The sequence below is a fragment of the Rhinopithecus roxellana genome, chromosome 13, assembly GCF_007565055.1.
Source record: "Rhinopithecus roxellana isolate Shanxi Qingling chromosome 13, ASM756505v1, whole genome shotgun sequence".
NCBI lineage: Eukaryota > Metazoa > Chordata > Mammalia > Primates > Cercopithecidae > Rhinopithecus > Rhinopithecus roxellana.
Genome location: NC_044561.1, coordinates 132,612,250 through 132,752,021, shown reverse-complemented (window position 1 = coordinate 132,752,021; position 139,772 = coordinate 132,612,250). Strand labels below are relative to the sequence as shown.

At 50.3% G+C, this 139,772-nt stretch overlaps 7 protein-coding genes across 23 annotated transcripts; 1 reads left to right on the top strand and 6 right to left on the bottom strand.

Moving 5' to 3' along the window:
- Positions 1-43,185: 43,185 nt before the first annotated feature.
- TSPEAR (thrombospondin type laminin G domain and EAR repeats) lies at positions 43,186-128,742 on the bottom strand. Of its 2 annotated transcripts, none has more exons than XM_030914678.1 (11): positions 122,627-122,841; positions 79,156-79,394; positions 76,646-76,736; positions 75,345-75,501; positions 73,998-74,129; positions 72,812-73,038; positions 71,177-71,363; positions 67,505-67,734; positions 53,723-53,910; positions 49,424-49,525; positions 43,186-46,208 (listed from the first exon to the last, which is right to left on the bottom strand). In XM_030914678.1, the coding sequence occupies exons 1-11, from the start codon at positions 122,723-122,725 to the stop codon at positions 46,055-46,057; spliced, it is 1,806 nt and encodes a 601-aa protein (XP_030770538.1). In that variant the 5' UTR covers positions 122,726-122,841; the 3' UTR covers positions 43,186-46,054. The 2 variants fall into 2 exon arrangements, with proteins under 2 accessions (XP_030770538.1, XP_010358452.1); XM_010360150.2 differs by lacking the exons at positions 43,186-46,208; positions 49,424-49,525 and adding exons at positions 53,111-53,510; positions 128,713-128,742 and having other exon boundaries at positions 122,627-122,847.
- On the bottom strand, positions 82,375-83,583 carry LOC104659961 (keratin-associated protein 10-12-like). Of its 4 annotated transcripts, XM_030914683.1 has the most exons (3): positions 83,230-83,583; positions 82,789-82,914; positions 82,375-82,665 (listed from the first exon to the last, which is right to left on the bottom strand). In XM_030914683.1, exons 1-3 carry the CDS (start codon positions 83,581-83,583, stop codon positions 82,375-82,377), a joined length of 771 nt encoding a protein of 256 aa, XP_030770543.1. The 4 variants fall into 4 exon arrangements, with proteins under 4 accessions (XP_030770543.1, XP_030770541.1, XP_030770540.1 ...); XM_030914681.1 differs by having other exon boundaries at positions 82,375-82,615; positions 82,769-83,583; XM_030914680.1 differs by having other exon boundaries at positions 82,789-83,583.
- On the bottom strand, positions 90,980-91,860 carry LOC104659955 (keratin-associated protein 10-3). Of its 2 annotated transcripts, XM_010360147.2 has the most exons (3): positions 91,609-91,860; positions 91,385-91,470; positions 90,980-91,288 (listed from the first exon to the last, which is right to left on the bottom strand). In XM_010360147.2, the coding sequence occupies exons 1-3, from the start codon at positions 91,841-91,843 to the stop codon at positions 90,980-90,982; spliced, it is 630 nt and encodes a 209-aa protein (XP_010358449.1). In that variant the 5' UTR covers positions 91,844-91,860. The 2 variants fall into 2 exon arrangements, with proteins under 2 accessions (XP_010358449.1, XP_010358447.2); XM_010360145.2 differs by having other exon boundaries at positions 90,980-91,414; positions 91,523-91,843.
- On the bottom strand, positions 102,276-103,309 carry LOC104659953 (keratin-associated protein 10-3-like). 3 transcript variants are annotated; one of them, XM_030914686.1, is made up of 3 exons: positions 102,989-103,309; positions 102,837-102,877; positions 102,276-102,713 (listed from the first exon to the last, which is right to left on the bottom strand). In XM_030914686.1, the coding sequence occupies exons 1-3, from the start codon at positions 103,307-103,309 to the stop codon at positions 102,416-102,418; spliced, it is 660 nt and encodes a 219-aa protein (XP_030770546.1). In that variant the 3' UTR covers positions 102,276-102,415. The 3 variants fall into 3 exon arrangements, with proteins under 3 accessions (XP_030770546.1, XP_010358444.2, XP_030770545.1); XM_010360142.2 differs by having other exon boundaries at positions 102,276-102,562; positions 102,701-103,309; XM_030914685.1 differs by having other exon boundaries at positions 102,416-102,515; positions 102,603-103,309.
- LOC104659952 (keratin-associated protein 10-3) lies at positions 110,810-112,107 on the bottom strand. 5 transcript variants are annotated; one of them, XM_010360137.2, is made up of 3 exons: positions 111,787-112,107; positions 111,535-111,675; positions 111,064-111,381 (listed from the first exon to the last, which is right to left on the bottom strand). In XM_010360137.2, exons 1-3 carry the CDS (start codon positions 112,105-112,107, stop codon positions 111,064-111,066), a joined length of 780 nt encoding a protein of 259 aa, XP_010358439.1. The 5 variants fall into 5 exon arrangements, with proteins under 5 accessions (XP_010358437.1, XP_010358441.1, XP_010358438.1 ...); XM_010360135.2 differs by having other exon boundaries at positions 110,810-111,618; positions 111,763-112,107; XM_010360139.2 differs by lacking the exon at positions 111,535-111,675 and having other exon boundaries at positions 110,810-111,408; positions 111,772-112,107.
- Positions 128,692-129,932, top strand: LOC104659951 (keratin-associated protein 10-12-like). The gene is made up of 2 exons (XM_030914701.1): positions 128,692-129,012; positions 129,139-129,932. The coding sequence occupies exons 1-2, from the start codon at positions 128,692-128,694 to the stop codon at positions 129,589-129,591; spliced, it is 774 nt and encodes a 257-aa protein (XP_030770561.1). The 3' UTR covers positions 129,592-129,932.
- A 4,486-nt stretch (positions 129,933-134,418) lies between these two features.
- On the bottom strand, positions 134,419-135,475 carry LOC104659950 (keratin-associated protein 10-3-like). 6 transcript variants are annotated; one of them, XM_030914689.1, is made up of 2 exons: positions 134,968-135,475; positions 134,419-134,838 (listed from the first exon to the last, which is right to left on the bottom strand). In XM_030914689.1, exons 1-2 carry the CDS (start codon positions 135,406-135,408, stop codon positions 134,419-134,421), a joined length of 861 nt encoding a protein of 286 aa, XP_030770549.1. In that variant the 5' UTR covers positions 135,409-135,475. The 6 variants fall into 6 exon arrangements, with proteins under 6 accessions (XP_030770549.1, XP_030770551.1, XP_030770554.1 ...); XM_030914691.1 differs by having other exon boundaries at positions 134,419-134,904; positions 135,064-135,475; XM_030914694.1 differs by having other exon boundaries at positions 134,419-134,712; positions 135,064-135,475.
- Between the last annotated feature and the right edge of the window lie 4,297 nt (positions 135,476-139,772).

Below are 139,772 nucleotides of genomic sequence, written 5' to 3'. Positions count from 1 at the left end.
CGTAGTTTTTGGGTTGGATGGAATCAGAGTCTCCCCAGCGCTCCTCCAAGGCCACTGGCCAAGGCCTCTTAAGTCTCTTTGCTTATGGGCCCCCGTTTGTCTGCTGTCGGCTCCCCTCAAGGTGGTTCTAGATCCACCTCTAAAGCAGCCTGGCCGCCGGCTCGGGGACACCCCGCCTGGATTCTCCGGCGCCCCCACGCACCGTGCACACACCTCTGTGAATGCTTGAGCGTGCTGGATTTCCCGCAGGGCTTGCTGGCCGCACTCTCCTGTGGGCTGTGTCTTCAGTTGTCTCCCGGGGACGTTTACAGCCACTGTTCATTCACCAGGTGGTTGAGCAGGATCTGCTGGTCCATAAGCCCTCTTCACTTGTTAGCTAGAATCTTCCAGGAAGTGCATCCGTGCCTCCCTCCCTGTGCCTGGTTCCTGCGGGACGGCGGGAGGGTCATCGGCTACGCTCCTTGATTCACCAAGGGCGGGGTGAAGAGCTGCCTCCTCTGACAGTGACAGTCATCATCTTGTGTGGCTCTAAACATATTTGGTGGCCTTACTTTCCCTAATGCAGCCACTGTGTCCCGTCTGTGACCAGTGGTGCCTCCGCGTCTGCTCTGTCTTTATGACCAGCCCTGGTTGTCCTCACAGCTTCGTGGCTCTTGGGTGAAACAAGGGGTTCTTGTCTTGTCCCCTCCTGCCCTGGCCCTGGGGAGCCCTGATTCCTTTCGGGAGGAGAGTCATCCACAGCCTGGACCTGACAGGTGCCCACCGTGACCCAGCCCTGCCCCTCAGGACTGCCTGGTCTGTCTCCTTGAAAGATCAAACAGCCTGTGGGCTCCCATGGATGCTTCCTGTGGCCCCGGGCTCAAGTGCTGCCCTCCCACTCTTGCCTGGGTGTAGCCACTGGAGTGAACCAAGCCCTTGGTGTGCCGTAGCTTCAGCATTTGTGCTGTTGTTTCAGATCGACTTATTTATTTTTGAGATGGAGTCTCATTCTGTTGCCCAGGCTGGAGTGCAATGGCGCGATCTCGGCTCACTGGAACCTCCGCCTCCTAAGTTCAAGTGATTCTCCTGCCTCAGCCTCCCAAGTAGCTGGGATTATAGGCACTCGCTACCACGCCCAGCTAATATTTGTATTTTTACTAGAGATGGGGTTTCACCATGTTGGCCAGGCTGGTCTCGAACTCCTGACCTCTGGTGATCTGCCTGCCTCAGCCTCCCAAAGTGCTAGGTTTACGGGCGTGAGCCACTGTGCTCAGCCCAGATCTACTTACGTATATTTTAAAATATATAAAACTATATATTTCACAAATATGTCACACTGGATAGGTATCTTCCGTTTTCATTTACTTCTATTGTTTTACCTTTAGAATGTTTTTCCCTAAAATGAAAAAAAAAAAACAGTTCTAGAATCTTTATTTCCAACATTTGTAATGTAAACCTTTCCAAAAATTATGCCAATTGTAGGTTGATTTGTTTACTGAGCATTTTCATGTAATTTAATACCTGGAGGCCAAGTATCCCTTCCTAAGTATTTTTACCCAGTAATTATTTAAGATTCTCTTGTGACTCTTGTCGTTTATTTAAAAGGGCTGCATTGGCAGCACATGGTGGCTCACGCCTGTAATCCCAGCACTTTGGGAGGCCGAGGCGGGCGGATCACTTGAGGTCAGGAGGTTTGAGACCAGCTTGGTCAACATGGTGAAACCCCATCTCTGCTAAAAATACAAAAATTAGCAGAGCATGGTGGCGCATGCCTGTAATCCCAGCTACTCAGGAGGCTGAGGCAGGAGAATCCCTTGAACCTGGGAGGCAGAGGTTGCAGTGAGCCAACATCATTGCACTTCAGCCTGGGTGGCAGAGCGAGACTCTCTCTCAGAAAAGAAAAGAGGGAGAGGAGAAGAAAGGAGAGGAGAAGAAAGGAGAGGAGAAGAAAGGAGAGGAGAAGGGAGGGGAGGGGAGGGGAGCAGGGGAGGGGAGCAGGGGAGGGGCAGGGAGCAGGAGAGGGGCAGGGAGCAGGGGAGGGGAGAGAAGAGAAGGGGTTGCATTGGGATTTTGATTGGAATTGCATAGACACTCCATATTAATAGACATTTTACAATGCTAGGACATCAGTTTGAAGATTTGTCTAAGTCTTTGTGTCCTGCAGTCTATTTTGTTTATTTCTAGGGCATATGGACGGTTTTAACCAGGTCCTCTTTCCTGTATGATGCGGGGAAGGGGAAAGTGCTGGTGAACTTTGCAGATGGTGAAAGACCCAAGTTTTATGGGCCCGGAGTAAGGAGGAGGATTCTTCCCAAATGGTGGCTAACTTCTAGAAGCTTGGTAGTTAAGTTTATTTGGAGGTGATAAGCATGTTGTTGGGAAATGATCTGGCTTACATGTGCTCTGTATGATCTATAGTTACATGTCCTATGTAATGTTAAGGATTGTTTGTACTGGGTGACACTCACTCTTGAGAACTGGGTCTGTGGATTTTGGCCTGGCTGATGTATGACAGGTTGTCATGACAGTTCATATTCTTAATATTCATGCAGGGCACAATTTAACGTACAATAATACATAAACGTACAATGTGTGATCAAACACACAGTACATAATTAATGGGGAAAAGTGGCAATGCAAAAATGTTCATAGTTGTAATAATTTATAGGAGTTTTTACAATACTGACATGGCAGTTAAAATTAATTAATTGTACCTCAAGTATGAATGTCAGGGGGTAAAGAAGAATCACAGCTTTAGGTACCAGTGGTGGAGCAGATGGCTTCTTCCTTGAATTGGCCTAGGGAGGAGTGCTCTCCATTTTTGGTTTACAAGACCAGAGTCACATAAATATACCACAAGGACTTCTTCCTTTCAGTAGCTTGTCTTCGATTCAGCTAGTGAGTGGTATTAAAAGGAGAATGAGAGGGAAATACATAATGGATGCTGCTTGGCCAAACGTAATGAAAGGCTGTTCAATGGGCTGACCCCCAATCCACATATGTGTGAGAAGATCTGCTCCTAGAACTCAGATGGACATTAGCTGAATGGTGGAATATTATGGGTACTCCATTGTTTAGACAGGTGAATTATCGGGAAAATGGCCAGGATGAGAACAGAGAAGACAGGGGCTAGAATTCCTCCTGAGGTGTTGGGAATAGAGTATAGGGTTGATGTGTCATTCTGGTTGGATGTGAGGTGGTGCGTTAGGGGATTTGCTGGGGTATAATTATCTAGGTCTCCTAGTAGGTCAGGTTAAAACAGGACTCCAACAGGTAATCATCATGGGAGAAGAACCAAGCCTAAAATGTTTTTAATTGTGTAGTATGGGTGAAATGGGATTGTGCAACATCTAATGAAATTCCTGGCCAGGGGCGGTGGCTCAAGCCTGTAATCCCAGCACTTTGGGAGGCCGAGATGGGCGGATCACGAGGTCAGGAGATCGAGACCATCCTGAAACCCCGTCTCTACTAAAAAAAAAAAATACAAAAAACTAGCCGGGCGAGGTGGCGGGTGCCTGTAGTCCCAGCTACTCCGGAGGCTGAGGCAGGAGAATGGCGTAAACCCAGGAGGCAGAGCTTGCAGTGAGCTGAGATCCGGCCACTGCACTCCAGCCCAGGCGTGAGCGAGACTCCGTCTCAAAAAAAAAAAAAAAAAAAAAAAAAAAAAAAGAAATTCCTGATGGGTTGTTGGATCCTGTTACCTGAAGGGAGAGTAGGTGAACAGCTACCAAGGCAGCGACGCTGAAGGGTAAAGTAAAGTGAAAAGTGAAGAATCGTGCCAGGGTGGCTTTGTCAACTGCAGATCCGTCTCCGATTCACTCCACTGGGTTGGCGCCAGTGCATGGAATAGCTGACCGCAGGGTTGTGATTACTGTGTGTGAGTGCTCCTTGTATTAGTCTGTTCTCACACTGCTATAAGGAACTACCTGAGACTGGGTAATGGATGAAGAAAAGAGGTTTCATTGACTCACAGTTCTGTAGGCTGTATAGGAAGCATGGCTGTGAGGCCTCAGGAAACTTACAGTCATGATGGAAGGCTGAGGGGAAGCAGGTATCTTATTCACTTGACAGAGCAGGAAAAAAGAGAGACAAGGGAGGAAGTGCCACACCGTTTTAAACCATCAAATCTCAGGAGAACTTGCTCACTACTGAGGACTAAGCTCTCATTTTTTATTTTTTATCTTGCCTAAATTCCTATGTAGATGGTTCTAAATCCTATCTGGATGGTCATGCCCTACACACTATAAATTCTCATGAGATGGTTTTATTTAACCCTACATGTTGTGACTTACTTTCCAGTCTGACTCTGGCATAACATTATGTGACAAAGAAGAAAGTCAAAATAATTTACCCCAAAACATGTTTCTTTGACATATCATTGCCCTGCAAAGCCATCCTTTGTGGGGGAAATTTTGCATCTCTAAAGAATCTGTATTAACATAGCTAGATCTTTTTCCTTCAAGTCCTCCCAGTCCTGAAGAGATTAAGAGTCTAGCACCTTTTAAAGATCTAAATAGGGACATAGAGGAGCCAAGATGGCCGAATAGAAATAGCTCCAGCCTCCAGCTCCCAGCATGAGCGACACAGAAGACGGGTAATTTCTGCATTTTCAACTGAGGTACCGGGTTCATCTCACTGGGGTGTGTCAGACAGTTGGTGCTGGTCCACGGGTGCAGCCTGACCAGTAAGAGCTGAAGCAGGGCGAGGCATCACCTCACCTGGGAAGTGCAAGGGGGAAGGGAATTCCTTTTCCTAGCCAAAGGAAATTGAAACACACAACATCTGGAAATTCGGATAACTCCCACCCTAATACTGTGCTTTACCAAGGGTCTTAGCAAACGAGACACCAGGAGATTATATCCCACACCTGGCCCAGAGGGTCCCACACCCACGGAGCCTCCCTCATTGCTAGCACAGCAGTCTGAGATCTAACTACAAGGCAGCAGCGAGGCTGGGGGAGGGGCGCCTGCCATTGCTGAGGCTTAAGTAGGTAAACAAAGCCACTGGGAAGTTGGAATTGGGTGGAGCCCACCACAGCTCAAGGAGGCTGGCCTGCCTCTGTAGACTCCTTCCTCTGGGGAGCAGAAACCTCGGCAGAGGTAAATGCCCGTCTGACAGCTTTAAAGAGAGCACTGGATCTCCCAGCACGGAGGTTGAGATCTGAGAACGCACAGACTGCCTGCTCAAGTGGGTCCCTGACCCCTGAGTAACCTAACTGGGAGACATCCCCCACTAGGTGCAGACCAACACCTCACACGGTGGGGTACACCCCTGAGACAAAGCTTCCAGAGCAAGAATCAGACAGCAACACTTGCTGTTCAGCAATATTCTATCTTCTGCAGCCTCCGCTGCTGATACACAGGCAAACAGGGTCTGGAGTGGACCCCAAGCAAACTCCAACAGACCTACCACTGAGGGTTCTGACTGTTGGAAGGAAAACTATCAAACAGGAAGGACACCTATACCAAAACCCCATCAGTACGTCACCATCATCAAAGACCAAAGGCAGATAAAAACCACAAAGATGGGGAAAAAGCAGTGCAGAAAAGCTGGAAATTCAAAAAATCAGAGCACATCTACCCCTCCAAAGGAACACAGTTCATCGCCAGCAACAGAACAAAGCTGGAGGGAGAATGACTTTGACAAGTTAAGAGAAGAAGGCTTCAGTGGATCAAACTTCTCAGAGCTAAAGGAGGAACTACGTAACCAGCGCAAAGAAACTAAAAACCTTGAAAAAAGAATGGATGAATGGATAACTAGAATAATCAATGCAGAGAAGACCTTAAAAGAACTGATAGAGATGAAAACCACAACACGAGAACTACGTGACAAATGCACAAGCTTCAGTAACTTAATCAACTGGAAGAAAGAGTATCAGCGACTGAAGATCAAATGAATGAAATGAAGCGAGAAGAGAAGTGTAGAGAAAAAAGAGTAAAAAGAAATGAACAAAGCCTCCAAGAAATATGGGATTATGTGAAAAGACCAAATCTATGTCTGATTGGTGTGCCTGAAAGTGATGGGGAAAATGGAACCAAGTTGGAAAACACTCTGCAGGATATCATCCAGGAGAACTTCCCCAACCTAGTAGGGCAGGCCAACATCTGAATTCAGGAAATACAGACAATGCCACAAAGATACTCCTCAAGAAGAGCAACTCCAAGACACATAATTGTCAGATTCACCAAAGTTGAAACGAAGGAAAAAATGTTAAGGGCAGACAGAGATAAAGGTCGTGTTACCCACAAAGGGAAGCCCATCAGACTAACAGCAGATCTCTCGGCAGAAACTCTACAAGCCAGAAGAGAGTGGGGGCCAATATTCAACATTCTTAAAGAAAAGAATTTTAAACCCAGAATTTCATATCCAGCCAAACTAAGTTTCATAAGTGAAGGAGAAATAAAATCCTTTACAGACAAGCAAAAGCTTCGAGATTTTGTCACCACCAGGCCTGCCCTACAAGAGATCCTGAAGGAAGCACTAAACATGGAAAGGAACAACAGGTACCAGCCATTGCAAAAACATGTCAAAATGTAAAGTCCATCGATGCTAGGAAGAAACTGCATCAACTAGCGAGCCAAATAACCAGCTAATATCATGACAGGATCAAGTTCACATATAACAATATTAACCTTAAAAGTAAATGGACTAAATGGTCCAATTAAGCCACAGACTGGCAAATTGGATAGAGTCAAGACCCATCAGTTTGCTGTATTCAGGAGACCCATCTCACATGCAGAGACACACATAGGCTCAAAATAAAGGGATGGAGGAAGATCTACCAAGCAAATGGAGAACAAAAAAAAGCAGGGGTTGCAATCCTAGTCTCTGATACAACAGACTTTAAACCATCAAAGATCAAAAGAGACAAAGAAGGCCATTACATAATGGTAAAGGGATCAATTCAACAGGAAGAGCTAACTATCCTAAATATATATGCACCCAATACAGGAGCACCCAGATTCATAAAGCAAGTCCTTAGAGACTTACAAAGAGACTTAGACTCCCATACAATAATAATGGGAGACTTTAACACCCCACTGTCAACATTAGACAGATCAATGAGACAGAAAGTTAACAAGGATATCCAGGAATTGAACTCATCTCTGCACCAAGCGGACCTAATAGACATCTACAGAACTCTCCACCCCAAATCAACAGAATATACATTCTTCTCAGCACCACATTGCACTTATTCCAAAATTGACCACATAGTTGGAAGTAAAGCACTCCTCAGCAAATGTAAAAGAACAGAAATTTTAACAAACTGTCTCTCAGACCACAGTGCAATCAAACTAGAACTCAGGACTAAGAAACTCAATCAAAACCGCTCAACTACATGGAAACTGAACAACCTGCTCCTGAATGACCGCTGGGTACATAATTAAATGAAGGTAGAAATAAAGATGTTCTTGGAAACCAATGAGAACAAAGATACAACACACCAGAATCTCTGGGACACATTTAAAGCAGTGTGTAGAGGAAAATTTATAGCACTAAATGCCCATAAGAGAAAGCAGGAAAGATCCAAAATTGACACCCTAACATCACAATTAAAAGAACTAGAGAGGCAAGAGCAAACACATTCAAAAGCTAGCAGAAGGCAAGAAATAACTAAGATCAGAGCAGAACTGAAGGAGATAGAGACACAAAAAACCCTTCAAAAAATCAATGAATCCAGGAGCTGGTTTTTTGAAAAGATCAACAAAATTGATAGACCGCTAGCAAGACTAATAAAGAAGAGAGAAGAATCAAATAGATGCAATAAAAAATGATAAAGGGGATATCACCACCGACCCCACAGAAATACAAGCTACCATCAGAGAATACTATAAACACCTCTATGTGAATAAACTAGAAAACCTAGAAGAAATAGGTAATTTCCTGGACACTTACACTCTCCCAAGACTAAACCAGGAAGAAATTGAATCACTGAATAGACCAATAGCAGGCTCTGAAATTGAGGCAATAATTAATAGCCTACCAACCAAAAAAAGTCCAGGACCAGATGGATTCACAGCCGAATTCTACCAGAGGTACAAGGAGGAGTTGGTACCATTTCTTCTGAAACTATTCCAATCAATAGAAAAAGAGGGAATCCTCCCTAACTTATTTTACGAGGCCAACATCATCCTGATACCAAAGCCTGACAGAGATACAACAACAAAAAAAAGAATTTTAGACCAATATCCCTGATGAACGTCAATGCAAAAATTCTCAATAAAATACTGGCAAACCGAATCCAGCAGCACATCAAAAAGCTTATCCACCATGATCAAGTGGGCTTCATCCTTGGGATGCAAGGCAGGTTCAACATACACAAACCAATAAACGTAATCTAGCATATAAACAGAACCAAAGACAAAAACCACATGATTATCTCAATAGATGCAGAAAGGCCTTTGACAAAATTCAACAGCCCTTCATGCTAAAAACTCTCAATAAATTCAGTACTGATGGAACGTATCTCAAAATAATAAGAGCTATTTATGACAAACCCACAGCCAATATCATACTGAATGGGCAAAAACTGGAAGCATTCCCTTTGAAAACTGGCACAAGACAGGGATGCCCTTTCTCACCACTCCTATTCAACATAGTGTTGGAAGTTCTGGCTAGGGCAATCAGGCAAGAGAAAGAAATAAAGGGTATTCAGTTAGGAAAAGAAGTCAAATTGTCCCTGTTTGCAGATGACATGATTGTATATTTAGAAAACCCCATTGTCTCAGCCCAAAATCTCCTTAAGCTGATAAGCAACTTCAGCAAAGTCTCAGGATACAAAATCAATGTGCAAAAATCACAAGCATTCTTATACACCAGTAACAGACAGAAAGCCAAATCATGAATGAACTCCCATTCACAATAGCTTCAAAGAGAATAAAATACCTAGGAATCCAACTTACAAGGGATATAAAGGACCTCTTCAAGGAGAACTACAAACCACTGCTCAGTGAAATAAAAGAGGACACAAACAAATGGAAGAACATACCATGCTCATGGATAGGAAGAATCAATATTGTGAAAATGGCCATACTGCCCAAGGTAATTTATAGATTCAATGCCATCCCCATTAAGCTACCAATGACTTTCTTCACAGAATTGGAAAAAACCGCTTTAAAGTTCATATGGAACCAAAAAAGAGCCCGCATTGCCAAGACAATCCTAAGCCAAAAGAACAAAGCTGGAGGCATCATGCTACCTGACTTCGAACTATACTACAAGGCTACAGTAACCAAAACAGCATGGTACTGGTACCAAAACAGAGATATAGACCAATGGAACAGAACAGAGTCCTCAGAAATAATACCGCACATCTACAGCCATCTGATCTTTGACAAACCTGACAAAAAGAAATGGGAAAAGGATTCCCTATTTAATAAATGGTGCTGGGAAAATTGGCTAGCCATAATTAGAAAGCTGAAACTGGATCCTTTCCTTACTCTCTATACAAAAATTAATTCAAGATGGATTAGAGACTTAAATGTTAGACCTAATACCATAAAAACCCTAGAAGAAAATCTAGGTAGTACCATTCAGGACATAGGCATGGGCAAGGACTTCATGTCTAAAACACCAAAAGCAATGGCAACAAAAGCCAAAATTGACAAATGGGATCTAATTAAACTAAAGAGCTTCTGCACAGCAAAAGAAACTACCATCAGAGTGAACAGGCAACCTACAGAATGGGAAAAAATTTTTGCAATCTACTCATCTGACAAAGGGCTAATATCCAGAACCTATAAAGACTCAGTCAAATTTACAAGAAAAAAACAAACAACCCCATCAAAAAGTGGGCAAAAGATATGAACAGACACTTCTCAAAAGACATTCATACAGCCAACAGACATATGAAAAAATGCTCATCATCACTCACCATCAGAGAAATGCAAATCAAAACCACACTGAGATACCATCTCACACCAGTTAGAATGACAATCATTAAAAAAATCAGGAAACAACAGGTGCTGGAGAGGATGTGGAGAAATAGGAACACTTTTACACTGTTGGTGGGACTGTAAACTAGTTCACCCATTGTGGAAAACAGTGTGGCGATTCCTCAAGGATCTAGAACTAGATGTACCATATGACCCAGCCATCCCATTACTGGGGATATACCCAAAGGATTATAAGTCATGCTGCTATAAAGACACATGCACACGTATGTTCATTGAGGCACTATTCACAATAACAAAGACTTGGAATCAACCCAAATGTCCATCAGTGACAGACTGGATTAAGAAAATGTGGCACATATACACCATGGAATACTATGCAGCCATAAAAAAGGATGAGTTCGTGTCCTTTGTAGGGACATGGATGCAGCTGGAAACCATCATTCTCAACAAACTATTGCAAGAACAAAAAACCAAATACTGCATATTCTCACTCACAGGTGGGAATTGAACAATGAGATCACTTGGACACAGGAAGGGGAACATCACACACCGGGTCCTATTATGGTGGGCGGGGGGGATAGCATTAGGAGATATACTTAAAGTAAATGATGACGAGTTAATGGGTGCAGCACACCAACATGGCACATGTATACATATGTAACAAACCTGCACATTGTGCACATGTACCCTAGAACTTAAAGTATAATAAAAAAAGATACATATTTGTGGGTACATGTGATATTCTGTTATATGCACAGAATGTGTAACAATCAAGTCATGCATTTAGGGGATCCACCACCTCGAGTAATTATCAATTTTATGTGTTGTGAACATTTCAACTCCTCTCTTCTAGCTATTTTGAAATATACATCGTTGTTTATTGTAGTAACCTGACTCTGCTAATGAACATTAAAACTTATTCCTTATATCCAAAAAAAAAAAAGATCTAATTAGGAAACACTTGTCATCTATTGTCTCTAAGGGCAGCCACTATGAGACTTCAAAAGAACCTCAGGCTCTACAGTCTTTTATCTCAACGAACATTTCCTTTCTATGGATCCCAGGTCTTTAGACAAACTCAACCAATTGTCAACCAGAAAACGTTTAAATTCACCCATAGCCTGGAAGTCCCCACTTTGAGTTGTCCCACCTTTCTGGACAAAACCAATGTATTTCTTAAATGTATTTGGCTGATGTCTCATGCCTCCCTAAAATCTATAAAACCAAGCTGTACCCGACCACCTTGGGCACATGTTCTCGGCACCTCCTGAGGGCTGCATCACAGGCCATGGTCACTCATATCTGGTTCAGAACAAATCTCTTCAAATATTTCAGAGTTTGACTCTTTTTGTCAACACTATCATGAGAACAGCAAGGAGGAAATTCGCCCCCATGATTCAATCACCTCCCACCAGGCCCCTCCTCCAATTTGACATGAGACTTGGGTGGGGACACAAATCCAAAATGTCAGGCCTCTGAGTCAAAGCTAAGCCATCATATCCCCTGTGACCTGCACGTACACATCCAGATGGCCAGTTCCTGCCTTAAGTGATGACATTCCACCACAAAAGAAGTGAAAATGGCCTGTTCCTGCCTTAACTGATGACATTACCTTGTGAAATTCCTTTTCCTGCCTCATCCTGGCTCAAAAGCTCCCCCACTGAGCACCTTGTGACCCCCACCCCTGTCCACCAGAGAACACCTTTTGACTGTAATTTTCCTTTACCTACCCAAATCTTATCAAACGGCCCCACCCCATCCCCTTTGCTGACTCTCTTCACCTGCACCCAGGTGAAATAAACAGCCTTGTTACTCTCACAAAGCCTGTTTGGTGGTTTCTTCACATGGACGCACACGAAATTTGGTGCAGTGACCAGATCAGGGGAACTCCTTTAGGAGATCAATCCCCTGTCCTCCTGCTCTTTGCTCCGTGAGAAAGATCCACCTACTCCCTCGGGTCCTCAGATCGACCAGCCCAAAGAACATCTCACCAATTTTAAATCCGGTAAGCGGCCTCTTTTTACTCTCTTCTCCAACCTCTCTCATTATCCCTCAATCTCTTTCTCCTTTCAATTTTGGCGCCACACGTCAATCTCTCCCTTCTCTTAATTTCAATTCCTTTCATTTTCTGGTAGAGACAAAGGAGAGACATTTTATCCGTGGACCCAAAACTACGGCGCCGGTCACAGACTTGGGAAGGCAGCCCTTAGTGTTTAATCATTGCGGGGACAACTCTCTGATTATTCACCCACGTTCCATTGGTGTCTGATCTCCATGGGGACACCTGCTTTGGTCATTCACCCACGCTCCCTTGGTGGCAAGTCAATTGCAGGGATGCCTGCTTTGGCTTCTCACCCACGTTGCAGCCCAGGGCTGCTCCCCACTCCCTTCTCCATGCCTCTACCCTTCTCTTTAAACTTACCTCCTTCACTATGGGCAACCTTCCACCCTCCATTCCTCCCTCTTCTCCCTTAGCCTGTGTTCTCAAGAACTTAAAACCTCTTCAACTCTCGCCTGACCTAAAATCTAAGTGTCTTATTTTCTTCTGCAACACCGCTTGGCCCCAGTACAAACTCGACAGGGGTTCCAAATAGCCAGAAAACGGCACTTTCGATTTTTCCATCCTACAAGATCTAGATAATTCTTGTCGTAAAATAGGCAAACGGTCTGAGGTGCCTGAGGTCCAGGCATTCTTTTACACATCGGTCCCTCCCTAGTCTCTGTTCCCAAATCCTCCTTCTTTCCCGCCCGCCTGTCCCCTCTGTCCCAACCCCAAGCGTCGCTGAGTCTTTCTAGTCTTCCTTTTCTACAGACCCGTCTGACCTCTCCCCTTCTCCTCAGGCTGCTCCTCGCCAGGCTGAGCCAGACCCCAATTCTTCCTTAGCCTCTGCTCCCCCACCCTATAATCTGTCACCTCCTCTCCTCACACCGGGTCTGGTTTACAGTTTCATTCCGTGACTAGCGCTCCCCCACCTGACCAACAATTTCCTCTTAAAGAGGTGGCTGGAGCTAAAAGCATCGTCGAAGTTAATGCTTCTTTTTTCTTTATCCGACCTCTCCCAGATCAGCATTTAGGCTCTTTTTCATCAAATAGAAAAACCCAGCCCAGTTCGTGGCCCGCTTAGCAGCACCCCTTAGGTGTTTTACAGCCCTAGACCCTAAAAGGTCAAAGGCAGTCTTATTCTAAATATGCACTTTATTACCCAATCCGCACCCGCCATTAAATAAAACTCCAAAAATTAAATTCTGGCCCTCAAACCCCACAACAGGACTTAATTAACCTCGCCTTCAAGGTGTGCAATAATAGAATAGAGGCAGCCAAGTAGCAACGTATTTCTGAGTTGCAATTCCTTGCCTTCGCTGTGAGACAAACCCCAGCCACATCTCCAGCACACAAGAACTTCCAAATGCCTGAACCGCAGCTGCCAGGGCTTCCTCCAGAACCTCCTCCCCCAGGAGCTTGCTTCAAGTGCCAGAAATCTGGCTGCACTGGGTCAAGGAATGCCCACAGCCCGGGATTCCTCCTAAGCCATGTCCCATCTGTGCTGGACCGCACTAGATATCAGACTGTCCAACTCACCTGGCAGCCACTCCCGGAGCCCCTGGAGCTCTGGCCCAAGGCTCTCTGACTCCTTCCCAGATCTTCTTGACTTCGCGGCTGAAGATGGACGCTGCCCCATCGCCTCGGAAGCCTCCTGGACCATCACAGACGCCGAGCTTCAGGTAACTCTCACAGTGCAGCGTAAGTCCGTCCCCTTCTTAATCAATATGGAGGCTACCCACTCCACATGAACTTCTTTTCAAGGGCCTGTTTCCCTTGCCTCCATAACTGTTGTGGGTATGGACGGCCAGGCTTCTAAACCTCTTAAAACTCCCCAACTCTGGTGGCAACTTGGACAACACTCTTTTATGCACTCTTTTTACGTTATCCCCACCTGCCCAGCTCCCTTATTAGGCCGAGATATTTTAACTAAATTATCTGCTTCCCTGACTATTCCTAGTCTACAGCCACACCTCATTGCCAACTTTTTTCCCCAGTTCAAAGCCTCCTTCGCATCCTCCCCTTGTATCGCCCCACCTTAACCCACAAGTATAGGACACTTCTACTCCCTCCTTGGCGACTGATCATGCACCCCTTACCATCCCATAAAAACCTAATCACCCTTATCCCGCCCAACGCCAATATCCCATCCCACAGCACGCTTTAAAAGGATTAAAGCCTGTTATCACTCACCTGCTACAGCACGGGCTTCTAAAACCTATAAACTCTCCTTACAATTCCCCCATTTTACCTGTCCAAAAACGGGATAAATCTTACAGGTTAGTTCAGGATCTGCGTCTTATCAACCAAATTGTCTTGCCTATCCACCTCGTGGTGCCAAACTCATACACTCTCCTATCCTCAATTCCTCCCTCCACACCCCAGTGTTCTGTTCTGGGTCTCAAACAAGCTTCTTTACTATTCCCTTGCACCCTTCATCCCAGCCTCTCTTCGCTTTCACTTGGACTGACCCCGACACCCGTCAGGTTCAGCAAATTACCTGAGCTGTACTGCCACAAGGCTTCACAGACAGCCCCCATTCCTTCAGTCAAGCCCAAATTTCTTCCTCATCTGTTACCTATCTCGGCATAATTCTTATAAAAACGCACGTGCTCTCCCTGCTGATCGTGACTGGCTAATCTCCCAAACCCTGATCCCTTCTACAAAACAACAACTCCTTTCCTTCCTAGGCATGGTTAGGGCAGTCGGAATCCTTAACAAGGACCAGGATCATGTCCTATAGCCTTTTTGTCCAAACAACTTGACCTTACTGTTTTAGGCTGGCCATCATGTCTCCGTGCAGTGGCTGCCACCGCCCTACTAGTTCTAGAGGCCCTCAAAATTACAAACTATGCTCAACTCACTCTCTACAGCTCCCATAACTTCCAAAATCTGTTTTCTTCCTCCCACCTGACGCATATACTTTCTGCTCCTCGGCTCCTTCAGCTGTACGCACTCTTTGTTGAGTCTCCTACAATTACCATTGTTCCTGGCCCAGACTTCAATCCAGCCTCCCACATTATTCCTGATACCACACCTGACCCCCATGACTGTCTCTCTGGTCACCTGACATTCACTCCATTTCCTCAAATTCTTTCGTGTTCCTCACCCTGAACACACTTAGTTTATTGATGGCAGTTCCACTAGGCCTAATCGCCACTCACCAGCAAAGGCAGGCTATGCTATAGTATCTTCCACACCTACCATTGAGGCTACCGCTGCCACCCTCCACTACCTCCCAGCAAGTCAAACTAGTTGCCTTAACTCAGGCCCTCACGCTTGCTAAAGGACTACGCATCAATATTTATACTGACTCTAAGTATGCCTTCCATATTCTGCACCACCATGCTATTACATAGGCTGAAAGAGGCTTCCTCACTACCCCAGGGTCCTCCATCATTAATGCCTCTTTAATAAAAACGCTTCTCAAAGCCACTTTACTTCCAAAGGAAGCTGGAGTCATTCACTGCAAGGGCCATCAAAAGGCAGAAAACCAAACACCGCATGTTCTCACTCATAGGTGGGAACTGAACAATGAGATCACTTGGACTCGGGAAGGGGAACATCACACACCAGGGCCTATCATGGGGGGGGAGGGGGGAGGGATTGCATTGGGAGTTATACCTGATGTAAATGACGAGTTGATGGGTGCTGACGAGTTGATGGGTGCGGCACACCAACATGGCACAGGTATACATATGTAACAAACCTGCACGTTATGCACATGTACCCTAGAACTTAAAGTATAATAATAATAATAATAATAATAATAAAAAGAAGGTACAAAGAAAAAAAAAGGCATCAGATCCCATTGCTCTGGGCAATGCTTATGCTGATAAGGTGGCTAGACAAGCAGCTAGCCTTCCAACTTCTGTTCCTCGCAGCCAGTTTTTCTCCTTTACCTCGTCACTCCCGCCTACTTCCCCGCTGAAACTTCCACCTATCAATCTCTTCCCACACAGGGCAAATAGTTCTTAGACCAAGGAAAATATCTCCTTCCAGCCTCACAGGCCCATTCTATTCTGTCATCATTTCATAACCTCTTCCATCTAAGTTACAAGCCGCTAGCCCGCCTTTTAGAACCTCTCATTTCCTTTCCATCATGGAAATCCATCCTCAAGGAAATCACTTCTCAGTGTTCCATCTGCTATTCTACTACCCCTCAGGGACTGTTCAGATCCCATCCCTTCCCTACACATCAAGCTCAAAGATTTGCCCCTGCCCAGGACTGACTAATTAACTTTACTCACATGCCCCGGGTCAGAAAACTCAAAAACCTCTTAGTCTAAGTAGACACTTTCACTGAATAGGTAGAGGCCTTTCTCACAAGGTCTGAGCAGGCCACTGTGGTAATTTCTTCCCTTCTGTCAGACATAATTCCTCAGTTTGGCCTTCCAACCTCTATACAGTCTGATAGTGGACCGGCCTTTACTAGTCAAATCACTCAAGCAGTTTCTCAGGCTCTTGGTATTAAGTGAAACCTTCATACCTCTTACGGTCCTCAATCTTCAAGAAAGGTAGAACAGACTAATAGTCTTTTAAAAACACAACTCGCCAAGCTCAGCCACCAGCTTAAAAAGGACTGGACAATACTTTTACCACTTGCCCTTCTCAGAATTCAGACCTGTCCTCAGAGTGCTACAAGGTATAGCAGATTTAAGCTCCTGTATAGACGCTCCTTTTTATTAAGCCCCAGTCTCATTCCAGACACCAGACCAACTTGGACTGCACCCAAAAAACTTGTCATCCCTACTATTTTCTGTCTAGTCATACTCATATTCACCATTCTCAACTACTCATAAATGTCCTGCTCTTGTTATACTGCCAGTTTACACTGTTTCTCCAAGCCATCACAGCTGATATCTCCTGGTGCTATCCCCAAACCACCACTCCTAAATCCCTCTTAAAGTAAATAAATAATCTTGATGGCAGGGCTATGCTGAATCTCCTTGGGCACTCTCTAATTAGTTGTCCTGGGTCCTCCCAATTCTTAGTCCTTTAATACTTATTTTTCTCCTTCTCTTATTCAGACCTTGTGTCTTCCCTTTAGTTTTTCAATTCATACAAAACCGTGTCCAGGCCATCACCAATCATTCTATACGACAAATGCTCCTTCAACCCCACAATATGAGTTGATTAGAAGGGGGTTGCTTTTCTTGATAACACAATCCCATTGTGAAGCCAGGTTGCTCTAAGAGCATGAAGACAGAATTCGAGTGCCCAGGCAGCTGTGAAGGAGGAGGCGAGGGGCAGAATCAGGAGGGGCAGGCGTGGGTATACATGTGTCAGCTGTGTTGATGATCAGGCCTTTGGAGTAGGTGTCCCTGAGGAAAGGCGCGCACATGAGTGCAAGGCTGCCGGTGACATGCGAGGACGAGGTCAAAGGTAAGGCTTTAAATAGGCCCTCATTTTTTCACATGTCTTCCATGACTGATGGTAGTCATGGGCCCGATTCATGGGAGAATATCAGCGTTAGGGTTGAGAATGAATGTGTTGAAATTCTCCCGGGTTGGAGTACAGTGGAAATCATGTTATTGCTACAATAAAACCAATGTCTCCCATGAGGCCACAGAAGCTGCTTGCAGGGCTGCTGCGTTAGCCTCTGCTGGGCCATACCATCAGCCAGTTGGTGGAAATGATATAATACCTACTCCTTCCCATCTGATAAAAGTTGAACTGGATGGTTGGTGGTGACTAGGATCAGTAGCATGGTGAGAAGTGTGGGTAGATATTTAAAGAATTGATTGGAATTAGGATCCGAGTGCATATGTTATGTTGAAAACTATAAATCACCATGTGACAAAAAGTGCTATTGGCAATAATTAAGTTTAAAACTAAGTGAGAGCTTTTGGGTTTGGATAGTTATTCAGGGTCAGTTTGAGATAATAGTTGCTTGGCCCGAGTGAATAAACATGAGAGCTGGGGTAATTCTGGTAATGAAGTTTGCACGCCATGGACGTCTTTACTGAATTGGGTAGGCGTTATCTCGACAGGTGCTGGCTGAGTTATAACAGTTGATAAAGTCAGTAAGATTCATGAAATTAGAATGAAAGAGGAGAATACATTTATTACTTTTATTTGGAGTTGCACCAATTTTTTGATTCCTAAGGCCAATGGATTACTTCTATCCTTTAAAGGTTGAGAGAGCAAAACAAACAAGCAAACAAACAAAAACTAGTTCAGAGTTGGTCACAGCCGGCACCAGGAAAAGGCAGTCTTCCAATAGACAGAAAGCACCCGAAGCTGGTGATTGGCAGCCTCCCAGTAAGACCTCAGGAGTTGGGCGAGTGGGCTCGAGCACGTTAAGAAGCAAAGCAAAGTGGTGAAGTTTAACTGGTAAATGACCTTCCACTGGAATGCCAACTGGCAAGGGAAGAGCACCTCAAGTGAGCATGTGTACAATTTTAGGGCACACACTGTGCACACAGCCCCTCCCACGTGCTGGCAGGCCATGGCGCGCGTGACAGCCCACCCCGCGCGTGACAGCCCACCCCGCGCGTGACAGCCCACCCCAAGGGAAGAATCACAAAAGAGACGCAGACCCCGGAACCATGCAGTGTATAAAAACCCAAGTCAAAAGTCAAACTGTGCACTTGAATCTCTCAAGTCGCCCCCTTGACCCTCTTCCAAGTGTACTTTACTTCTTTTTGTTCCTGCTCTCAAACTGTGTAATCAGCTTCCACTCCTGCTCTAAAACTTGCCTCAGCCCCTCACGCTGCCTTATGCCCCTCAGACGAGTTCCTTCCTTTGAGGAGGGAGGAATTGAGTTACTGCAGGCCCGGATGGATCCACCGCTGCTGACGTACTTTGGTGCCATGATTCGGATACATTCCCTAGAGGTAAGAGATCTCTACGCTTTGCCTTCATGAATATTCCTCTTGCTTCCTCCCACTTCCTCCCATAGCCAAGGGATTGTCCCATCTGCTTAAGAATTTGTTCTTCATGTTACCCCAGGAGGATGAGGAACCCCAGATACAAATCTTCCTCCATTTCTCTAATCACTTTCATGCTCTTCTCAATGTGCACCAAGACCTTCAAGGTCATATTTGAAGGAAGGGGAGTCCAACCTCCTGTGGCAGTTAGCTAAAAAAAAAAAAAAAAAAAAAAAAAAAAATCCTTCTGATATGATTTAATCTCATCTTAAATTGTAATGCCTACATGTTAAGAAAGAGACCTGGTGGGAGGTGATTGGATCACGAAGCGGTTTCCCCAGGCTGTTCTTGTGATAGTGAGTGAGTTCTCATGAGATCTAATGATTTAAAAGTGATTGGCAGTTCCTCCCTTGCTCTCTCTCTCCTGCCACCATGCAAGATGTACCTTGCTTCCTCTTCACCTTCTGCCGTGATGGTAAGTTTCCTGAGGCCTCCCCAGTCATGAAGAACTGTGAGTCAATTAAACCTCCTTTTTAAAGAAATGATCCAGTCTCAGGCATTCTTTACAGCAGTGTGAAAATAGACTAATACAGCTCCTCATCTACTTCAGGAACAAGGGAAATGGGAATCTGAGAAGAGATACCACCTTGTTGCTAGAATGCTCAAGTGAGAGTCACTATAAGGTCACGGAGATGAGGATATAGGTTGGCCCAAGGCCGCAGGGGCAAGAGACCCATAGGACAGAGATGAGGGTTTTCCCCAGGCTATCAGAGTACCACTAGAACAGAGATGAAGGCAAGGTGAGGGCTACACAGACCAGTTCATTCCACAGCCCCAAGGATGAACACGGGGCCCTCTGTTCATTCTGGCATCTTCCCTGTTCTCATGTGGGTAATTGTGACAAGATGGAACCCAGTTTAAGGGTACATGGTAAAATGGGTTCATTCTGGAACCCTAAGGATGAATGGGGGGGTGCCCTGTTCAGGAAAGGATAGTAAGGAAATAAGAGGGGACTCCTTCTTTTTCCTTTTTTCCCTGCTCTGTTCTCTCTGGATAATCACATCTCTATACCACAGGACACACCCCTTAAATGCATCCGCAAGAACTGGGAAAAGTTTGATCCTCCAAACCTTAAAACAAAAAACTCATTTTCCTTTGTAATAAAAAGGAACTGGGAGAAAATTACAAGAGTTAACCTTAGAACCCAGTGCCCCTGTGCAGAAAAATCCTCAAATTAGCCTCCTCAGTTGTTTATAACTGAGAGTAGAATAAGGAGGACAGGGCTAAGGAGAAGGAGAAACACAGGCACAAGAGGCAGGCTCAGCTACTGGCTGTTTTACAAGCCCTCCTGCCCCTCCAGGTTGCCCTCAGAACAGCCTTCCAGGTAACTGCCATCGCTGCGGGAAGCCAGGCCACTGGAAGGCAAACTGCATCAGTCGGACAAATGGGAGGAAGCTCCACGCAGCTGGCCACCTCTGCCACACTCAGCCAGTGGAACGGGACTGCTCTGAGGGCTGAAGGCCCTGGGACAGATTCTCAACTCTTGATGACTTTGAGCTGAAGGAACTGTCTGCTCAGCTGGCCTCCAAGTCAGACATTGTATAAATTAACAAATTTCCTTGTCAATTGTCCTGGTCTAACTGCGGCTGCCCTAAGACTTGTCGTACACAGACAATTGTTGCTTCATTTAATCTCCTTTAAAAGATGGTTTTATAATCAGTATAAGACTCTAATAACAAGTGCTCTTAAGTCACCTGCACCAGAGGGGAGGCTTGAGTGACACCTGAGCACCTGTATCTCGCAGGAGGTTTGGGTGTGACCTGAGTCCCTGCAGCACAGGGGAGGCTTCAGAAACACCTGCAGCACCTGTATCTCATAGGAGGCTTGGGTGTGAGCTGAGCCCCTGTACCCGGGGAGAGGCTTGGGTAGCATGTGGACACCTATACCACAGGGAGGCCTGGGAACCACCTGAGCCTCTGCACCACCGGAGAGGCTTGGGGACACTTGGGCACCTGCACCCAACACAGGTAGCAGTGATCACAGTGAAAACATTTTGTTAGCAGTCGTCCGCTTCCTGTCCTGGCATGACCAGCAACAGGTAAAGGGCAGTCTTGTCAGCTGAGGGGACAGGTGGGGCTCTGCCCAGCTGGTTGGAGACTCCATCAGGTTTGCAGGAGGAGACTGAAGAGAAAGGAGTGGAGGCAAAAACTGCTGCCAAGATCCTATGGGAAAACAGGAACCCAAAGAAGGAACTACAAGTGGGAAACTAATTTAGACAACAATGATGTTAAAGTGTTGTTCATTACAGACTGTTGAATAGAATTCCCACGAATGAACAGAAGACGCCTGGCCGAGGACACTCCAGAGTGCTGTCACGAGGGTTTCTTGCAGTTTTCAGAAACTTGGAGCATGTGGCCACAGCGGCTCACACGCGATTCCCAGGGCACAGCTTGCCACTGTGTAAATGTTTATCAGCAGAGACAAAGACCAGAAGAGCAACCTTGGAAAGAGCTAAATATTCCGATGTTCCAGCATTTTCCCCTCTGGTTTGCATTCCGAATTTTTAAAATCTTGATTGGCAAGTTCTGGTGCCCTTTGATCGTAAACAGAGCAGAGTGCACCGGGCGGGAGTGCACGTGGCTCCCTGCGTGTGCCCAGGTGCTGGCAGCACCTTGTCTGCCTCCTTCCTCCCCAGTGCCAGCTTCTGATGCAATCAGAGGCCCAGTGACACTCACAGCACGGGGAGGAAGCGTGTGGATGTCCAGGTCCCTCCACAAAGCACAGCTGTGTAGCTTCAGGTGCTCAGGGAGGACACCCTGTTGACCCCTCCCTCATGGGTAAACTGAGGCTCAGGGATGGGGAAGTGGCCGGTGGGACTAAACACAGGATGTCCTGACTCCTGAGTGGGGCCGTTGTCTCTTTGGGCCTTGCATTCATCAGGGCTCACCAAAGAAACAGAGCCACTAGGATGTGTGGAGAGGAGCAGAGAGTTTGCACGAGGCGTCGGCTCCTGTGCGGTGCGGGTGGGCAGGCTTGGGACCCAGGAGAGCCTGTGGTGCAGGCCAAGCCCAAAGGCAGGCTGCAGGAGAAGGCCTTCTGGCCCAGGGGTCCCAGTCTTCTTACTCTATTTTGGCCTTCAACTGATTGGATGAGGCCCACCCACCTGCTTTACCCAAAGTTCACAGATTTAAACATTAATCTTATCTAAAAACACACTCCAAATTGACCCATGAAATTAACCATCACAGCTGTGGGATGGGGCTCTCAGAGGCCCCCACAGTGTGCCTGGCCTGGGTGGTCTCTCCCCTTCTCCCCATGTGGCCACCCTGCCTCTGAGAGCACTTCTGGGGGCTCTGCCAGCAGGTGAGCACCAGGATGACCAGCCTGCCCTGCCTGAAGCTGCCTCCCACAGGCCCAGCCAGGCCCCTGATGCTCTCTGCACTTCCTCCAGTCGCCCCTATCCTTCCTGGCCCCACAGGCCCCACCTGCAGCCCCAGTGAGATCGGAGCACCCCAGCCCTGAGAGCTGACGCTGGTCCTCCACGGGTAGAGTGGGCGGATGTAGCTGATAAAAATGCAGGCTGGCCAGTTACATCTGGATTTCAGATCAATAGCCGTCTTTCAGTGTAAGTACGTCCCTTGTAACATTTGGGATACACTTACACTAAAAAATGTATTCATTGTTTATCTGAAATTCAAATTTCACCAGGCATCCTGCATGTTTATCTGGCATCCTTGGCCCCACCTCTCCTAGGCCAGCAACTCCAGGCCAGACACACTGGAGTCCCTGGCTGCCCAGGGCCGGCCAAGGAGAAGCAAAGGCAGGGCCAGGCCGCAGGGATGGCGACAGCAGGTATGTGTGGGGTTGGGGGCCTCTGCTGCAGGCTGGGTTGGGCACATCCCTGTGCTCCACATGTGTGCAAGGGCGATGGGGGCGGCCCTCTGAGGTCATGGAATTCCCTGGGCTCTCCTAGCCTCTGGGGCTCCTCATGCCCACAGGTCCTCTGGCCTGGCCCCTTGGCCCTGCTCTTCTGGCTCCCTGAGGAGGCTGTGACAGGTCCGCCCCCCCCAGCCCTCTCAGGGCTCCTGGTTACCTACTGGCCTGAAGGAGGCTCTAGAAAAATCAAAGCTTTTGGAAACTAGGAGGGTGTGGTTAGTCTTAAAATCTCAGATATGGACCTGGACCGAGAAGGAACAGGCTGGGCGTGGTGGCTGCATTAGTTGTTTGCACACTGCTGTGAAGAACTGCCTGAGACTGGGTAATTTAGAAAGGAAAGAGATTTAATTGACTCACAGCTCAGCATGGTTGGAAGGGCCCCAGGACACTCACAATCCCGGTGGAAGGGGAAGCAAGGCACCCTCTTCAGAAGGTGTCAGGAAAGAGAAGCAATGCAATGTGTAAATGTTTATCAGCAGAGACAAAGACCAGAAGAGCAACCTTGGAAAGAGCTAAATATTCCGATGTTCCAGCATTTTCCCCTCTGGTTTGCATTCCGAATTTTTAAAATCTTGATTGGCAAGTTCTGGTGCCCTTTGATCGTAAACAGAGCAGAGTGCACCGGGCGGGAGTGCACGTGGCTCCCTGCGTGTGCCCAGGTGCTGGCAGCACCTTGTCTGCCTCCTTCCTCCCCAGTGCCAGCTTCTGATGCAATCAGAGGCCCAGTGACACTCACAGCACGGGGAGGAAGCGTGTGGATGTCCAGGTCCCTCCACAAAGCACAGCTGTGTAGCTTCAGGTGCTCAGGGAGGACACCCTGTTGACCCCTCCCTCATGGGTAAACTGAGGCTCAGGGATGGGGAAGTGGCCGGTGGGACTAAACACAGGATGTCCTGACTCCTGAGTGGGGCCGTTGTCTCTTTGGGCCTTGCATTCATCAGGGCTCACCAAAGAAACAGAGCCACTAGGATGTGTGGTAGGCAGAGCTACCGAGCATGTAGGAAACCACCAGGTCTCCTGAGAGCTCATTGTCACGAGAGCTCATCATCCATGTCCATCTGGTCTCTTCCATGCACTAGAACAGCATGGGGGGACCACCCCATCATCCAGTCACCTCCACCTGGTTTCTCCCATGCACGAGAACAGCATGGGGGTCCACCCATCATCCAGTCACCTCCACCTGGTCTCTCCCGTGCACGAGAACAGCATGGGGGGACCACCCATCATCCAGTCACCTCCACCTGGTTTCTCCCACGCACGAGAACAGCATGGGGGTCCACCCATCATCCAGTCACCTCCACCTGGTCTCTCCCGTGCACGAGAACAGCATGGGGGTCCACCCATCATCCAGTCACCTCCACCTGGTCTCTCCCGTGCACGAGAACAGCATGGGGGGACCACCCATCATCCAGTCACCTCCACCTGGTTTCTCCCACGCACGAGAACAGCATGGGGGTCCATCCATCATCCAGTCACCTCCACCTGGTCTCTCCCGTGCACGAGAACAGCATGGGGGTCCATCCATCATCCAGTCACCTCCACCTGGTCTCTCCCGTGCACGAGAACAGCATGGGGGGACCACCCATTATCCAGTCACCTCCACCTGGTCTCTCCCGTGCATGAGAACAGCATGGAGGGACCACCCCATTATCCAGTCACCTCCACCTGGTTTCTCCCGTGCACGAGAACAGCATGGGGGTCCACCCATCATCCAGTCACCTCCACCTGGTTTCTCCCATGCACGAGAACAGCATGGAGGGACCACCCCATTATCCAGTCACCTCCACCTGGTTTCTCCCACGCACGAGAACAGCATGGGGGTCCACCCATCATCCAGTCACCTCCACCTGGTCTCTTCCATGCACGAGAACAGCATGGGGGTCCACCCATCATCCAGTCACCTCCACCTGGTCTCTTCCATGCACGAGAACAGCATGGGGGGACCACCCATTATCCAGTCACCTCCACCTGGTTTCTCCCATGCACGAGAACAGCATGGGGGTCCACCCATTATCCAGTCACCTCCACCTGGTCTCTCCCGTGCACGAGAACAGCATGGGGGTCCACCCATCATCCAGTCACCTCCACCTGGTCTCTCCCGTGCACGAGAACAGCATGGGGGTCCACCCATCATCCAGTCACCTCCACCTGGTCTCTCCCGTGCATGAGAAGAGCATGGAGGGACCACCCCATCATCCAGTCACGTCCGTCTGGTCTCTCCTATGCACGAGAACAGCATGGGGGTCCACCCATCATCCAGTCACCTCCACCTGGTCTCTCCCGTGCACGAGAACAGCATGGGGGTCCACCCATCATCCAGTCACCTCCACCTGGTCTCTCCTATGCATGAGAACAGCATGGAGGGACCACCCATCATCCAGTCATGTCCGTCTGGTCTCTCCTGTGACACTTGAGGATTATGGGGATTACGGGGCTTACAACTCAAGATGAGACACAACTTCTTCTTCCTTTGTTCTTCCTTTCCACACTTCTGGGGTTAATAAGCGCTGTGCTTTGTTGTATAGCTTGATAAAACAGTCAAAGGCCTAAGCTACTGTCAAAAACACTGTAATGTCACTAGCTTTTGAGTGTGTATGTCAGTATGTTTTTCTGCATCTAACTTTCTTTACTTCCTTTTGTAAAAGGAACCTGCTTAGCCTGATAGTGATACTTGTGGGAAGTACATGATACTTAATGTCATACTTACGGGAAGCCAGCTCCCTCAGCTTTTTCATTTCTATCCCTCTATGTTTCTCAGGTTGGAGGGCATTGACACATTTGTTTATTTATTTCTCGGAAAAGGAAACAGAGGTTCAGGGAGGCTAATGACTTGCCCAAGTTCACACCGCTAACCTAAAACAGGGCTGAAGGAGATCATGTCTACAGTGGTCCATTTCCAAGACAAAGTGCCTTGAATCGGCTTAGGACTGCAAACTACACAAGAAACAGGATATCCCAGGCCCCGATAGCCGATGCCTGCTTGTTGGGACCCCCCATAGTTGCCCTCACCTGAACCAAAGAAGTTTGGTCTAAGATAAAAGTTTGCCAGCGAAATAGCTCCCTTTGTCTGTTCTCATCAGTCTGCCAGTGACTTAGATCATAAGTCAAATACTTTAAGAGCCCCAAGTCTAACTAGGATTGCAATGAACTGTGGGCTGCAACAAAATGCAGCAAGACAACCCTAAAAAGACACCTAAAGCCCCTGCCCCACAACCAACAGGTGATGTCCGGGAGGACTGTGACCCCCACAGTGCTCAGCCTATGAGGAACCGGGAGAGGGACCTGCACACTAGGGGATAAATGGCTTGTTAAAACCACGCTGGAGGCCGGGAGCGGTGGTTCACGCCTGTAATCCCAGCACTTTAGGAGGCCGAGGTGAGGCGGGCAGATCACTTGGGGTAAGGAGTTTGACACCAGCCTGGCCAACATAGTAAAACCCCGTCTCTATTGAAAACACAAAAATTAACTGGGCGTGGTGGTGAGTGCCTGTGATCCCAGCTACTCAGGAGGCTGAGGCAGGAGGATCACTTGAACCTGGGAGGCAGAGTCACAGTGAGCTGAGATCCTGCCACCTCACTCCAGCCTGGGCGACAGAGCGAGACCCCATCTCAGAACAACAGCAACGACAACAAAACTGGGCTGGGCATGCCTTCTCATCAGACACCCGATCTCGCAAGACTGTCATTAGAAGTCTCACTCTCGCTTTTCTCTGGGTCTGTGAGTCCGTTCTCTGGGTTTGGACGGGTGAGTCTGTTTCTCACAAGGGCCAGGACTTGAACTCAGGCCATGAGACTGGGCCAGGGTTGTGAGCAAAAGTGCGGCTCACTGAGGTGCCTCCCTCTGCACCAGTGGGAGGGGATCCCAGAGTTCCTCAGCCTGGCCACACCCGTGCTCCCAGCCGTCTCAGTCCCATGAGTCCACAGAGTGCCCCCACTCAAAGGGACTTTGGAGAGCATCCAGCCTTCCCAGTTTACAGACCCAGAGACTCAGGCCCAGAGAAGACAAGTGACTTGTTCAAAGTCACACGGCAAATTAGAAGCAATGCCCAGACTTGAACCGAGATTGGCAGAGCTTGGTGCTCTGCCACAAACCACCCTCCCCCATAGCAGGTGCGGGTGGGGAGCTCCATCCTTCCGGTCACTACAGCATGTTACAGATTTCTGCGTCAGTACGCTTCCTCTTAGGAAGAAACATCTCTGGCCTGGGATGGCTAGCTCCCCGCTTTCAGCCACGTAGAATTTCTCTTGGCATTGCAGTTAGAAGTGTTGTCTAGATTTCTTAAGTGTCTGAGGCTGCCCTGCCCTGGATGATTTAGGGAAAATTACCGTTTCCCATGTGCATGTGTGAAGCTCTCCGTGCTCACTAAAGTCACAGTGAGAAGCAGCAAACACGTCATCAGGAGGGTGGCCAACACAGCTGTGTCCCTTCACACGTCCTCAGATCGTCCTTGAATCCACCCACATTCTAAGTTCATTCTCAAAAATGAGATTCCAAATTTCAGGATCTATTTATAGCCAGATGATTTCGGTGCCCCCCTGCTCAAAAGCTTCAATTACTGCTGTGCCTTCAAAATAAAGTCACAAATCCCTGGCCCATCATCCAAGACCACTTGTGGTGTGGTTAAATCTAACTCTGCGAAGGCTAGTAAATCCACCTCTACTAGCGCTAGTAAATCCACCTCTACTAGCGCTAGTAAATCCACCTCTACTAGCGCTAGTAAATCCACCTCTACTAGGACTAGTAAATCTACCTCTGCAAAGGCTAGTAAATCTACCTCTACTAGCGCTAGTAAATCCACCTCTACTAGGACTAGTAAATCTACCTCTACTAGGACTAGTAAATCCACCTCTACTAGTGCTAGTAAATCTACCTCTGCGAAGGCTAGTAAATCTACCTCTACTAGCGCTAGTAAATCCACCTCTACTAGCGCTAGTAAATCCACCTCTACTAGGACTAGTAAATCTACCTCTGCGAAGGCTAGTAAATCTACCTCTACTAGCGCTAGTAAATCCACCTCTACTAGGACTAGTAAATCCACCTCTACTAGGGCTAGTAAATCCACCTCTACTAGCGCTAGTAAATCCACCTCTACTAGCGCTAGTAAATCCACCTCTACTAGGACTAGTAAATCTACCTCTGCAAAGGCTAGTAAATCTACCTCTACTAGCGCTAGTAAATCCACCTCTACTAGGACTAGTAAATCTACCTCTACTAGGACTAGTAAATCCACCTCTACTAGTGCTAGTAAATCTACCTCTGCGAAGGCTAGTAAATCCACCTCTACTAGCGCTAGTAAATCCACCTCTACTAGCGCTAGTAAATCCACCTCTACTAGCGCTAGTAAATCCACCTCTACTAGCGCTAGTAAATCCACCTCTACTAGCGCTAGTAAATCCACCTCTACTAGCGCTAGTAAATCCACCTCTACTAGGACTAGTAAATCTACCTCTGCAAAGGCTAGTAAATCTACCTCTACTAGCGCTAGTAAATCCACCTCTACTAGGACTAGTAAATCTACCTCTACTAGGACTAGTAAATCCACCTCTACTAGTGCTAGTAAATCTACCTCTGCGAAGGCTAGTAAATCCACCTCTACTAGCGCTAGTAAATCCACCTCTACTAGCGCTAGTAAATCCACCTCTACTAGCGCTAGTAAATCCACCTCTACTAGCGCTAGTAAATCCACCTCTACTAGCGCTAGTAAATCCACCTCTACTAGCGCTAGTAAATCCACCTCTACTAGGACTAGTAAATCTACCTCTGCAAAGGCTAGTAAATCTACCTCTACTAGCGCTAGTAAATCCACCTCTACTAGGACTAGTAAATCTACCTCTACTAGGACTAGTAAATCCACCTCTACTAGTGCTAGTAAATCTACCTCTGCGAAGGCTAGTAAATCCACCTCTACTAGCGCTAGTAAATCCACCTCTACTAGCGCTAGTAAATCCACCTCTACTAGCGCTAGTAAATCCACCTCTACTAGCGCTAGTAAATCCACCTCTACTAGCGCTAGTAAATCCACCTCTACTAGGACTAGTAAATCTACCTCTGCAAAGGCTAGTAAATCTACCTCTACTAGCGCTAGTAAATCCACCTCTACTAGGACTAGTAAATCTACCTCTACTAGGACTAGTAAATCCACCTCTACTAGTGCTAGTAAATCTACCTCTGCGAAGGCTAGTAAATCTACCTCTACTAGCGCTAGTAAATCCACCTCTACTAGCGCTAGTAAATCCACCTCTACTAGGACTAGTAAATCTACCTCTGCGAAGGCTAGTAAATCCACCTCTACTAGCGCTAGTAAATCCACCTCTACTAGCGCTAGTAAATCCACCTCTACTAGCGCTAGTAAATCCACCTCTACTAGGACTAGTAAATCTACCTCTGCAAAGGCTAGTAAATCTACCTCTACTAGCGCTAGTAAATCCACCTCTACTAGGACTAGTAAATCTACCTCTACTAGGACTAGTAAATCCACCTCTACTAGTGCTAGTAAATCTAACTCTGCGAAGGCTAGTAAATCCACCTCTACTAGCGCTAGTAAATCCACCTCTACTAGCGCTAGTAAATCCACCTCTACTAGGACTAGTAAATCTACCTCTGCAAAGGCTAGTAAATCTACCTCTACTAGCGCTAGTAAATCCACCTCTACTAGGACTAGTAAATCTACCTCTACTAGGACTAGTAAATCCACCTCTACTAGTGCTAGTAAATCTACCTCTGCGAAGGCTAGTAAATCCACCTCTACTAGCGCTAGTAAATCCACCTCTACTAGCGCTAGTAAATCCACCTCTACTAGCGCTAGTAAATCCACCTCTACTAGCGCTAGTAAATCCACCTCTACTAGCGCTAGTAAATCCACCTCTACTAGGACTAGTAAATCTACCTCTGCAAAGGCTAGTAAATCTACCTCTACTAGCGCTAGTAAATCCACCTCTACTAGGACTAGTAAATCTACCTCTACTAGGACTAGTAAATCCACCTCTACTAGTGCTAGTAAATCTACCTCTGCGAAGGCTAGTAAATCTACCTCTACTAGCGCTAGTAAATCCACCTCTACTAGCGCTAGTAAATCCACCTCTACTAGGACTAGTAAATCTACCTCTGCGAAGGCTAGTAAATCCACCTCTACTAGCGCTAGTAAATCCACCTCTACTAGCGCTAGTAAATCCACCTCTACTAGCGCTAGTAAATCCACCTCTACTAGCGCTAGTAAATCCACCTCTACTAGCGCTAGTAAATCCACCTCTACTAGCGCTAGTAAATCCACCTCTACTAGGACTAGTAAATCTACCTCTGCGAAGGCTAGTAAATCTACCTCTACTAGCGCTAGTAAATCCACCTCTACTAGGACTAGTAAATCTACCTCTACTAGGACTAGTAAATCCACCTCTACTAGTGCTAGTAAATCTACCTCTGCGAAGGCTAGTAAATCCACCTCTACTAGCGCTAGTAAATCCACCTCTACTAGCGCTAGTAAATCCACCTCTCCTAGGACTAGTAAATCTACCTCTGCGAAGACTAGTAAATCTACCTCTACTAGGACTAGTAAATCCACCTCTACTAGCGCTAGTAAATCCACCTCTACTAGGGCTAGTAAATCCACCTCTACTAGGGCTAGTAAATCCACCTCTACTAGTGCTAGTAAATCCACCTCTACTAGTGCTAGTAAATCCACCTCTACTAGGGCTAGTAAATCCACCTCTACTAGCGCTAGTAAATCCACCTCTACTAGCGCTAGTAAATCCACCTCTACTAGCGCTAGTAAATCCACCTCTACTAGGGCTAGTAAATCTACCTCTACTAGGACTAGTAAATCTACCTCTACTAGTGCTAGTAAATCCACCTCTACTAGTGCTAGTAAATCCACCTCTACTAGGGCTAGTAAATCCACCTCTTCTAGCGCTAGTAAATCCACCTCTACTAGGGCTAGTAAATCCACCTCTACTAGCGCTAGTAAATCCACCTCTACTAGCGCTAGTAAATCCACCTCTACTAGCGCTAGTAAATCCACCTCTACTAGCGCTAGTAAATCCACCTCTACTAGCGCTAGTAAATCTACCTCTGCAAAGGCTAGTAAATCTACCTCTGCTAGCGCTAGTAAATCCACCTCTACTAGGACTAGTAAATCTACCTCTGCGAAGGCTAGTAAATCTACCTCTACTAGCGCTAGTAAATCCACCTCTACTAGTACTGCCCCCATTGTTTCCTTTTCAGGCACTCAGCTCAGTCTACCGCCCGCAGACAGGTTTCCTAGAAATAACTGCTCCTACTTCTGAACTCTCAACCAAAAGGTCTCTGAAAAGGAATTTGGAGGAAAGGGACTATTCCAGTGAACAGTGTACAAGCCTGGGAGATGCGGCCTTTGGTGTAAAATGAAGGTGTGTTCAAAGAGCCAAGAAGGAGTTCAGGTTTTAGAGCAAAAAGTTCCTGCTCTGGGGCCTCCATTAGGTCCATGCAGGCAAATGAAGGATTGAAACGTGCTTAGTTCTGATTGGTTCACACAGCTGCGCCCTGATGGGTTGGTTTCCAAGCCGCAAACCGGAAGTCTTTGTTAGCTGTTTCTTTCAAACAGTGGTGGGGGGCATGGGGGGCGTGCCGGGCGGGGAGCAGGGTGGGGACGAATGTGGCTACGGTTTATCTTGGCACTGACAACGGGGACTGATTGGGCTTTGTTGTGAAAAGGGGGCCCCTGTGGTGTGTTTACAATGTCTGAGAACACAGAGTTCGTGGCTACTCCCTCACCCAGCCCTGGACACCAGGTTATGTTTTAAATTTGAGCACCTCAGTTAGCCATGGGGAGCCCCTTTTGTTTGTCAGCCAGGGCAGAGTTTACCAATCCCAAACCTATAATCTCTCTCTTAACAAATCACTTTCTACCCAAATACAGATCCTGGGGTGTGTGTCTTCCTCCCTTAAGGGCAGGGCCTCTGGTTCATTTTTGTCATCTCCACCAACCCAAGAGGGCGGCACAAGGCAATGATACGGGAGTGTGGGGAAGGGAAAGAGTGTGGTCCCTTTAAATGATACAGAAGGGAGGTGCTGGGTAGAGGGGCGCGTGGTCCCTGGCTAGGGCTCCACCCCCACGGACCTAGGTGAGGACAGGCACTTCTGCCTTCTCGCCCAAATGTTGCATTTTCCAAGACCACGCTGGCCTGCCATGCCCCCATCCTGGGCCTATAAAAACCCTAGACCCTAGCAAGGCAGAGACAGAAGCTGCTGGATGGTGGGAGAAACACATCAGTGGAAGAAGACAAGTGGCTGGACATGGAGAGGATGTCAAGGGAGCATGCTGGCGGAAGAGCACACCCACAGACACTGGCATGCCCGTAGACCACCGAGGGGCAGACCACCGAGGGGCAGGCCACCAGACCACCGAGGGGCAGGCCACCGAGGGGCAGGCCGAGGCGGAATTTGGCCAGGGCAGTCGGAGGAGAGCTGGGACCACCAAGCGACCCAACTCAGGGGAAAACCATCTATCTCCCTTCTGGCTTCCCCATCGGCTGAGAGCTGCTTCCACTCAATAACACTTCGCACTCATTCTCCAAGCCCCCGTGTGATCTGATTCTTCCGGTACACCCAGGCGAGAACCCAGGATACAGAAAGGCCTCTGTCCTTTTGACAAGTACCTCTACTTGAGGTACTTGTTGACCCGGTTAACACAAGCCGCCTACAGAGGCCAAACTAAAAGAGGACCCTGGAACACACGCCCACTGGGGCTTCTTCGGCTGTAAACATTCGCCGCTAGGCGCTGCCCTGGGGCCGGAGCCTCCCTGTCTGTACGCTCCCCTCAGGTTTGAGCTGCGGGGCACTGAGAAGTGAGCCACACTCCCATCGCACATTCTGCCAGGGGGACAAAGAAACTTTTCCTCTTTTAACTGGGGCCTCGTCTGGGATCTCGGAAGGTGAAACGCCTTTCTTCCAAAACCCTACCACCTGTCTCTCTATCCTGTGGGTAAGAGGCTCTGTTTTCCTTTCATCTCTTTTTTGTCTCTCACGTGGTTTAAAAATGGCCCTTATCTCCTTCTTGATAATGTGAAGGGTTTTGCCACAGGCTGCAGCAATGTCACTAAGTAGAATGAGCATTTGACTCAGCCGCCGAAGGTGCAGATCAGACCAGTTTTTCCTGGAGGTGTCATGTATGCCTCCACCTCGACAGCCACAGGCACACATGGCTCTGGGCACCTCCCCTTATTCTTTCCCTTCCCAGCTCGGGCACCCGGGCGCGCCCACAGCAGGCAAAGGCCAAGCCCAACAGCCACGAAGGGGGCGGGAGGAAGCCGAGGTGGTAGCCGGGACCCTACAGGGAGCTCCTTGGTCAAGTGTGCCAAGGGAACCTTTCCTCCCCTGGCCAAGGAATTCAACCTGGTCTCAACTGGGGAAAGGATGGGAAAGTTCGAAAAATGTGAGAGACCCGGTTGCACTAAGCAAGGGGTTGTTCCCCACAATCTCCCCCTTTGTGCCCCTTAAACTAGTTTTCTCTTTTTTCCTTTTCTAAGTGAGAGGGCTCCCCTCCCAACTCTGTTTCTGATGGGGACATTAGCAGAGGAGCGACCCCTGCTGGCTGAGAGCTGGAAGTTCGGCAGGGCACATTTGAGACTCACTCAACAGATACAAACAGCCCCTAAAACATCTTTTCAGTCCCAAACTCGATTCCAAGCTTCAGGCTGAGGCCTTACAAAGAAAAAACAGATCTGAGGGATCCAAAGCCAGGCAACAGGCACAATGTAAATGGGTAGCACCAATTCCTGCTGACTAGATTCCCCACCCCACGGAACGAGGCCATGCTTCCTGGCATAAACAGACCCAGGGAACTCAAGATTTGCTGACAGCAGGGAGAAAGGGAGGCATAGGCAAGGTCGGTTCATTCCTAGTCTCCAGGTTTTCCCTGTTTAGTGGGTACATACCGCATTAGTACCCATGGCTGGCACCTGCCAAGGTCTCCAGGGCTCAGGGATAAGGAATGGAGAGTGAACGGATCACACTGGCTTTGTCTCTCCATCACACCCTGAGTTTTCGCTGAAAGAAGGAAGGGAATGAGGGGTGCCTCTATTCAGTGTTTCCGGTTCTCTTCACCACCCCCAGTTTATACTCCTCTGTAGCGTACCCTGAACCATTGGGACTGCTTTGACCCTCAGAATCTGGAGGAAAAACACCTCGGAGCCCTCTGCACAAAGGTTTGGCCAAATTATGAAGGAATGGGTTGGCCCTAGGAAGGAACCATTCATTTCGATACCATTCGGGGCAGTCGAGACTTTTCTGTGGATGTGAGGACAGATGGCCTGAGGCCCCACATGTGCAGGGGCCTTTCTATACCTTGTAAGACAATCCAGACCTTGCCTGTAGGATTCATCCAGCCCTCTTGTTTGCCATCTCAGAGAAGGCTGCAAGGGGTAAGCCCAGGGAATTAAATATACGAGTCCTAGAGACACCCCTGGAAAAGAGGCCAGCTCCTCTGGGTCCACCCTGACCTCTGAACCTCCAAATTCAGCCTCTCACTTGGCCCTTCCTAGAACTTCTCACTCTAAACAAGCCGCAGTCTCACTCTTGCAACTCCAACAGATGCCTGGTGAATTTGGACCCAGTAAGGTCCAGGTCCCCTTCTTCTTACAGGACTTAAAGCAAATTAAGGGGGATCTGGGCAAGTTTTCAGATGACCCTGACAGGTACATAGAGACTTTCCAGAATTTCACCCAAATATTTCAACTCTCCTGGAGAGACGTTATGTTACTTTTGAATCAGACTGTGATGGACACTGAAAAACAGGCCGCTGTACAAGCAGCAGAGAGATCTGGGGATGAGCTTTGCATCACATGTAGCATCAGGAAAGGGGGTGAATATTATCTAACTGGAAGAGAAGCAGTACCAGCGAATGACCATAAATAGGACCCCAATCCTATTTATGGTCATGGAATAGGATGGAAGCCTGGAGGAGAAGACACTTTCAGGTGTGCGTAACGGAAGGCTTACGTAAGACTAAGACCAAGTTGTCCATCATGGACCAGGAATTTGATGAAAATCCAGGTGCCTTCTAGGAAAGGCTAAGAGAGGCCTTGGTAAAGCTCACCTCTCTCTCTGCTGGTTCAGTTGAGGGACAGCGAATCCCAAAGCATCACTTTATTACTCAGGCAGCTCCTGACATCAGGAGGAAGTTGCAAAAACTGGGCCTGGGACCAGATAGTACATTAGAGGACCTCCTAAAAATGGCCACCTCAGTCTTTTATAATAGAGATGGAGGCCCAGGAAAGTGAGAGGAGACACAGGAAAGAGACAAAAGCTTCATTGACCACCGTGTAAGCCCACAAACCCCAGAATTCCCAGGATGCACCTGTTAACTGATAAAGATATGGCAAGAATAGTTACCTCATTCTAAAGTTTATCTGCTCTTGAACAAGGTTTAATTTCTTGCATCACGGTGAAACAGCTCGGGCTACAACTTTGCTGTTAGTATATGTCACTTCTTATCTTTGTGATCTTTGGCAGTGAATTCTTTCTTTGTATAACGCACGTTTAACCCATGCATACTTAACCTTATAAAACCTGGGTTTTTTTCTCTCTCATGCCTAGAAGCCATCAAACTCATGTGGTCAGGCAACCAGAGCCTCAGATAATGACTCCCCTTTGCTAGGAACCCTCAGACAAACCTCTGGGAGGAATTTGACTGCCGTTTTCCCCAAAACAACGTCGCCTGTCAGCAGGAAGCAGCTACGACTGGTCATTGTCCATATTCTAACAGCAGTTAGACGTACATCTTCAGAGAGGCGAAATGATATGGGAGTGTGGGGAAGGGAAGAGTGTGGTCTCTTTAAGTGATACAGAAGGGAGGTGCTGGGTAGAGGAGGGCGTGGTCCCTGGCGAGGGCTCCACCCCTACCGACCTAGGTGAGGACAGGCGCTTCTGCCTTCTCACCCAAATTTGCATTTTCCAAGATCATCACCCTGGCCTGCCATGCCGCCATCCTGGGCCTATAAAAACCCAAGGCCCTAGCAAGACAGAGAGAGAAGCTGCTGGATGCTGAGAGGAACACATCAGCGGAAGGGAAGAAGAAAAGCAGCTGGACATGGAGAGGACGTCAAGGGAGCATGCCAGCAGAAGAGCACACCCACAGATGCTGGCGCACTGTCAGGCCGTGGACCGACAGGACGAGGCAGTTTGGTTAGGGCAGTCGGAGGAGAGCCGGGGCCACCAAGCGGCCCAACTCCAGGGGAAAACCATTTCCCTTCTGGCTCCCCCGTCGGCTGAGAGCTACTTCCACTCAATAACACTTTGCACTCATTCTCCAAGCCCAGGTGTGATCCGATTCTTCTGGTATACCAAGGCAAGAACCCCGGGATACAGACAGCCCTCTGTCCTTTCCACAAGTAGAGGGCCTCAGTGACCTGGTTAACACAAGCTGCCTACAGATGGCAAAACTAAAAGAGCACGCTGGAATACACACCCACGGGCGCTTCAGCTGTAAACATTCAGCCCTAGACACGGCTGTGGGGTTGGAGCCTGCCTGTCTGTGTGCTCCCGCACTGGTCTGGCAGCAGGGCACCTGTCTATGCTCGCCTAGAGGTTTGGGCAGCCAGGCACTGAAGAAGCAAGCCACACCCCCACTGCACACCCTATGAGGGGGACAAGGGAACCCTTCCCGTTTCAGTAGGTCTTAATAAACACTGAGTGAATGAATGATTACGCACTCAGAAAAATTAGTTACCCTGTCCTACTCCATGCCTGGGAAGTACCAACGGGTACTGAAAGGTAATGGGAAATGTCTAGAGATTTTCTCCACAGGATAGAAACAGAAAGCTCAGATGAGACAGAAGAAAGTGTGACACTGCTTTATTTTTAGGATTTTTTTTTTTTTCTGTTTTTAAAGAAAGATGTGTGGAGAGACAGGGTCTCACTTTGTTGCCCAGGCTGACCTCAAACTCCTGAGCTCAAGCCGTCCTCCCACCTCAGCCTCCCAAGGGCTGGGATCACTGGCATGAGCCTCTGCGCCTGACCCCTAGGATTTTTTTTTCTTTTTGAAAATTTTAATTATTACATATATATAAGTTCCAGGGTACATGTGCAGGATGTGCAGGTTGGTTACACAGGTAAACATGTGCCATGGTGGTTTGCTGCACCTATCAACCTGTCACCTAGGTATGAGGACCAGCATGCATTAGCTCTTTGCGCTAATGTTCTCCACGCCCCCTGACCCAGCCCTCTCCAAACAGGCCCCAGTGAGTGTTGTTCGCCTCCCAGGATTTTTTTCTTAAGGAAACACATCCCATCAGGCATTGAAGTGAGGGTGTTGAATGTCTTTGAGGTTTGTGTGTACTTTTTAACCAGAAGTCATGGCTGAGGACACACAAGCACCTCCTTGCCTATGTAATTTTGTTCCTTTACTGCTTTAAACAAGAAGATGCAGTTTGCATTCCTTTCGCTGCTGGTGTTGTTGGCTTTGTGTTTCTGAACAGAAATAACTTGCCTTACTTTTGCTCTCAAGGCTGTGAAAGCCCCACCCCTATATGTTCCACTCATTTGTCACCGAGACCCTCAGTGTTGCTATCTGTGCATCATGTGTGTGGGTCTGGTTGTGTCAAGCATCGGACGATGTCGGTACCTCTCCTCCCTGTGAAGGATGACCCTGTGGACACCACTGCTCTAGGCGAGGATGCGCACCCACCGTCCCAGGGTTTAACCACATCATTGTCACCATCACAAGGGGGTGACAGCCCTTTACAGATCACACATCCCTTTCCTGGTGATTCTCCCTCTTAATCCCTAAACGAGTCCTGCAAGATGGGTGTTGATTCTTCTTATAGCACAACTGAAAGGGTTGAATGGCTTGTCCTAGAGCACACAGTCTGGCAGGGCTGAGTAAAGCGAGACCCAGTGCTTGTCCCTCCAGGCTGTGGTGAACCGGCACTAGAGTTTTATGAAAGTCCAACTTCCTGGCAATAGGCAGAAAAAGCAACAATTACCTTCCCTGATATTTTCACCTAGCAGATGGTCTTCAGCCCAGAGAACATCTTCCCAAAGTCCAAGACAGAAGGTACATGTAGGAAATGAAATAGAGGTTCCTCTTCAAAGGGATTTTCCTCCCAGTCTAATTCAGAATAGAGAGTAACCTCTCTTAGAAGCCAAATTTACTCAAAGACCTGTGCTAATTGTAAATTCTACTAGCTGTAATAAAGAAATCAATATACTCTGTTCTTAGCTCCCACATTTTAGCCTAGGTATTTGCCCTGGCATCCCTGAACCGGTCCAAGCAAGCATTAGGTCATAGCCTCTTCCTTATTTGGAAGCGTTTTTCCCTCTCTCAGCATTCCACAAGTTACTTCCTCTCTTCCTTTGTTCTCCTCTGCCTTTGCCTCTTTTGGGAAGTTCTAAGTTGCTAGCCAATAGGGTCTAGTACAGATGTGAGGTCCCATTCCAGCCGATGGAAACCGGACATAGCAGGAGGGTGGACGCGTCAGATTATAAATGACCCTGTCTCTTTTGTTTGTGTGTGCTCTCGTGGCAAGACTGCTAGTGAGTGGCACCCTTTCTGCAGAAAGTAAACTAGCCTTGCTGAGAGATCCTTTGTCTCAGTGTTGATTTTTGCAACACCAAGCACCCGTTCCCAACAGTACGTGTGTCTGCCTGTGTGTACACATCCACCCATCAACCACAACCCTACACCTGAAGCCAGGAACTAGAAAGAAATTCTCAGGGTCACGTCATTGTTTCAGTCTTCAAGTGTCACTTTTCGAACCCGTTACCATTTGGGTCTATGTCTCCATCCCCCCAGATCATCCTCTGATTCTACCAGAGCCAAACCTGGAACCCTCTGCTCATTTCACTCTTTCTGCACACATTTTCCAGGCACTTCTGCCGCTCAGCATCTCCCAAGGGTGAGCCCTGAGCTCGTGCAGGGATGAATGCTTTCCATGGCTTTTCCTTCTGCCTGCAGTTACGGCCCCCAATCTCTGGGGACGGGACCCTCCAGGTCTGTCTGGGGAATACACATGGGGGACTGGAACTGGTTCCTCCCACTCTCAGCCCCAGTGACCTGCTCTGTAAGGCTGGTTGTAGGTGGGGGCTGCTGCCCCTGCTTAAGTGCTTTAGGTTCCCCTCCTGGGATTTTCCTGCCTCTCCAAGCAGCTCTCCAGGGGACCCCATCCTGACACTCAAAGAAAGCAGAAAATGGGGTTCCTGATGAGAAAAGAACTGTTCTATGAGGAACACAAGTCCTTTTACATGATCGGGCCCAGAGAGACGTGGAGAGGGGACAGGAGTCCTGTCCTACCCCCTCTGAGCTGTGTGTTCATCTTTAGGAGCTGTGTGTGATGACCACCAGGAGCCGCTAACCAACAAATCATGCCCACCGGATGCTGCAACCTGCACCACACAGCTCAGCAGTGTTATTTCTGTAAGCCAGCGAGATTCCCAAAAAGCAGCTTTGTGTCGGCCTGCTCCATGTCCCCCTCTTTTGCCTTTAAAAACCTGCCTGTAATGAAGGCCAAAGAAAGAAAGCTCACGGCCAGGCGTACGTGGGTGTGAGTCTTCTCGGCTGCTGTCCTCACCCTGGCTCAAGTCAACTTTTTAAGTTAGACTTCATGCCTCAGCCTCTTCCTTTTAGGTGGATACTGATGAGAATACAGGCAGGGCCCCTGTCCTTCCCTGTCTGAAGCTCAGACTCCGTATGAGAGGACTTCCCACTCCAAGACAGGAGCACGGCTGTCTCAGGATGGAGGAGCTCGTGTCTGCTGAGGATGCGGTTCTGTCCAATGAGGTCAGGAGGGCTAGTGGCAGTGTTTGTTAATTCCTTTGGGGCAGCCAGTGGCAACTGGCAGTTATTCCAGCTGAGGATGCTGGGATGGAGTTTTTTTTTTTTTTTTTTTTTTTTTTTTTTTTTTTGAGACACGGACTCACTCTGTCACCCGGGCTGGAGTGCAATGGCGTGATCTCGACTCACTGCAGCCTCAACCTCCCAGGTTCAAGCAACTCTCCTGACTCAGCCTCCCAAGTAGCTGGGATTACAGACATGCACCACCACGCCTGGCTGATTTTTGTATTTTTAGTAGAGAGAGGGTTTCACCATGTTGGTCAGACTGGTCTCGAACTCTGACCTCAGGTGATCCTCTGCTTCGGCCTCCCAAATTGTGGGGATTACAGGCATGAGCCACTGCACCAGGCCTGGGATGGAATTTTAAGTGAACCGTGGCCCTTAGATCATGAGGCCAGCTTCAGTGTCTAACGAAATGGCACTGCAGGGATGGGAGAGAGGGAAAGATTCGCAGATCATGCCGAAACCTCTGGTTAGCCCCCGGCTTCCACATCCTTCCCACAACCAAGTGCCACACAGCCCCTTTTCCATGTCCTCCCTGCTCCCTGGTGGCAGAGGCCCCATTGGTAAAGCAACAATGGAGAAGTGGGGAAGATAAAAGAGCTGTGAAAACTGCCCCAGAGAAGCTGCAAGAGGCTTTGCTGGAATCAGGTTTTGCATTTCCCAATCAGAGCTCCATTTGTTGGGTCAGGGACCATGCTTATTGGTTCAAGAACTGACAGAAGAGGTGTCTACAGAATGCCTGTTGGGAGGATAAATAAACAGCTAAAGGAAATTTTATCTGAGCCTGAAAACTGCCTGCACCAGCACAAAATTAAAGCACCAGCACCCTCAGGCTAGGCCTGCTGGAAAAATTCCTGTGTGTCAGCTCCAGGAAGACGTGGGCAAGATGAGGCACATCCTGACCAATGCAGGAAATGGCCCTGCTCTTCTGCTGGCCCCTCTTCCACTGTGATGCTAAAAATCCCATCGAAGCCTGTCATCCAAGCAGCGGGAAGTAAGAGGGTCAACGTTTGCATAGCCATTTAGAGGTTTCCTGGAAACCCGGCTCTCTCCCCACCATTGTCCCGCGAGCACAGTCGTGACGAGCTTGAGCTCGGAAATCAGAAAGCCTCAAGTGTGAAACCTCAGTCTTCTTCCTTATTAGCTGTGAGACTTTGGGCAAGTTACTTAACCTCTCTGAACCTAATTTCCTCAAACTGTAAAATGGGGCTAATGTTGGGGGACACTCAGCATAATGGCAGGAATAGAGTTAGTGCTCAATAAATGTTGATCTCATCGGCCCCACAGCCCATTCCACCATTCCCTTCTTTCTCTTCCTCCCCACAACCCAACTTCATCATTGCCTATGAACAGCCACAGGATAGAACTCGGGACCGTTCATGACAGCTCTGGACAGCCCAGAGGTTATTTACAAGCCTAAGAGCAACGAATGTGGCCTGCCCAACTGCCCAGCTGTTTGAAAAGCACAGAGAAGCTGGTGGTGCCCATAAGCCACATAGCTTTCTAGGAATGACAGGGGCGTGGATTTACAAAGTCACTCTTGACCCTTTAAAATAACACAACTATTTTTTGCTCCCACCATATCTCAAGTGGCACCCAGATTGTGAGGCCTTCCATCCGGTGAGCAGTGTCACCTGGAGAGGTGGTGACTGATTTAGGGCCCCGGTTTAGGGCTGAACCAGGGTCAGCCACTTCTTCGTGTGTTGGCCGCCAAAGGGATTGGACCAGATGATGGTGAAAGAACCTTCTGATGTTAAGATGTAGAGTTTCGATGGTTCCATGATAGGGATCACAGAAAACTAAGATCCACAAAGCTTAACCTCCCGGGGGACAATAGCAATGCTGTAATGTCAAGTTAATGCTAACACAGCATAGTTTGACATGAGTGTGACAGCATAGGGAGGTCGGGGGCCTGGGGGCTTCTCAAACTCATTCTCAGCACCAGATGTGGCATCAGGAACGGCCTGAAGGGAGGCTAAGGGATCCTGCCCTCTCCCCAGCCCTGACGATGCCTCCACAGTGAAGAAGAGACAGGGAGCCCCTGACTCTGCACTTTCACTGGCTACTCCCACACTGGGCGGCAGGGGAGGAGGAAGACCCCAACACCTCCCACCACCACTGCAGACTCCTACCAAGCTTCAGTTCTCACCTGCGCCGCTGCCCCAAACCACCCTGAGAGCCATTAGTGGCCGCTGCGCTTCACCCACGAAAGGGCTTCCTTTGCCAATGTTTGTCACAAGTTTTTGCATATTGTTTGCATAAATTTGCAGGTAGGATTCAAAAGATTCTGATTCCAACGACACAAGAGAAAACACACTGACTGCACTTGCAGTCGAAGACGGTTTTCAGGAGAGCACGCTGGAGTCGCTTCCTGGTGCTGGGAGAGGGGGTCGAACTATGTGCGGCTGGGGTGCCCGGAGAGGGTCTTCCCCACGATCCAGGGAATCAGAGCTCTTCCAGCGCTGGCGGAAATCATGGCTAATAGACAGAAAAGCACTCTTCCAACCCCAGGGGAAGACTGTGGAGGTGGCCAGACGCACAAGGCCCACTGATTCCATCCGAGAGGGGGCATGGAAGGACAGCGGCCAGCCCACGTCTGGAGCTGCTCCCTCCTGGGAAAGGAAAACAGAATTCTGAGATGCCAAACTTACTATTCCAAAGGGAAAGGGAAAACTTGGAAACGGCGCCACGCAAAAACCTGCCTTTCAGGAGAACCAGTCCGTTTCTGAACAGACAGCTTGCAAGACGGCCGGCCGTGTATCTCCCCAGGGGCCTCCTGCACCCTGGCAGTGTCGATGAACAGCTGATCCTCGCGAGTGTGGGACAAAAGCAAGACTCAGACTTGCTTTTATTTTTGTGCAGGAACACAAAGCCAACACCACCAGCCGCTAAAGGAATATAAACCACCTCTTGCTTGTTCAAAGCAGCGAAGGAACAAAGTTACATAGGCAAGGAGGGGCTTTTGTGCCTCCAGCCACGGCTTCTGGTTAAACGCTCGAGACAAACTCAGGCTTGGCTTTTCCTTCTGCTCCGTGTCCCCTCTGCCTGATGGAAGATGCAGGTCTGCTGAGCGCCAGGTGAGTGCATAAAGGGCTGTTCCCCCACCCCACCCTTTCACTTGTAATGTGCACTCAGCGAGTGCTAACGAAAGCCTCGCAGGAACCTGACCACTCGCCTCATTGCCTACCCACGCTTTTCTCTCTCCCCTTCCCCTCCTGCCCTCTCCTCTCTTCCTCTTTCAAATACTCAGCACCTCAAAACGCTCTCTGGAAAAGGCCGGGCACAGGTCCCGCTGTGACTGGTGTCACTTTCTCCCGGGCAGATCCTCAGCCTTGGCATCATAACCGTCGAAGTTGACTGAGACCCGGTTCACCCACTTTCAGTTTTGCGCTCCAAATACTGAGTGTTTAGTAACTTATCCAGAAGTTCTTAGATTTCCAGCTACTCAAACCAGGCTCTGATTTCCAAAATAAAGCCAAATCTAGAACAGTTTGGGGAATGAAGGGATCTGGCTGAGGGATGGGAGTTGGAACAGCTGCGGCACCATCAGCCTCACATAAACAGAAACAAATTACTCAGCCAAACAAGAGAAGAGCAAGGCCCAGCTGGAAAAGCACATGGATGAGTCTGCAAACCAAAAACGTACCTGAGACAGGCCTCAGTCAACGGAGAAGTTTATTTGCCAAGGCTAAGGACGCACCCAGGAGACAGGTCTGTGCCTCTCTCCCAAGATGATGTTGAGGCCTTCAGTCAAGGGCAAAAGCTGGCTGGAGGGGGCAGAGGGAGGAGGGTGTGGTCACATGACTGATTGCCCCACGCTGCAGGAGAAAAGGAGCAGGTGGGAACGGTCAGTTACCTGTTTATCTCGTGCTCAGTAAATCGGTACTTTCCATGAGGTAAGGTGCACACAGAGCAGTCACTGGTGGAGATGCTGACCCTCTCGTCTGTCGCTGTCTGCTTAGGGGCAAAGGGAAAGGCAGCTTCTTGCAGGACTCAGCTTGCAGCTTGACTTTTTCTTCTTGGTTGAGTGAATTGTGGTCTCAAGTTTTTATCTTCCTTTCACAAGTGCTGACCCAGTGAGGCCAATCGTGTGTGATCAGGAGCCCCTGAATGACTTGGTGGAAAGCAGGGTCCGACCCCCTGCCCAGGATGCTTGGGAAAGCCTTGCTGGCTGGACAGAGGGGAAGGAGGCTCTCAGGACGCTTGGGAAAGTCTTGCTGGTCGGACAGAGAGGAAAGAGGCTCTCAGGACGCTTGGGAAAGCCTTGCTGGCTGGACAGAGGGGAAGGAGGCTCTCAGGATGCTTGGGAAAGTCTTGCTGGCTGGACAGAGGGGAAAGAGGCTCTCAGGACGCTTGGGAAAGTCTTGCTGGCTGGACAGAGGGGAAGGAGGCTCTCAGGACGCTTGGGAAAGTCTTGCTGGCTGGACAGAGGGGAAGGAGGCTCTCAGGACGCTTGGGAAAGTCTTGCTGGCTGGACAGAGGGGAAAGAGGCTCTCAGGATGCTTGGGAAAGTCTTGCTGGTCGGACAGAGAGGAAAGAGGCTCTCAGGATGCTTGGGAAAGTCTTGCTGGCTGGACAGAGGGGAAGGAGGCTCTCAGGACGCTTGGGAAAGTCTTGCTGGCCAGACAGAGGGGAAGGAGGCTCTCAGGACGCTTGGGAAAGTCTTGCTGGCTGGACAGAGGGGAAGGAGGCTCTCAGGATGCTTGGGAAAGTCTTGCTGGCTGGACAGAGAGGAAAGAGGCTCTCAGGACGCTTGGGAAAGTCTTGCTGGCCAGACAGAGGGGAAGGAGGCTCTCAGGACGCTTGGGAAAGTCTTGCTGGTCGGACAGAGGGGAAAGAGGCTCTCACGATGCTTGGGAAAGCCTTGCTGGCTGGACAGAGGGGAAAGAGGCTCTCAGGACGCTTGGGAAAGTCTTGCTGGCTGGACAGAGGGGAAAGAGGCTCTCACGATGCTTGGGAAAGCCTTGCTGGCCAGACGGAGGGGAAGGAGGCTCTCAGGATGCTTGGGAAAGTCTTGCTGGCTGGACAGAGGGGAAAGAGGCTCTCAGGATGCTTGGGAAAGTCTTGCTGGTCGGACAGAGAGGAAAGAGGCTCTCACGATGCTTGGGAAAGCCTTGCTGGCCAGACGGAGGGGAAGGAGGCTCTCAGGATGCTTGGGAAAGTCTTGCTGGCCGGACAGAGGGGAAGGAGGCTCTCGGAGACTGCCCCAGAGGGGAGTGGCTCTCCACTGGCCACAGTGATGGCTGGAAAACAGCGAGCCCAGGGAAAACACGAAGATCCCAAAGCCGGGTAAAGTAGACACTGAGTTTATTATTTGCCACACAAGGGGAGGCTTCCATTTCATTATGAAAGGTCAGGAGTTCTCTCTGAGCTGAAGGTGAACAGACAGCTGCGGTGTAGAAAACAGGAAGTTTTGTCCACAGTTCTGATTGGCGGAAAAAGCAAATTGTAAACCCTCTCAGGATCGCTGCTGTTCTGATTGGTGTCGCAGAAGCAGGAGTACAGTTCCTGAAAGACCCTGGCAGGTCTGGTCTGGGCTGCATGGCCCTGGAGGCTGCTATCTGAGCCTCTTCTCATGGGGGAGGGGTTTCTCTGGCATCCACATAGGTTAAGAGGGAGGAGCCCCGGGGCCTTGCGCCCATCAACCCCTCTCATCCTTGCTGCCTGTGACAGATGGACAAGCAGCTCTCCTGGCTGCAGAGACGAGATGACCACAGGAGGGCCAGCAGAGGATGTCCCAGGGCGCTAGGACAGCCAGCACACAGGCAGATGGAGGCACGCAGCCTGAGTCCCAGTCAGCTGGACGACATGTGGTTAAAATGCTGCTGAATAGGGAAAAAATCCCAGGTCCAGAAGCTGAGGTCCCTGTGGGTGGGGCCGTGGGGAGGGGGTGTGACCCAGGCCATGCCCAGGCTTGTGATTTCTGACCTCGCCCCAGTGCATTTATGGGTAAACTGAGGCTGGGAGGGACGCCTCTCCCTGTATGGGGAAGTGTCCCCTGTACGGGGAGGTGTCCGTGGTGAGGGGCTGTGCCCACCCACTGCCGAGAGAGGAGCACCCGTGCTTTTGTAAAGAGCAATATAAATACAGTTCTGTTCAGATAAAACACAATAAATAGGTGGCGGCGATGGTGGGACGGCACCACGCCTGCTCAGGCGGCTGGGTGCACACTGCAGGAGCGGGGACACAAGCCGAGGTCCTGTTGTTTGAGGTAAAAATTTATAGAAATGGTTCCTTGACAGCGAAATCCCTGCTTGACACTCAGATGAGCGAGTGCTGGCAGGGGCTCTGGGCCTCCACCTGTAAGACCCAGACCGTCCCTGGGGCTGTGGCTTAGAAGGACCCAGAGGTGGATGGATGTCCCTGCCCCAACTAGGGCTGCAGATGGCTCCACCTGCACCCTGCCTGATGCCCAGGCCTGGGCTGCCCTAGGCTCGGCCCACCTGGACGTCCAGGGCCACTTGGGGGGAGGTGCTGGGGTCCCGCCCCGCCTGGCCACCCCAGTTGCTCCTGAACAGCCGCGGCCTCAGCGCGTCCTCAGCCGCAGGACCCTGGAGAGGGGCTCCTTGGCGCTGGAGTAGATGAGGTAGGCGCCGGCCGTGGTGCTGAAGGCCTCCCAGTCCCTGCAGCCGACGGTGGGGAGGCTGTGCACTGCCACGAAGCCCTCGTAGCCCTGCCACCTGCGGGACAGACAGCAGCAGCCAGGTCAGCCTGGGCTCTGTGGGGTGGCTCTTCTTCCCGGGCTCCCACCTGTGCTGTCAGGGACCCAGCAGCTCTGGGTCACATCCAAGCCTCTTCCATCCCCCACTGGCACGGCATGGAGAGATTGATTCTGGGCCATGAGAGCCTTCTCATCTTGCAAAGCAGGAGGCTGAGGCCCAGAAGAGGAAAGATTCCAGATCTCGCCAAGATCCCAGCACTACCTCCTATCCACCCAAGATCCTGCCCCCAGGGACCCCCAAACGTGTAGTTCTGAGGGTCGGCCTCAATCGTGAGGTATGTGACTTTCCCCAGGGCCCCCTCAAACAGATGCAGGCCACCACGCAGGTGGGAGCCCCTCTGTCCTCAGACACAGGAGCCCAGCTCTCTGCCCGCTGTTCTGCAGTCCCTCGTCAGGGGCTGGCCCAGGTCCTCATTCTCACTCTGGGTAGCCACTGGTCACCAGGGTTTGCCTTCAAAAGGACTCGTTTATCCCAGGGGCTTCCATTTCCGAGGCATGGAGTCCCCAAGGCAGGGCGCCGACATCAAAGAGCACGAGTTGTTTAAATTTAATTAAATATTAAATATCAAAGTATGAAAATAAATTCTTCCAGATCGCTTTCTGGAGAAGCCGTGGTGGCTCCTGTTCTCATGGGAAAGAGCAGGGTGGGATCCCCCAGGATCCCCCACCCACTCCACTGCCCATCTTTAAAATGCCTCCAAACAAATGGGGGAGAACCTGTCAGGGTTTTGCTTTGAGGACAAATCACTTACAATGTTTATTCACACTGTTCATCTTTCCTTCTAAAAATTCCTATTCATATCTTTTTTTTTGAGACAGAATCTCGCTCTGTCTCCCAGGCTGGAGTGCAGCGGAGCTATCTTGGCTCACTGTAAGCTCCACCTCCCGGGTTCCCGCGATTCTCCTGCTTCAGCCTCCCCGAGTAGCTGGGACTACAGGCGCCCGCCACCACACCCGGCTAATTTTTTGTATTTTTAGTAGAGACAGGGTTTCACTGTGTTAGCCAGGATGGTCTCGATCTCCTGACCTCATGATCCACCTGCCTTCACCTCCCAAAGTGCTAGGATTACAGGTGTGAGCCCCGCGCCCGGCCAATTCCTATTCATATCGTTTGTCCATTTTTCCAAATTTAAAAACACATCTCTTATTAGTTTGTAAGGGTTCGTTTTCTGTCGTATGTGTGGCAAAGAGTTTGTCTTTTGCTTTTGAATAGGATGTCGGTTTCCACAGAAAGCTTTTAATGCAGGTGGTCAGACCCAGTGCCTTTCCTTCCAGGCTTGTCTTCTCCATAGAACCCTGAGGTTATGCAACTGCCCTTAGCTTTTCTGCTTTTTCACATTTGGACTTTTAATCCATTTAACATTTATTTTTGTGTACAATGTGAAGTGGAGTAAGCTTTTTTTCTTCCAGATTACATGAAGCTAATCTCCCGAATCATATGGAATTATCAAGTAAAGCCCATTCTTTTCTCATTGCCTTCAAACATAGTATTTATGGCCAGGCGCGGTGGCTCACACCTGTAATCTCAGTACTTTGGGAGGCTGAGATGGGCAGATCACAAGGTCAGGAGATTGAGACCATCCTGGCTAACACGGTGAAACCCCGTCTCTACTAAAAAATACAAAAATGTAGCTGGGCGAGGTGGCGGCGCCTGTAGTCCCAGCTACTCGGGAGGCTGAGGCAGGAGAATGGTGTGAACCTAGGAGGCAGAGTTGCAGTGAGCCAAGACTGCACCACTGCACTCCAGCCTGGGTGACAACGCAAGACTCCATCTCAAAAAAAGAAAAAAAATTAGCCAGGCATGGTGGCCCATGCCTGTGGTCCCAGCTAGTAGAGAGGCTGAGGTGCGAGGATTGCTTGAGCCTGGGAATTTCAGCCTGCAATGAGCCGAGATTACGCCACTGAACTTCAGCCTGGGCTACAGAGTGAGACCCTGTTACCCACCAAAAAATAAATAAATAAAAAGGAGCTATTATTAAAAAGTTACCAGGCCCAGATGGTTTTATAACTGAATTTAACCCAGCTGTCAGAAATGAGAGAAAAATCCTATTCTTCGGACTATTCCAGTCCACAGGTGCAGTCAGAAAGCCCTGCAGAGTCCACAGGTGCAATTAGAAAGCCCTGCAGTGTGTGTTTACTGTTAGGCTTCATTTTAAACTGGATAAAGTTAAGTCCCCGAAAGAAAACCACTGAGCAATCTCATTTCCTATTATAGATGCTAAAAGCTTAGATAGCCAATTGGAAGCCAGTGGCTTATTAAATAATTCTGCATCATCACCAAGCGGCATCGAGTCTAAGAATGCGAGGAGATCTCTCACTATAAATCATGACATCAGCAGTAAACATAGCGGACCACATCACGCACTCACAGATGCCAGAGACCCCAGCCCTGACCCGGACGGCCCACAGCCCATCGAACAGCCATGCTCCGATGTGCTTGTTAAATTAGAGTAAGGCAGGACAGCTGCCGCTTCTGCCACCATCCAAAATTGTTCTGGAAGCTTTATCTAGGGAAGCAAGCTAAATAATCAATTAGAACACTAGAAATCAAGGGGAAATGTTCTTTATTCTCAGAGGTAATTATATTCCTAAGTCCCCTGAGAATCTTTTTAAGAAAAGCTATTAGAACTGACAGTTTGGTTTGGTGGCTAGACACAAAAAATGATTGTTATGAGCAGCTGCAAATGAAAATTAAAACAAAAAAGACAACCCCATTCGTTAAACGTACAATACTTGGAAAACTCCTAGAAATAAATGTGTTGAGAACACCATGGTGTCTATGAGCTAAAAATTAAATATCAACGACTCCCACGTTAGGATGTCCACACACCACATCCCTGCCAGGATCCAAAAGCAGAAGCGCCAGCACTCGTGGGTCGTGGCTACACCTGGGGCAGGGGCCGCTCAGACCCCACACAGGTGCAGCCAGCAACGGGCTGTCCACTGGGCCCAGCCAGTCTCGGGAAATGACACCTCACTTGGGACTCGCTGTGAGCCAGTGGCACCTGTGAGAGAAGGTGAGCCCCCCCCCGCCAAGGGGAAGCAAGGCACTGGGAGAAAGCCGGCCGCGGTGAGCCCCCAGGGGGAAGGAAGGCGCTGGGAGGAAGCCGGCCTCGGTGAGCCCCCAGGGGGAAGGAAGGCGCTGAGAGGAAGCCGGCCTCGGCAGCTCATTACCTGTAAATAATACTGTTCACCGAGAAGGTGCGCCCATCAAAGGAGTTAGCAACGACCAGGAAGTAATCTTCTCCCACTGAGAAAAACTCCCAGTCCAGAGCGCTGCGGGAACAAGTGGGCGGATGTTAGAACACAACAGACATCGCCGGAACTGGGGGGTTGGCCTGAAGCCACCTCCAAAATTCACAGAGGAGGAGCCGGGGCCAAAGTGGGGAATGACTTTCTCACAGTCACATATGTGTTGGTCTATTCCAGGAAAATGTAAATTAGTTGTTTGCTTAAAAAACATGTCAAATTTTATTTTATTTTATTTATTTTTGAGATGGAGTCTCACTCTGTCACCCAGGCTGGAGTGCAGTGGTGAGATCTCAGCTCACAACAACCTCCAGCTCCCAGATTCAAGCGATTCTCCTGCCTCAGCCTCCCCAGTAGCTGGGATTACAAGTGTGCGGCACCACACCTGGCTAAGTTTTGTATTTTTAGTAGAGATGGGGTTTCACCATGTTGGCCAGGCTGGTCTTGAACTCCTGACCTCAAATCAGGCCCACTTGGGCCTCCCAAAGTGCTGGGATTAGAGGTATGAGCCACCATGTCTAGCCTCAAATTTTAAATTGTCGTAAAATATATATAACATAACATTTCCCACCTCAACCATCTTTAAGTGCACAGATCAGGGGCATTAAGCACATTCACACTGCTGTGTGGCCGCCACCACCATCCACCTCCAGAACGCTTTCATCCTGCAAAACTGAGGCTCTGCACCCAGCAAACATCGCCCCCCACCCCCTCCCCAGCCCCGGCACCCACCACGCCACTTTCTGTCTTTATGAATTTGACCACTCTAGGGACCTCATATAAATGGAATCGCACGGTATTTGTCCTTTTGTGCCTTAGCTGAGACTCCAGTGACTCAAGGTTCCTCCGTGTTGTGGTGCGTGTCAGAATCTCTTTCCTTTTTAAGGCCGAGTAATGCTCCTCTGTGTGAATGGACACGTTGTGTTTATCCATCCGCTGACGGACACTTGGGGAATTTCCTCCATGTGGCTACTGTGAATAATGCTGCTATGACCACTGGGGTACAAAAGTACACTTTTAAGAGGTTGAATCAATCAGAGAAGAAGTCTTAGGCTCCTGGCACCTGCTGGAGGCAGGAGCTTGGTTTCCCACTCTGGACACTGCGCAGAAATGGAATCACAGTGCTGTGCCTCTGTGTCTGGCCTCTTCTCTCAGCACTGTGTCCTCAGCTGTGAGGTCAGCAGCCGTGAGGTCACTCTAGGAGGGGCCTGCAGGACCTGCTGGTTCACAGATATTCTCCTGCAAGCGGAAGCTGTTTCTTGTTGCAAACAAATTTGCTGTGTCCTGTCTTAGACAGGAGTCTCGCCTGAATTTGCAAACGGTGCATCTGTGCTTGGGGATAGCTCAGTTTGTGGGGTCTGACAAGCGGCTCCCCTGGAACATTTCCCCGCCAGGAGCCCACCTGCCGAAGTGTCAGTGTCAGCCCGTCTCGAGATGAGGAAATGGAGGTCGAAGCCATGCACATGCAAGCATCTTACTGACATGCAGGCCAGGCCAGTGCCTCTGCATGCAGCAGCCTCAGGGTTGTGGCCAGTTCAGACAGCAGAGGGGCCTCATCCCAGTGCTTCCCTGCAGGCAGTTAGGGGCCAGCCTGAAGCAGGAGCTCAGACAGGACCCTGGGAGAGGGAGGGATCATGCAGGTGTCCAGCGACAAGAAGGGCGGGCAGAGTCCATGGAGTGTTGGGCTCCTCACTCCTTCGGTCAGTCAGGGTGACATCTGGAGCCACCTCCATTAATGGCGGGTTATGATTTGGTTCCCATGGAGCCCGTGCCAGCTCTCTGGGAGGAGGATGAGGACGCCTGTGATCACATGCTCTGGTCTGGAGGCACGGCCGCAGGCTCCGAGTCAGCGTGAATCCGCGGGGTTACTCCTCAATCAGATCTGAGCTCTAAAACCCAGACCTGAGGAAGACAAGCAGCCATGCTGGATGTACCAGTGGTGGAAGATCCTGTCTGGCTGCTCCAAGGCTCACATCAGAAGCCGGCTTCGGTTTCACCACAAAATAAGGCATCTAGTGCCCGATTCTGCCTCCAAAGCAGCCCTGGGTCACACTCGCTGTAGGACAGATGTTATTCTTCAGAATCATGCCCTCTGGCAAATGCCCATCATCGGACAAATGGGTGGATGGATTGTGACTCACCCACGAGAAGGGGGAACGCTCGGACCCACGTGGCCACACCACCAACCTGGAGGACACGGTGCTGCGAGAAAAGGCCAGGCACAGAGGCCACAGCTCTGCAATTCCGTTTCTGTGCCATGTCCAGAACAGGAAATCGCAGAGACAGGAAATGGGCCCGGGGGTGCCCGGTGGGGAGGGAGGGGTGGGCAAAGGGTGTGGGGGCTCCTTCCGAGGGGAGGAGAATGTTCCAGAATTGACTGCAGCCATGGCTGCACGTATTTGTGGATTTAACAGAACCACTGAATTGTAGAGAGCAAACACAGCAGACCGTTTGAAGGCAGTCAGAGCCAAGGTTACACACAGAAGCCGTGAAACCCCTCAGCACCCTGGAAAGGGTTTTGGACTTGGTGAGGCCACATCACGTCTCCCAGAGGTGCAGGGAATTCCGCATTCTGGGTAGAAGGGCTAGGAGTTTGACTTTTGTGTGCTGTTTTGATGGTAATTATTAAACATTACCTTAATTAGTAAGTACTTTCTGTGTTTCATAATTTAGTTCATAAACTGTCCACACCACTGTCCAGTGGTGACACGGCCATAAGTCACAAGTGTGTAGCTGCGTCCCGTCCGCTCTCGCAGCTTTCAAATACTGAGGTGTCTGCCTCATCCGTTTCTAGATTGGCATCGTCTCCACGACTAATTTTTAATCACAGTTCATTCTCCAACTTGTCTTTTCTAAACGTTGTTCTAAAAAGCCTCATCTATGTTTTGTTCTCAGCGTTGACATTGGATGGGGTGGATTCATGCTGGGGATACACAACTGCCACCGCCGCCCAGTGCCTGTTTCTCCTGCCATGGCTGCCAGGCCACGCAGGGGCCACAGAACCCACTCACCCCAGAATCCCCAGTGCCCCTGGCAGGCACCGCTGCCGGCTCTTTTTCTTTATTCTGAGAGTTCTATTTTTTAATTTTTAAAAATAAAATAAGTAAGATACGAGTAAGTTAACATTGTCGTCCTTTGTAAAATCAGCAGTTCAGAAGTAACAGTGCAAATAGGGAAAGTCCTTCCTGGCCTGCCTGCACACCCCTGCAGCCCGCCTGGTCCTGGGGTGACTGCTGACAGTGAGGCACTCCCTTCCAGAGTCTTCTCTGCACTTCCATGGGTGCGCACAGCTAAGCAGCACACAGCAGCTGGGCTCGCTCCTCCATACTTGGGTCATGAGATTTCGCTGCACCTCACCCAGCCCTTTCCACAGAGCAGTTCATCTTGGAGACTTTTCTCCTTGAAGGGTCTAAAGGTATGTGTCGTTGTGTCTCTCAAGCTGAGATTAGAGCCCAGTGCCCAGGAGGGGTAGGTGAATCGTTACCAAATGAAATAGGCGTGCATGAAACCCGAGGAAACCTGGGAAAGCCGCCGGCTCCATCCCAGGGCGGGCACAGGCTGGATTCCAGCTGCAAGCTTGACCCATGGCCCTTGGCTCTGGGATCTGAGTAATACAGATTCGATTGCAGGTTTATTCACAGATTTCTGAATCCCACCCCAGAGGAAGCCCCATGCTGGTCAGGACGGTTACAGATTCTCAGTGCCCGCTGTCCAAAATGTGGTGCCCACGCAACCTCCTGTGGCCCCGCAGAGCGTGTCAGTCTGGAACCATCACTTTCTTGTACATACAGACCCACCCTCCACGTTCCCTGGATCGCACGTCTGTCTCAACACGCCAGTCTCTGTGTCCTGGTGTCGGGGAGGATGCAACATCAGGGGAAGGGAGTAATCGTGTCTGGTGGCAGCTGGCACCAGCAGGCTGTGGGCACTTGAAGCCTGCACCTCGCACCTGTCCCCGTGGGGCCTCGGCTCTCCCTCCACAAGATGGGCATGAAGCCCCCTCCTGCCTCCACTGCCCGGATGAAAGGTGACAGGTGTGAAGAGGCAGAACTCTGCACACAGCGCCCGGCTCTGGGAACCAAACCTGTGCCTCAGGGCAGCACTGACTTCCCCAGGCCAGTCTTTCCACGGGAAGGGTGGTGAGGATGAGCCTAATGGGGATTCCGACCTGGTGGGCCTCCCAGAGGTCAGCCCACCCTCCCACCAGCCTGCGGTGATGCATACCTGCAGGTGAGGATGTCCTGGAACTTGACAAAGGCCTGCGCAGTCACGTTCAGCTCGTAGATGACTGAGTTGATGACGTAGGAATCATTCTGGACTTGCATCTCCACATCGTAGCTGTGACTGTTCGCCACAGCGAGGAAGATCCTCTCCCCGATGTGAAAGACCTCCCAGTCCGCAGCACCGAATGTCTAGGACCAAAGGAGAGCGGGTGCAGAGGTGTGGGTGGGCGGGTGCAGAGGTGTGGGTGAGCGGGCGCAGAGGTGTGGGTGAGCGGGCGCAGAGGTGTGGGTGAGCGGGCGCAGAGGTTGTGGGTGAGTGGGCGCAGAGGTGTGGGTGAGCGGTGCAGAGGTGTGGGTGAGCAGACACAGAGGTTGTGGGTGAGTGGGTGCAGAGGTTGTGGGTGAGTGGGTGCAGAGGTGTGGGTGGGCGGGCGCAGAGGTGTGGGTGAGCGGTGCAGAGGTGTGGGTGGGCGGGCGCAGAGGTGTGGGTGGGCGGGCGCAGAGGTGTGGGTGGGCGGTGCAGAGGTGTGGGTGAGTGGGCGCAGAGGTGTGGGTGAGTGGGCGCAGAGGTGTGGGTGAGCGGTGCAGAGGTGTGGGTGAGTGGGTGCAGAGGTGTGGGTGAGCGGTGCAGAGGTGTGGGTGAGTGGGTGCAGAGGTGTGGGTGAGCGGTGCAGAGGTGTGGGTGAGGGGTGCAGAGGTGTGGGTGAGCGGTGCAGAGGTGTGGGTGAGTGGGTGCAGAGGTGTGGGTGAGTGGGTGCAGAGGTGTGGGTGAGCGGGCGCAGAGGTTGTGGGTGAGCGGGCGCAGAGGTGTGGGTGAGCGGTGCAGAGGTGTGGGTGAGTGGGTGCAGAGGTGTGGGTGAGCGGTGCAGAGGTGTGGGTGAGTGGGTGCAGAGGTGTGGGTGAGTGGGCGCAGAGGTGTGGGTGAGTGGGCGCAGAGGTGTGGGTGAGCGGTGCAGAGGTGTGGGTGAGTGGGTGCAGAGGTGTGGGTGAGTGGGTGCAGAGGTGTGGGTGAGCGGGCGCAGAGGTTGTGGGTGAGCGGTGCAGAGGTGTGGGTGAGTGGGTGCAGAGGTGTGGGTGAGTGGGTGCAGAGGTGTGGGTGAGCGGTGCAGAGGTGTGGGTGAGTGGGTGCAGAGGTGTGGGTGAGTGGGCGCAGAGGTGTGGGTGAGCGGTGCAGAGGTGTGGGTGAGCGGACACAGAGGTTGTGGGTAAGTGGGTGCAGAGGTGTGGGTGAGCGGTGCAGAGGTTGTGGGTGAGTGGGTGCAGAGGTGTGGGTGAGCGGGCGCAGAGGTGTGGGTGAGTGGGTGCAGAGGTGTGGGTGAGCAGCACTCTCCCTGGCTGTCCTCAGGGCTGCCACTTGGCAGGATATGGGATCTTGGCACAGCCCAGTGCCCGCTGAGCTGCAGGTGCCAGATGTGGCACTCCTGCTGGCAGCCTCCTTGGCCACCACTCTCTTCCTGAATATTAGTGCCAGCTGTGCCCACTCCCACCCATCCACAGCAACCATCTGTATGACTTGCTTCTCAGCAATCCATGCCTCCGCCTACTCCAGGCCCCAGTGCTGTGTGTCCTACGAGCACCACCTGCTGTTTCACCTCTTCCGGGAAGCCCACCCTGATCCCTCTAGTCCCAGCCTCAGACACTGAAGCAACTCTCTAGTTTTCTCTTACAGCTTTCCCTGGCCTTGCAGTTTGGCTGAGGCCTTCCTCTGGCTCTGTAGACAGAAGCCATCTCTGGATTCCTGTGCTTGCCATTCCTCCACAAATCACTTACCACCCTCAAGAGGCAACAGGTCTGGGGCTGCACATGAAGGCCCAACTGCAGGCACCTCTGCCACCATCCTTGAGCTGCAGGAGCCTGTCTGCATGTGGGGCCCGCAAGGCGGAAACTTATGCCAGCACACTGGGGATAAAGGTGGTGGGGCTGCACGGGGAAGGGGCAGGCTGCTTCCCTGGGGACAGTGTCCCCACAGGCCGGGCATCCCTGCACACGGTCCCAGGCAGTCATGGCTGAGGACAGAGCTGGTCATGCTGCGGGGCTGCGTCTCTTCCTGACTAACCCCCGTCCAGAGAGCCTTCTGCCTGAGGGACATCGTGCGCCACCTGGGCCAGGTGCGAGGCAGCTCTAAGAGCCTCCCGTGACAGCAACCACTGGGACGTTTTCTATTTGCCCAAATCAACTGGCAAGGGCCCAGCTCAGACGCTCCCGGGTCTGATGTGACCTGCCCTCCGCAGTAGGTCAGGCAGCCTCCCTTGTTTGTATGTTCAGAACAGGGCTGCCCAGGCGTCTTCTGGTCCCCCTGACTTTCCGGCGCCTGCCCGGCCGGCTCAGGTGCTGCAGGAAAGAGAAAACTCTGGGCCCAACGTCAACGTGCGTTCTCCACTCCCAGCAGGGAGCGCCGTTGCCCGCCCGACCCCGGAGAGCCTGGGCTGCAGGGGAGGGCGCGGCGCTGCAGGGGAGGGCGCCACAGGTGAGGACGCAGCTCCGTGGGCACCAAGCAAGGTCCCAAGGCAGATCCATAGCCGGTCAGAGGAACGCACATGGGTGAGCTTAAGCTAAGAGACCAAGACTCACTAGGCAAGGACAGGGGACTAGGACACCTGGCAGCGCTGAACCCCGGGCGGGGGGCGGGGCCAGGGGCTGGCTGAGGCTTTCCTGGGTCAGCGCGCCCTCCCCTCCTGCGGCTCCACGAGATGTGACTATTCTATCTGCTGGAGAACAGCTGTCCAAGGCCACCCCATGTCTTTCAAGGGGACTCTGAGACACTCTGGGCCGGTGGGACCTTCAGCATCATCTGGACTTTGCCTCACAGGTGGGCGGGTGGGAGTGTTACACACAGGCCAGTTCTCTGACTTAGCAGAAAGGAAACAGTAATCAGACTGTTAAACCCTGGGATCCTCCCACACCTGTGCTGTGGAAACCAACTGAGTGGGCAATCCTCGTGTGTGTACTCATCTGTACAAGTGTCTGCACACACCTGCAGGCACACACACATGCAGATACTGGCACACACAGGCCCATACCTGCACACCTGCATGTATGCATACATACACACAAACATGGATGTGCACTGTGTATGCACACACACACAAACGCACACACACAGGCACATATGCTTGCATTTTTACATGCACGCCCGTGCACATGTGGATACACATGCAGATACACAGGCCTGCTCATGTATAGATACACATGTACACATACACACATGTATATACACACGCAACCATGTACATGCATGTGTGTACATGTGTATGGTATGTGTGCACATGTGCATATGTGTATCCTTGCACACATGCCTGTACATAGGCACATCCCTGCAGGCACACACATGCACCCGCCTGCATGACCTCATCTACACACACGTGCACCCACCCGGCATAGCTCTCCCCACATTGCTGGGGAGACTGAAGAGACATGCTTCCGGCCCTGGGCGTCCTTCCAGTGGAGCCCCCCACTTCTCAGCTACTTGCTGATGTTCACCTGAGTTGAGGCAGATCCTGATGGACTGCTGGGGCCAGAAGAGCCTGAAACTCCCTCTCAGGGAAAGCCCGGGAGTGCTTGCCCTGTAGCAGCCCAGGGTGCTGGGAGACCCTGAGCTGGCTGGCTGAGCACTGTGTGGAGATAGCTTACTACAAGCTGGGGCTGAGCTGGGCATTGCATCTCAGGGATGAGTGAGGTGCCCTCCCTGCCCAAAAAAGCCCTGGAACAGGGGCTGCTGCAGATGGGGAGCCATGGAGGGGCTGTCTGGGGCCTTGGGGGCACAGAGGACGAGGGCCCAAAGGCATGGAAGAAGGACAGGGGAGTTGGCGGCAGGAAGCAGGGAAGGGTATCCAGGCAGAAGGAACTGCAGGACAGACACAGGACTGAGGGAGCCAGGAGGACTGGGTGCACACAGAGTGCGGAACAGGGGCTGGGGCAGGCCTACAGGGCCTGGGTGCTGTGGAAAGCAGTCAGGCCTCCAGCCAAAGGTCACTGGGGAGCCAGAGGAGGCTTTTGAGCAGAGCGAGGAGGTCAGATGTATGTGGACAGCTCTGAGACCCACAGGAGCTAGGAAGGTGTCAGGACAGAGGTGAGCCAAGTGCTGTGGGGGTGGGGTGGGGTGGGGTGGGGTGGGGTGGGGTGGGTCCCACTCCCAAGAGGGTAAAGAAGGGTGGGGTCCTTGGAGACAGGGGCTTCTGGAGACCCCTCAGAGAACTCGGTACATCCCTAGGGATGGAGACAGGGGCTTCTGGAGACCCCTCAGAGGACTCGGTACATCCCTAGGGTTGGGTGGCACACGGGCTGCTGCGTGAGCCCTGGGGAGGGGCAGGTGGCAGGAGCGTGGGGTGGAGGTGGCAGTGCTCTGGCCACAGCCCCGAGGCTGGTGGAGACTCTGGGTTGGGAATGCCCAAGACGGGCAGTCTGGTCTGGTGGGACCTGCAGCACTGCAGCCTCCAGGGCAGGGACTGTGCCCACGTTTCATGGGGTGGCAGGGAACAAACCTTGAGTTGAATCTTGGTTGGAGCCGGGGGGGGGGTGTGTGTGTATTTGTTCCAGGACAAGCGCGTGTCAGCTGTGGGGGTGGGTGTGGAGGTCTGTCCAGGACATGGCAGTGGCGGGAGTCGGCGCTGTGTGGCCACCTGCCTGGCTGCCGCTACAAAGCAGAGTCCTTGCTGGAGTGCAGGGCCAGACAGGCTGGGGGCGGCGGCAGCCAGGGGAGGCTGGGAGGCTGCTCAAGTCACCCTTCTGCTTGCTGCGCTCAGCCAGGGTCTGCATCTGATTTAGCAAACCCAGGGTCCCTGTTCAATCTAAGTTTCAGACAACGAATAATTCTTTAGTCTGCATGTATCCTATGTAATACTTGAGACATACTTTGGCAAAAAGAAAAACTAGTTTATCTGAAACTGGCTGGAGGCTGGCAGAGAACCCCATGGGGTGTCACCGGCTCCTGCTCCCAGCATTTAGCTGGCTGAGTCCACAGCAGGGCAGTCATTGTCATTGGCTGTCCACAGCCCCTCCTCCCTACGCCAGGCAGTCAGAAGCCCTTTGCAGGTTGGAGTGAACCTGTCCCTCTGCTGAAGCTGGGGCCTTCTCCCATTCAGAAGTGAAGAGGTGCCCCCCAGGGGCTGTGCCAACCCAGGCAGAGGGTGTGCAGCGTGGGACCCACTGTCAGGCCACTCCCAGATTCTAAGCACATTAGGGACTCATAGAGGAGAGAAAAAGAATCTTCACATCAAAGGCCCTGCCAAACCCCGGCTGGCACGGGAGCCAAGCGGCCAGGCACCTGCTGGGCTGGGCAGGCCCTTCCCGCCCTCCCTCCAATGGAATTCCCCAGAGCCTGGCCCTGCTGCCCTGGCACGGTGCCTGGCAGCTCAGGAGCATCTTGCTGGGATGATGGTGCTTCCGGGACTTGGCAGCCAGGAGCACCTGGAGCCCCCAACAGCTCCCTCGAGGGCGGGTGGGCACCCGGTAATCAGTGGATTAGTTGCTGGGCAAAGAGGCCCTTGGGTTCTGGCTTTGATGGGGCAAAGAAAGAGGATGCCTCTGCAGTCTGGGAGTGCCAGGGGAGGGGAGGGAGGCAGGATGCACCCCTGGGGCTCCCTCCCCAGCCGCCAGGAGAAGGCAGTTCCCCAACAGGCCCTGGTGGGGGGCGTACTGGCATCCTCTCCAAGGGTAGCTGGCTAAGGCTGGACCAGCATCCTGGGCAGCCGTGGGGGGGCAGCGCTACTGGATGACAGGTTACTCCCCTGAGGGACCTGGGCTCAACGCACTCCCCAGCCAACTCTTGGGTGCCCCTCTGTGCTCTTTTCGTCCCTGCAGAACCCGCAAGCCTGGCACCTTCTCCAAGCTGCCTAGGCCACTGCCAGCTCCTGCGTCACAGAGAAGACAGAAGTCACAGGGCACAGTTGCCACCTTCCCGGAGCCCTCCCACCCAGGCTCTGCCCAGCCCCGTCAGGCTGTCCTGGGCAGTGCTGACCACTGGGAGGGGCCCCTTCACGCCACCCCCTTGACAGATGTGCAGATGGAGATGCAGAGAGACACAGCCAGGTCTCATGAGGGTGCTTAGGGGCTCCTGACTGTTTTTCTAACCACCACACGGCTGCCTGCCGGGTGCCTGTTCCCAGAGTGGCCCCTACTGCGTCCTTGCCCCACAGCACCTCTTGCCCTTCGATCACCATGGAGGCGAGTACACACACGTGTGCCTGAGTGTGCATGTACGTGTGTTGAGGAGCCATGGGCGGGACCCTCAGGAAGTGTGTGGCACCAAGTCGGGGGCCCAGCTGTGACGAGGGGTCCCTGCTAACATGGTGGTTGCTGCTGTCCTTGTGAGGACCCCACAAGCCGACAGCTACGATCACAGAACCACCAAGCTTTGGAAGCTGCAACACCTTCTGAGGTCTGCAGCAAACTCACTCAGAAGCCAAACCTATTTTGGAGGCCACATTTGGTGACCGTGACCACAGGCCCCACTCCATCAGCTCAGGGAGCAGGACCCTGTGCCTAGACTTCTAGGGTCAGAACTCACTCCTCCTTTGGTCCAAGCTGGGAAGGCCCAGTCATTGGAGGCTTGGTCTCTCCCACCTGGAAGAAAGTTCTAGAATTCCTGGTGGGATGGGCAGAAAGACTTTGAGGGCAGGCGGAAGAATGGGACATCAAACTGCCTTCCCCAGGGTGGGCAGCCAGCTCCTCACTCATACCTGCCTTTGGGTTGCAAAGTCCTGCCATGCCCACCGACCATTCTTTTGGAGCACTGCACTTAACCTGCAGTGCCCTGGGAACGCCCACCCTGTGTTTCTGGGAGAAAGTGAGCGCTGTGTGCACAGCTCCTCTAACCCCACCTGCACCCCACACCCCCGCAGACCCCTCCAGAAACGGCGCCTCTCTACGGCACACACGCACTTTCAAAGCGTGTCGACTTCACCCGCTTCAAAGCTCACGTTCATGAAAGACATTGCAAAACTCAAACCAAACAGTAAACAAATTAAGACATCTCTAGGACCTAAAAGGATTTCAACACAATGTGAAAAATGTTGGCAAAACATGAAAGTGGGCTTTGTGAGTTTTGAGGAATTACTGAGTTGTGAAAATGAGGCTCAGGCCGGGTGGAGAGGAAGCGTGGTCCCAGCGCCTGCCCAGGGCCCTCCTGTGGCGCGTGCAGGACCTGGGCCATGGCGGTGCCCCCAGCAACCAGGTCCCCATTCCTGGAGTTCTGGTCTGTCTGGGGGAGCTGCAGCCGTGCTTCCTTCTGTCCGCTGTGGTCCTGCTCCAGCCCCTGCTCTTCTCCGATGTTTGCTTCAGGCAGGTGTCACCCACCCCTTGGGACTTCTCCCCGGGTCACTAGCCCAGACCCTCCCCTTGGCTCAGGTGGTTCCATTTCTGCCCCTTCGCTGCTGGACCCCTTCTGAGGATGCCCGTGTGTCTCCAGGACACTGCTTCAGTCCATCGTGCAGATCAAAGCTGCCCTTCACATGCGGCCTGAAAATGTAGACTAGCCGTCTTCCGGGCTGGGCTGCCACCTCCACCACCTCACCCGCGACAGAAGCCCTGTGTTTTTCAGTAACCACATTCCACCAACGCCTCCCCACTGCCTTCCAGAACACACAAAGATCAACAAAGCTCAGAATCCAGTCCCGATGTCATGTCATGAAGAGCAGGTAGTCCATCTAACGGATGGGCCCCATGAGTGAAGGGTTGAGACCCCACCATGGTGTGAGGTGTTCCAGGCACTCCTGTCACGGCCCGAACCAGGCTGCAGGCTCCATCCCCACGGGGCAGGCACGGAGGAGGGGATTCACGTGGACGCAGGGACACACCTGTGGACGCCCTGGCTCGGCCGCTTACCGCCGTGTGTTTGTGGCCAGGTTCCCGAACCTGAGCCTCAGTTTCCACACCTGTGAGATGGGTGTGAGGTGGAATCGCTAACCATCTGAGGATGTACAGTCACAGACCACCTTCCAGAAATCTCCAAAAGGCTTTCCAAAACAGGAAGACGAGGAAGGCTGCCATCAGCAGGAATTCCAGGGCTTCTAGAATGAGGCTGTCAGGAGTGAAGGGAGCCATGCTCCACACGCAGGGCGGGGGCCAGGGCTGCCAGGTCTTGTTTATCTGGGAGCACTAGGCTGCCTGCCTGCACCTGGTCTGGGCACCCGAAGGCAGAGCTGCTCCTGCTTAGGGTCTGTGGCGACTGTCTCCCTCAGTGGGTGCTGCTGGGGGCTCCTCTGATTCCTGGTGGGAGGCTTCTGGCCTTGCCTCTTCACCCACAGTGTAGGGTGTGGAATGGAGATGCAGGGCCTCTGCCCTCCTTCCCCTCTCTCCGCTCCCCCAAGTAGCCTGGGTTGTACTTCCACTAATAAACACCAACATCCGTGCCCAGCGTTGGACCTAGACAGATTCCCCTGGGTTTGGCCATGGGGCGATTCTCTGAGTGACACATCGTGATCAGCTTTGTGTGGTCCTGATCTTACGGTGATGTTAGCCCCCAGAGCCAGGGGCCGGGCTATGGCACCACCCACCCAGGCGATTTCCGTCAAGACGACCGACTGCCATGCCATCCCTGGGGCAGTCCCCCATGCCAGGCAAACATTCTCCTTTCATGCTTAAAATCACAGCACGGGTTCACCTGCTTCGTACTTGGACCTGTGATCTGTGTATGCTGCTTTTCAACAAGTTTCTAGCTGTCCCCTCCCGGGTCTGGCCCTCCCCTCCTTCCCTCCTTCCCAGAGGAAGAAAACACACCAGCTCTGCAGGCGACAACGCTCCCAGCTCTCCCATCTTCCCATCCCAAGAGCCCCTCGATGCTGCTCCCTGGGGCTGTCAGTCCCGTCCCACCGCAGCGGCTGCTGCAGAGGAAGATCGTCCTGGCCCGGCCCCGTGTCTCTGCCCTCCTCATCTCCTGCAGTCTGTGTTTCTGTCACTCTTTCAGCGCACCATCCCTGGATACACTTTGTGCTCCCTGGGCTCCACAGCCCCCCAACCCTCTCTTATGCCCTCGCTGACCCCAGACCATCTGGGCTGGCTTCTTTCTAGGACACACACCAGTTCTCATTCCAGAACTTTATGGTCATCTTTGGGTGGAGCCACCACTTTAGTTCTGATTTCCTGCATCTGGTTAAGTACCCAGGCTTGCTGATGCACCCCAGGGACACCGCCTCGTCCAGGGCTCCCACATGTCTCAGACTGACAGCCAGACTGGGTCATATAACCAGCACTAGCCAATGAGCTGTGAGCACACATGAGCACAGGGCGAGTCAGGCTGGGTCATGTGACTGGCACTAGCCAATGAGCTGTGAGGACACGCAAGCACAGGCCCACCTAGGCTGGGTCATATGACCAGCACTAGCCAATGAGCTGTGAGGACATGCAAGCACAGGCCCACCTAGGCAGTGTCATATGACCAGCACTAGCCAATGAGCTGTGAGGACACACGAACACAGGCCCACCTAAGTTGGGTCATATGACCAGCACTAGCCAATGAGCTGTGAGGACAAATGAGCCCAGGTCCAGCTAGGCTGGGTCATGTGACTGGCCCTGGCCAATGGGTTGTGAGCACAGAATCAGGTCAGCCCCTTCCTGCTGCTTCCCACTGTGTGTGCTCCAAGGGGTAGCCCAGACAGGACAGCAAACCTTGTCTGACTTGGTATGAGAACTAACCCAATGTGGCAGGAAGCCACGGACATGTGGGAGCTGTGCACGGCAGCGGCCAGCGGCCTTGTCCTGCGGGGGCACTGTGTCCATCACTCGCCTTCAGAACACTGAGCCATCCTACCTCCTGATACCCAGGACTGCCAGTGGGAAATCCCAGGGGCTCCTGTGTGCTTGGAAGGTAACTTTCCTTTGCTCTCGCCCTCCTTGGTCTCAGCGCCCCTTCAGTCTGATGAGATCTGGGAGGTTTTCTTCAAGGCTTTCTCCGACAATTTCATCACTTTCTTCACCCTCTTCTTTTTTTCTAGAACTTTGGTTAGCCAGATACAGACTCTCCGGGGTTGATTCTCTTTTCATTCTGCATTCTAGAAGATTCTCTTTACTTTATATTTCAGTCATGTTAATGAATGTCTTCTTTTAATGCCAGCAATTGCGTTTTTAATGTCCAAGCTCTCTGTCTCATTAGTAGCATTTTTTATTTCGTAAGTGCAGTATCTTCTTGAATACTTCTGAAGACAATTGTAACTTTAAAAAATTCCTTTCTGTTTCTAGAGCCAGCTCAGTTTCTTTCAGCCTGTCTTTATTTTCTTTAGCCTGACTCCTGCAGTTTTCAGGATTTTTGTCAAACATCCAGGGACCCTTAGCTGGAGAGGATGGCATAGGTGACATGTGCAGCTGGCCTTAAGCCCCTTGGTGAAGTATTATGAAGAAGACGCTGTAAATTGGACTTGGTGTTATCACAGGAGCTTTAGGATTATGGTGTTGGTAGATCTAGGATGATAATCTCCAAAATGCACTCCCCAACCCACTGCAGGGATCCTTTCTCATGTCACCTCACTTTGTGATTTAGAATGCAGGGCCCCCAGGACAGCAGCCTCTCCGTGGCTCAACAGCTGTTAGGAGAGCTTGCCTAGTTGATGAGAAAGTCACTTGTGGTGCCTTTCCATCCGGGGTGCGCGACTCTGCTCTCAAGATCCCCGGAGGCCCGCTCCCCCTTCCCCAGCTCATCCGTTAGATGCTCGGAAGTGACTGCCTATGCCTTCTTTCAGGATAAAGCCTCAAGTCCTGCAATTGTTCCTTGTGTGATAACGTTTCAAATCCCTTCGTGGTTCTGGCAAAGCTCCTTGAACATGCTGCAATGTGCTGGGGCTCTGCATGTGTGAGCCTGGAGCCAGCAGGGCGCACGTTCATGTTAGGGCACCAGTGTGATCCCAATGACACGTGACTGGTGTGGAGCCCCGGGTGTTTCCACGGGAACTGCTGTCCGCCAGATCACCTGTGCTCTGCAGCTGCACCCAGGTACACAAGCCACCCTTTCTTTGCTGCTCGATGTCACCATTTGCCTTTTTTTTTTTTTTGAGATGGAGTCTCACTCTGTTGCCCAGGCTGGAGTGCAGTGGCATGATCGCGGCTCACTGCAAACTCCACCTCCCAGGTTCACGCCATTCTCCTGCCTCAGCCTCGCGAATAGCTGGGACTACAGTCACTCGCCACCACGCCCAGCTAATTTTTTTGTATTTTTAGTAGAGACAGGGTTTCACCGTGTTAGCCAGGATGGTCTTGATCTCCTGACCTCGTGATCCGCCCTCCTTGGGCTCCCAAAGTGTTGGGATTACAGGCGTGAGCCACTGTGCCCAGCCCACCATTTGCCTTTTTAGCCACTGTACCCGCGTGTCGAGGCCTCCTTGGGAATCCCAATTTCCAGCCCATATCATGGTCTTGGCCCCAGCTTGCAGCTGCTTTCACATCTCAAACCTCACCAGCCTAGTCTGACTCCAGGTCAATGACTACTGGTCAGAGGGGCCGTCCCTGCTGAGCTCTGTGGCCACGCCTAACCCATGACTGAAGGCTCCTGAACCCTTCTTCAGGTCAGCTATCTGCACACCAGCACGTGGCCACCAGCCCAGGACACCCTTGTAGTTTCGCAGAGTCTTAGCAGCATGCACGTTGTGGTGAGAGGACTGCGCAGGGACCAGTAAGACAAGGAACTTGTGCTCAGCTCTGTCCTGTGCCACATCAAACCAAGTGACAGGCCGCATTGCTTGGCTTGATCCCAGTTCTGCCACGGGCAAAGCCCTCCACTGCTCTAAGCCTCTGTGTCCTTGTGGGTAACGGAGACCAGTGAGTGGCAGCAAGCCCCTCTCAAGGTGCTGTGAGGGTGACGTGGGAGGATGTGGGCAGAGCTCTTGGCACAGGCGCTCTACAGAGTCGAGGTTCAGCCAGTGTGAGCTGCTGCCACCACCTACCTCCTGAGGCTGTTACCAAGGCCAGTGGCTGGAAGGAATCTGGCTCACCCCCAACCTAGTGCACTGAGCCTCACTCTGCCCTGGTGCCAGAAGGCTCATCTTGCCTCTTCCCAGATCCCAGGCACGCTCACCTGTTCCATCCACAGCACTAGCGAGCTCGAGGTATGTTCCTTCTGGCACTGCTGGCTCCTCACCTGGGTACCTGCAGCTCATCTGGGCGGCCACAGCAGCCTCCCAATGGCTTACTCCCTCCCAGCCACCGACCAGTCATTACCATGCAGCCCTGTCAACCCCACGAGGGCAGGCTTCATGTTTCACTTGCAGCCTGTGGCTCTGGATGGTGACCCTGCTGCCTACTGCCAGCCCTGCTGCCCTGCAGGTACTTTCCCACTTTCCCAGCCCTCACTTCCACCTGGTGAGGCCTGGAAAAGTTGGGGGTGTGCTCGCTGATGGCTGCTCTCCTCGTGCCTTGAACATCTATGTAAAACTGCCCTTCCCCACTGGACCATGAGCGCCCGAAGGGTGGGGCGGTGGCCACCTGGATGACGCTGTGCCACAGCCTGCCGGTGGGCTGAGCACGGGGGAGCCCCAGTGCAATTCTCTGCGTGCATTAACACGTGTGGGTGGGTGGTCCCTGTGAGCCGCGGCTCCTGGTCCGGCCCCTGTGGGCTTCTCAAGGTGGTCACACTCCCGGTTTCCTAAGCTGCTCTCACTCCTGCCGGGTGGAGGGGCTCCAGGAACCTGTGATTGCTGAACTCCATTTTCCTCCCTTCTGTTTGGAAGCTCATTCCCATGTGCTCCCTGCAGGCTTGCCCTAATGAGATGTATGTATGGAATGTTATATATGGAATGTATGGAATTTTCCAGAATGCCTTCAATCATTTCAGCCGTAAAGCCCCACCCACCACAGGCACAGCCTCTTGTCTAATGCAGGGGTAGCTTGGCAAGGCCTGACTGCTGTCGCTGTGTTTCCAGACTCCCTGATGGGGGCAAGGGGTCTGGGCATCAGCGTCTGCTATGGCTCTGCCCCTGTACCAGCCTCACTGGGACGTGGCATGGGGGCAGCTCGTGTGGCAAGAGTGGCCTGAGTTAGTCTCACTGCCTCGGGTGCAGAAGGCCCTGAGAACATTTCTGCAGTGGAATGGGTCGCCAGGTCAGGGGGCACAGAAGATTCAGGAAGGACACGAGGGAGGTGATGTTTTATGAGAGGCACGCTTCTAGCAAACAGTAGGAGTGCTGTCACCGGCACTGCAAAGCCATCGAGCTGTCCCCTCTGGGGAACCGCAGCTCACATAGAGGCTGAGCCCGAGGTGGGAGATGCGCCCCCGCCTGTCCCATACCCCGCACCTCTGCTCCGGTCACAGTCCTCGACACACTTGCTGGGAGCAGGCAGCACACTGTCCCCGCCCCTGGAGGTGGAACCAGCCAAGGGATACTTGAGGCTTGGAGGGAAATGCCACGGGCTGCCCCGACCTGGCCCCCACACTGGCCTGGGTCAGAGCCAAGCTGCCCAGCTGCCCCTGGGCCAGGGCCCTGACACGCATACAGACTCGGATTAGACTGCAGGAGCTTCCGAGGGGACAAAGGGCCTGTTCTGAGCCTGGGGGCTGCTTTATGGAGAACACCACACCAGGGTGGGGCAGAGCCACGGTGCACCTCCTGCCTCATTTCCGGGTGGGTGCCTGGACTGTCCCTGGGCACACAGAGGCTGCCAGGCAAGAAGGGCTGAGACGCTGGGCAAAGAGCCTGTGCCGTCCAGAGAGGCAGGCCCTGCCTGGGTTTTGGGGTCACGGGTGCAGAACAGCACTAGGTTTGGCTCTCGGTGGACCCCCAGCCCACATCACCTGTCCAGCAGGTGCACATGGCAGACGCAGTGGCCAGCGATGGAGAGGTGGGGCTCATGCCGGGGGCCTTACCGGGAAGGACTGGAAGAGCTGGAAGGAGCCCAGGAGCCGGATGTAGAGGTGCGAGTGCACCTTTGTGGAGGTGCCGTTGAAGGTGTTGGCCACCACCAGGAACGAGTAGGGCCCCACACTGAAGAACTCCCAGTCGTAGGCGCCAGAGGTGGCAATGGTCTGGTTGGCCTCAAAGAGCCGGGTTGCCGGGTTCCACTTGTAGATGACGCTGTCGATGTTGTGGTTGTCGCCTGGAACCAAAGGACTGTGCTGGGGACAGGGAGGCAGATTCCACAGCCCCATGGCAGCCCTGACGGAGCCAGAGCCCAGTCCAAGTCCCTGCCCTGAGGACTGCAGACCCACGAGGGCAAGGCCAGCTGTTGGGGACATCCCTTCTTACCTTGAGCCTCTCACCCTCAGCCCCTTTCTGACTCCATCTCTGGGCCTTCCCAGGTGCCATTCCCATGTGGAAATGCTTGGTGGCCCCCATCGCCCTCGGGACAGGTGTACATCCCCAGGACCTTCCCGTGTCCTGGAGGTGGGGCCCACCGTGTCCTGGCCCAACCGCCCATGGCTCCCCAGCGTCCCCACAGGCCAGGCCTTCCCACGTACTGCCACCTCTGCCTGGAGGCTCCTCCCTCTCCACTGTGGAGCTCCCCCATTGGGTGGGTTGTGGGCTCAGGGGAGTGCAGAGCTGTGGAGCCTGGGCAGGGTTGGGTCTGGGGGTCCTGCAGGTGGGGAGATGTCCTCAGACCCGGGCCGGCTCCTGGAGCTACAGGATGGCAGGTACTTGTGGTGGCCACTCAGGGCAGTGTCCTGGCGCCTCTCAGGCCGGTGCTCCTCACTGTCTCTGCTGGCACAAGGGGGGACCGCTGCCTGTCCTCAGGAAGCAAGGCCATGGAGGCCATCCAGATCCCATGTCCTTGGCAGCTGTCCTCCATTGCACACCTGGCCAGGCCAGCCACCAGGCCAGCATCGCTGCCATGGGCCTGGGCCCACTGCCTAACATCTGCACTCCCTGTGCTGGTCAGACCTTTCCTGCAGGGAGGCTGCTTAGTCAGTCAGTCAGTCATTGAGGTAGTCAGTCAGTCAGTTGTCAGTCGGTTATTACAGTTGGTCAGTCAGATAGTCATCAGTTAGTCACTGAGATAGGTAGTCAAGTAGTCAGGTAGTTGGTCAGTCAGTCGGGTAGTGAGTCAGTCAGCCAGCCAGCCAGCCAGCCAGCCAGTTAGTCAGTGAGGTAGTCAGTCAGCCAGTCAGTTAATTTGTCAGTCGGTCAGGTAGTTGGTCAGTCAGTCAGGTAGTCAGTCAGTCAGTCAGTTAGCCAGCCAATTAGTCAGTGAGGTATTCAGCCAGTCAGTCAGTTAGTTAGTCAGTCAGGTAGTTAGTCAGTGAAGTAGTCAGTGAGGTGGTCGGTCAGTTGTATCAGTCAGTCAGTCAGGTAGTTGGTCAGTCAGGTAGTTAATAAGTCAGGTAGTCAGATAGTCAGTCAGTCAGGTAGTTAGTAAGGTAATCAGTCAGCCAGGCAGTTAGTTCGGTAGTCAGTCATCAGTCAGTCAGTAAGTGAGGTAGTCAGTTAAGTCAGTGAGATAGTAAGTCAGTCAGTTAGGTAGTCAGTCATCAGGTAGTTAATCAGTCAGGTAGTCAGTCATCAGTCAGTCAGTGAGTGAGGTAGTCAGTTGTCAGATAGTCATCAGTCAGTCAGTCATCAGTTAGTCAGTGAGTGAGGTAGTCAGTTGTCAGGTAGTCATCAGTCAGCCAGTCAGATAGTCAGGTGGTTAGTCAGTCAGATAGTCAGGTAGTCAGTCAGTCAGCCAGTCAGTGAGGTAGGTAGTTAGTCAGTGAGGTAGTCAGTTAGTCAGTTTGTTTGTCAAGTAATTAGGTAGTCAGCCAGTCAGTTCAGTGGTTAGTCAGGCAGTCGGTCAGTCATCAGTCAGGTTGTTAATCAGGTAATTGGTCAGTCCGTCCGTCAGTCAGTCAGTGAGTGAGGTAGTCAGTCAGTTCAGTAGTTAGGTAGTCAGCCAGTCATCAGTCAGGTAGTTAATCAGTCAGGTAGTTAATTATCAGTCAGGTAGTCAGTCAGTCAGTTGTCAGGTAGTCAGTCATCAGTCAGTCAGGTAGTTAGGCAGTCAGTCAATAAGTAAGGTAGTCAGGTAGTCAGTCAGGTAGTTTGTCAGTCAATTAGGTAGTTAGTAAGTGAGGTAGTCAGTCAGTCAGTCAAGTAGTTAGGTAGTCAATCAGCCAGTCAGGTAGTTAGGCAAGTAGTCACTGTCAGTCAGTCAGTCAGTCAGTGAGGTAGTCCATCAGCCAGCCAGCCAGCCAGCCAGCCAGTCAGGTAGTCAACTAATCATTCAGTCAGTCAGACAGGTAGTTAGTCAGTCAGATAGTAAGTCAGTTAATGAGTCAGCCAGTCAGGTAGTTAGGTAATCAGTTAGTCGGAGAGTCAAGTAATTAGGTCATCAGTCAGTCAGTCAGTGAGGTAGTCACTCAGTGAGTCAGTTAGCCAATCAGGTAGTTAGGTAATCTGTCAGTCAGACAGGTAGTTAGTCAGGTAGTCAGGTAGTTAGGCGGTCAATCAGTCAGACAAGTAGTCAGAAAGGTAATTAGTCAGTGATGTAGTCAGGTCATCAGTCAGTCAGTCAGTCAGGTAGTTAGCCAGTTAGTCATGTAATTAGTCAGTCATGTAGTCAGTCATCAGTTAGGTAGTTAGTCATCAGTTAGTCAGGTAATTAGCTAGTCAGTCAGTCAGCTAGTCAGTCAGGTAGTTAGGTAATCAGTCAGTGAGACAGTCAGTCAATCAGTCAGTAAGGTAGTCAGGTAATTAGTAGTCAGAGAGTCAGGTAGTCATTCAGATAGTCAATCAGACAGGTAGTTAGTCAATCAGTCAGTGAGGTAGTCAGCCATAGTTAGTCAGTCAGCCAGTCAGATAGTTAGGTAATCAGTCAGTCAGTCAGCCATTCAGGTAGTCAGTCAGTCAGTCAGTCAGTCAGTCACTCTCTCTTTGAGGCAGTCAGTCAGTCAGTCAGTCAGTGAGACAGTCAGTCATTCAGTTAGCCAGTCAGATAGTCATTCAGGTGGTCAGTCAGTCAGCCAGTCAGGTAGTTAGTCAGATAATCAGTCAGTCAGGCAGTTAGCCCATCAGCTAGTTAGTCATTCAGGTTGTCAGTCAGCCAATCAGGTATCAGGTGGTCAGTCAGTCAGAGAGTCAGGTAGTCAGTAAGGTAGTCAGTCAGTCAGTCTGTGATGTAGTCAGTCAGTAAGGTAGTCAGTCAGTCAGGTAATTAGTCATGTAGTTAGTCAAGTAGTCAAGCAGTCAGGTCAATCAGTCATCAGTTAGGTAATTAGGTAGTCAGTCAGGTAGTCAGTCAGTGAGTCAGGTAGTCAGTCAGCTAGTCAGGTAGTCAGTCAGTCAGTTAGTTGTTTTCAGACAAGGAGAGAGGATGGCAGGCATTCTGTGTTGGGAGTCAGTCTGGCAGTCTATGTTTCTGGGGTGGTTCTGTTGTGGGCAGGTGCCCCAGGGACAACCAGTAGATATCCGTCCCCCAGACAGTGAGGAATGGTCCAGAATGCATGTTCACCCTGTGCTGTGTGCGGCTTACTGATTTTTAATAAGATACACATTCATCCTGCATGCAAATCTTGCTCTGCCCCTGGAATGGTTGCCTCTGGGTGTAAAGGCCACACCTGCCCTACCTTCCCGGTGGTTGGCCACCGCCAGGAAGTGCTCCCCATCCACCTCGAAGGCCTCCCAGTCTCGGGCGCTGTGTGTGGCAATGCTCTGATATGGGGTAAACTTCAGCTTTCTGTGGCTCCATTTGTAAATGACAGAGAACTCCTGACCCTTTTCATCTGGTTCAAAATTAGCCACTGCCAGGAAGATCTGAAAGAGAGTAAACCAGGACCACGTGGTTCTGCTTGGGTCGGTGCCAGGGGCCTGGTGCTGAAGGCTTCTGAACATCAGCATCTCTCTCCAGATCCATGGCTGCTACGTGGTGCAGGGACAGAGGACCGAGGCCCCCGCATTACAGGTCATCATGGTGGGATGGGCGCAGAGCTGGTCATTACATTCATCAAGACCCTTGAAAATGTCCATATTCTTTACCCAATATTTCCACTTCTATTGCTATCTGAAGGCAAAAAACACAAAAGCCAAAATTCCCAAATTCAGGAAAAGCTTCATGCACAAAAATGTTCTTCATAACCCAGATGACCAGAAAAACTCGTCACAACCTGCTCTCCCGTGTTACAGGTGTGATCGCCACGCAAAGCTGTGTCAGGGCAATGTGTGTAAAACATGAACATGGCGCAGTGTGCCCAGGGCTCATAGTGCAGCTGCGTGAACACACAGAAAGAAGGGCAAGGTGCATGGTTCATGGACAGTGTGCTTGGAGGCAAGGACACCACATGAACCTACGTACTCGCTTAGATGATGGAACGAAATATTTTCCCCTTTGCTTTTCAGAATTTTCCAATTTTTCTTGGATGCAAAGTTTTTTTTTTATAATAAAAAATCAAAACCTTATGATGTCATCAATCAAAAAAAAAATAGTTATTCACTCGCCATACTGGATGCAAATGCAGCCTGCATGAGGGTGACTATAAGCCACAAGAGAGCAGTTTCTGTCTGCTGTGCTCACTGCTTTAGCTCTGTGTCCAGACAGGGCCTGGTGGGTGTGCTTGGCACATTGTAGTCCAGTGAATGACTATTTGGGGGCAGTCAGGAGGTGCTGTCTCCAGGACATGGCTGCGTGGAGTCCAGGGAGTGGACGGAGCTAGGAAGAGGAAACCCTGTCCTTCCCATCGTGATGTCAATCATTTCCCAGACACACCACCTTGACCCTCTGCCCAGAGCAGCCCTGACAGGAAGGTGGCTGCCAGCCTGCAAAGTCCCACCCGTGGCTCCCCTGAGCCTGGCCTCAGCCTTGCATGTGGACATCGCGTGTCCTCAACATTTGAGGAAAGGAAGGATCAGGAATGTCCATCTTCTAATGTCTTTCTGAAATGATTTGTGGGTTTTTGACCAGCTCATGTAAACACTCTCAACAGGTTTTAAATGTAGTGATGAGGGGTCTATGTAGAACCGGATGGCATCTGGGAAATGGTCTAGTCTTCCATTTTGTGGGAGCTGAGCAGACTGTCTCAAAGTCACATCCTGGATTTAGGGTGGTGGGCTAATGCGTGCGACTCTGTGAGCCTTTTACCACCTGAACGAGGTGTTGACACCATGAGAAACTCCTTTACCTGCAGAATCAGTGTAGGGGCCCCGCCCGTGGACTCGGGGCTTTCCAAGTGAAAGGGAATGGAGAAAGTCACCGAACACAGACTTACCTTTTTCCCGATGGTGAAATGTCTCCAGGCCTGTGCTTGGTGCGTGGGGATGTTCTGATAGGAGACGAACTTCCCTTCCGTCCACTTGTAGACCGCGGATGTGGCTTTGCGATTGGCTGTGGCCACAAAAAGCCCCACCTGAGGGATGCGGAACACCTCGATGCCCAGGGTCTCTGAGTTGGTGAACAAGTTCTGATGCTCCTCCACGTAGTCCAGTCTTTCTTTGGCTTGTGATAGAAACATTGTGACTCGGTTAAGATTTCCAAGAACAGAAATCCAGAGTAATCCTCGTGGGAGCATGATCCCCAAGCCCCAAGCCCCAAGCCACGACTCCTGAGCCTTGGCCTCGGGCATCAGTTTCCACATTTCACTCTCACAGGAAAGGCCTGTCAAAGGGAGGCCACTCACTGCTGCCAGAGGCTTGTGATCTGTGCAACCCCCAGTGATACCGACAGGATGAAGTTTACACATTGTGGCCTTGTTAAAAGGCTCACTGCTTCTATGGCAAGTTGTGCCCTTGATCATGTGAAAGAGAGCTAGCAGCTCACACATGTGCTAGGCGGAACCTGTGCCCGTTTCTCACGGGTAACCCGTCTGGAGCATCTATCGCCACCTCCACTTACCTCCCCAGCAGCAGGAACAGGCTGCTGAGAAGGCTCGCTGTGAAAATAACCTTTTAGGCTTTTCATCTTGGATTTCATCTCTGATCTAGCGGACAGGGAGGGTGTGGGCAGAGGCAGCGGCCGGGCCACCCTACCAGGGAGGCTGCAGGGAGGCAGGCATCGTCTTCCCATAGTTCAGGAAGGGGTACCAAGTGATGCCCAGCCCTGTCAGCTCGTGTGCCATGCCCTGGAGGTTCACATTTCCAAATGACATGCACAGGCTCGAGGCTCCTGGTGGGACGGTTTCCTGTCCTGAGTGGCGCCTGCCCTGAGGAGGGCCCGTGGCTGAGAGTCCTGTGGCTCTAGGGAGGGCAGTGTCCTGGCTTGCTGGCCATCCTGGCCGCCGCTTGCTTTGGGGGTCAGTACTGATGCTGCCTGTCACTCTCAGAAGTGCCCCAGCCTGAAGGCCAAGCCTGAGGTCAGTCAGAGGTGGCTGAGGTGCCCCCTTTCCTAGCCTCCACTCCCAGTCACGCTGTGCCAGAGTGGCCCTGCATGCCAACGCCCTGGGTGCAGGGCTGCCTCACCTGCTAACACGGAGACCCACTCGTTGCCAACACACAGGTACAGCCCCTTCCGGCTAGCATCAAACCAGAACTGGGCGTCTTCCACCTCGGTGCATGGTGGCCGGGGTCCCAGCGTCACTCGAATGTTGGTTTCTGAGGGGAAGACCAGGAAGATGAGTATCTAGCAAGCCAATGCCCCCCAAGAAAGACGACACAGGAGGAGGTCCCAAACCAGGCTGCCCTGCCTCAGCCTCTGCGAGCGGGCCTGGAAGGGTCCCTGCAGGCACCTTGGCACAAGCCTGCCACATCGCTGGCGGGGAAGTGAGAACCTGGCCTACTGGTGACGAAGGACATCATGATGCCCCGTGTACGGTCAGCCCACCCTCTGTCCACTCTGAAAGGCACGGTTTTCCATCCCATTGAGACAGAAAAGCCCTGCTCCTCTGAGAGTCCTCAGCCATTGCACATGGTGCGGCCTCCTCTCGGGAGGGAGTCCCTGTTGACACTGGTATGTCTTAACTACGGCTTGGCTTGGATCTGTGACAGTTTGATTTCCTCACTTCCAGTAGTCACACCCCACTGTGGGTCCTAATTCTGCCACCTCTTGACTCTACGTGGGACAACTGTGCACCTGCCAGCCGGTGCTGGCCAGTGGTGTGACAGTATACCATGTAGCCCGGATGTGTTGGAGGTGGGGGCTCCCCTACCTGGTAACCACTAACCCTGAGGCTTAGGGGCTCGGCTGTTCTCCACTTCACTGTCCCTCGAGGTGGCCGCTGAGCAGCGGGGATGTGGTGGGGAGGGGCATTTCAGATTCTCCATGGCGGGAGTGTGGTTTAAATAAATACAGTCACCCTTGTAACTTCACACAAGAGAAAGCCAAGTGGGGAGGCCCTCTGGGCCACAGGGATTGTGGAAGACGTGAGTATAGGGCCAGAATGGGCCTGACTGGGGCGTGCTGGTCTGGATAATGGTGGGACAGAGGCGGGGTGGGGAGAAATGGCCCAAATACTGTCCTTGGGGGGCAAAAGGGGATGAGGGATGTCAGATAGCTCTGGACAAAGACTTTCTAAAGTAAGTTAGGCCTGCTGTCTGCCTGGGGTCCCCAGGAAGGGGCTGGATGGCTGTCATGGGAGTGCTTGGAGGGGAGGGCAGGATGACACTGGCCTGTCTGATGGTGCCGCCTACCTTCCTGGGGGTGGGCCCCAAGCATCTCCCTGGCCAATGTGACCGCTGCCCCCCATGGCAGTGATGAGAGGGGCAAGCGCATGGGAAGTACTGAGAGCTGAGCCCTGAGTTCCTGCCTGGTGTGAGGCCAGGGCTCTTGCGTCTGCCTTTGGTGCAGGGGTTGGCGGCCCCCCTACTAACCGTAGGGATATTTTAGCACCTCGTTATCTTCTGGCTTCCCCGTGAGAGCCTGCAGGACCCGTGGGATGGACAGCACCGCCAGTGGGGCATTCCTGCTGGGACACAGCCTTGGGGTGGCGTCTGAGCCGGGCAGCAGGACCAGCTGCCTCACCAGGCCCTGCAGAGAGAGGGACAGCTCCTTCAGGCCCATGCTGCTGGGGAGGGACCCGCTGAGGAGGGGACCACTGGGCTTGGCCCATCCAAACCCCGGAGGAGGGTGGGGTGGGTGGAATCTAACCTTTTGCAGAGGTAAGTGGGAAGAGTTTACATGATGGTTATTGAGAAGGCCGTGGGAGCAATGGTGAAGAATTGCCCCCCTTCCGAGGGAACTGAACCACAGAAGGGTTTTTTTGTGTGAACTTAGAGTGACTGGCTACTCTGCTCATCCAACAGCCCATCCATCTATCTGTTCATCCATGCATTCATCCATCCATCCATCCACCCACCCATTCACCCACCACTCATCCATCCACCCCTCCATCCACCCCTCCATTCGTCCATCCATTTGTCCATCCATCCTTCCAACCCATTCATCCATCACTCATTCATTCATCCCTCCATTCACCCATCCATTCATCTTTCTTTCCATCTGTTCATCTCTCCATCCATCCATCCATCCATTGTCCATCCCTCCATCTGCCCATCCATTCATCCATCTGTCCAAACATGCATCGATAAATATTCAGAGCATCTGCTATATGCCACACATGGCTCTAGACACTGGACTCAGCAGGGAACAAAGACCTCTAGCCTCATGGAGTGAGATCCCCGCTCACACGTGGGTGGAGACACAGGCACTGAGCAGACACACAGCTGGCCTAAGAGCAGTCAGCACTACTGAGGAAAGACTGCTCCGGGGAAGGGACTGCAGGGCGGAGTGTGGGCATCGGCTCAGTGTGGTGGGGGCAGCCTGAAGAGGACCGTTGGGCAGGGACCCAAGACCATGAGGGAGGAGGGTGCCAGGAGGAAACAGCAGTGTGAAGGCGCTGTGGCAGAGACTCCACGCACGCTGTGCCTTCTTTTCCCAAGAGGAAACAGCAGTGTGAAGGCGCTGTGGCAGAGACTCCACGCACGCTGTGCCTTCTTTTCCCAAGAGGAAACAGCAGTGTGAAGGCGCTGTGGCAGAGACTCCACGCACGCCGTGCCTTCTTTCCCCAGTTAGCACATTCAAGGATCTGTTTAACTAGAGCAGTAGGACAACGGGCCTGGGGCAGTCCCATTCCACAGCACGGGTGTTGGGAGGGCAGCCCCTCCATACTCACCGTGAACAGGCCTTTGGCTCTCCTCCGGCTGCCGACGAAGAATCGAGCTCCTCTCACTGACAGGGTGGCCGGGAAGGGCACATCGGCCATTCTGAAAATATCAGAGGACAACGTTAGGGCCACAGGAGAGCGGTCGTACCAGTTTACTCACAGAAGCAGCGGGAACGAGCCCCTCACTAAGCAGCATGCATCCGTGCTGTGGCTGCCACACAAAGGACGGCACACAGGGCCGATCGCCTGCACGGCTCTGGAGGCCAGTAGCCTGGATCAAGCTGGGGCAGGGTTTCTCCAAAGGCTCCAGAGGAGGACACTTCCTCGACTCATCAGCTTTTGGTGGCTCCAGGTGCTCCCCGTGACCTGTGGCCATGTCACTCCGGTGTCCACCTCTCCCCTTATCTGTCTCCTGGTAAGGATCCTAGTCGCACTGAAGCAGGGCCCGCCTCACTCCAGGATGACCTCAGCTTGACTTGACTGTAAAGACCGTGTTTCCAGGTAAGGTCACGTTCATGGGTGCTGGGTGGACATGAATTCTGGGGAGCCCTTCACCCCAGGGCCAGGGCCTTCTGCAGAAGTGTGTGGTGACATGCTTAGTGGTTCTCCCCATCTCATGGTGAATGTGCCGTGGCTTCAGCCTGTACAGGGTCCTCCGGCCCACTCACCCTCCCTCCACTGAGCTCCTGTACCATCACCCAGCCTGGGGTGCTGGGACACATGGCTTCAGGGCAGGAGGGAGGCTGCTGACCCGCGAGGGTGTCAGGAGCAGGCGGTCTTGATGAGTGAGTAGAGGCTGAACACCGGAGATGGAGCAAGGTGGGTACCCGCTGGGGAACGGCATGGCTAGAGCTCCTGGGTGGAAGAGTAGGGGTGCCTTCGGTCTTGCCTCCCTGCCACGCTGCCACTGTCTCTTGTAAAACGTCTGCTCCTTCCAGTCTTTGCCATCTGGCTGCAGCTGGCCATGGTGAGCTCAGCTCCTGCCCTGCTGTCCCAGAAGGCCCCGTCCTCTGCACACAGCTTGGTCTCTGCTAGGGTCCAGGCTTCTGGCCCCCCGAGCCCTGGCCTGTACCTTCCATGGCAGCCTGCCAAGGACTTAAGTTCTTCCCGTGGCCACAATTGGCTCCAGGCCTGTGACTCTTCATGTCCCACCATCTCCCCCAGGAAGTCCACTTTTAATATTCGGGGAATATTCTTAATCATTATGCTTTCGACCCTAATTTCTTCCTTTCTCCTGAGGAGGCAGGTGAACGTTTGTGCAGGCCTCAGGTGCTGCGGCCACATCATTCCTAGCTGCTGTGGCAAAGCCAGAAGTCAGGTGGCGTCATGCCCAGCCAGAAAGACTTTCTTTAGGGGTGGGAAGCCGCTGCCAGGTCAGGTTGTCTTCAGCCCGCACAGCACCTCCCTGGGAGACTCTCAACTCTCGGGACCGGAGAACTCGTTACCCTCCTAAGGGCCCGAATGAGTTTGGGGGAGGGTGGGAGAGAGGCTATGATAAAAGTGTGTTTAAACTAACTGCATAATAAAAATAATTGTGAGATAAGTTTCATAACAAAACAGAAGATCCTACCTTTGAAAGTAATATTTGAAATCATAATTTAATAGATTTAATATAAACTGGATCATTTGCAATTAAAAAGACAGAAGCACAGTGCTACTCCACAGTGGTAGATCCTGACATGGGTAACCAACTGGCTGAGCTATGGGGACTGAGGGCTCCTGTCCAGGGGACCTACTGTCAGGCCACAGAAACCAGGTGACGTCAAAAACGAGAAGCAAACTCGGCTTCCAAAAGCCCCCACTGTGTCCAGGGCTACAAAGGATAATCTTGTGCTCATTTGGAGTTTTTGTCAATATTTGCTCCCTCATCCTCGAGGAACCTGCCATGTGGAGTCACGAAGCCAGGCCTGGGCCTCCAGCCTGGAGGTTGGGAAAGGAGTTACTCTGACTTCCTGCTGCTGCCTGATGTGATGTTAACGCCCTCCCCACAGTGCTGGTCCCCTGCCAAGTCCCCTGAGCTACTTTTCTGGAAAAGGAGTGTGCTTGGTGTGATCGCCCTTACCTGGTTCTAAGCCACTGACTCTGATGTGCAGCGGGTTTTGTGTTCAAGGTATGGAGAAACATTAAAATGTGGGTTTTGACAGCAGTGTGCTTCCTAAACACTCCCTGGATTCCCCTTCCAGCCCGAATCCAGGGCATCACTCACCACCTGCTCTTGCCAATGCCCACTCTGCCCACAGATGGTGAGCTTGCCTCGCCCCATGCAGCCCTTCAGAGGCTCACGCGGATCCTGACCTGACCTCCCCTGGTCAGCCCCTGCCTCATGAAAGGCTCCTGCCCCCTGGGCAGCTCCTGCCCCGTGGATGGCTCCTGCCCCTCCACCCCATGACTCCTGGACCTAGTTGGCTCCTGCCCCAGGACAGCTCCTGCCGGTGTTGCCCGGCGAGCATGGCTGAAGGACGCCTGGCCTGGCAGGACTCTGCGGGCCGCAGGTGCACCCTCCCCGGGTGGGTACCTACATGTCTACTGGGAGGCCGCAGTCCGTGGTGAGGGAGAAGACGCCTGCAGACACAGCCAGGACCAGCGTGTGCCAGCGACTGTCCACCAGGGCCGGGCTGCGGAAGGACACTCGGGTCTGCCAGGCGCCGGCCCTGTCCTTGCGAAGGAACAGGAAGTGCAGCTGGGCAGGCGAGAACCGCAGGCCGAGCAGCAGCAGGTCGCTCTCCTCCGCCACCACCGTCAGCAGGTACTCGTTCCTCTGCAGGAAGAGGGCCAGGCTCAGGATGGGACGGGGGTAGGGGTTGGGCACGGGGGCAGGGCAGATAGGAAGGGCAGAGGTGATGAGCACAGGTGGTGAGAGGAGCAGGGGCTGACTGGAGGGGCGGGGCGAGGTGAGGGGGTGTGGTGGATGGGAAGTGCAGGGCAGATAGGGGCCCTCTAATTAGCCCTCTAATAGGGATGGATGGGGTTGATGGAGGGCTAGGGCTGGTGCGAGGGGTGGGGCTGGTGCGAGGAGTGGGGCTGGTGTGAAGGGGTGGGGCTGGTGCAAGGGGTGGGGCTAGTGTGAGGAGGTGGGGCTGGTGTGAGAGGGTGGGGCTGGTGTGAGGGGGTGGAGCTGGTGTGTGGGGGTAGGGCTGGTGTGAGGGGGCGGGACTGGTGTGTGAGGGGTGGGGTTGGTATGTGACAGGGCTGATGTGTGAGAGGTGGGGCTGCTGGGCCAGGGGCAAGGCTGGCGCCAGGGAGTAGGGACTGGCTTAGTCAGGAGCACGGGTCCATGGTAAAACCAAAGGCACCCCCACACACTAGGATGGCTAATGCCCAAAGAACAGAATGTGTTATGCTGGCGACGATGTGGAGAAACTGGAACTCTTGTGCGCTGTTGGTGGGAAACTAAAATTGTACAGCCACTGTGGAAAACAGTGGCTCAAAAAGTTACAAACAGAATGACCAAATGATTCAGCAATTTCACTACTGGGTCCATTCTCAAAGGAATTGAAAGAGATACTTGTACACCCATGTTCATAGCAGCTTTACTCACAATTGCCAAAAGGTAGAAGCAACACAAGTGTCCATGAACAGATGCCTGGGTAAACACAATGTGGTCCATCCACACAGTGGAATGTCAGTCAGCCATAAAGAGGGAAGGAAATGCTGACACACACTACGACATGGATGAACCTTGGTGATGTTCCGCTTATATGAGGTCACTAGACTGGTCAGATTCACGGAGACAAAGGTAGAATGGTGGGTGCTGGGGCTGGGGGGTGACGGGGAGTGAGTGTTTAATGGGTGTGGAGTTTCAGTGTTGGGAGACGAAGAAGTTCTGGAGATGAACGGTGGTGATGGCTGCACAACAACATTAATGTCCTGAATGCCACTGACTGTACCCCTAAAAATCGTTTCGATGGTAAATTTTATGTTATGTGTATTTTACGACAATTAAAAAACAAGAACGAATACAAATGCAGTGTCCACCAAGACCCCAGAGCTTTTTGGCTTCCTTTCCAATTTGGGTTATGTGAAACGAAGTACTTGATTATACTTATTTGCAATTTAGATTCCATTAACTCCTAGCCTAACACAAGTAAAGAATTGAAAGTGATTAAGCCTGAAAGGTAAAGCAGGTGTGAAAAGTTAGAGAGTATACAGTCATGTGTGGCCAGACCATGTTTCAGCCGACCGTGCACAGCACAGGGGATGGTGGTCCTGTAAGAGTATAACACTGACTTCTTACTGTACCTTGTCTGTGTTTAGAAACACAAATACACTGTTTGTACACTGCGACTGCCTGCAGTATTCACACTGTAGCGTGCTGTAAGGTTTGCAGCTAGGAGCCATAGAACCTTGGTGTGTAGTGTGTGCACCATACAGCCTAGGTGTGTAGTGGGCTGCACCGTCTAGGTTCATGTAAATACACTCGGTGATGTTCACACGATGACAAAATCGCCTAAAAAATGCATTCCTCAAAACGTAATCCCGTCATTAAGCAACACATGACTTTGCCCATGTAAAACTGGAAGCCATATTCTAGGCAGCCACTTTTCTAAAGAAGCTAATCACCCTCTATGGTCTGCTTTTTTTTTTTTTTTTTTTGAGACAGAGTCTCGCTCTGTCACCCAGGCTGGAGTGCAGTGGCGCAATCTCAGCTCACTGCAAGCTCCCCCTCCCGGGTTCAAGCGATTCTCCTGCCTCATCCTCCTGAGTAGCTGGGATTACAGGTGTGCACCACCATGCCAGGCTAATTTTTGTACTTTTTAGTAGAGACAGGGTTTCACCATGTTGGTCAGGCTGGTCTCAAACTCCTGGCCTTGTGATCCGCCCACCTTGGCCTCCCAAAGTGCTGGGATTACAGGCGTGAGCCACTGTGCCCGGCCACAGTCTGCATATTTAATTTAATGTTCAATTCAGCAAAACCCACTTGTCCTAGTTTGGGTCCCATGCCCCTGGTTGTCCTGGGAGTGGAGAGGACAACCCAGCCCCTTTGATGTCTGTGGTGGGAGGTGGCCACCTGAACTCACCGCCCTCCCCATGAGAGGGAACACTTGCAGCTGGAGGCTTTCAGAGCATGGGTGTGATGTGTGGATGCCAGTAAGTGACAAAGGAAAGACAAAATCCTTCCAGTGATGGTGGGAACATTAGGGAGCCCTGAGGTGGGGCAGGGAGCTGGCTGGGAAGGGAGAGCTGAGCCCACAGCCAGGAGAATTGTGGCAGGGAGTCTCCACCCCAGCCCTGCTCACACCCAGGGCATAAGGGGGCTGAGCAGGACTGAGCCTTCCTGGATGTGGCCGGAGTCCCACTTGGTAACCCGTCCAGAGGAGGCAGGCCACTGCCCTCACTCCTAAAAACAGTCATGGCTGGAGGAGACCAATGTCAGCTCACACCATGTGTCCCCCCAGGAGCACAACAGGAAAAGAGAATGGTGACCAAGGAGAGTTTATTGGGGAGCAGGAGGAGGTGCTGACAGGCTCAAGTTGAGGCCAAGTGACCCAGTGCAGAGAAGCTGGGAGGGAGGACAGGGGACCCAGCAGGCAGGTGGGTACCTGCTGGGAGGCAGGAGCTGGGGAGCAGCGAGGATGGGACTCCTGGGAGCAAGGAGGGGGAAGTCACCTCAGCACAGGGGAGACACGGGGACCCCATCCCAGGTGGGGGCAGCCACCTAACCCAGGTCAGGACCTGAACCTGGCTGGCCCTGGGGGACATGTCCGTCAGCAGCTGGACTCCTGGCCTGAGAAGAGGCCTCAGCAGGCCGGGCGGGAGCACGTGGGGCGGCAGAGGAGGGACACGCAGGAGGCCGGGCGGCAGCAGCTGGGCTGGCAGGAGGAGGTGGGGGCACAGCAGGAGGGGACGGGCACGCAGCAGGTGGAGCTGCACACGGGGCGGCAGAGGAGGGACACGGAGGAGGAGGGTCTGCAGCAGGAGGAGGTGCAGCAAGCCGGCTGGCAGCTAGACTGCTGGCAGCACAGATAGGAAGCCCCAGAGGACACAGGCACGCAGCAGACGGGCTTGCAGCAGACAGGCACACAGCAGGCCTGCTGGCAGGAGGAAGAGGCACAGCAAACTGGCTGGCAGCTAGACTGCTGGCAGCATGAGGAAGCCCCACAGCAGACAGGCACACGGCACACAGGCTTGCAGCAGACGGGCACACAGCAGGCCTGCTGACACGGGGAAGAGGTGCAGCAAGCCGGCTGGCAGCTAGACTGCTGGCAGCATGAAGAGGAATCCCCAGAACAGGTGGGCACACAGCACGCAGGCTTGCAGCAGACGGGCACGCAGCAGACCTGCTGGCAGGGGGAGGAGGTGCAGCAAGCCGGCTGGCAGCTAGACTGCTGGCAGCAAGAGGGTGTGCAGGAGCTGGTGCAGCCTGATTGGCAGGGGCTGGGCTCACAGGGGCTGGACACAGAGCTCACACAGCTAGACTGCTGACAGCACAAAGAGGAAATCCCAGAGCAGATGGGCTTGCAGCAGACAGGCACACAGCAGGCCTGCTGGCAGGGGGAGGAGGTGCAGCAAGCTGGCTGGCAGCTAGACTGCTGGCAGCATGAAGAAGAAGCCCCACTGTAGACGGGCACACAGCACACAGGCTTGCAGCAGACAGGCACGCAGCAGGCCTGCTGGCAGGGGGAGGAGGTGCAGCAAGCCGGCTGGCAGCTAGACTGCTGGCAGCATGAGGACGTGCAGGAGCTGGTGCAGCCTGATTGGCAGGGGCTGGGCTCACAGGTCGCCTGGCAGCAGGGACTGGACACACAGCTCACTGGGGTGCAGACCAGGGTCAGGCAGGGGGCTGGGGCACAGCAGCTGGGGGCGCAGCAGGGGGGCTCGCAGCAGCTCTCTGGGCAGTCGTCCACCTGCCAGGAGGAATCAGTGCAAGAGTCACCAGATCTGGGCAGGCAGACCCGGCTGCTATAGCTCAGATCACTGGAGCAGACGGACATGGCGGATGCGGCCATACTGGGGGTTGAGCTGGGGGTGTGTGTGAGTGAGCGAGTGTGTGTGTGTGAGTGAGTGTGTGTGAGTGTGTGAGTGAGTGTGTGTGTGTGAGTGTGAATGCCTGAGGTGCTGTGGGCAGCTGGGCTTTTATATCTGGCTAGGGTGTGTGTTGTTCTAGCTGGAGGCTCCAGGAGTCTTCCCTTTCCTTGTTGGTGTTTTGAGCTGGGTCCTTGGAGTCCTCATTCATTCTAGTTTATTTACACACAACAGCATTTGCCCAGCCTGTAAAATCCCTGATTAGGGTTGAGGGCTGGGTTGATGCCCTGTTCTGTGCCTGGTGCTCTAAGCAGACATTTGACAGAACATGTATCCTCAGCATGCAGCCTGTCTTTTGAGCTGTGCACTCTGTCATGTTGCAGGGGACCTGAATTCCCAGACTCTGTGCCTGGGCAACAGGGCGCCGAAAGTCGGGACAGAGCGAGGGCCCCTCTGATGAGCGCTGCTATGAGCTGAAGACGCCCTGCACGCAGAGAAGGGCTGAACAGCAGGCTGGAGTCACTGCGGCGAGAAGGAGTTAACGGGAAGAGAGAAAGAAGGGGTCTCACACACAATGCAGAATGACACAGATGGCATATATAGGAGAAAACTTAAGAGAAACGTGATTCTTCCAGAATATCCAATGTTCATCAAACAGGATTTTCCAGAAAGAGAGCGGCAAAAGGAAGAAATCGAAATCGGAGAAAACTTCCCAGGATGGAATGAAACCAAAGGTCTTCAGATTTGAAATTTTACCAAATATGGGACAAACTGAACGGAGAATGGTGCACATCTGGACAGGCTGGTGACACTTCTGACACCAAATATAAAGAAAAGCCCTAACAACCTCCAGAGAGACTGGCATCCTACTGCAGCTTAGAAAATCCACATGTCCAAAGACAATCGAACCAAGTCTTCAGTCTGCAGGAAAGTTACTAGCAATATTGAACTCTACTAAATCATCTGGTCTACGGAAATCAGAGCGTTTCACACAATGTAACTATGAAAATGTCTTCAGAGCATATAGTCTCACAAAACAAAAAGCAGCTTCAAAGAAAGTACAATATATAAAAGAATAAAGAGCAAAAAAAAAAAAAAAAAACAAAAATTAGGTTCTTAACTTCTTTAGGGAGAGGAAGTACACCTGCTTCCCTTAACCTTATAGAACCAAGTAGCAATGATTAATCCTCCTCCTCCTCATCCTCCTCCTCCTCATCCTCCTCGTCATCCTCCTCTTCCTCCTCTTGTTCCTTCTCCTCCTCCTCCTCGTCCTCCTCTTCCTCCTTGTCCTCCTCCTCCTCATCCTCCTGCCCTCTCCCCCTCTCTTCCCTTCTTCATTTAATTCACCCTTTGTGGTGCATAGTTCCATGAATTTTGACAAGTATTTCAAGTCCTGTATCTACCACCAAAGTGCCAGACAGAGGAATTCCAGCAGCCTCAAAAATCCCCTGGTGTTGACTCACTGTCTCTTTTAGAATGTCATGTAACTTGGACATTCAGTGTGTAGAATAATGAATGGAATCATGCAATATGCCGCCCGGCAGGTCTCACTTGTTTCGCTTAGCAAAATGTGCTTGGGATTCATCCAAGTTGTGCTGTATGTCAATAGTTTATTGCTTTTAATTGCTCAGTAGTATTCCATTGTATGGATATACCACAGGTTGTTTACCCATTCAATGACTGAAGGATGTTTTGTCTTCTGTTTTGATGATTATGGACAAAGCTTCTGTAAACATTATTTGTGTACAGTTTTTGGCAGCCTTGAACTCCTGGGCTCAAGTGATACTCCTGCCTTAGCCTCCCGAGTAGCTGGGACGATATGCACATGCCACCTGCCCAGGTAATTTTAAAGTTTTTGTATGGATGGAGTCTCGCTCTATTGCCCAGGCTGGTCTTGAACTCCTGACCTCAAGCAATCCTCCCAATTCAGCCTCTCAAAATGCTGGGATTACAGGTGTGATCCACCCCTCTGGCCCCTTTTTGCTCTTTTAATGCTTGTGGGATATGTGGTAAGGCCTCTTCTTCCCTTCCTGATACTGACAATTTGTGTCTCTGTTATCTTTTCCCAGTAAGTTGAACTAGATGTTTATTAAATTTATCTTTTCAAAGAGCAAGCTTTGGTTTCATTGATGATCACATTGTTTTATTATTTTTCACTTAATCAATTTCTGCATTTATCTTTACTGTTTCATACTTTATGCCTGCTTCAGGATTAACTTAGTCCTTTTTTCATTTAAAAACTTTAACCTCTATGTCATTTTATGTCAAGTGTACTTCTTGCAAGAAGCATCGTTGAGATTTGCCTTTTTATCTAATCTGACAGTCTCTTTTCCATGCCTCCTTCTCTCTCTTCGTGAGAACCCCAGTTACATGTATTGAGGTTACTGGATGTTTCCTACAACTCACTAGTGCTTTGTTTTTTTGTCTCTGTGTTTCCGTTTAGACCGTTTCTATTGCTATGTCTTCATATTCACTTGATTTTTCTTCTGCAGTGTTTATTCTGCTGTTAATCTCATCCAGTGTAATTTTCACCTCAGGTATTCTTTCCCTCTCTAGATGTTCTATTTGTGTCTTCTTTAAAAAGATCCTCCTTGTCTTTCCTTAATATGCCTACCTTTTCTCTAACTTCTTGAATATATGGAATATAGTTTTGACTCTTTAATGTCCGTGCTTACTAAGTCTATGATCTGTGACATTTCTGAGTTGGTTTCAACTGATCTGATCCTTAATAGGTGCCACATTTTCCTGCCTCTTTGCATGCCTGGTAGTTTTTGAATGGATGCCCAGCATTGTGAATTTTATGTTATTGGGTGCTGGATATTTTGATTCCTACCAATGCTCTTGAGCTGTGTTCTAGGGTGCCACAGTTAAGTTACTGGAAAGCTCATTATCTTGCAGCTTGCCTATAAGCTGGGTTAGGCAGGACTGGACCAGTGGCTACTCTAGGGCTAGTTATGCTTCCACTTCTGAGTCATCTACCCAATGCCTTGAAAACTACGAGGCTTTTCCACCCCAGCAGGTGGGAGTAGGCACTATTTCTGGCTCTGTTTGGTCTCTGAGGGTTATGGCACCTAGTTTTATCAGTTCTGCCCAGTCTCAGTCTCACACACATTTGCTGGTCATTACTAAGCTGAAGATTTGGGGGGACCTCTGTGGATGCTGGCAGCTCTCTTGGTGCAGCCCTTTCCCTGCTGGCACCCTGTCCCAGGAACATGAACTGCCTTGGTCTTCCTTGCCTCCCAGATCCATCTCTGAAACCCAGGTTCCCCTGTCTGCACTGTCTCCTGGAAACTCTCTAAGCAGGGTGTTGGGAGGGATGGTCATGAGACTTCTGTGTTTGCCTCCTGCTCTCAGGGGTGCCTGTGCTGTGCTGCCTCAAGTCCAATATCCCAAACCACTGTTGCATGATTTTGATAATTGTTTCAGTTGGCCCGGGTGGGAAAGTCCATCCAGTCCTTCTTACTCCATCCTGGTGTGTTACTGAAACATGCGGGGTTCAGTCTGGGTCCTGCTGTTCACACACAAAAAGCCAGTCACTGAGACGATCAGTTGCCCAGGAAGAAGGCGTTAGTCGGGTGCTGCAGCGGAGGAGATGCGAGTTCAGTCTCAGATCCATCTTCCTGACTAAAACCAGGGGTTTATGTAGCAGGGAGGAAATGTAACAGTGTGTAAAACAAAGGCCTCTCAAAAAAGTATCAGTGAGCTTTTTGCTCATTCAATCAATCAGTCAATCACCAGATCACCACATCCTGACAATGAGGCATGGGACCCCTTGTTCATCATCATTGCTTCCTTGCCCAGATAAAGCAAAGGTTTTGTTTTTATTTTTGTGTTTTGTTTTTTTGAGACAGAGTCTCACTCTGTTGTCCAGGCTGGAGTGCAGTGGCAGGATCCCTGCTCACTGGAACCTCCGCCTCCCAGGTTCAAGCAGTTTTCCTGGCTCAGCCTCACAAGTAGCTGGGACTACAGGCGCCCGCCACCACACCCAGCTAATTTTGTATTTTTAGTAGAGACGGGGTTTCACCATGTTAGCCAGGCTGGTCTCGAACTCCTGACCTCAGGTGATTTGCCTGGTTTGGCCTCCCTAAGTGCTGGGATTACAGATAAAGCAAAGTCTTGAGCTTTAAGACCAGAAGGATCAATTTCTATGTTTATCAAAACAAAACAAAACAAAAGCAAAAACAAACAAAAAAAACTACCTATGGGGCTATTAGGCCTTTCTCCACTGGAAGTGGACTTTCTGTTCTGCTCAACTTTGTTTCCACTCCAGGCTCCTTACCCTCAGGTTGGGAGACAGAGGGACCCTTCCATGGAAGGCAGCCCTGGTGACTCAGGCTCAAGAGTTCACAGTGACCGAGTCCAGCCCTGTCAGGCTTCTCCCTGTGGCCACTGGTGTCCATGGCTGATGGAGAGGAGGGACCTGCCCAGCTGCAGGGGCTGCTTGCACTCTGGCCCCCTTTCCAGGCGGTGCTGGGCTTCTCCCATCCTCAGGCTGCTGCTCCTGGCAGTGCTCCCCTGGGCGTCCTCCTGCACAGACCTCAGCAACACTGGCTTCTGGGCCTGGTTCCTACCCACTCGCATTTTGGGCCCTTGGGCGATATCTTGCCATTAAGTTCTGTCCTAAATGGAACCCATGGGTTTTTCTTTTTCTATCTGGTAATTCTGTTTCTATTTGGGATTTAGGGAGATTTAGAAACTATGCCTCAGGGAGCACCATGTTTCTGGGATCCACCTCTCCCCCTCCGAACATTCCTTCTTGATTCTAGTAAATGAAAATTCATAGCAAAAAGGAAATAGAAAGACTTGGTTTAAAAATAAAAGGTTTCTGCTTAAACCCCACAGCAAACACCGTGTGCAGTGGTGAACCTTTGACACTTTCTCATGAAAGTCAGGAACAATCAAGGATTCTTTGAATTTTATTCAGCATCATCCTGGGTGTTCAAAGTAATGTTGCTACAGGAAAAACAGTAGAAATGGGAGTTTTAAAGATTGGAAATGAGAAGTTAAATTCTCCTGATTTTCAAATGATAAGCTCATCTACACAGAAAAAGCCAAGAAAATCAATGACAAACTGTAAGAACTAATGAGAGAACTTGCAAAGGAAAGGAGCTAAACCTATGGTTTGATATGAAGACAATATATATATATGAATAATTTATATAGATATATATGTAAGATTTATATACTAAGACAACATAATAGAAAACTGTCCCCCATTCACACTAGTGAAACATCCCTATGAAATACCTAGGAATTAACCCAAAGAGGAATATTTTAGACCTATAGAAGAAAATGATAGAATTCTAAATGGACCTATTGTACTCTGTAACTGCAAGGCAAGACAATATGAACAATTACAGTTTCCTCCTACATGTTTAAAAGCTCAGTGCAATCCCAATAAAAATTATAGCAGTTTAAAAAATACTTGAAAAGCTTTCTAAAATTAATCGCGAACAAGCTAGAATCAGCATTTTTAGAAAATAAGATAGTGGCACTTTCCTTATGAGCTGTTAGGATATATTATGAGGCTGAATAACATGGGTAAGACATCTGGAATGGATGCAAGGATAGATCAAGAGATTCATAGAACAAAATACAAAATACAGATTTCAGAAGCAGACTCTACAAACATTTTTATCAGGGGAAAGAGATGTTTCAAATGGGAGTTGGAGAGAACAAACTAACTTTACAAAAGGACAGTTGGCTATTGGTGGAAGAGAAAGATGAACATGTCATACCTCACACAAGTCGTATCAGCAATTGGGGCAAGAAGTTGAATCTAGGCAATAACAATGAAACCAGTATCAGCAAATGTAGGCCGTTTCCAGTCTCAGGGAGTGTGCTATACATAAGCAATGACGGGTTTGGAAATATTTGGAGTGCATGTGATGGACAGAGGATCCCCAGCCCTAAATCCATAAGGAAAACACACAGCATGATGGAAAATGGGCTAGGAATGGGAACAGGAAACTGTGGGCGGCCATGCACTTAGGCCATAGTGGGTTCCCAGTAGCCGTCAGTGCAGAGGGCAGGGAGCTGAGAGCACCACAGGCCGAGCCAGGCTCACACAGGGTCCCCCAGTCACTGAGGGCACTGGGCAGCAATCACATGCCCCCGCACCCCCCCCACCCAGGTTCCACCTCACTTTCCGTGGCGTTTCTACCCCGGCTGTGACTACAGCCACGGCAGCACCACATCCATCAGGCTGTGGTCGGCCTGGCTGTGGGGCGACTGCAGCATCCCGGGCGGGCATTCTCATCAGGGTTTTGGTCTCTGCAGCTGGCCTGGAGGAGCTTGTCTCAGTCTGAGGACAGACTGCTCTGCTCAGAGCCCCATGTGCTGCCTGATCTTACCACTGTCCGCACTGACGGCCTTTCCCACAGGACACCACAGGCAGCTCATGCCCCCTGCGTGGACCAAGCCTTAGAGAGATGAGAGTGTTGCTGACTGTGTGCCCACACCGGCGTCATCTGTGGGACCCAGGCTCCTCATCCCTACACCTCCATGGAAACTGCTGCCCCCAGAGAACCTGGGCAGTGCCCGGGTTTCAGGGAATCCTGTGCATCTGTCCACCCACCCCATGATGCTTTTGTCCCCATCAAGTCCCTTGTTTCCTGTGCAGGTGCAGCAGCCCCTCACTCTCCCCTCGCATTGCTGCTAAATGGGCAGAACCCTCAGGGGGTGGCACAGAGAGAGTGACCAGACCTGGAGGCTGCAGTGCCTGGATGCCAGACCAGCTTCCTGGCAGGTGACCCTGCAGGGTGAGCTCTCCCAGGTAGGACAGTGGGTAGGACGGTCCTGGGACCTGGAGAGCCCCACAGCCCAGGACATGGCAGCGAATGACCAGGCTCAGGAAGACCCAGGCATGGAACTGAGCCGGGACTGAGCCTTCCTGGGAGTGGCCGTGAGTCCCACCTGATGACCTCCCTGGAGGAGTCAGGCCGCTGTCCCCTGTGACTTCTAGGTTAAGTCACTCACTCCTAGAAACAGTCATGGCTGGAGGAGACCAATGTCAGCTCAAAACCGTGTGTGCCCAGGAGCACAACAGGAAAAGAGAATCAGGTGACCAAGGGGAGTTTATTTGGGAGCAGGAAGAGGTGCTGACATGTTCAAGTCAAGGCCAAGTGACCCAAGGCAGAAAAGCTGGGAGGGAGGACAGGGGACCCAGCAGGCAGCTGGGCACCTGCTGGGAGGCAAGAGGTGGGGAGCTGCGAGGATGGGGTCTTCTGGGAGCAAGGAGGGGGAGGTCACCTCGGCACAGGGGAGACACAGAGACCCATCCTAGGTGGGGGCAGCCACCTAACCAGGTCAGGAATTGAGCCCAGCTGGCCCAGGGGGGTGTGCACATCAGCAGCTAGACTCCTGGCCTGAGCAGAGGGCTCAGCAGGCCGGGCGGGAGCACGTGGGGCGGCAGAGGAGGGACACGCAGGAAGCCGGGCGGCAGCAGCTGGTCTGGCAGGAGGAGGAGGTGGGGGCACAGCAGGAGGGGACGGGCACGCAGCAGGTGGACCTGCACACGGGGCGGCAAAGGAGGGACACGGAGGAGGAGGGTCTGCAGCAGGAGGTGGTACAGCAAGCCGGCTGGCAGCTAGACTGCTGGCAGCACAGAGAGGAAGCCCCAGAGCAGACAGGCACACAGCAGAGGGACTTGCAGCAGACAGGCTTGCAGCAGACAGGCACACAGCAGGCCTGCTGGCAGGGCAAGGAGGTGCAGCAAGCTGGCTGGCAGCTAGACTGTTGGCAGCATGAAGAGGAAGACTCAGAGCAGGTAGGCACACAGCACACAGGCTTGCAGCAGACGGGCACGCAGCAGGCCTGCTGGCAGGGGGAGGAGGTGCAGCAAGCTGGCTGGCAGCTAGACTGCTGGCAGCCTGAAGAAGCCCCACTGTAGACGGGCACACAGCACACAGGCTTGCAGCACACAGTCTTGCAGCAGACGGGCACACAGCACGCCGGCTGGCACAGGGAGGAGGTGCAGCAAGCCGGCTGGCAGCTAGACTGCTGGCAGCATGAGGACGTGCAGGAGCTGGTGCAGCCTGATTGGCAGGGGCTGGGCTCACAGGCCGCCTGGCAGCAGGGGCTGGACACACAGCTCACTGGGGTGCAGACCAGGGTCAGGCAGGGGGCTGGGGCACAGCAGCTGGGGGCGCAGCAGGGGGGCTCGCAGCAGCTCTCTGGGCAGTCGTCCACCTGCCAGGAGTCAGAGTAAGCGCTGGAGCAGACAGACATGGTGGACGCGGCCATGCTGGGGTGGGGGGAGGTGAGCTGGGGGAGGTGTGAGGGACTGAGTGTGGGAGTGAGTGTGGGAGTGTGTGAGCTTCGTGGGGCTCTCCGGCTTTTATACCCCTCCTGGCCTTGTTGTTCCAGGGCCCACAGCCCCCCCTTCCTGGTTGCTGAGAGGCGGCGTGTGTCGTGACGAGGGATGTTTGTTTGCCTGTGATGTGGCCCAGCTCATAAATCTCCTGTCATGTCTGGGCTGTAGCCTGTCCCATGTGGATCTTTGGGGGCAGGAGTGGAGGTGGCCTGGTCTGCACCCCTCTAGTGCTGCCCAGGTTGTAAGAAGGGGGCTGTAGAGGCAGGGGTAGCCCTTCACCCTTACACAAAGTGTGGCATGCCAAGCAAGAGCTGTCCCATTCATGATTATGGGGGCGTCTCCTCCCTATCGCAGGTCCTCACTGAAGAGGCAGAAGCAGCCAGTAGAAGCACAGGATCACTGGAGCAGCCGGCGAGAAGGTGCAGCAGGGGCCAGTGAGCCCCGCAGTGTGGTGGCCCTGCACATTCCTTCCCCCATCCCCATCACTGGAGGAGTTAGAGCCCAAAACAGGGAGAAGGGGAGCAAGGAAGAGGAGGCCATGCCCCTCCCCATGGCCTTCCCCGAGGCCCCCTCAGACGTGCGTGTGGGAACGCTGGGGATAAGAATGAGTTTTGGACGGGAAAGAAAAGTTTTGGACTGGCCCATGGATTTGGTTCTGCTCTTAAAGGCCATAGCTTTATGATGTGCTTCAATCACAGATAACTCAAGTCCCATGATCAATATTTCTTATTTATGTACTTATTTTTTGTACAGATGGGGGGGTCTCAAGTGATCCTCCTGCCTTGGCCAAAGTGCTGGGGTTGCAGGCGTGAGCCCTGTGCCTGGCCATCATCAGTGTTTCTGTACCACGTGTCTTCCCCATTCCCGCTCATTGTCCTTGCTGTCCTCAGCTTCTGTTCTTCAGACGTAAGCTGCACGTGGGCAGGAAGTGTGTTTGTCTTATTCACCACTCAGTCCTCAAAGACCTAAAATAGTGTCTAACCCAAGGAAGAGCCTTTATAAAAATGGGCTTAGGTAATACTTTTTAAGAGAAATTATTGAAGAATAATTCTGAGCTCTGAAAATGATTCCATTGTGCCACCTTTTTCTTATGCTGTATAAAATGCTCTGTCAAGTTCTCCTTTCGTGTGTGGGGAAGTGGCTTACATCAGACTGGCATCTAGCTGAGAAAAATGAGGAAATCTGGTTTACAAACAAAATCTCTGTTCGTAGGGGCCGGGAGGTATCAAGACAGCTGAGACTTGAGTGAGTGAATCCCCATTAGAGAGAAAGTGCACAGAAGTGACTCCAATATTCCTTGTGGATTTTCTTATTGAGGCATTTACCAATTCACAGACCACAGCCAAAAGGCCAAGAGGCTGATCAGCTGAGCAGAGCTTTTAGTAGTCTCATGGAATTAGAAGAAAACACAGAGTTCAGGACCTGACAAGGTAGAGGGAGTCTAGTTAAAAAAAAAAACAAAAAAAAAAAAAACAAAAAACCCTAGGCTTTCAGTTGGAAATCCTGAATATAAGTGCAGGGCTACCCCTAGGAGGAAGGAAAAACCAGAAAGAAGAATGAAGCCTATCTTTAAATCAGCTCGTATTGAACTCATATGATCTGCCTGTAGCCTGACTGCCTCCCAGAAACAAAAGTGATCTCTTCTGGAGACAGCAGCATCAACAGAAGCTCAAATAATCTTATAAATTTTCATAAAGTCCTTCATTCAGTCAAAAAATTACTAGGGATACTAGAAGACAAGACCAACTGACCAAAAGACCAAGAGGAGAAAACAAATAAGAGAAACAGATGTGCAGGAGATCTACATATTAGAATTATGAAACTGGAATTTAAAGTAATGCTGGTTAACTTTGCTCAAGAAAAAAGAGAACAAATGGAAAATTTCATTGTCAAACTGGATTTATTAAATGGAATCAAACAGAAATTCTGGAAACAAAGAACACAGTAGCTGAAATTAAGAACTAAATAGCTTAGCTTTACAACCTGTAGACAAAACCAAAGAGAAGATTAGTAAAGGAAGGGCGATGAGGAAATGTCAAGCCTGAATACAGAGATGGGAAAGAAAAGAGGGAAATAAAGAAAGTGGAGCAATAAATGTGCCTATATTTTTTGAAAATCTATGGGAAAAATGATTGAATCCTACAAGGAGAGGAGTAAAATAGGGGTAGTAAAATATTTGAAGATATAATGGACAAGAACTTAAACTGATGAAATACGTAGATGCAAAAAACATTGAAGAATCTTTAGGCCAGGTGTGATGGCTCACACCTGTAATACCAGCACTTTGGGAGGCCAAGGTGGGCAAATTGCTTGAGCTCAGGAGTTGAAGACCAGCCAGGACAACATAGCAAAACCCAATCTTGGCTGGGTGTGGTGACTCACACCTGTAATCCCAGCACTTTGGGAGGCAGAGGCGGGTGGATCACAAGGACAGGAGATCGAGACCATCCTGGCTAACATGGTGAAACACCGTCTCTACTAAAAATACAAAAAAAAAAAAAAAAAAAAAAAAATAGCTGGGCGTGGTGGCAGGTGCCTGTAGTCCCAGCAACTTGGAAGGCTGAGGAGGAGAATGGTGTGAATGTGGGAGGTAGAGCATGCAGTGAGCCGAGATTGCACCACTGCACTCCAGCCTGGGCGACAGAGCAAGACTCTGTCTCAAAAAAAAAAAAAAAAACTCTACAAAAAATATAAAAAATTGGCCCAGCTTGGAGGTACATCTGTAGTCCTAGCTACTCAAGAGGCTAAGGAGGAGGATCACTTGAGCCTGGGAGGTAGAGGCTGCAGTGAGCCAAGATTGCACCACTGCACTCTAACCTGGGCAACAGAAGGAGATCTGTTGAAAAAAAAAAAAAAAAAAAAAAGAAAGAAAAGAAAAGAAAAAACAAAAAGAAAAAAGGAACCTCCCAAACCAAGAATCTTTAGCAAGTTAATACAAAGCAAACTACACCTGGGCACACTGGGGCTGAAATCCAAAGACTGAGAAAAATTTAAAAACAGCCAGAGGAAAACAAGACGTGTTACCTTCAAAGAAGCAACAATAACATTCACAGATGACTTCTCAGTAGAAATGATGGAAGGTAGAGGACAATGGAATAATATATTTACTGTCTGAAAGAAAAGAAGCACAAAGCTAGAATTCTATGCCTGGGAAGAAGATTCCCCCAAATGAGAACAGAATAAAGACGTCCTCTGGACACTGAAAGGCCATGTCACCAGCAGGATCTGCACTACAGAAAATACTAATGAGAGCATTAGGCAGAACAAAAACAATCACAGATAAAAGCAAGAAGCTGATAAGGAAATGAAATGTAGCAAAAGAAGAACACATGGGGAAAATCTGAATGTTCACTGTATAAACTGTCTTATAAGTTGTAAAATATTTATAGAAATAAAATACATGGCAAGAACATAAAATTCAGGGGGGCTACATGGAGTTAAAGTGGCTTAAGCACACTGCACCATCTGAAAAATAATATAAGGTCTAATTTAGATTACACTTTAAAAAGTCATGGATTTATGTTATAATCTCCACTATAATAATAGAGGAATATACAGCTCACTAGGAAGTAGATGCATGTACTCGGTTGAATGACGCCTCCCTAAAAGTCATCTCCACCCAGAACTGTACAATATGACCTTATATGGAAATAAGGTATTTGCAGATGTAATTAGTTAAGTCGTATGGGATCATAGTGAACCTTAAATCCAATGTCTAGTGTCTTTACCAGAGAAAGGAGAAGGAAGTCCAGGCATACGCACAAAGGGAAGAAGATGATATGACAACAGAGGCGAAGATCGGAGTGAAGATAGAGGCCAAGGGACACCAAGGTTTGCTGGGTGCCACCAGAAGCTAGAAGGGGCAAGGACAGAGTCTCCCTTGGAGCTCAGAGAAAGATGGCCCTGCCCAACTGAGGAATGCTGTGTGCTTCGTTTCGGGTGCCTGGTCCTCAGAACTGTGAGAGAATAATTTTCCATTGTTTTCAGTCACTCCTTTGGTGTAATTAGCTATGGGAGCACTAGGAACCAATACAATGAAGGAATAAAACAAAACTTAAAACACTCAATCCAAAAGCAGTAAAGCAAGGAGATAAAAGGGAGTAGATTCCTTGCATAAGCAAAAACCAAAGTGAGATGGGAGGTTTAAGCTCAAACGTATCAGCAAAGCCCCACATTCTTGCCAGTCCTGCACAGCAGATGTGTTGTTACTTTAGTCAACACAGCTGTATAGAGAGAGTCACTGGGGTTTAAGTTCGCATTGTCCTGATGACGCATGATATGGAGCATGTTTTTATGTGTTTATTTGCCATCCATATCTGTTCTTTAGTGAAGGGTCTATTTAAGTCATATATTATATGGCAAAATACTAAACACCATGGGAATCCATAGATGTGATATTATGGCAATAGTAATAATAATAAGACCCAAAAAATCAGTGCCTGTTCGGAGTTAGGGTGGGGATGTGGAATGACTACAAAGGGGCAAGAGGGAAATTTATGTGATGATGAGCGGCATCTATGTATTGATGGTGTTGGTGGAGATACAACTGTCTATTTGTCAAGACACAGAATCCAACAAAAGGAAAAATCCCAAATATATCGTACTGATTAAATGAATCTAAGATTAAAAGCCATTCTATAAAGCAAACTATGGACCCAAAGACTTTCACCACAGAATGCTGTCAAATAATTGGGAGAGAAATAATGCTAGGCTTAAATTTCTCAGCTTGTTTTATTAGGCCATCATAATTTTCCAGACCTTAGGAAGTGGGACCTGAAGTACTGGCTTCTAGTGAGAGCAACTGAGGAATGCTGTGTGCTGCCCAGGGGGCCACATGGATGTTACCTGGGGACATGATGGCCTGGCTGGGGAGAGGCCAGCCACAGGCCAGGAGAATGGCCAGGAAAGGAGGCTAATGAGGAAGCCACTGTCATGCAGAAGCTGGAGCAGACTGATCAGCAGGGGCTGGGCCCACAGGACATTATGCATTGATGAACGTGAATCCATCAGGAAGATATACCAATTGTAAATATATACATATCTAATATCAGATCACCAAAGTATGTGAAACAAAAATGGACAGACATGAAGAAAGAAAGAGACAGTTCTGGTTCTACAATAAGAGTTAGAGACATCAATGAGTCATTCTCTGTAATTAAAAAAAGTGGAATTAAATTGACATTCAGTAAAGAAATAGAGGACTTGAAGAACCCCCTAAACAGGTCTAACATAGATGCAGAAGCACCCAACCCAACAACAGCAGACAACACACTTTTCTCAAGTTCACGTGGAGCAGTTGCCAAGTTAGACTGTACCTTAGGCCACAAAACTAGTCTTAATAATTTAAAATGATCAAACTCATACAAACTATCTTCTCTGATTATAATGGAAAGAAACTAGAAAATAACAGAAGAAAAACTGGAATTCACAAATATGTGTATATTAAATTACACACTGTCAAACACTCAAAGAGAAGGTAGAAGATACTTTGAGATGAATAAAAAAGAAAGCACAGCAAACCAAAACGTATGCCATGCAGTGAAAGCAGTAGATAGAGGGAAATTGATAACTGAATGCTTACATTTTTAAAAAATAGAAAGATCCCAAATCATTAATCTAACTTGATACCTTAAGGAACCAGAAAAAGAAGAGCCAACTGAATCCAAATTTAGCAGAAGGTAGAAAATAAAGACTAGAACACAGAAAAATGGAATAGAAAGTAAAAAATCAATAGAATCAATAAACCCCAAAGTTGGTTATTTGAGAAGAGTAACGGATTTGACAAATCTTTATCTGTCTAGATCTTTATCTAGACAAATCTTTATCTAGATTAAAAGATGACAGATTCAAATAATTAAAATCATAAATGAAAATGGAAATATCACTACTGACCTTACATTAATAAAAAGGATTATAAGGAATACTATGAAAATTTGTACACCAACAAATTAGATAACCAATATGTAACGGAAAAATTCTTATAAACACACAAACCACCAACATGGCTACCTTTCCTTCATATGGCTCCAGGTCACTGTCTAGTGCCCCTTGTATCTCAGCCTGAATTAGCATTTCTTGTAAGGCAAGTCTACTGGCAATGAGCTCTTTCAGGTTTTATTTACCTTGAAATGAACCACTTTCTTTCTTTCTTTCTTTTTTGAGATGGAGTCTTGCTCTGTCACCCAGGCTGGAGTGCAGTGGCGAGATCTCTGCTCACTGTAAGCTCTGCCTCCTGGGTTCCCACCATTCTCCTGCCTCAGCCTCCGGAGTAGCTGGGACTACAGGCTCCCACCACCACGCCTGGGTAATTTTTTGTATTTTTAGTAGAGACAGGGTTTCACTATATTAGTTTTAGCCAGGATGGCCTTGATCTCCTGACCTCGTGATCCACCTGCCTCGGCCTCCCAAAGTGCTGGGATTTCAGGCATGAGTCACCACACCTGGCCCCTCTTTCATTTTTGAAGGATAATTTTGTCAGATGCTGATGTCTTTTTGGTTGTTGGTTTCCCCCGCCCCTGTACCCCAAGCCAGCACGTGAAATATGTCATCCCAGTGCCTCTGGCCTCCATGGTTTCTGATGAGAAATCCGCTATTAGTCTTCTGTGCAGCTGCTTTCTAGATTCTGTTTTGACTTTTGAGAATTTGATTACACTGTGTTTTTGTGTGATTCTCTTTGAGTTTATTCTACTTGGGGTTCACTGAGTGGCCTGTGTAGATTGATGTGTTTTCTCAATTTGGGAAGTTTTGGCCATTATTTCTTCAATTATTTTGTCTGCTCCCCCTGTCTCCCCTCCATCTGGAAATCCAGTTAAGTGTGTTGGTATGCTTGATAGTGTCCCACAGGTCTTCTAAGATTTGTTCATTTTTCTCCATTCTCACATCTACTCCCCTTTGTCTCATCTACTCCTCAGACTAGAGTATGTTAATTCATCTGTCTTTATGTTCACTGTTAAAATCTGCTTTTGAAACCTATCATGAGTTATTTATTTCAGTTGTTGTACTTTTCAATTCCAGAATTTCTGTTTGGTTTCTTTTTAAAGTTCCTATGCCTTTATTGATATTGTCTATTTGGTGAGGCATCATTCTCCTGGTTTATCTTAATTCTTTGTCTGTGATTTTATTTAGTTTTTTGAACAGTTTAAGAGAGTTGATTGAAAGACTTTATTTAGTGAGTCCAATTCTGGTCTTCCTCAGGAAGATTTTCTATTAATTGTTTTCCCCCCACGAGTAGCTCATATTTCTTCCTGCTCTGTCTGGTGAAAACTGGACAGTGACTATTACAATGGGATATTTCTGGGTATCAGGTTCTCCCCCTCTGTGCAATTTGCTGTTGCTGATTGTTGTGGATTGTGGTTGTTTTTGCTTGTTTATGTCACCTTAAAAAAATAGTTTCTTCGTCATGTGTGCTCACTGTTCTATTAGCTTAGTGCTGAGACAGTAATTTGACAGAGAGTTCCTTAAACCCCTGGAATCAAAAAAATGTTTTTCTCCAGGGCTTGTAGCTGGGCTCTGTACGTTGGTCCACACCCTCAGCACTCAGCTGGGGAGTTTGCAACTCTGCCTTCCCCTTCACTTCCTGCTTGCACCTTCACACTTCCTGCTTGCACCTTCACTTCCTGCTTGCTCAGAGCCTGAAGTTTAGCCAGAGGTGAGCACTGAGAGCTTCTCAGGTCTTTTCTGAGGCTGTGCCCCATCATGGGCATGTGTGGGGGCCTTCTGGACTCCCAAGAATAAGTGGGATCTCCCAACTCCCTTATTCCTCAAAGCATGCCATCTCCCAGCTTTTCCTCCCACGCTTTTCACGTGTGCCCAGTGTTTTCTGGCTGGTATCTTTGGCTCCAGGTGGCAGTGACTGTTTAACGAACAAAACAGTGAATGTTTTGTTCACTGCAAGGCAGTGACAAAGCTTGGTGTAGCTGCTCTCTGCCTTGAGTCTGAGTTGGTGAAATAAGGCAAGCCCTGTGTGTTAGTCCTTCAGGGAGCCACCAGACATGTGGAAACGGACAACCTCACTGCCTTGCAAACAAGGTCCCCTCTGCTCCCTGGCAGCAGCACCCCGCACCAGGAACTCCGGCTGCTGTCTTCCTGACTGTCACCCAGCTGGGGATGGGGGATGGGGCAAGGGGAAGTTAAAATCCACAAGGTTCTCCTATTTGGTTCTGTTGCTTTTTCTTGGTTATATATTCCCTTGCCTGCTGCAAACCTTCACATATTTTCCGGAGTTCAGATAAAATTGAACTCCAACCCCCTCTGCTGGGGTGGGTGGGTGGACGGCAGGTGGGGACGAGAAGGTCTTGGGGAAGCGATGGTGGAGGAAGCCTAGGACAGTGTGGGACCACGTCCAAACCAGAGGGTGGGAGAACACGCGAACACATGTGCAGATGGAGCCAGACACAGTTTCAAACAGGATGAACAAATCCGAGAGTAGCTCCTAGAAATACAACTGCAGAGCCAGAGGACGCTGGCCAGGGTCAGCGCCTTTGTTTGTTTGGGTTTTGCCACTTTCTGATGTTCCCTGGAGGGACAGGCCCTCACAGTTCCCCGCTGCGCCATTTCCTCTGACATCGGTATTCGCGGGCACAATTAGGGACATCTTTGGAGGGCATTTCTCAGTATCTCTGTGAATTCGAAATCCATGAACACTCGGTGCTAGCAATGCCACTTCTAGGAATTTAGGCAAAGATGTACCTGAGTGTGGAAAGGTATCTGGTAGAAACACCCACAGAGGTGTTAGAAATAGAACCAGAGTTGTAAGGAAAACTAGCACTTGGACAAAGGATTTTTTAGCAAAGCAAAATTATCTTTGCACAGAGAGGTGCCTCTCGTATGGCCGGTTGCCACAACCGCACACAGAACAAAGGAGAGTGAAAGTTTTTATTTTTGACGCACATCCTGCCGCTGTGCCCTTTTTTAACTGGCTGGGGTCAGATCGTACAATCTAAGCTGAACCCGATTGGCTAAACGTTTAGGGGAAGGGGTCATCTGCGGTGAGCTAGAGAGTCAGTCTTTTCTCAAATAAGGAAAGGAATGTGAGCTGGTGCTGATACGGCCACTGGTGCTGTGGCATGCCTGGGCATGCAGGAAAGGCAGAAAGAAAGAAGAAGGAGGAAACAGGGAGGGGTACTGGGAATTAAACAATTAAAGATTGATCAGGCTGTTTGAAGAGAAACCTTGCCATATCTCACAAGAGGCGTCGTTTGTAATAATTAACAACTGGAGAGACGTTCAGGGCCATCCACCTGGCGTTGCAGACATCAAGTGTGGCGTGTCCACACTTTGGAACGCTGCACTCCTTGCTGAAGAAACCCATGGGAAAATATTTTTGTTAATCAACCTGGCAAAAAAAGAATAATGTGTGCCCCGGCATTGTGATCATATAGCTGTTAAGAAGTAAAGCCTCAGGGCCTCTTGCAGGCAACGTGGTGACCATCACCTCGCCAGCGTCCCTTGCCTGCAGTTGCATTTCTAGGAGTCTGTTCTCAGATTGGCTCCATCCTGTTTGAAACTACATCTGGCTACATCTGGACCTGTGTGTCCGTGTGTTTCTCTCGCCCTCTGGTCTGCATGTGTCCTCACGCTGTCCCGGGCTTCCTCTGCCACTGGGGCCTTCCTGTTCCCACCAGCCCTCCGCCCACCCAGCCCAGCACAGGGAGCTCTGGAGGCCGCGTCTCTGTTCTCTGCTCTGCATCCCAGCTACAAGCCTGGCGCAGGAACAGAGGGCGTCCCTGAGCGTCTGTGAGTGTGTGCAGGAGGCCAGGATGCCCAAGCTGTCCCTGAGTGGAACTCCCTGAGCACAGTGACAGCTGGAGCCCAAGTCTGCCCCCATGTCCCACCTCCCAGCACAACTGGAGCCTGCCAGCCCCTGGGACAGCCCCAACCCTTGCCGTGGGAAGGAGCTGCTTCTACCCATGGTGAGTGGGGCGTTGGCCCGAGCCATGTGGTGTCCGTGGGACTCAGTGAGCAAAGCTTTTGGGCCCCACAGGACCTGGGAGGGGAGCCGGACAGCAGAACATGCCACAAGGTGGACAGGAGCTTCCAGGTGTCACACAAGAGTCCCCTACGGTCCCCCAGCTGGAGATGTAAAGAGATCCACGGGGCCCAGCTCCCCAGAGCCAGGCCAGGCCCCACTCTGCCCCATCCCGCCCTGGGTGCGGAGAGTCAGCACAGAGTCAATTGGGGCTGTAGAGGCTTTATTGGTGCTCAGAGGCAGAAGGTGACACTCCTGGGTGCGAGACCCGGGTCAGGAGGGCCCGTACCCGACCAGCAGAGGGTCGTGGTCTGCAGCCAGGAGGCGCCATGAGGAGCAGCCAGGGCTCGCCCACCCTGGGGGAGGTCTGGGAGGAGCCAGTGACCATCTCAGACCCCACCCCTGGGCTGGGTGGCTGTGGGTGGGGCTGCTCCTTCTCTGTGGTTGGGCTGTGTTGGGGCTGGGTGGTGTGGGAGGTCCAAGGACTGGCAGGGAGGTGGGGCCTGAGCCCGGCTGGCCCTGGGGAACATGGCCATCAGCAGCTGGACTTCTGGCCTGAGGAGAGACTGCAGCAGGCCGGGCGGGAGCACACGGGGCGGCAGAGGAGGGACACGCAGGAGGCCGGGCGGCAGCAGCTGGGCTGGCAGGAGGAGGTGGGGGCACAGCAGGAGGGGACCGGCACCCAGCAGGCGGGCCTACACACGGGGCGGCAGAGAAGGGACACGGAGGAGGAGGGTCTGCAGCAGGAGGAGGTGCAGCAAGTCGGCTGGCAGCTAGACTGCTGGCAGCATGAAGAGGAAGACTCAGAGCAGGTGGGCACACAGCAGGTGGGCCTGCACACAGGGCGGCAGAGGAGAGACACGGAGGAGGAGGGTCTGCAGCAGGAGGAGGTGCAGCAAGCTGGCTGGCAGCTAGACTGCTGGCAGCACAGAGAGGAAGCCCCAGAGCAGATGGGCATGCAGAAGACAGGCTTGCAGCAGACAGGCACACAGCAGGTCTGCTGGCACGGAGAGGAGGTGCAGCAAGCCGGCTGGCAGCTAGACTGCTGGCAGCATGAAGAGGAATCCCCAGAGCAGGTGGGCACACAGCAGATGGACTTGCAGCACACAGGCTTGCAGCAGATGGGCACACAGCAGGCCTGCTGGCAGGGGGAGGAGGTGCAGCAAGCCGGCTGGCAGCTCGACTGCTGGCAGCATGAGGACGTGCAGGAGCTGGTGCAGCCTGATTGGCAGGGGCTGGGCTTACAGGCTGCCTGGCAGCAGGGGCTGGACACACAGCTCACTGGGGTGCAGACCAGGGTCAGGCAGGGAGCCGGGGTGCAGCAGCTGGGGGCACAGCAGGGGGGCTCGCAGCAGCTCTCTGGGCAGTCGTCCACCTGCCAGGAGTTGGTGCAGGTGCTGGAGCAGATGGACATGGTGGACGCGGCCATGCTGGGGTGGGAGGAGGTGAGCTGGGGGAGGTGTGAGTGAGTGAGTGTGTGAGTGAGTGAGTGTCTGAGCCTGTCGGCTGCTGGGGCTTTTATATGCCCAGAGCCTGTTTTTCCCAGCAGGAGACTCAGCAACGCCTTCCCCTTCCGTGTTTGTGTTTGGAGCTGGAAGGACCCTCATTATTTCTGCTTCCCTTGCCATGACTTGTCCTCACTCTGCTCCTAACACTCGGCTGGTCCTGGACCAGGCTGGTGCCCCTGGCTGAGCCTGTCCCCGGGAACACCAGGAGGGAGGGTGCGGCCTCTCTGGGGCTGACCTGGTCACTTCCACCTGGCAGGTCCCATGACTGTGCCCGGCGTGGGGCCCGGGGGATGCTCAGCCTCTGTCTGCAGGGACCTCACGGGGTGGGCTGGTGTGGCTGCAATTGGAAGAGCTAGGACGAGGTGCCTGTGTTTGGGAAAAGGCGCTTGAGGACAGTGCTTCCTGGCGGGCTCTGGGATCCTCTGAGATCCTGATGTCTGCCAAGGGCAGGAGGGCAGGGAGGACCTCCCCTCCCCTGAGAAGGAAACGGAACATTCTGGCAAGGCCTCTGCAGTCAGCTCATTAGGAGGCCAAGGCTTGGGGACTGGCCTTTGGGTCTGGACCGCTGTCCCCTGTAGCCCTGGTCAGGTGTCCTAAGAGGGGCAGGTGCAGATTAGGCCCTGGAGGTGGGGAGGGGCCTCTGCCTTGGGGAGGTGGATGTGGAATGAGGGTCACGTGGACAGTGAAGGACACTTGGGGTGGGCAAAGCCAGCCTGTGCTTGGGAGGTCATCGGGCGGGACGGGCCCTGACCCCGGGGCAGGGACCGTCACAGGCAAGCTCCTCTCTCTCAGGGCTTGAGCCCCGCACAGCCTGAAGCTGGTTCTCACCAGGAACCACCAACATCTCCCAATGTCCTTCCAGCCTCTTTCAGCTGGGGATGAGGCTATGGCAGCCTGGGATGGGCTTTCATGGTGGCCCAGAAAGGCTCACTGGTAGCTCTCCTGTCATAGCGTAGCAGGAGGTGAGCAGGCCCCTGGTCACCAGAACCTTTCTCTGTTGTCCTGCAGGGCCAGTCAAAGCAGCCAGCCAGAAATAGAAATGAGGTGTGTTATTCACGGGTGACACAAGTGTCCACCTAAAGATCTGAGTCACTGCCATTGTGACTGTCACTGGCCATGTGCACTGGCTGGATGTGGGATAAACTCACAGCCCCCACAGCCCCTCCCTGCACACCTGCCTTGCCATTGTGATGGAAATTCCATCTGAACCTGGGGCCTCCAGCACGTGCCAGTCACTCCGCCCTCCATGGCTGTTGTCAAACAAGCCCCTCCGACCTCTCAGGGGTGACATCTGTGAAGACTCAGCTCCTGACAAGAGCCTTTCGTCTGAAGGTGCAGGGCAGTCGGCACTGGGAGGCAGGGCGAGAGCCAAAGGGAAGCTGAGGCAGCTGCGTTCCCTAATGGAGTATGAAGGGGTGGGTCCCACAGACCTGGAACCCCAAGTTCTAGCATGTGACTGTAGTGACAGCTTCAGCGATCTTAGAAAATGACCCCCTGGTAGCACTGATGATGAAGCTGGCGAGGTCAGAGAGCATTTGACAAGCACGTGTCTATGCCAGGCAGTATTCCAAGCACTTGGCATCTATTAACTCACTTAATTTTGGCGTTAACTCCTCGTCGAAGTTACTATGGACAGACATGGAAGCCTCAGCAGAGAGGTTGAGCAATCTGCTCAAAGTCACACAGAAAAAAGTGACAGAACCAGGACTAGAAGCCAGCTGGTCTGTACATAGGATCTATATTCTCAACCAGTGCGTCTCTGATTCTAAAAAAAAAAAAATGTTGAAGATGAAAGACAGCAAGTCTTCAATACCAAATCGAATACCAAACAGCTAGATTAAAAATTCACATCAGAAGCAGAAGAACAAAACTAATCTAATACCCCAGAGAAGCAATTCAATTTTGAGTCCAAACGTGAGTTCTTCCAAACACCGAGGTAAAGGATAAAACCCACAAATATAATGAGAGAAAAGATAACAAACAGAGAGTATATTTAGCTGAGACCAAACATGAAAATTCAATTGCTAGGGAGAAAAAAACAAATTGGATCAAAGTAATAATCAAAGAAATAATTGAGAATCAGGTATTCTGGGCTGAATGGACAGAGAAGTGTATATTTGGAGTAGAAGAACTTAATGAATTTCAAGAAAATCAGGCCTTCAGAGCCCACCCTAGACATGCATTGACAAGTTTTTCAACGTAGAAGACCTAAGAACAGGCCTCTCACGGGCAGGATGAGTAATATACGATCTGGAAATGAACTGCATCAGGCTGACCTCAGACCCCTGTCCCACTAACCAGGGTATGGCAATATCCTCAGAGCTTCCAGGGGAATCTTTGGTGGACTAAGGCTCTACTTTTCCTTTTTTCAAATTATTACATCTTTCTCAAATAAAGATGGCCGGGCACGGTGTCTCAAGCCCGTAATCCCAGCACTTTGGGAGGCCGAGATGGGTGAATCACAAGGTCAGGAGATCGAGACCATCCTGGCTAACCCGGTGAAACCCCATCTCTACTAAAAAATACAAAAAACTAGCTGGGCGAGGTGGCGGGCGCCTGTAGTCCCAGCTACTCGGGAGGCTGAGGCAGGAGAATGGCGTGAACCTGGGAGGCAGAGCTTGCAGTGAGCTGAGACACGGCCACTGCACTCCAGCCTGGGCGACAGAGCGAGACTCCGTCTCAAAAAATAAAAAATTAAAAAAAAAAAAAAGGCTGGGCGCGATAGCTCAAGTCTGTAATCCCAGCACTTTGGGAGGCCGAGATGGGCGGATCACGAGGTCAGGAGATCGAGACCATCCTGGCTAACACGGTGAAATCCCGTCTCTAATAAAAAATACAAAAAACTAGCCGGGCGAGGTGGCGGGCGCCTGTAGTCCCAGCTACTCGGGAGGCTGAGACAGGAGAATGGCGGGAACCCGGGAGGCAGAGCTTGCAGTGAGCTGAGATCCGGCCACTGCACTCCAGCCTGGGCAACAGAGCAAGACTCTGTCTCAAAAAAAAAAAAAAAAAAAAAAAAAGATAACAGTGACGTATTTTCACAAAACCAAGAGCTTAGAAAGTACTCCACCCAGGCATCCCTCTTGGAAGAAATACTTAAGGAAGTATGACAAATGGCAAAGTGATTGTTATGGATGGAATGTTTGTGTCCTCCCAAAATTCACACCTTGAGACCCTAATTCCAATGTGAGGCTATTAAGACACGGGGCCTTTGGGAGGTAATTAGGTCAGGAGGGTGGAGCTCTCAAGAATGGGATTTGTTCCCTTTAAAGAAGAAACCCTGGAGAGATTATCTGGGCCATGTGAAGACAGCAAGAAGGTGGCTGTCTGTAGACCAGGATGAGAGCCATCTCCAGAACCCCACCATGTGGCACCCTGCCTGATCCTGGACTACCAGCCTCCAGAACTGGGAGAAAGAAATGCCTGCTGCTCAAGACCCTCCGGTCCATGGCAATTTGTTATGGCAGCCTCAGCTGACTATGGCAGAGAAGAAGCAGAGACAAGAGCTCCAGATTGTAGAGGCTGGAGTGTCAAAGGGTTGGCCCAGATACGAAGACAGGAAGGAAGACACCGACCTGTGTCCAGATAACCAATGTGCTCAGCTATAACTGCAAATGCAAATTTCCCATCTGTTATAACAGATGCATACAACAGATGCATATTCAACATCCTAATTGAATAGCAATGATAAGATCCTAATACTTTACTGCATGCTAATGTGAGAGGCCACTAACCACATGTGGCTCTTGAGTGCTTGAAATGTGGCTCGTGCCACATGTCGAAATGGTAGCATTCTGGATGTACCAGGTCAAATAAGATCTATTATTAAATTAATTTCACCTGTTCCTTTTGCCATCTTTAAATTTGGCTGTTATAATATTTAGGATTGCATATGTGGTTCTGTTTCTACTGGAATATGCTATATGTTGCTTCCAATTAAACAAGAAAGACTAAGAAGTGGGTGGGGGTGGACACGTGGGCTGATGTTAAGAAGAGCAAGATTAATTCTGTTTTAAATAGAAATTCTCAAATTGCAGTTCCATTCCTCACTTTAATAATTAAAAAATAAACATAAAGGTAAACTTAAAAGTTATTTATTAGTACAATTAAAAACAGAATGTACATTTTTCAAAACAGCAAATAAAAGTAGAAGAGAAAAAAGCAAACTGTGGCGGATATTCTAAAGATGGAAAAGCAGCTGAAACAGGAGGAAAACCTCCAAAGCAGAGAAGACCCTGAAAATGGAGGATGAGGAGCGAAGTGGCCAGTTCGAAAGGACAGGAAATTTCACCAGATGTTTCCAATTAGATGAAAACATTTCTCAAAATGATTTATAAAATAAAAACCGAAATAAGGTAACTAATGTCACAATTAAACAGCAATGGGAGGGAGAAGAGACGTCTCCCCGGTCCCAGGGCTGTCTCGGCCCACACAGAGCTTCCTATCCCATCCTCCCCACAGGGTGACCCACACAGCCTAGAAATGGGGACTCCCACACTAGCAGGGCCCCCACATCCCACAGGATGAGCCAAAGGGAGGGCAGCCTGGCTCAGGACGCCCTGAAGATGCAGAAACCACGTTCCCTTACAGAGTCCCACCCAGTGGGGAGACGTGGGCACTTGGCTAGGCCAGCTGGCCAAGGGCTGTGGGAGATGGGTGGTGAAGGGCAGCAGGATCTGGGAGCCCTAGCATGAGAAGTCCCCTCCCAGTCCTTGTGTGGTGAGTCCCCCACCCCCCAACACAAACACATCCCACCCCCCTTCACAAGCAGGGTGGAGGCTGCACACACACAGTCATGGGGCTCAGGGCAGGGCAGCCTCAGACCCGGGACACAGAGAAGGCTGGGGACAGCCCTTCCTGCCCTGCCCACTCCCCTTGTCCTGGTGGTCAGGCTGGGAGCTTGCAAAGGAAAGCTGTAGGGGCTTGTGACAAGGGGCTTGTGCCCTTCCGTCCTGGGAGCCTGTGACACTCGGACAGGGACTTCTAACTCTGTATTGCATTTGCACAGACATGCCACGGAAACTGTGAAGGAATAAATGACTGCCGGGACAAGTTAAGAGATACAACGGTTCAAAGGAAAAGACCAACTCAAGAATTAAGGAATCATTACCAACAACAAGGGAAGGTTACGAAAATTTCCAGTTATTCTTAAGAATTAAGAAGTCACGTCGGGCGCGGTGGCTCACACCTGTAATCCCAGCACTTTGGGAGGCCAAGGCAGGCAGATCGCGATGCCAGGGGTTCAAGACCAGCCTGGTCAATGTGGTGAAACCCCGTCTCTACTAAAAATACAAATATTAGCCAGGTGTGGTGGTGCATGCCTATAGTCCCAGCTATTCAGGAGGCTGAGGCAGAAGAATAGCTTGAACCCGGGAGGCAGAGGTTGCACTGAGCTGAGATTGCGCCCCTGCACTCCAGCCTGGCAACAGAGTGATACCCACTCTCCAAAAAAAAAAAAAAAAAGCCAGGTGCGGTGGCTCACGCCTGTAATCCCAGCACTCTGGGGATGCCAAGGCGGGTGGAACACAAGGTCAGGAGTTCAAGACCAGCCTGGCCAAGATGGTGAAACCCTGTCTCTACCCTGTCTCTACTAAAAATAAAACAAATTTACTGGGCATCGTGGCAGCCACCTGTAATCCCAGCTACTCAGGAGGAGAGGCAGGAGAATCCCTTGAACTTGGGAGGTGGAGGTTGCAGTGAGCTGAGATTGCACCACCGCACTCCAGTCTGGGCAACAGAGCCAGACTCCATCTCAAAAAAAAAAAAAAAAAAGAAAGAAAAGAAAAGTAGAAGTTTCTCCAGGGATTCCAGTTCTGGAAACCTGTTGGTGAGATTGTTTGACCCATCATCTTGCTGAAAACAATTGAAAACAACAGGAAGACTCTTCCTAGTCGCAACAGGAAACTGGAAAAGGAATAAAGAATTACGGGATTACAGGCCCAAATCGAAGGGAGGGGTCTTTGCCCTTTGTGCGCCAGGGACCTTCCTGGCCAGTTCATGAAAGCTCTGGAGTTTTCAGATGAGTAAAAGGAAAGCAACTATGTGAAAATGTGGCTGTTACACTGTGAAAAGCGAACTGGCGATACAGCGATATAGCATGTGTAGCATGTGCTTCCCTGGGGAACGTGCCTGGTGGAACCCAGCAGGTGCATCTTGCACTACCGTAATTATGAAACAGCCGTGGCCAGAATGAGGTTTTGAGCATTTGCAGCCAGCGTAATGTGACGCCACGCATTTCATTCCTGTTGGTGACAAAGCTGCAGGTGCCGCTGTAAGTTTTGTCTGCTACATTCATAATTGATTGAAACACTACATTTCAGTTAGAGGTTTGGGAGAATAAAGATGCGTTTTTTTTTTTCTTCTCATCCAAGGTCACAGACCCCAGGTGAACGACTCTTGCTCTAACCCATAGCATTTAGAAACACCCAGAATTCACTTTGTTCTTGAGGGCATTCGCTGGTCTGCCAATTTTAAATTTAGGATTGAATGGTTTTGCAGGATGAAGAGGACAGAAATCAAAGCCAAGAGCCCCCCTCGTGGTGGGGTCTAAAGGAGACCATCCCTACATGAAGCTAGAGACTGCACAGGCTGCACCCTCAGAGAAGAGGGAGTCAGAAGTAAGCATGGGCTTATATCCATTCCAGAGGCTGCTGGCTGCCTGGGGACTCAGCACACCCAGAGGAGAACATCCTGCCCCAATAAGCCTGTCCTCATTGTGCTTTGCAGCCCGAACCAGCACCTTTTGGGTGCCCCACACACATCGAAGCCATGAATTTAGTTGAAGGTGGTCCTGGAATCAGAGGGTTCCTCACATAAGGCAAAAGCAAACACACCTGTCTTAGAGGCCTCAGAAATGCCCACAAATACTTTTCAAGCACAAGGGTGGTTACTCAGCCACAAACAGCAAAGCACACAAGGAAACAAGACACCATGAGTGAGAACTGGCGGAAATGACAGAAAACTGAAATGGACCCACAGAGGCTTCAGGCATTGGGATGACCGTACACAGACTGTCCAACAAATATACACAGATGCTTTGAAATAAGAGATCAGCTCTAAAATATCTTCCAGGAATGAGAAATATTTGTTTTATTTAATAAGAGAGGGCTGGTGAGAAGATGGTGAGTGCGGGGTCAGACAGGCACAGAAAGGAGAGAGAGGGAGGAGCCCAGGGAGAGGCCAGGCCCGGTGGGTGCGGGGCATTCATAGACAAGGGCACCCCCGGGGCCTGGAGACGCTGAGGCTGGCAGGGGACCCCACAGCAGCAGACCCCACACAGCGGGAAGTCGGGACTGCCTCCGCCCCCGGTGCTGTCAGCCTGGATGCAGCTCAAGGCCAGAGGCCCAAAGCTCCCACCCCACACAGCACATCGAAGTTCTTCCCCCAGGGCTTGCCAGATATGTAAAAAAGACCTCTGAGAGGGCACAGTGGTGACTTTATTCGCTGACAGACTGATCACACACATGGGGCAGGACACAGCAACCACCGGCTGGCCAGGATGGAGATGAGGGTGTGGGAGAGATGCATGCCTGGAGGGAACTCAGCAAGAAGGCTCAGCATTGCTGGCTGGAGGTGCAGTGGCTCTCGGCAGAGGAGACTCAGACAGGGCTCAGGGCTGCAAGGATTTTCGGAAGTCAGAGATGGCCCTGGAGCAACTCTGGAGAAACAGACCTGTCCATCAGCAGCTGGACTTCTGGCCTGAGGAGAGGCCGCAGCACGCGGAGGAGAGACGGGAGCACGTGGGGCGGCAGAGGAGGGACACACAGGAGGCCGGGCGGCAGCAACTGGCCTGGCAGGAGGAGGCAGGGGCACAGCAGGAGGGGACGGGCACGCAGCAGGCGGGTCTGCACACAGGGCGGCAAAGGAGGGACACAGAGGAGGAGGGTCTGCAGCAGGAGGTGGTGCAGCAAGCCGGCTGGCAGCTAGACTGCTGGCAGCATGAAGTGGAGCCCCCAGAGCAGACAGGCACACAGCAGAGGGACTTGCAGCAGACAGGCTTGCAGCAGACAGGCACACAGGAGGACTGCTGACACGGGGAGGAGGTGCAGCAAGCTGGCTGGCAGCTAGATTGTTGGCAGCATGAAGAGGAATCCTCAGAGCAGGTGGGCACACAGCACATGGGCTTGCAGCAGACAGGCTTGCAGCAGACAGGCACGCAGCAGGACTGCTGGCAGGGGGAGGAGGTGCAGCAAGCTGGCTGGCAGCTAGATTGTTGACAGCATGAAGAGGAATCCTCAGAGCAGGTGGGCACACAGCACACAGGCTTGCAGCAGACGGGCACGCAGCAGACCTGCCGGCAGGGGGAGGAGGTGCAGCAAGCCGGCTGGCAGCTAGACTGCTGGCAGCATGAAGAGGAATCCCCAGAGCAGGTGGGCACACAGCACACAGGCTTGCAGCACACAGGCTTGCAGCACACAGGCACGCAGCAGGCCTGCTGGCAGGGGGAGGAGGTGCAGCAAGCCGGCTGACAGCTAGACTGCTGGCAGCACGAGGACGTGCAGGAGCTGGTGCAGCCTGATTGGCAGGGGCTGGCCTCACAGACCGCCTGGCAGCAGGGGCTAGACACACAGCTCACTGGGGTGCAGACCAGGGTCAGGCAGGGGGCCGGGGCGCAGCAGCTGGGGGTGCAGCAGGGGGGCTCGCAGCAGCTCTCTGGGCAGTCGTCCACCTGCCAGGAGTCGGTGCAAGTGCTGGAGCAGACAGACATGGTGGATGTGGCCATGCTGAGGTGCGGAGGAGGTGAGCTGGGGGAGGTGTGAGTGAGTGAGTGAGTGAGTGGTCGTGCCTGGTGTTCTGAGTGGTTGGAACCTTTATACCCCTCTGTGTTGATTGTGCTACCCCTGACTGGCTTCGAGAAGCCTTCCTTTTCCTTGTTGTAGGCTCTGTTGTGTTAGTAGTGTTGGTTCATTGTTTGTGGATGTTCTGGTTTGTGAGGCTCCTGACTGGAGTTGGGTCTTCCCTAATGTGGGTTTGTCCATAGATAAACCAGTAGAAATATATTGATTGCATCAAAGCACACTTCAGAAGCAGGGACAGTGGCAATGAGGCGATATTCTGGAATTGACAGCCCTCTGCTCCATCCCAGGAGGAGTTTGCACTTATAAAAGACTTCTGCACCTAAGGAGGGATGAGGTTAGGAGAACCTCAGTTTCTCGGCCTTGAGGAGAGGGAGAGACGTGTTCGCTGTGGACAGGTTTGATGATGCTCCGTCGTCCTGGCTGCATGGCGAGATCCACCCTGTGGGTTGACACTGCTGGTTGTCAGTGGGAACCGTGGGGCGTATCTCTGCTGGGGGTGAGCCCCGAGGCAGGTGTGAGGGAATAATGTCTTCCTGAGCAGAGATGGGCTTACAGAGAGGAGCAGGGAGGCAGCTGCAGGCCCAGCCCAGTAGGGATGGAGATGAGGGGCAAGCACCTTTGTTTCATTTCATGTTGAACTGTTATGGGACCTTCCCCCAGTGGTGCGCACAATAGTGTTCACACCTCTCATGTCTTGGGCAACATCACCTGCAATGGTGTCCTTGGGAGCTCCAAGGTCTCTTCCCTTATGGGCCAGAAAGTCATCAGAATGTAGTAGCTCTACTGTTGTCTCCTGGACATTGTCATAGTAAATGTACAAATAAAAGGGTCTGATTGCAGAGCCTTGTCTCACAAATACCTATACACCTGTGTGTGTCAGCCCATGCCTGTGCTTGGGACCATACCTGTGCCCTAGTAAGCCCCCAAAGTTCTCATCATGGATCCCTCATCTCCTCACTCTGTGATCACTATTTTCTACTAAATCTTTGAAATGGCAGGGCAGAGGCTCTGATGATGCTCCAGGCTGCCGGTCTCTCCAAAATTAGGCCAGGGCTCCACTGAGTGCTTGGTGGGGGCCCACAGGCTGCAGGGTTTGAAGCCTCTGACCTTTGATGGTTATGGCTAAGGGCTCTGTTGGAGGACTACCCGGCAAAGTCAGGCTACAGTGGAAAAATATTATTTCATAGAAATAATAGCTTGACACAGACTGGCAAACTGGATAAGAGTCAAGACCCACTAGTGTGCTGTATTCAGGAGACCCATCTCACTTGCAAAGACACACATAGGCTCAAAATAAAGGAATGGAGGAAAATTTACCAAGCAAATGGAAAGCAAAATAAGCAGGGGTTGCAATCCTAGTGTCTGATAAAACAGACTTTAAGCCAACAAAGATCAAAAAAAAACAAAGAAGGGCATTACATAATGATAAAAGGATCAATTCAATGAGAAAAACTAATTATCCTAAATATATACGCACCCAATACAAAAGCTCCCAGATTCATAAAACAAGTTCTTAGAGACCTACAAAGAGACTTAGACTCCCACATGATAATAGTGGGAGACTTTAACACCTTGCTGTCAATATTAGGCAGATCGATGAGACAGAAAATTAACAAGGATATTCAGAACTTGAACTCAGCTCTGGGCCAAATGGACCTAATAGACATCTATAGAACTCTCCACCCCAAATCAACAGAAGATACAGTCTTCTCAGTGCCACGTGGCACTTATTCTAAAATTGACCACATAATTGAAAGTAAAGCACTCTTCAGCAAATGCAAAAGAATTGAAATCGTAACAAAGTCTCCCAGATTACAGTGCAATCAAATTAGAACCTCAAGATTAAGAAACTCACTCAAAACCACACAACTACATGAAAATGGAACAACCTGCTCCCGAATGACTCCTAGGTAAGTAACGAAGTTAAGGCAGAAATCAAGAAGTTATTTGAAACCAATGAGAACAAAGAGACAACATCCCAGAATCTCCGGGACACAGCTAAAACAGTGTTAACAGGGAAATTTATAGCACTAAAAGTCCACATCAGAATGCTGGAAGGATCTCAGATCGACACCCTAACATCACAATGAAAAGAACTAGAGAAGCAAGAGCAAACAAATCCAAAAGCTAGCAGAAAACAAAAATCAACAAAGATCAGAGCAGAGCTAAAGGAGATAGAGACATGAAAAACCCTTTAAAAACTCAATGAATCCAGTAGCTGGTTTTTTGAAAAAATTAACAAAATAGATAGACCACTAGCTAGACTAATAAAGAAGAAAAGAGGGAAGAATCAAATAGATGCAATAAAAGATGATAAAGGGGATATCACCACCAACCCCACAGATACAAAAACAACCATCAGAGAATACTATAAACACCTCTACACAAATAAACTAGAAAATCTAGAAGAAATAGGTAAATTCCTGGACACATACACCCTCCCAAGACTAAACCAGGAAGAAGCCGAATCCCTGAATAGATTATAGCAAGTTCTGAAATTGAGGCTGTAATTAATAGTCTACCAACCAAAAAAAAGCCCAGGACCAGATGGATTAACAGCCAAATTCTATCAGAGGTACAAAGAGGAGGTGATACCATTCCTTCTGAAACTATTCCAAACAACTGAAAAGGAGGGACTCCTCCCTAACTCATTTTATGAGGCCAGCATCATCCTTATACCAAAACCTGGCAGAGACACAACAAAAAAAGAAAACTTCAGGTCGATATCCCTGATGAACATTGATGCAAAAATCCTCAATAAAATACTGGCAAACTGAATCCAGCAGCACATCAAAAAGCTTATACACCACAATCAAGTCAGCTTCATCCCTGGGATGCAAAGCTGGCTCAGCATATGCAAATCAATAAACATAATCCATCATATAAATAGAACCAATGACAAAAACCACATGATTATCTCAATAGATGCGGAAAAGGCCTTCAATAAAATTCAACATCCCTTCATGTTAAAAACTCTCAATAAACTAGATGTTAATAGAACATATCTCAAAATAATAAGAGGTATTTATGATAAACCCATAGCCCATATCATACTGAATGGGCAAAAGCTGAAAGCATTCCCTTTGAAAACCAGCACAAGACAAGGATGCCCTCTCTCACCACTCCTATTCAACATAGTATTGGAAGTTCTGGCCAGGGCAAGCAGGAATACTCAAATAGGAAAAGAAGAAGACAAATTGTCTCTGTTTGCAGGTGACATGATTCTATATTTAGAAAACCCCATCGTCTCAGCTCAAAAACTCCGTAAGCCGATAAGCAACTTCAGCAAAGTCTCAGCATGCAAAATCAATGTGCAAAAATCACAAACCTTCCTACACACCAACAATAGACAAGCAGACAGCCAAATCATGAGTGAACTCCCATTCACAATTGCTACAAAGAGAATGAAATGCCTAGGAACACAGCTAACAAGGGACGTGAAGGACCTCTTCAAGGAGAACTACAAATAAGGAAATAAGAGGACACAAACAAATGGAAAAACATTCCATCCTCACGGATAGGAAGAATCAATATCATGAAAATGGCCACACTGCCCAAAGTAATTTATAGATTCAGTGCTATTCCCATCCAACTACCACTGACATTCTTCACAGAATTAGTAACTTTCCAAAATTATTGAAAAACATTAATCTACACATCCAGGACCTCAGAAAACTCTAGGGTGGAGATACACAAAAGATATGCAAACAGACATATCATAGTAAAAATACTGAAAGTCAAAAACAAGGAGAAAATCTTGAAAGCAGGAAGAGAAAAACAAGTTATTTATAAGAGAACCATAAGAAGAGCAACAGTTGACTTCTTATCAGAAACAATGGACACCAGAAGGTAGTATGATAGTACATTCAAAGTGCTCAAAGAAAAAAAAAAGTCAGCCAGAAATTCTATATCCAACAAAGTTATCTTTCAGAAATGAAAGCAAAATAAAGGCATTCCCAGATAAATCAAAACTGAGGGAATCTATTACTTGCAGATGCATCTTACGAGTCATACTAGAGTTCTGCAGACCAAAAGCAAGTTAACTCCAGACAGAAATTCAAATCCACGCAGAAAAACAAAACAACAGTAAAACTAATTATGTAATCATAAAAGGTAGTACAAATGCGTTTTTTCTCCTTTATTCTCTTAACTGCTTTTTAAAAAGCAATATAAAAATGTGTATTTGGTATTGTTTGGCCTATAACGACAATACCAACAACCTTTACCTTTTAACATGGCCCTCAGGCATGGTGGTGAAAGGGCTGTTCAGTGTTCCTAAGTGCAAAAAGGCTGTGATATGCCTTATAGAGAAAATAGAAATGTAAACATATAGAAATGTGATATATAGAAATATAATATATTTGACAACAATAGTACAAAGGAGGTACATGGAAACAAAGCTATATTGTGTAAAGGAAGTTACTGAAGATAGAATGTGAATCCACAGGAAAAAATGAAGAGAATCAGAAATGATAAAAAGGCTAATATAACAAATGATATAAATATTTACTTTTTCTTTCTTCTCTAAGCATTTTTAAAAGCCATAAAATTATAAAAAGTAATAAGTATAACAATATATTGTTGGGTTTTAATATCTATAGATGTAATATATATAACAACAGACTACAAAAAGGGCAAAAAGGAAAAGATTTGTATAGGAGCAATCTTTTTCTATCTCACTGGTATTAAGTTGGCACAAATCTGAAGTTGATCTTGATAAGTCAAAATAAGTATATGGTAAATCCCAGAGCAACCACTAAGGAAAAATGAAAGCAGTGTCATGGAAAAACATTAAAGAAATCAAAATGCTACTTTAGTAAATATTCACTTAATGTAAGAGAAAGTAGTGAAGAAAGAACATAAGGACAGTGATAAAAAAGCAAAAACCATAAAACCACAGAACCATATAAAACATATGGGAAATAAAAAGTAAACTAGTAGACATAAATCCAACTACAGTTGATTTTCATTGTTAGTAGTAATTACATAAAGTCATTGCAAATACTGAATTAGGAAATAATATACCATTGTTCCTAGGGGAAATACAGCGTTTGGTTCTTGTAATCCTCTGGTCACAGTTTCAACTATCAACATATAATCTTGTGTTATATGTGTTTAATAATTATTGTTTATTCATTAACATTGAACTCGGCCAACAGTACTACAACTTATGCCTTAACAAAGCTTCTCTAACATACTTATTTTCTCTGTAAGGCACATCACAGCCTTTTTGCACTTGGGAACACTGAACAGCCCTTTTACCGCCATGCCTGAGGGCCATTTTAAACAGTAAAGACACCCAAAAAATCACAAAAATGTGAAAATGTGGCATTAAGTAGATTACAAAAAAAATACTTATTTACAATATGAGAGCTGAAGCAAGAATGCAGAGTGTGCCTTGTTTAACCTCATCTGGGAACATGCATTTTGGGAGACTCAAAATTCTCACTACTCTGTGCATGTCAATAAATGACCACAGAAGTGCCACCAGTATTTCTTTTGAGATTACAAATTAATTTTAGAGAGTAGCTGAATGTGCAAATACAAAATTCATAAAAAATGAGGTCAATTGTATATCAATAATAACATTAAATGTAAATAGATTAAATAACCCAATCAAAAGGCAGAGGCTGTCAGACTGGATTAAACAGAAAACAAGATGTAACCAGATGCTCTGTAAAGTAGGCATTCTTTATATTCCAATATACAACTAGATTGAAAGTAAACAGAAAGAGATAAATTATACAAACAACAACCACAAGAAAATTGGAGTAGTCCAACTGCTCTCCGATAAAATAAATTTTAAAACAAATATTGTTATTAGAGATGAAGAGGAACACTTTATACTCTGAAAGGTCAACCTATCATGAAGGTATAATAAATAGAAACATGTGTGCAAATAATAACAGAACACCAAAATACATGAAGCAAAAGCTGACAGAAATGAAGGGAGAAATAGACAAGTCAACAATATTAATTGAATAGTTCAACACCGTAATTTCAACAATGGATAGAATAACTAGGTAGAAGATCAACAAGGAAAAGGAAAACTTAAATACAATAAACCAGTAAAGTCCAGCAGACATCTTTAGGCTATTCCACCTGATGACAGCAGAATATACATTTTTTGAAATGCATATGCAGTATTGTCTAGGATAGGACATATGTTAGGCCATAAAATAAACCTCCAGTAAATTTAAAAGGACAGAAATAATGCAAAGTATGTATTCTGACCACTATAAAATAAAATTAGAAATCAGTAATAGAAAAAAACAGAAGAAACACACAAATATGTGAAAATTAAACAGCACCCTCTTATATAACCAACCAACAAGTCGAAAAAGAAACCAAAAGGAAAATCATAAAATACATCAAGATGAATGAAAATTAAACCCAAAATACCAGAACTTATGAGATGCAGGGAAAGTATTGCTTAGAGAGAAATGTATAGTTGTAAATATCTGTATTAAGAAAGATCTCAAATCAATAACCTAACCCACTTTAAGATGCTGGAGAAAGAAGAGCAAACTCAAAGCAAGCACAATGAAGGAAATAATGAAGGTTAAAGTGGAAATAAATAAAGAATTAAACCAATTCTTTACAAACTCTTTCAAAAACTAAGAAGAAGTATTACTTCCTAATTCATTCTATGAGGCTAGTATTATTCTCATACCATAATCACACAAAGACATCATAAGAAAAGAAAACTGCAATACCACTGTCTCTCATGATACGAATGCAAAATACTCAACAAGATACTAGCAAACTGAATCCAGCAACATAAAAGAAGAGTTATACACCATGGCTAAATGGGATTTATCCCTGGGATGCAAAAAATCAACTAATGTAACACAACATATCAACAGAATAAAAAACAAAAATAGCATGATTATTACAATAGATGCAGAAAAAGCACTTGATAAAATCCACCATCCTTTCATGTTAAAAACACGATAGAGCAGGACACTTGCTCAATTTGTTAAGGACATCTATGAAGAATACACAGTTAACATCATACTTAGTGGGAAAAAATAAAAAGCATTCATATTGGAAAATAAGAAACAAATTATCGCTATTCACAGATGACATGATCTTATATATAGAAAATCCTAAGATATTCAGTAAAAAACTGCCAGCTCAGCAAGGTTGCAGGATACAAAGTCAACACACAAAAATCAATGGTATTTCAGGCCAGGTGTGGTAGCTCACATCTGTGATCTCAGCACTTTTGGAGGCCCAAACCAGCCTGGCCAACATAGCGAAACCCCATCTCTACTAAAAATACAAAAATTAGCTGGTCATGGTGGTGTACACCTGTAATTCCAGCTACTCTGGAGGCTGAGGTGGGAGAATCGCTTGAGCCCGGGAAACAGAGGTTGCAGTGAGCCGAGATTGCACCACTGCATTCCAGCCTGGGTGACAGACTAAGACCCTGTCTCATAAATAAATAAATAAATAAATAAATAAATAAATAATGGTATTTCTATATATTTGCAATGAACAAGCCAAACATGAAATTATTTATAATAGCATCAAAAAGGAAAAAAATACATAGGACTAGATTTAACAGAAGAATTATAAAACTTACACTCTGAAAACTATAAAACATTATTTTTGTTTTGTTAAGGAAGATGTAAATCAATGGAAAAGCATCTTCATGAATCTGAAGTCCATGATCCACTCATGTTAATATTGTTAGCATGACAATACTCCCCAAGTCAATCTACAGATTTGTCCACTCTCAAGCTAACTTCTCTGTAGAAATTCACGAGTTGATTATAAAATCAATATGTAATTACAAGGGACCCAGAACAAAATTTAAAAAGAGGAACAAAGTTGAATGACTCATAGTTCCCAATTTAAAGATTTACTACAATGCTACAGTAACCAAGACTGTGTGGTACAGATATATAAGACAGACAAATGAATGAATAAAGTAAAATTGAAAGTCCAGAAATAAACCCACATATCTGTGGTCAATTTATTTCTCACAAGGTTGTCAAGACCATTCAATGAGGAAAAAACTATCTCCTTAGCAAATGGTATGGGGGCAACTGAATATCTACATACAAAAGAACAAAATTGACCCCCTACCTCACACCATATACAAAAATTAAATGGACTGAAGACTTACATGTAAGTACCAAAAGTATAAAACTCTTAGAAGAAAACATAAGGGTAAATCTTCATGACCTTGGATTTGGCATTGGATTCTTGGATATGATACCAAAAGTACAAGCAACAAAATAAAAAATAGATAAATTGAACATCAACATAGTTTAAAAGTTTTGTGCTCCAAAGGACTCTACCAAGAAAGTAAAAGAAAAACCCACAGAATGGGAGCAAATATTTGCAAATCACATATCTGATAAGGGGCTCATCAAATATATAAAGAATTCTTTACAACTGAACAATAAGAAGTCCATTAATCCATGAAAAGCTGGGCAAAAAATTTAAATGAACATTTCTCCAAGGAAGATGCACAAATGGCCAGTACACACACATGAGAAATGCTCAACACCACTGTTCATCAGGGAATTGTACCTCAAAACCATAATCAGATACCACTTCATGACCTTGAGGATGGCTATAGCCAAAAAGTCAGATGACAAGTGTTGGCAAGACTGTGGAAAAATCACAACCATTGCATACTGCTGGCAGGAATGTAAAATGCTGCCAGCAAGTTTGGTAAACGGGCTGGTAGTTCCTCGAAAAGTTAACCACAGGATGCAGGCTTCCACTCCTAAGTGCATACATAGGAGAAATGAAAACACACGTCCACACGAAAGTGCACACAGGAATGCATGAATGCCTGTAGTAACGTTATTCTTAACAGCCAAATGGTGGAAGTAATCTACATGTCCACCAGCTGAGAAAAGGATAATCTCACTGTGGCAGGCCCATACCATGGAGTATTATTGGACTGTAAGAAAGAATGAAGTGCTGACACAAGCTGCAGCATGGATAAAACTTGAAGACATTCTAAGCAAAAGAAGCTAGTCACAAAAGAAATACACCCTACGATTCCCTTTACAAGGAACATGCAGGAGAGGCAAATTCCTAGAGACAGAAAGGAGTGTAGTTCGTGCTTAGCGCTGGGCTGATGCAGGGTCCAAGGTGATATTTAACGTACGGGCCTCCTCTGAAGTGAGGAAAGTGTCCTAAAATTGCTTGTACATATCTGTGAATCTACCAAAAACCATCAAATTGTACACTTTAAATAGGTGAATTGTAGGGCATGTGAATTACATCTCAATAGAGCTGTTAAAAAGTCCGAGGCATGGCTGGGCACGGGGGATCACACCTATAATCCCAGCACTTTGGGGGACTGAGGCAGGAGGATCGAGACCAACCTGGGCAATATAGTGAGATCCCATCTCTACACAATTTTTTTTTTTTTTTAAATTCGCCGGGAGTGGTGGCACACAACTGTGGTTCCAGCTGCTTGGAGGCTGAGATGGGAGGGTAGCTTGAGGTAGCTGCAGTGAGCCATGATTGTGCCACTGAACTCCAGCCTGTGTTACAGAGCAAGACTCAGTCTCAAAATAAATAAATAAAATGTTAAAAGTATGGTGCATGACAGAAAGTAGAAAGATAAAGCAGAAAACAGAACCAGTCTTTTAGGTGGTCCACGTATTGGAGTTGTCCACATAATGAACATTGGAGCCACGCTCGAGAAATAGCTGAGAAGATGAAGACTTTAACCTGAACATTGGAAGTTATATTTAAAAAATGGAAGTTATGGAACTGGAAAATATTGACACTGAGAACTCAGTGGTTGGGGTTTACAGCAGGTTAGAAGGAAGAGGAGAGAGGATGGGTGCATATGTAGAGACCAGCACGGAGTCACACTCAATGGAATATTGCACGGCCAGAGCAGCCACTGCTGGAAGAAGGGCTTTTCCTTTCTTAATCAATGATGCTGAATTGGAAATGCAAATTCATTTTTATTTACTTCAGAAGGACCTGCTGCACAGATATGATGTGCACTGTCCCAGAAACCATGGGGAGGGGACAGAGACAAACATTATTGTCTTCGCTTTCCAAACCAGTAGGCAGAGGATGGAATGGGGCTTACCTGTTAGATTTAGGATTGATAGTGCTTTAAGTGTTAGATAAATGGGTCTACGAAGTGAACCTTTTTCGATGTGATTTTATTGTTAGCGCTTCCTGCTGAAGGATGTCAATGTAAAAACTCTGAGCACTAGACCCTCAATTGCAGGAACTGGCTGTGCAAACCCCTAGCAAATGGTCACACAGACTCTCACATACTGCCAGTGACAGGGACCTCATTACCTAGCAAGGCAAGCCACTCTCGATCCCAGAGAAACCCAGAGAGTCCTTGACAAATGCCGCCCCTCAACCTGTGCACGCATTGGAACTGGGAACCTCACAAGGAAAAATCACGCTATTCTAACACGAAGCGCAGAAAGTGCCACTGACCTTGGGTGGAAGACTGGGAACTCTCAAGGTTACAACGATGGAAAATTCTTCAGGGAAGAGGTCACACTGGGAGAAAATCCTGGATGCAGGGAAGCTCATGACGTGGGGGGCGGCTGCCGAGAGCTGGAGTCCCCGGGCACCGTGAACCTGAACTATCCTGATCCCGCTTGTGGCGCCATCAGAAGGGACCACCTCCGCCAGGATGTCCAGGGGGCGCAGGTCTGTGGCAAAGAAATCACAGGTAGATTAGGCCAGGACACCCCCAAAAGTGGATACCCATGACAGCCAACATGTATGGGGCATCAGCATGGCTGGCTCTTTACACAGCACTGCAGCCCCTGTGAGCTGTGAACTGCGGTTATCTCTGTTTCAGTGGCGAGGAAACAGAGGCACCATGAGGCGTGCCCGTGTGGCCTCCCCCACTCCTCCTCCTGCTCCTGGGGGATCTTGCATGGCTGCCTCTGAGCTGCAGGTGACATTCCACCAATGGCTGCTGTTTTCAAGTCGGCAGCCAGGCACTGTGCAGGGTGAGCTGTGCAGGACGAAGGAAGGAACGCATGGCCCCACCGCAGCCATGGGGACCCCAAAGGAAACGCAAGAAGCGGCTGGGAATGAGACCAGCAGGACCAGGCTCCTGTCTGTGGCCTCCCTTGGTTCCCTGCGCTCCCCTCGGGCACTATGGGAGACTGGAGCTGCCGTGGAGCTGGCGGTGCCTTCCCCTCATCCTCCTCTGGGCATGCCGGGGGAGCGGATAAGCTCCTGGGGAACCTCGGATTCACAGTTCAAAGTTGGTGGGAACATACTAGATGGGCTGGCCTGGCCTCCTCTGAGGCCGGGTGACAGGGAGGAAAATGGGGAGCGCGGAGGGCATTTGGGGCTAGCAGAGGCCTGCAGACCAGATCTCTGGCCCAGGCCGAGTGGCTGGGAGCAGAGCCTGAGGCTGATGCCTGGACCCTCCTCGGCCTAGCCACTGCAGCTGGCCCCAGCCTGGATAAATGCCAGGGCGTGGCTGAATGAAGCAGGTGTTCCCGGAGCTGTCTCCCTTGGTCTGTCAGTCTTGCTGAGGGGCCTTCTGCCTCAGCCTGGCATGGAGGTGTCGGGTCAGTCCGCTCTGGCACTCAGCCCTCTAGGTTCATCTTCCCCCACGTGCCTGTCCTGGCTGGCATTGTGCAGGGAATGTCATGGCTTTCCTGTAAAGGTCCTGGAAGGGCTTTGGTCAAAGATCTCCAGCAGAGGCCTTCCTCCCGCACCTGTCTGCGTGTGGCGGGGCCCCAGTGAGCAGCTGGAGAGCAGGACTCCAGTCCAGGCCAGGAGGAGGCAGCCCTTCCTTGCACCGCCATGTGCTCGCAGTGCCACAGCTGCAGTGACACTCGGGTCCTCTACGTCCTCCAGAGAGTGTGAGCACCTGGGATGGAGCAGGTCTGCAGAAGAGCATGCCTAGAAAAGCATCCCCGTCTGCACACAGGGTGTGAAGGGTACTTCTTTGTTAGAAAAACCAGATGTGACCCAGACGTGCAGTGCAGGAACAGCCGGCAAAGTGGCCGTGAGCATCCTGGCTGCAGGATGCTGCCTGGGCCCGGGCCAGGCACAGAGTGGGAAGATGTGACAGGGCACACCATGGGCCAAGGACGGAAAGGACGCAGAGGGTCCTGTGGTGGGGGGTGTGTGACCCACAGTACCGGAGAGTGTGGGGACACACAGATGGGGGGAGCACTGTGAAGAGGGTGGCCTGCTTTAGGACAGGAGAATGTATTATTATTGAATGTATTATTGTATTATTTAAGCAATTAAACACAAAAGGTAGAGTGTGAGGAGGCTTTGCCGCTTCCTGGAAAGACCCTGTGCTATAAAACATGCCACGACATAGGGACAGCAACAGTGGACACTGTGTGTACAGAGGTCTTTGTACAGGGACCACACCCGAGGGAGGCCGCTGTGTGTGTCTGGGGGGTCCCAGGCTGACTCTGGGAGGATTCTGGCATCTCGGTGTGGAGGGATTCTGTGCCTCAGGGCTCTGATGTTGGCCCACGCCTCAGGCTGGCAGGGGTGGGGGATGAGACTCCACATTCTGTGGCGTTGTGTCCTGGGTCCCCTGGAGACAACGGGTCTCTAACTAAACCCCATGCACCCTACCGCCCCCTCCCCCCAGTCTCAGAGAGACCCTGCTGCATAGCACTGCCTGGTGCTGGGCTCACACCCGGGGGTTTAGCTGGAGCACAACCAGGGGCCACCTCCTCATTGAGGAAACATGGGGGCCACCACCCAGAAGGTGTCCTGCCCAGCACTCAGGATGATCCTCTGCCCTGCTGAGCCCAGGGATAGACAGTCAGCCCATCACTTGCTGGGCTTTGGCAATCAGGAAACAGAATCCTGCCCATCCCAGCAAGAGCCTCTCCCTCCACTGTTTAATTAAAATAGCCTCTCCCTGGCTCCGGACCCCACGCTTGCAGTCCAGCCAGGTTTCTTGTGTGCCTCTCAGCCTCCTGGGAGTGGAAACCCAAGGGCAGATGAGTCCCTGACACAGCCTCAGCAGTGCTGGGTGGGGGCCGCTGGAGGTTGACCCGCCCTCACAGCCACCTTGTGGCGCATCCTCCTTGGCTCTATCATCTGTGAGACATGGCTCCAGAAGCCTGGAATTATGGAGTTTTAGAAGGGACTGCAGAGATTAGCTCATTTACAGCCTCAGGCACAGGCCGGGTACAGCCACCGAGGATGGAGGAGGGGGCCGAGTGCTGCTTTGAAAAGAAGGAAGGTATTGAATCCAACATAGGAGCTTTGCCTTGAGAAACTAGAGAAAGACGAGGAAATGGAACTCACAGCAAGCAAAGGGAAGGATGGGGCAGGAGTCCGTGCAATTGAAAACAAAAGGAAAATAGAGGAAATTGATTAAACCCAAGCTGGTTCTTTGAGATCAAACAAATTGATAAACAATATGGAAAACAAAAGGGGATATTGCTAAACAATTGTTGGAAATTAAAAGGCTGATAAGGGAACTCCGCAAACAACACCACGTGTATCTCTTCAAAACCTCAGATAACGTGGACCAATTCCTTGATAGGCGCAAATACCAGAACTCATTAAAGAAGAAAAGATAACTCGGAGGTCGAGTATCTAATAAAGGACACCTTCCAACACAGAAAAACTACAATTTCCTGGAAAATACTACCAGTCCTTTAAAGAAGAAAAAATGTCAATTCTACATCATCTCTTTCAGAAGATAGAAGAGGAGAAAATACTCACCAACTCTTTTCATGAAGGCAGTGTTACCAAACCAGGCAAAGGCATTGCAATAAGAGAAAACTAGAGACCAACCACCCCCATAAATGTAGACACAAAAATCCTCAATAAAATGTTAGCAAATAAAATCTAGCAACATGTAAAAAAGACAATACGTTGTAGAGATGGGGCCTGGCTATGTTGCCCAGGCTGATCTCAAACTCCTGGCCTCAAATGATCCCCCTGCCTTGGCCTCCCAAAGTGCTGGAATTACAGGCATGAGTCACCACACCCAGCCTAGAAGGGAACTTTTCAAACCAGATAACACTAGTCTGGAAAAACCAGCACCAACACGATTCTTAGTGGGGAAACCCCTCCCTCTAAGATCAAAGGGTGTTAGTGCACGTGCTGGCCTCCTTGCTCTGTCTGCTGGGAGGGCTGGAAAAGAACACCCCAGTGGTGTGAGCACACCTTGCTCCAGATCTTGGTTTCTGAATCCCTTGGTCCACCAACAGCAGGGTTTCCTGGAGAAGCATCTGATTCCACGGATGAAACAGGGCAAATCTGAGATGAACTTGAACCCAAAAGTAAGAAAGGTCAGGGAGGGGCCGGGCGCAGTGGCTCACACCTGTAATCCCAGTGCTTTGGGAGGCCAAGGCGGGCGGATCACAAGGTCAGGAGATCGAGATCATCCTGGCTAACACGGTGAAACCCCGTCTCCACTAAAAATACAAAAAATTAGCCGGGCGTGGTGGCGGGCGCCTGTAGTCCCAGCTACTCGGGAGGCTGAGGCAGGAGAATGGCGTGAACCTGGGAGGCGGAGCTTGCAGTGAGCCAAGATCGTGCCACTGCTCGAGCCTGGGTGACAGAGCGAGACTCCGTCTCAAAAAAAAAAAAAGAAAGGTCAGGGTGGGGCAGCGTGTTGAAAGAGCACCAGGACCAAGATGAAAGAACTTGAGGGCCAAAGTTGGAACCACTGCAACCGCAAAATACATAGTGATGATATTGGACTGTAACTCAAGTAACAGATCAATATTCTTTAGTCCACACCTAGGTAAATAAATAAGGAAGCAAACAGACATCCAGAAGAGCCCGACAGCTCCTCCTCCTGGGAGAATTTCAATTAGCAAGTGTGGAAGGAGCAGGGCAGGGAGGAGAACCCTCAACAGCGCCCCACAGGGGCTGCACGGGCCAGGCTCCCGGAGGGCGCCAACACTACCGGGCAAACGCCTGGGCAGATGCAGGACAGCTGCCAAGTCTCAGACATGACCAATTACAGAGGGAAACGGCGGCACCGCGAGGGATGGGACGCGGCCGTGTCGCCTCCGTGCCCCGCGTGCACTGCTCCTGTGGGATTCCTCCCCCAACGCGATGCCCGCTGTGACCACGAGGAACCTCAGGCAAGTCCACACGGAGGGGCGTTCTACAAAACACCCAACCAGTCAAGGTCGCTGAGGCCCAGGAGAGACTGGGCGACAGTCACAAACCAGAGCAGCTGAGGAGACCTTGCGGCCAGCGCCATGTGGGGTCCTGAGCAGGGCCCGCGGGAAGCCGGTGCACCTGCTTAAAGCCCGTCCTGGGTGGGAAGAAACAGACCAGCGCCACTTTCTCAGAGCTGGGAACTGACCTGCGGTGGCGTCGGGAAGCTGGTGAAGGGTGATGCAAACTCCACTTTTCAACTACTATTCCCTAAAACCATTCCACGAGGTCAAGCCACACCTCACAAGCAAAGGCTACCGAGTGCCTGGTGCTGGGCACCTGCTGTCCTGTGCTACCCTCGCCGCCCCTCCATGCTCCACCTGCCCCAGACCTGAGTCCGCGAGAAAGACTCCTGCTGTACCTGCCTTCCCATCCCGGGTTCTGCTCCCGCACCCACCTCCTCATCCCAGGTTCTGCCATGGTGTCTGCTTGCTGTGGATTGAATTGTGTCCCTCAAAAGGTGCCAAAGTCCTGACCCCTGGTACATGTGAATGTGACCCTATATGGAAATAGGGTCTTTGTAGGTGACAAAGTTAAGAGGAGGCTGTTAGGATGGGCCTTACTGCAATATGCTTTGTGTCCTTATAAAAAGGGGAGATTTGGACACACACACACACACGGAGAAGCTGTGTGAAGATAAAGGTGGAGCTCAGGTGAGCCCACTGTAAGCCAAGGACCCCAAAGATAGCAGCAGCCCACAGGAGTGAGGGGAGCGGAGTGAGACAGCGCTCCCTGCAGCCTCGGAAGGAACCCGCGCTGTCCACACCTCGATCTCAGACCTCTGGCTTCCAAAACCATGAGACAGGGAATTTCTGTAGTGTGGCCAGCCAGTTTGTGGTACTGTTTGTCACGGCAGCCCAAGGAAAGGAATACATTACCGCATACAAATCATGACTCACGTTATCTTTATTTAGAACCCAAACCAACCTCTCCCTCACCTTTGAATCACAGAGGCACATGATCTTGTTCAGCAGCCGAGAAACCCAAGGCCCAGCGGAGCCACCCGCAGGCACCCGCTCCCCATAGCCCGGCACACACCCAGACCACGTGAGCCTGGGGAGCAAAGCAGCACAGCCTGACCTGCACCTCGGCTCTTCCTCCCGAGTCTAAAACACACACGTGCCCCAGGCCAGTTCCAAGTTTTGTAAACTGAGCAACAGCTCTTGGGAAACAAAAACACAGCTACTGTGTGTGCTCCTGGAGCTGGCTGCACACCCCAACAAGGAAGGGAGGGCTTGCTGAGCCTCCTGTCTGGACGACACGTGCCAGGGAGGAGTATAAAAGCCCCAGAAACCCAAGCACCTCAATCACTCCCTCACCCACTCCCTCCCATCTCGCCCAGCTCAACCCCCAGCACTGCAGCGTCCACCATGTCTGTCTGCTCCAGTGACCTGAGCTACAGCAGCCGTGTCTGCCTTCCTGGTTCCCGTGACTCTTGCTCTGACTCCTGGCAGGTGGACGACTGCCCAGAGAGCTGCTGTGAACCCCCCTGCTATGCCCCCAGCTGCTGCGCCCCGGCCCCCTGCCTGACCCTGGTCTGCACCCCAGTGAGCTGTGTGTCCAGCCCCTGCTGCCAGGTGGCCTGTGAGTCCAGCCCCTGCCAATCAGGCTGCACCAGCTCCTGCACACCCTCTTGCTGCCAGCAGTCTAGCTGCCAGCTGGCTTGCTGCACCTCCTCCCCCTGCCAGCAGGTCTGCTGCATACCCGTCTGCTATAAGCCTGTGTGCTGTGTGCCCACCTGCTCTGAGGATTCCTCTTCATGCTGCCAGCAGTCTAGCTGCCAGCCAGCCTGCTGCACCTCCTCCTCCTGCCAGCAGGCCTGCTGCATGCCCGTCTGCTGCAAGCCTGTGTGCTGCAAGCCCATCTGCTGTGTGCCCATCTGCTCTGGGGCTTCCTCTCTGTGCTGCCAGCAGTCTAGCTGCCAGCCAGCTTGCTGCACCTCCTCCCAAAGCCAGCAGGGCTGCTGCGTGCCCGTCTGCTGCAAGCCTGTGAGCTGTGCGCCTGGGAGCTGTGTGCCTGTTTGCTCTGAGGCGTCCACTTCATGCTGCCAGCAGTCTAGCTGCCAGCCGGCTTGTTGTACCACCTCCTGCTGCAGACCCTCCTCCTCCGTGTCCCTCCTCTGCCGCCCCGTGTGCAGGCCTGCCTGCTGCGTGCCCGTCCCCTCCTGCTGTGCCCCCACCTCCTCCTGCCAGTCCAGCTGCTGCCGCCCGGCCTCCTGCGTGTCCCTCTTCTGCGGCCCTGTGTGCTCAGGTCAGAAGCCCAGCTGCTGATGGACACGCCCCCCAGTGCCAGCCAGGCTCAGCTCCCACCTGGAAGCTGATAGTCAAGTCCTGAATTGCTCCTGCACTTTGACCATTTCCCGGTGTCTGCTATTGAGCTGGACAATGGAAGAACTGAATGTCTATACTCAATGCTGCAGCCCTTTTTGGGGGGGGGGGATGCTTCTAGAAAGTTCCCATGGCAGTGGCCTCCCCTCCGTATCTCCCACTTCTCGTGAGGGTCAGCTCAGCCTTGACCCATGAGGTCTCTGTCCTCCTGGCTTAGAGCCCCAGAGCCTTCTTTGGAGGCCCTCAAACTGACCAATAAAGACCCTGAGACTGCAATGGCGCTGGCATCCAGGTGTGTTGATCGATGCCTTGGCTGGAACTCATGGCCACAGTTTTCTCCTTTGTGCACAACCCTCTGCTGTCCTTCAGTCTCCTGAGTGTTCTCCTGTGTCCATGGGTGTGTGGCTTCCCGGGGTCCAGGCTAGACGGACATGGGCGGGGGGAGCCTTGCAGCCCTTTGGCCATTTCAGGCCCTTGGGTTTGTCCCTAACCCTCCTGTGTTGTTTGTCATGTCATAGTTCTTTTTGCTGATTTGCTTTTTAAATTCTTCTTCTGCACAATACCTGTCAAGTAAGAATGGTGTCTTCTAGCACCATGCTTGCCCAGAGCGTATCCAAATGCCCCCCAGCTTCAAAATCAGTAATCTTCATCAACATTGCCTAAAATCCTCTCTTGTGCCCTGTGCAGACATCACTGGCATGGTGGGAGGAACATAGGCTGGCAACTGGAATCGGGTCTCTGTCGCTTCCACACTGTGTGAGCAGAATCATCTCCTCGACCCTCCAGCCTCTCTAAGGTCAGAGAAGTAGGACTCCCTCTTTCAGGTTTCCAAATGGAGTGGCAAGAATGACAGACAGCACGTGTAACCACAGTGAGCCCAGGGCCAGCAGACTGGCCAGAGCAGGATGGGCTGAGGAGTTTTAGGCATTTTAAGAAGTCTTTTAAAATTATATTTGGAATAATGATGTGTTGTAACCACTGGAAGAAGTGCCAACTATTCCAATGATTATAAAACATACTCATAAAGCAATGATGATAAGATCAGAAAGAATTTCCCTGCACAGGTGTCAGAGAGTGGCCCGGGAACTCAGCTGCAGTGGAGGTGGAGTTGTGAGGACAGACCCAGAGCACTGGCCACATGGAGTCACAGTCCTGGGGTGGAAGGGAGTGCACAACTCACTGATGAACAGACACACAGATGTGCCAGGGCAAGTGAGAGTGGGCACCACTCACGGGTGAACAGACACATGGATATCCCAGGGCAAGTGAGAGTGGGCATCTCACAGGTTAACAGACACACAGGTGTTCCAGGGTGGGTGAGGGTGCAAACCTCATGCGTGAACAGACACACGGATGTGCCAGGGTGGGTGAGAGTGGGCACCTCATGGGTGAACAAACACACAGATGTCCCAGGGTGGGTGAGGGTGCAAACCTCGTGGGTGAACGTGCCCATGGTTTTCAGCAACACAACTCAATGTGTTGACTGCAACCCATGGAACCAGACAGTTAAAAATAACTCCAGAGAAGGGGGATTCTGTGGAAGAGTCTTCATTAAACTACAGTGCTATTTCTCTTCCCGTGAGCTGAGAACACTGCTGGTCGAGGTCCTCTGTGTCTTTACCAAACCTCACTCTGTCTTCAGAATCTTCATTAAACTACAGTGCTGTTTCCCTTCACATGAGCTGAGAACACTGCTGGTTGAGGTCCTTTGTGTCTTTACCAAACCTCACTCTGTCTTCAGAAAGTAGTTTTCTAGGAGGTGTATAGAAAAGTTGAGAAACCACTATAAAACAAGCTGACTTAGGGGATATTTATACAATATCCCATCCAACAACAGTGGGATGCACCTTGTTTAAAGTGCACATGGAACATCCACCAACATAAACCACCAGAGAGACCTGAGAGCAAGTCTCAGTGTCCTCAGGAGGGATGAAATGACAGGAGGGCTGAGTGTGCTGCTTGACCACACAGAATTGGAAATCGTTAACAGAAAGATATTTAGAAAACTGCCACATACTTGGAAATTAGATAACACACTTTAAGACCTATGAGTAAAAATATAAATCACAATGGAAATTATGAAATATCTGTAATAAAATCAAAATGAAATCACCACATATCAATACTTGTGGGATGCAGCCAACAAAGGATGTAGAGGAAAATGCATAGTAATTTGCTTTATTAGAGAAGAAGGCCTAAAATCAAGTATCTGAACTTCCAGCTTAAGAAGCTAAAGAAGCATATGTTGAACCCCAAAATAACTAAAAATAATAAAATAATCAAGAATTTTAAAACTCCACTGTGTTTGTCCATTTTGCACTGCTTTAAAGGAATACCTGAGACTGGGCACTGTATAAGGAAAGGCCCATTGCTATCTGGCTCCTGGTTCTACAGGCTGTACAAGCATGGCACCTGCTCAGCTTCTGCTGAGGTCTCAGGATGCTTTACTCATGGTGGAAGGTAGACGGGGAGCAGGCATCACATGGTGTGAGAGGAGCAAGAGAGACAGAGAGGAGGAGTGCCAGGCTCTTGTGAACAACCAGCTCTCCATGAAGTAACAGAGCAAGACTTCACTCATTATTGTGGGGGTGACACCAAGCCACTCATGAGGGAGCCATCCCCATGACCCAGTAACCTCCCACCAGGCCCTGCCTCCAACACGGGATCACGGTTCAACATGAGATTTGGAGAGGACACACATCCACCGTATCACCTACCAAATAAGTGGACAAACAGGGAAATAAATAAAACCAAACCTAGTTTTTTTTAAGAGACCAATGAAATTGGCCCATTTCTAACTTTACCGATCATTATAAAACAAGAGAACAAATAAATTACCAATATTAGGTGTTACGGTTTGGCTGTGTCCTCACCCACATCTCGTCTTGAATTCTCACATGTTGTGGGAGGGACCTGGTGAGAGGTCATTGAATCATGGGGGTGGGTCTTTCCTGTTCTGTTCTCATGATAGTGAATGAGTCTCACAAGATCTGATGGTTTTATGCAGGGGAGTTTCCCTGCACAAGCTCTCTTCTCTTGTCTGCCACCATGTGAATTGTGCCTTTCACTGTCCACCATGATTGTGAGGCCTCCCCAGCCATGTGGAACTGTGAGTCCATTAAACCTCCTTCTTTTGTAAATTGCCCAGTCTTGGGTATGTCTTTATTAGCAGCCTGAAAATGAACTAATACATTAGGAATGAATAAAACATTCCCACTACAGAATCTGGAGATATTTAAAGGAAACCAAAGAAATAATGCAAACAACTCTCAATACATTCAACAGCGTAGATGAAATAGGCAAATGACTGGAAATGTATAATTTATGAAAAGGGATACAAGAAGAAATAGAAAATCTGAATAGTCCTTTATCAATTGAAGAGATTGGATTCATAATTAAAACCCTTCCCAAAAAGAAAATGCCAATCCCAAATGGCTTTGCTATCGAATTCTACCAAGCATTTAGGGGAGAAATAAAACCAATCTAACCCAAACTCTTCCAGAAAACCGTGGGGTAGACGCAGCGTCGGTGAGGGTGCTAGGGATTAGGGGACGGAGGTTGAGGCCTCACGGGTGGCAGGGGCTCCCTTTGTGGGCTCTGGCCATGGACACAGGCACCTGGGATGAGAGGGGGACTCACGGGGGAACAGCCGCGCCTTGGCCCTGAGATGGCCTTGCAGGGAGGGGAACTGAAAATTTACTCGTTGAGGACAGTTGCCTACTTACTAAAACCGTTCCAGCCACCACCGCAGCCCCTGGAAGGTCATGCCCCCTAGAAAATCCCCAAGGTCTCAGCAGGGCCTCGTCCACCTGTGCCCTCCAGTGTCGCCCATGTCAACCTCACCTCAGAGGGGCCTGATGCACGGCCCTACAGGTGCGAACTCTGGGTCCTGAAAGCCCAAGTGGAACCTGGTGTCCCCAGAGGAGGACCTGGGGCAGTGCCGGTTTTGGGGAATCACGTGCGTCCATCCACCCACTCCATGATGCTTTTGTCCCCATCGAGCCCCTTGTCTCCTACGCAGGTGCAGCACCCCTCACTCTCCCCTCGCATTGCTGCTAAACCGGCAGAACCCTGGGGCAGGTGGCACAGAGAGAGTGACCGGGCCCGGAGGCTGCAGTGCCTGGACCCCAAACCAGCTTCCCGGCAGGTGACCCTGCAGGGTGAGCTCACCCAGGTGGGACAGTGCGTGGGATGGTCCTGGGGTCTGGAGAGCCCCATAGCCCAGGGCATGGCAGTGAATGACCAGGCTCGGGAAAACCTAGGCATGGGGACTGCGCCGGGACTGAGCCTTCCTGGGTGTGGCCGTGAGTCCCACCTGGTGTCAGGTGAGTCCCTGGAGGAGTCAGGCCACTGTCCCCTGTGACTTCTAGGTTAAGTCGCTCATTCCTAGAAACAGTCATGGCTGGAGGAGACCAATGTCAGCTCAAAACCGTGTGTCCCCAGGAGCACAACAGGTAAAGAGAATCAGGTGACCAAGGGGAATTTATTTGGGAGCAGGAAGAGGTGCTGACATGTTCAAGTCAAGGCCAAGTGACCCGAGGCAGAAAAGCTGGGAGGGAGGACAGCGGACCCAGCAGGCAGGTGGGCACCTGCTATGAGGCAAGAGCTGGGAAGCTGTGTGGATGGGGGCTCCTGGGAGTAAGGAGGGTGAGGTCACCTCAGCACACAGGGGCCCCGTCCCAGGTAGGGGCAACCTCTAACCCGAGTCAGGACCAGTTGGCCCTGGGGATGTGCACATCAGCCACTGGACTCCTGGCCCGAGCCGAGCCCTCAGCAGGCCGGGCGGGAGCACACGGGGCGGCAGAGGAGGGACACGCAGGAGGCTGGGCGACAGCAGCTGGCCTGGCAGGAGGAGGCAGGGGCACAGTAGGAGGAGACGGGCACGCAGCAGGTGGACCTGCACACGGGATGGCAGAGGAGCGACACAGAGGAGGAGGGTCTGCAGCAGGAGGTGGTGCAGCACGCTGGTTGGCAGCGAGACTGCTGGCAGCATGAAGAGGAATCCCCAGAACAGGTGGGCACACAGCAGACAGGCTTGCAGCAGATGGGCACACAGCAGGATTGCTGGCACGGGGAAGAGGTGCAGCAAGCCGGCTGGCAGCTGGACTGCTGGCAGCATGAAGAGGAATCCCCAGAACAGGTGGGCACACAGCAGACAGGCTTGCAGCAGATGGGCACACAGCAGGATTGCTGGCACGGGGAAGAGGTGCAGCAAGCCGGCTGGCAGCTAGACTGCTGGCAGCATGAAATGGAACCCCCAGAGCAGACGGGCACACAGCAGACGGACTTGCAGCAGACAGGCTTGCAGCAGATGGGCACACAGGAGGACTGCTGACATGGGGAAGAGGTGCAGCAAGCCGGCTGGCAGCTGGACTGCTGGCAGCATGAAGAGGAATCCCCAGAACAGGTGGGCACACAGCAGACAGGCTTGCAGCACACAGGCTTGCAGCAGACGGGCACACAGCAGGTCTGCTGGCAGGGGGAGGAGGTGCAGCAAGCCGGCTGACAGCTAGACTGCTGGCAGCACAAGGGTGTGCAGGAGCTGGTGCAGCCTGATTGGCAGGGGCTGGCCTCACAGACCGCCTGGCAGCAGGGGCTAGACACACAGCTCACTGGGGTGGAGACCAGGGTCAGGCAGGCAGCCGGGGTGCAGCAGCTGGGGGCACAGCAGGGGGGCTCACAGCAGCTCTCTGGGCAGTCATCCACCTGCCAGGAGTCAGAGTAAGCGCTGGAGCAGACAGACATGGTGGACGTGGCCATGCTGGGGTGGGAGGAGGTGAGCTGGGGGAGGTGTGAGTGAGTGAGTGTGGGAGTGAGTGAGCGAGTGAGTGAGCTGCTCAGGGCTGTGGGGCTTTTAAATCCCTCCCTGGCGTGTGTTGTCCTGACAGGAGGCTCCAGAAGCTTCTCTTCCTTGTTGGTGTTTAGAGCTGGTGGCTGGAGATGCGTCATTCGTGCTGGTTTATCTCTTTGTTTTCCCCTCATTAAACTTGTGTGTATGTTGCAGGGCTCTGTTTCTTCATCAGCTTTTATTTTGGCCCCAGAAATGTGGTGGAAAATATTTCAAGAAAGCTTTGTTGAGTTGAGGTTTTAGAGATGAAGACTTCTCTAAAGGGAGGAATTCTAGTTTCACCTACCCTGTGTTTGGACTGACTGGATATATTTTATTACTTTTAGCATATTAAAATATAAATATGTAGAAAAATATGCATCTCTTATAAAACGCAACTGGCACAGAGGGTAAGACGAAGCTAAGTGGCCCTCCCTTCCAACCCCTCGTGCCTTGTAAGGGGAAGAGAGTCGGTACCTGGTGGATCCGCGCTTTCCCTTTGTCTCTTCAGCTCTTCCACGCCACCCTCAGAGGCCTCCCTGCTTTATTTGAAGCTGCACTCTGGGTTTTCTCCATGTTTATTTCATCATGGTGACAGATCAAGTATTTTTTCACATATGGTGATTTTAGGACATACATTTTAAAATTTCTTTCCTGCCTGGCTGAGCACGGTGGCTCACACCTGTAATTCCAGCACTTTGGGAGGCCAAGGCAGGCGGATCACGAGGTCAGGAGATCGAGACCATCCTGGATAACACGGTGAAAACCTGTCTCTACTAAAAATACAAAAAAATTAGCTGCGTGTGGTGGTGGGTGCCTGTAGTCCCAGCTACTCAGGAGGCTGACGCACGAGAATGGTGTGAACCCGGGAGGCAGAGCTTGCAGTGAGCCAAGATCGTGCCACTGCACTCCAGTCTGGGTGACAGAGTGAGACTCCATCTCAAAAAAATAAAAAATAAAAAGATTTCTTTCTTGCCTAAAAATGTACTCAACTTCATCCTCACACACGTATGATAGTTTAGCTGGGTATATAATTCTAGTTTTAAATCAGAATTATTATTATTATAAATAATAATAAAAAAATCTGTTTTCTCAAAATGATGAACCCGTGTCACCATTTTTCTGTGGTGTCCAGTGTTGCTGATGGAAGACTGAGGCTGGTCATTTGTCGTTTTTTATAGTTTGCCTCTCTCTCTCCCCTCCTTTTTTTTTTAACTCTCTGGGAACATTTGGTTTTCTTTTTATTCTTGTTTTGTTTCTATGAGTATGCATTATTTTACTTTCTGTGGTTAGAATTCATTGAGCCTTTCAACGTGGAGACTCAGGAAGCGTCTTGCACTCTTAAAAATAACTTATCTCTCGAGGTCTTTCCTTTTGTGACTTTGATTTTGTCTCATGATGAATGAAATACATTTTTGGCTCACTGTAATGATGTTATGTTGAGCATTTAAACGTTTTCCCCTCATTTCACTGGACATCAGTTAAGCTCTGCTCATTGGTGGCAGTTCATTTGATTTTCTGAGTAAAAGACTATTTTATTCTAGGGCACTGAGGTCCTGATCCAGTTTACATCCTAATTTGTTTCCATCTTTTTCTCTTTTCTACAAATATATAAAGGATTTTAAAGAGCCTCCCTTTCTCTCAGACAATTTTGATTTTATTTTTTATAACTCTTTGAATATCCTTTCAGTGATTAGTAGAGGTTGTGGAAGAACTGTAGGCTTAACCCACTTTCTGGGACTGAAGGACTCGATGCTCCTTTCAGGAAATGACAGGAAAGCCAGGAAGGCTAGGATGACTTTGTATTAGCGGGTGTGCTACAGACACACACAGTTCAGGTGCAGTCTCCACATCAGCCACAGTGTGAGGGGCGACTCTGCAGCCCATTTTGATAGACACAGAAATGCTGAGAAGATAAGTCACCTTGAAAGAGGATAGCTGGCCAGCAGTGAACCCAACAACCAAGAGCTCTCGCTGCTTTCCCTCGCAGCCATAAATGGCTCCGATCTGTCACACAGCTCCAAGAAGAGTGTGTGCTTCCTCAGTGGGAGGCAGGGAGGGAGGTGGTCCTGAGCCAGGGGGATGTGGTAAGGCTGACATCCCTTCTGGGACAAGCCCTGGGGCCTGTATGATAATTTGCTTTGCTTTTCCCACCGCTGTCTCTGGCAGTCTCCTTAATTGAATGGGCATGGTAATTCCTCATATCTTTATTTCTATTTGTGATCCACGCCCTCTGTCATTCCCTTCTCCTGGTGTCTGAACCACCCATCACTGTCCAAAGTGTCTTTCCACGGTCATTGCTGTGCCCACAACACCTCCAGGTTCTCAGTGTGGCCTATCTAAGTCCACACGCTGCACTCAGTGGAGATGTGTCTTTTTGGATCATGGAACTTTTCATGGGGCCACCACAGTAGTTCCACAATCGAATGATCACACCAATTTCTTTCTCCTTTCTCTTTCTCTCTTTCTTTCTTTCTTTTTCTTTCTTTCTTTCTTTTCTCTTTTCTTTCTTTCTTTTTCTTTCTTTCTTTTTCTTTCTTTCTGTCTCTCTCTCTTTCTCTCTCTCTCCCTCTCTCTCTTTCTTTCTTTCTTTCTTTTTTTTTGATACATAGTCTCACTCTGTCACCCAGGCTGAAGTGCTGTGGTGCTGCAGTCCCCGCCTCCCAGGTTCAAGCAATTCTCCTGCTTTAGCCTCTCGAGTAGCTGGGATTACAGGTGTGGGCCACCACACCCAGCTAGCTAGCTTCCTTCCTTCCTTCCTTCCTTCCTTCCTTCCTTCCTTCCTTCCTTCCTTCCTTCCTTCCTTCCTTCCCTTTTCTTCCTTCCTTCCTTCTTTCCATCTCCCTCTCTCTCTCTCTCTTTCTTTCTTTCTTTCTTTCTTTCTCTTTCTTTCTCTCTCTCTCTCTCTATTTTTAGTAGAGATGGGGTTTGGCCATGTTGGCCAGGCTGGTCTCGAACTTGTGGCCTCCAGTGATCCATCCGCTTTGGTCTCCCAAAGTGCTGGGATTACAGGTGTGAGCCACTGCACCCGGCCAGATCACATCATTTCTTAACTCAAGCGGACACTCTGGGGATCTGAGTGAGCTGCAGAGATTAAATGGCCCTGGCTAGGGGAGGGAGGTGATGGGAGGGAATGTGAGTCTGGAGGGCAGGGTGGCCCACGGCTGTGTCTTCTGCAAGTGACACACATTTGGATTCTTCTTTTCCAAAACGTAGTCTTTTGTTTTATTTGACTCTCTTTCGTCATGGCTGGCTGCCCAGCACAACGCTGGAGACACGATGACAGCAGTCCTCTGGTCTTATTTCCAAAGTTAACAAGAGCACCTCCCACAGCTCCACACTAAGCCAGCGTTTGCTGGTGCGTGACACAGCCTTGGTCTCAAGCATGCAGTGTTTTTTCACTCTAGTTTACCAAGAATTTTGCCTCAGGCTTTTAAGGAAAGAGTGAGTTTGTTCGTGTGTGTGTGTGTGTGTGTGTGTGTGTGAGAATGTGTGTGTATTAATCTACTGAGAGCTCCAGTGGCTTTCTGCTTCTATTTTATGAGTATAGTTAATGATACCCTTTGTAACTTTTGATCTAAGATATACATTACTTGATAATGGCTCATTATCCCCTTTTTCCCAGCCTTATTGAGATATAATTGACAAATAAGAATTATATAAATTCAAGGTGTACAACATGACGTCTTGAGACATGTACACATTGTATGATGATTACCACGGTCAAGCTAATTAATATGTCCATCACCCACGCAGTTACCTTTATTTTGTGATGAGACATTTAAGATGGACTCTTAGCAGATTTCAGTGTTACTGCGTTGCATTCTGTGTCATGGCCGACTGTCCCCATGCTGCACACGAGGTTTCCAGAACTGACTCATCCCGCACAGCTGAACCTGTATCCTGTCACCAACATCAAAGTGGATGAAGCACACAGTTCTCGCACACCTGTATTAATAATCGCTGAAAGGATATTTAAAGAGTTATGAAAAATGAAAACTCCCTGCACCCCCAGTCCCTGTGAGCCCCCACTCTACTCTCTGCTTTGCTGAGCTTGGCTCTTTTAGATTCCACATATAAGCGAGGTCTGCAGTATCTGTCTTTCTGTGGCCTGGGTCACTTCTCCTAGCATAGTGTCTGCAGGTTCATCCATGTTGCCACAAATGACAGGATCTCCCTCCTTTCTTTCTTTTTTTTTCTTTTTTTTTTTTTTTTGAGATAGAGTCTCGCTCTGTCGCCCAGGCTGGAGTGCGGTGGTGTGATCTCGGCTCAATGCAAGCTCCGCCTCCCGGGTTCA

Coding starts and splice junctions, on each gene's coding strand:
- LOC104659961 (XM_030914680.1), bottom strand. CDS start 83,583: ATGGCCGCATCCGCCATGTCCGTCTGCTCCAGTGATCTGAGCTATAGC. Junction 82,666..82,788: donor CCTCTTCCCCGTGTCAGCAG/GCCTGCTGTGTG, acceptor TCCTGCCAGCAG/GCCTGCTGTGTGCCTGTCTG.
- LOC104659955 (XM_010360145.2), bottom strand. CDS start 91,843: ATGGCCGCGTCCACCATGTCTGTCTGCTCCAGCGCTTACTCTGACTCC. Junction 91,415..91,522: donor TGCCCGTCTGCTGCAAGACT/GTGTGCTGCAAG, acceptor CCCTGCCAGCAG/GCCTGCTGCGTGCCCGTCTG.
- LOC104659953 (XM_030914685.1), bottom strand. CDS start 103,309: ATGGCCGCGTCCACCATGTCCATCTGCTCCAGCACCTGCACCAACTCC. Junction 102,516..102,602: donor TGCAGACCCTCCTCCTCCGT/GTCCCTTCTCTG, acceptor CTGCCAGCCCAG/CTGCTGCCGCCCGGCCTCCT.
- LOC104659952 (XM_010360134.2), bottom strand. CDS start 112,107: ATGGCCACATCCACCATGTCTGTCTGCTCCAGCACTTGCACCGACTCC. Junction 111,367..111,495: donor GCTGCAAGCCCATGTGCTGT/GTGCCCACCTGC, acceptor GTCTGCTGCAAG/TCCCTCTGCTGTGTGCCTGT.
- TSPEAR (XM_030914678.1), bottom strand. CDS start 122,725: ATGAGCTTCCCTGCATCCAGGATTTTCTCCCAGTGTGACCTCTTCCCT. Junction 79,395..122,626: donor TTCCCAGTCTTCCACCCAAG/GTCAGTGGCACT, acceptor CTCTTCCTGCAG/AGGAACGAGTACCTGCTGAC. Junction 71,364..72,811: donor ATTTCACCATCGGGAAAAAG/GTAAGTCTGTGT, acceptor ACTCTCTTTCAG/ATCTTCCTGGCAGTGGCTAA.
- LOC104659951 (XM_030914701.1), top strand. CDS start 128,692: ATGTCTGTCTGCTCCAGTGACCTGAGCTACAGCAGCCGTGTCTGCCTT. Junction 129,013..129,138: donor CCTCCTCCCCCTGCCAGCAG/GTCTGCTGCATA, acceptor TCCTGCCAGCAG/GCCTGCTGCATGCCCGTCTG.
- LOC104659950 (XM_030914689.1), bottom strand. CDS start 135,408: ATGGCCACGTCCACCATGTCTGTCTGCTCCAGCGCTTACTCTGACTCC. Junction 134,839..134,967: donor CATGTCAGCAGTCCTCCTGT/GTGCCCATCTGC, acceptor TCCCCGTGCCAG/CAATCCTGCTGTGTGCCCAT.